At 38.2% G+C, this 127,861-nt stretch overlaps 2 protein-coding genes across 4 annotated transcripts; one reads left to right on the forward strand and one right to left on the reverse strand.

Moving 5' to 3' along the window:
- Window positions 1-17,316: 17,316 nt before the first annotated feature.
- On the reverse strand, window positions 17,317-37,163 carry TMEM144 (transmembrane protein 144). 3 transcript variants are annotated; one of them, XM_061373531.1, is made up of 12 exons: window positions 36,567-37,163; window positions 32,391-32,587; window positions 31,157-31,279; window positions 30,671-30,770; window positions 30,059-30,139; window positions 27,273-27,354; window positions 26,079-26,152; window positions 25,046-25,164; window positions 23,125-23,244; window positions 22,541-22,638; window positions 20,499-20,552; window positions 17,317-19,371 (listed from the first exon to the last, which is right to left on the reverse strand). In XM_061373531.1, exons 2-12 carry the CDS (start codon window positions 32,527-32,529, stop codon window positions 19,288-19,290), a joined length of 1,074 nt encoding a protein of 357 aa, XP_061229515.1. In that variant the 5' UTR covers window positions 32,530-32,587; window positions 36,567-37,163; the 3' UTR covers window positions 17,317-19,287. The 3 variants fall into 3 exon arrangements, with proteins under 3 accessions (XP_061229515.1, XP_061229523.1, XP_061229505.1); XM_061373539.1 differs by lacking the exon at window positions 36,567-37,163 and adding an exon at window positions 36,006-36,101; XM_061373521.1 differs by lacking the exon at window positions 36,567-37,163 and adding an exon at window positions 35,468-35,540.
- Window positions 37,164-41,833: 4,670 nt separating this feature from the next.
- Window positions 41,834-53,057, forward strand: GASK1B (golgi associated kinase 1B). The gene is made up of 4 exons (XM_061373506.1): window positions 41,834-42,916; window positions 48,216-48,430; window positions 51,915-52,141; window positions 52,421-53,057. The coding sequence occupies exons 1-4, from the start codon at window positions 41,911-41,913 to the stop codon at window positions 52,626-52,628; spliced, it is 1,656 nt and encodes a 551-aa protein (XP_061229490.1). The 5' UTR covers window positions 41,834-41,910; the 3' UTR covers window positions 52,629-53,057.
- The last annotated feature ends 74,804 nt before the right edge of the window (window positions 53,058-127,861 follow it).

Consider the following 127,861-nt stretch of genomic DNA (forward strand, 5'->3'; position numbering starts at 1 on the left):
TGAAGGAGGTGATCCTGCCCCTTTACTCTGCTCTTGTGAGACCTCACTTGGAGTATTGTGTACAGTTGTGGTGTCCTCAACATACAAAATACATGGAACTGTTGGAACAAGTCCAGAGGAGGGCCATGAGGATGATCAGGGAACTGGAGCACCTCCCATATGAAGACAGGCTGAGAAAGTTGGGGCTGTTCAGCCTGGAGAAGGCTCCGTGGAGACCTCATAGCAGCCTTCCAGTATCTGAAGGGGGCATATAGGGATGCTGGGGATGGACTCTTCATTAGGGACCGTAGTGATAGGACAAGGGGTAATGGGTTAAAATTTAAACAAGGGAAGTTTAGATTGGATATAAGGAAGAAAATCTTTCCTGTTAGGGTGGTGAGGCACTGGAATGGGTTGCCTAAGGAGGCTGTGAATGCTCCATCCCTGGCAGCGTTTAAGGCCAGGTTGGATGATATGGTTTAGAGCGAGGTGTCCCTGCCCATGGCAGGGGGTTGGAACTTGATGATCTTAAGGTCCTTTCCAATCCTAACTATTCTATGATTCTATGATTTTACTTTTGTCTAAGAACTCTTAGATTCATATTAGTGTGTGCTGTGATTTGGAAATGCAAAAAGCATAAAATATAGAAAAAACTCTCGAGTCTGGTGCTTTTCTTTGAATACTATGAATTTTCTTTGAATACTTTGAATTACTATAGTCTTCTGTCTGTAGTGTTATCAAGAGTTTAGAAAGGATAAAAAGGACTTCTTGATGTTGGCTTTTACATACATGTATAAACACACAGGTAAATATATTGCCTTAGATATATGGACACCAGATTTGTATCTGACATTAACTGAATCTCCTTATTGCATAGCAACACCTTAGTCCAGGCCGATATTTCAGACAGTACACAGAATGGAAGCAGGGGTGTTTTATCCTCATATTCATTCAAAGTATGGTCTTAGAGTAATAGCCATTGGCTGGAATGGTAACTTGACTTTTAAGTACTACAGAGGGCAGAGATCTAACCAGTTTGAGGATCAGTTCTCATATTCCTGGGCTTGCATTCAACAAGGGGACGCTTGAAGGATTCTTCTGTACCTTATTTCTTGGTAACCAGCAGAACTGAATGCACCTTCATTCTCTACAAACAAGATAAACTTGTTTACTCTTTTGATAACAGGAGGAGGAACAGAATGAAAATGCTTTTGCAAAGGAAATATTTGACTGATTGTCTGGCAGAGCAACACTGATGTTGAAAAATAGGCCTGTATGCTAGAACTAAACAATGGAAGAGGAAGCCTGTGGTTACCCTCACAGGCAATGTTTACATATTGGCTGTGTTGGTACCAGTATTTCCACTGTAACTGTTTAAAAACCTTACGTGATGTTACACTCCAACAGTTGAGACTAGATTGCTGTTATGTGGTTTAACAGACATAAATACAATACAGAGGTGAGAATAAGTAGCTTTATATCTATGCAAATATAACTTTCAATTTTTCATATTTGTTCAAAATTTTCTTTGTTCACTGCTAATTTTATGCACAACTTCTGTTTTCCTTGTCACCTTTCATTTTGGCAGGACTGTATAGCTGAAACTAAGTGGTCTCTCAGATTAAGCACACCAATTAGCTGTTCTTTAAATTATCCCATACGGTATTACAACAAGTAAAGATACCCATAAAAACTGACTAAACACTGTAAAGTGTTGATGCCTTTCTAATTCTTTCAAAGCCTTTTATCCTGAATCAAACAATAGTAGCAACTAGTTATTCCATTCAGTTGAACCTAACTTCAGTACTATCAGGCAATTCCTGAACACAGCCACATAGTGCCAGAAGAGCTTCCAGCTGAGGACTGTGGGATGCTACTGTAAGGGTAATAAATGTACAATTAAAATGCACAAGAAAAATCCAACATAACATCCAACTCCGAGAAAAAAAATAATCTTATGTGACTCCCATTAGTTGCCAAAGTGGATCACATTGGGTTTTGAAGTCATATTTACCTGCTCTAGATGCAACCAACTTTTGATTTATAAACAAAAATGTTCCTTTACCCTGTAAAAATAAAAAATAGGTCATAAACATAAGGTCTAATTCTGCCAGATGTTGAACACTTCTGTACTTAGCAAATTCCACTTACAGAGGATTTTATTGTTGCAGTAAAAATTTGTATGCAACTTTAGAGGTTACTTCTCAGAGTCAACTTTAAACTATTATTTCCACACTGATGCTGCCTGAGTTCCCTCTCGATCCTAGGGATTTGTTTCTTGTGCCACAAGAAGATTCACATGCAAAAAATTCAATTACACCTGGTGAATAGTGTTCCAATACGAGCAAAGGAAGATTTGAATACTTTGTGACTCATCCCCAATTAAACTTTGGAAAGTTGAATGTTTTTGCAGAATAGATTTTCAAGCAATGATAGAGAACAGAATTTATCAAGCAGGTTAAATTGCTTCCAAGAAGGAATGCTGCCAAGTGACCATAAGGTATGATCATCCAAATCAATACCTAATTAAAACATACCACTATCTTATCAAATTCACACTTGCTCATCTGAGAACAGCACCAGGTATTTTAGAACAAGGGACAAGAAAACTTTCCATAGCACATAAACAAACATTTCCAAAAGAGTTTGCACGTAGCGCCCAAGATTTATGTATACAACCTACTGCATCTGCCCAGATTATTTGATACTGTGATCTCAGTAGTTACAAAAGCTGTTAGCATTTAAAATCCAGATTTTCTAGTACTTATGTTTGAAAGTTCAGGATTAGACAGAAAGCAAAGAAATGAAATGAAGGCTCTATATTAAGAAATGTTGTGACACCAAGCACATTGGTTGTGCCTGGTAGCAGTCCCTGCTTTTTTAAAACTGGGAAGGAGCATTCTTCAAAAAAAGTCATGTTGAGTGATAAATACTTTCTCTTAAATAAGCAGCATAGGCTGAAACCAGAAACGTTTTCTGTAACTTCTGTTTAATTCATCAAGGCCATCCTCTTTGTGTCGAGCTTTTCTTCCATTATATCTTTCCGAGGATTGTCCCTATAAATTCAGCAGACTCACAAGCTTCATGGTTTAGAGTGGCTTTATAATTAATAATTTATAACCTAATTCTCTTCTAATAAAAGATAAGGGGTTTTCTTACTTTCATCTTTCTCTTTATATTTAAGAGGACGTCATAAATATGTAACAGCAGCTCCTTTTCCAACTTAAGTAGCTTTAATAACTAAAAGCATTCTCAGACTGTACCCTGAAAGATCTGATTTCTTCTTGAAGCAATGGTAAGAAGTCAGTAAGAGAATTAATTGATTTTTTGTTTATTGTAGGTATACAGACAGCTTTCAGCTTCTTCACAATATATATGTAAACCACAGAAGTTCTCAGCAGTATTTTAGACATGGTATTGCTACTAAAATACCTCAGTCTTCCAATTTAAAAAAAGGACTGGTGCAATATAATCCAAATCATTACTATTATCTTTTAAATAGTACTTACCAATAGCTTTGTGGAATCTTCAAGAACTGAACCTGTTTTAAAGGGTGTTTGTGAATAACAATCTTCCTAAACACAGCACTACAGCATAAATAAAATCTTGAGAAGAAAGAAACCTTGTCTTTGTCAGGTGCCTTATTGATAACTAATAGCCTAATTGGCTCTACAGGTGGCTGCTAATCTAATTAAATCTTTTCCAGCTGGGAATGGGGAGAACTCATTTTTCTCATATGTTAAGGAATAGCTCTGTTAAAAAATGGTGAATTTAAATATTTTCCTGACTCTCAGGATAAGCACATCTTCCACCAACGTCATACATTTGTAGTACAATGCTTATTAAAGGAAAACTTTCACATACAAACATTTTGAAATATACTATATTTGTACAAAGAAAATGTGCTTAGTTACTGCTTTGCTTGTGAGACATTTTTTATTCATAGTTTCTTACAGTAATCATAATCCAAAAGGAATTACACCATAGCATGTTACTGTGAAAAATGTTAGGAGGTTATTTCACTAAAAGAAGGAGTAGTTGAAAGCAGACTTTTTATAAAGGAGGTCATCAGGCTGAAAAGCAAAACCTCCTGTTATTAGTTAGAGTGGCAGAGAAAATTGCTACACTTTAAAAAAGATGGCAGAGAAAGAAAGTACTTTGTAACTTACTTTTAAAACCAGACATAGGCTTTTTAACAGTTGCTGTAACCAAACCCAAGATTTATAAATTGGTTCTTTTTTTAAAAAAACATCCTGATATTATCTCTTTAAAATCACAGAAAGATTATAAGATGCAACAAAAGGACAAGCATTAGTAGAAATGTTCCTGTTTAAAGCAAAGGGATTAAATAAATGGATATATTGGTAATGGACATCAAATACAATGTACTTTGCTAAAGTGAATTGAATAGAGATAGAATGGAACGGATTAGGTTAGGGTTGGAAGGCACCTTAAAGCTCATCTAGTTCCATCTCTGCCACAGGCAGGGACAGCTCCCACTAGACAAGATCGCTCAAAGTCCCATCCAACCTGGCCTTGAACACTTGTAAGGATGGGACAGCCACAGGTTCTCTGGGCAACCTGTGCCAGTGCCTCACCACCCGCATAGGAAAGAACTTCTTCCTAATGTCTGATCTAAATCTACCCTCTTTCTGCTGAAGTTTTCAAAGTTCCCTGAAAAAAGTATCTGTGAATTTTCAACAAAAGAATTAAAAATAATCTGAGTTGCTGGCTCTGAAAGAGAAAATGCATCACAGGGAAAGACAGCACACACTGTCCTGCCTACTTTTCTTGCTTCTCTGACTTTAGTTTGGTCTTTGTCCTGTGGACTGAATCGCCAAAGTAAATTAGCTCTGGCAGTGGCAATTACTAGGTAGACTTGTCAGTTTGACATGAGCTGCGACCAGTAACTCATTCATGTCAGATACAGAGCAGCTGTCAAGTAATAACATTCAGCAGTGCTGTAATGAAGCCAGTCATCTGGAGGTTCATCCTTGTAGATCCCAAATGATATATTTTTAATGTACTTTTGATTAAAATTTATATTTCTCAAATCTTGTATGCTGTTCATTTCACCTTTTACTGAAAAGTAATGACTAATGTACTAAATGCTTGAGCTGTGCTGAAATGCATAGGATGTGGGATTAAGTATGCATTTGAAGATTAATTAACCTTCTTTGAGAAATCAGATTGCGATTTAACAGTCTGCAACATTATCTTAAGTAGGGTGATAAGACTTTTTCAAAGCTGACTTTGTTTCAAAGCATGAAGAAAAAGCTAGTCCTGTTGATAAAATCTCTTTGACAGGAATCTCCTCTAGAGAAACAAATTTGCCTTCAAAATACGACTATGAATATAAATAACAACAGCAATAACAACAATAATGTTAGTAGGGAACTACCACAAATAAACATTCTGTGAGCTAAAATGAGGACAACAAATAGAAAAAAGACCTGGGGAAACATGGCTCTTGCTTAAGTTGCTTGTGATGGAGTGTATTGTTCTGTCCGCATAGGGCTTTTTAAGGTTGAGAAATAGTATGCATTTGTGTTCTCAAATGTATTCAATTTTAGTAGTGCTTTACCACACCAGCATAGTTGGGTACTGTAGTAGCAAAACACTCTTGGTATACATGAAGGTGTTTTAAGGATGTGACACTGTACCGATGTGGTAAATGGGTTATGTAAGCTCTGCTGAGAAAAACACAGTTTTGCTGGTCCAGCTTTTCAATTTTAAGGACTTCTGCTGGCATAATTAAATTGGAGAAGGACCACAATGTTTTGCACCCCACAGCAGTATAAGGCTGTTCTATTAACCTGTCAATAAAGGAGAAGAGTTAAACTGAAGTAGGTTGCAGTGATTGGGAAAAATGCCTGTGCCAACATTTGCTGGCACAGTAAAAAAGCAAGGAGAGGAAAGAAGGAAAAAAGACATAAAATGATCCCAAAGTCTCAGCATGCTATGGAAATCACTAGTTTCTGAGATTTTTGCTAAATATGAATATTTTATTCAGAAGTCTTTTCAGTCTTACTCCTTTTCATAGCAGAAATTATTTAACTCTTGTATAGTGAGCAGTACTAACTGTAAAAAGTGAAACAGTATAAGGCTCAAAGATATGAAATAGTATAAGGCTCAAAGATATGACCAATTTTTTTCTGATGATTGCAATTTAAAATCAGATTGGTTTGTTGCTTCGATATCTGTATCTATATAGTGCCACATGTAGATCAGTAGATGAGATTTAACATGCGGTTCATTTGAGCTCCTCTTGCTTGAGTGGACAACCGGCATGCTATTGGCATACTAACTTGACCTTCCAGGTAAGAAAGAGTAGAGATGTCTAGAGGTTTATGACAGCTCTCGACTTCAGAGGCTAAAAAATTAGAACTAATACCATAGAAAGCAAAGGCCTGGAGAAATTATAAAAAAAAGAGATGAGGGAAATACACAGTGGTAGAATAGAAAAAAAAGTTCATCTTCAGGTTATATTACCACCATGAAAAGGACAAGCCTCTACTTTGCATAATAAAGATCTGAAAATATCTGTTGCAAATAACCTGTAATAATTATGAGGTGGGAATTTCCTTCATATTCTTGAAGAGTAATCCAAAGATGTTCTCTGAGATGCATATTTGGGGTTCTTGCTTACTCTATTCCTTGAAAGTGTGCATTGAATGTTTATTTCTTCAATTTAATTTCAAAAACATTCAAATAATCAAAAGAAAGAGAGAATGTTAACACAGAATAAAAGTTGAATAACTGGGATTTACTGAGAGCAAGTCACCTGTTTCCCTAGCGAACTGCAACAAAACAATTATGTTGTTGTGGTAACCACAGAGAAACACGGAAACCGACCACCAGGAGACACAGGGCCCACTGAGGCTTGACCTTTTCTGAATGGATGCTCTGAGAAGTGTTCATAGCTGCCCATTCCCAGGCCAGAATCTCTTTCTGTCCCCATCCACAGAAACACTGTTGTTCTAATTAAATCATAGAATCACAGAATGGTTTGGGTTGGAAAGAACCTTTAAGATCATCTAGCTCCAACCCCCCTGCCATGGACACAATTAAGACTATTTTACCTAATAATTTAAAGCAGCTTTGCTACTGAGAGAGAGTTTTTATCTTTTCCTGACCAAAAGTTATTATTTAAAATTACTGAGCTTGTCAGTCAAGTTGCTTTGAATGCATCCTTTCTTAGAAGATAATTTTTCCTTTTCTCACAGTCCAGTTCACCCTGCAGGGACAGGTCAGGTATATACATTTTGTCCATCTGACTCTCTCCCCTGTCAAGACTGGCACATCTTAATCTCCCTTATTAATGTCTCTGTGGACAGACTGTCGAAAGGCTGCAATTTCATCCACTGGTGTGCCTGTCACATAGCTTATTCAGATCAGGGCTCCTCTTGTGAAACTTCTCCAGCTGAAGGACATGCTTTTAAATCTAATTTAAAAGTAGAAGGCAAAATTCTGGAAAAAAAGCTAATCCCTTCCTACTGGCATCAGTGTGGTCCACAGGCACATTCCTGCTGTTTCCAGGAACTGACTATGGGCCTGGACTTAAATATTTAAAAATCTGAGAATGGCTTCAGCAGGTACAGAAGTACAGAATTTATGCAGAAGTAGTAGAGCCTGAGTTAAAAGATAAGGCAAGTGGGCAAACAGGACAGTTCTTTGACTTTCCTCATGCACAGCTTTCTCTACCATTATAAAAGGAGCAGCTGAGATCACAGCACCAGCAACAGAAGTATTTTCTCCCCCATAACTACTTTTTCTCTCATAATGTTAGGAGAACTGCACGAGATATGCCTTAGCAATAATTGATGGTATACGGATCGGTTCAGTACTATTTGTTAAGAACTGTACCAGGAAAAGAACCTTCAAATTACTATTTTCTGTTGCATACAAGAACATGTTTTCCAAACCAATTAATTTTGCTCCTAATAGTCATTCATGTAGCCATAAGAGGACTAAACCACTATTTCTCCTTTCTGCTGTGTTCTTTCTCTAATAGGGTCAAACATCATTAGCCAGCCTTAGTGCCCACAGATTTCTAAATGAAGATTCTAAAGCACAATGGAAATTTGTGCCGAGTCGATTTTCCTTTTTTTTTTCTTCTATTTTCCCCCAGAACAGACACAAGGATAAATAATGGAATTATTACTTTAGTAACTAGGAAAATAAATTATGCTGGTGACACATCACAATGTCTGCAAGCTTTCTCAGACAGCACAAATGCATAAAGGTTCTTCTCTTTTCAGCATCCTGTACTTCACTGTGTAAGGATAGAAGAGACAGATTCAGAGCTGCTGAGCCCAGTTACGATAAAATGACAGAATTCCTAAATTAGAAGCCGAATCAATTCAACGTGTCAGGTTCAAGCTGATATGCCGAACGTCCCTTCACCTTGGGTAATCAGAAGCTGTTATTGTAACCTTGTTGTTTTTTAATTTTATTACTACAAGTGTACTGAAAAGATTAACATCTTCCTCTTGGCCTGATCTGTCATCCATACTTCTTGAATTACTTGCCTGTCTCCTGTGTCTTAATTAAAGGCTCATTGTCTTTCTACTCCAAGTCCTACATGAACGGTCTGCTTATATTTCTCATCACATCTCTACTAGCTCGTTCCTTCTGCTTTTCTTAATAATTTCTCTTTAAGATTTTCTGTTTTATTGCCTTCTGCAGTTTTGCCTTTTGACTTACACTCTTCCTTGTGCCTATCATCACAATTAACCATTGTAACAAGTTTTGACAGAAGTTGCAGAAAAAATACAATTACCCCTAATCAAAAGCGATCCACACTTGTGCTGCAAGATCACATGTGGATTCCACAGAGGAATTTCTTACTGCACAGCAAAGAAGCAGGACAGAAGCCACATCAGATGCAATGTCATCAAACAGTGTAACTTTTATTAGGCACGGTACAGTCTGAGTTACACACAAGTGTTAGAATCAGTTTCTGGTTGTGTGATGTTCTGTGTCAGAATGGATATTTCAGAGTTTTTAGTAAAAATATTACTTTAATGTTCTTGGTCAACAAAAACAGATTTTAAATTATAATGGTAAATATTTATAAGTAAGTATAGTATAAAGGTATCTTAGAATCATAGAATAGTTAGGGTTGGAAAGGACCTTAAGATCATCTAGGTCCAACCCCCTGCCATGGGCAGGGACACCTAACACTAAATCATGTCACCCAAGGCTCTGTCCAACCTGGCCTTGAACACTGCCAGGGATAGAGTATTCACAGCTTCCCTGGGCAACCCATTCCAGTGCCTCACCACCCTAACAGGAGAGATTTTCTTCCTTATATCCAATCTAAACTTCCCTTGTTTAAGTTTGAACTCGTTACCCCTTGTCCTATCACTACAGTCCCTAATGAAGAGTCCATCCCCAGCATCCCTATAGCCCCCCTTCAGATACTGGAAGGCTGCTATGAGGTCTCCACGCAGCCTTCTCTTCTCCAGGCTGAACAGCCCCCAACTTTCTCAGCCTGTCTTCATATGGGAGGTGCTCCAGTCCCCTGATCATTCTTGTGGCAATCCTCTGGACTTGTTCCAACAGTTCCATGTCCTTTTTATGTTGAGGACACCAGAACTGTACACAATACTCCAAGTGAGGTCTCACGAGAGCAGAGTAAAGGGGCAGGATCACCTCCTTCGACCTGCTGGTCACGCTCCTTTTGATGCAGCCCAGGATACGGTTGGCTTTCTGGGCTGCAAACGCACACTGCAGCTGGCTCATGTTCATTTTCTCATCAACCAGCACCCCCAAGTCCTTCTCCGCAGGGCTGCTCTGAATCTCTCTGCCCAGCCTGTAGCTGTGCCTGGGATTGCTCTGACCCAGGTGTAGGACCTTGGCCTTGGCATGGTTAAACTTCAGGAGGTTGGCATCAGCCCACCTCACAAGCGTGTCAAGGTCCCTCTGGATGGCATTCCTTCCCTCCAGCATATCAACTGAACCACATCGGCAGACTTGCTGAGGGCGCACTCAATCCCACTGTCCATGTCACCGACAAAGATGTTGAACAAGACCAGTCCCCACACTGATCCCTGAGGGACACCACTCGTTACTGGTCTCCAGCCGGACATTGAGCCATTGGCCATAACTCTTTGTGTGCGGCCATTCAGCCAGTTCTTTATCCACTGAGTGGTCCATCCATCAGATTGATGTCTCTCCAATTTAGAGACAAGAATGTTGTGTGGGACAGTGTCGAACACTTTACACAGATCGAGGTAGATGACATCAACCGCTCTACACTTGTCCATCAGTTCTGTAGCCCCATCATAGAAGGCCACCAAATTGGTCAGGCAGGATTTCCCCTTAGTGAAGCCATGCTGGCTGTCACCAAGCACCTTGTTGATTTTCATGTGCCTTAGCATTCCTTCCAGGAGAATCTGCTCCAAGATTTTGCCAGGCACAGAGGTGAGACTGACTGGTCTGTAATTCCCCGGGTCATCCATTTTCCCCTTCTTGAAAATGGGGGTTATATTTCCCTTTTTCCATTCATCGGGAACTTCACCTGACTGCCATGATTTTTCAAATATGATGGCCAGTGGCTTAGCAACTTCATTTGCCAGCTCCTTCAGGACCCGTGGATGGATTTCATCAGGACCCATGGACTTGTGCACATTCAATTTTTAAGATGGTCTCGAACCAATTCCTCTCCTACAGTCAGCCCAAGGTCTTCATTCTCAAAGTCCCTGTGTCTGCCTTCCAAGACTTGGGTGGTGTGGTCAGAGCCTTTGCCAGTGAAGACCAAGGGAAAGAAGTCATTCAGAACTTCAGCCTTCTCCAAATCCTGTGTAGCTAGTTCTCCTGAGAGCTTCCGGAGGGGGCCTACATTCTCCCTAGTCTTTTTTTTTATTTGCTATGTACCTGTAGAATCCCTTCCTGTTATCTTTCACATCCCTAGCCAAGTTTAATTCTAACTGGGCCTTAGCTTTCCTAACCTGGTCCCTAGCTTCCCGGACAGCATCCCTGTACTCTTCCCAGGCTGCCTGTCCTTGCTTCCACTTTTTATAAGCATCTTTTTTTCCTTTGAATTTTCCTCAGCAGCTCCTTATCCATCCAAGGAGGTCTCCTGGCCCTCCTACTGCACTTCCTTCTAGTTGGGATTCAACACTCCTGAGCTTGTAGCAGGTGATACTTGAATATCAACCAAGAGTCTTGGGCCCCCCTGCCCTCTAGGACTATTTCCCATTTCCAACCTTACTAAGCAGGTTCCTGGAGAGGCCAAAGTCTGCTCTCTTGAAGTCCAGGGCAGTGAGCTTGCTGCATGCTCTTCTCACTGTCCTGAGGATCTCAAATTCGACCTTCTTGTGGTCGCTGCATCCAAGGCTGACCTGGAGCATCACATTTCCAACGAGCCCTTCCCTGTTGGTGAGCACGAGGTCAAGCATGGCACCTCTTCTTGTTGGTTCCTCTATTACTTGCAGAAAGAAGTTGTCTTCCACACGATTGAGGAACTGGATTGCTTGTGCCGGGCCGTACCGTCATTCCAACAGATGTCAGGGTGGTTGAAGTCCCCCATGAGAACAAGGGCCTGTGAGCGTGAGGCTCTTTCTACCTGTCTATAGAGTGCTTCATCCGCAGATTCCTCTTGATCAGGTGGTCTGTAGCATATCCCCTCAATAATGTTTCCCATCGCTGTTCTCCCTTTAACCCTGATCCACAGACTCTCTGTTAACTGCTCACCTGTCCCCAGACAGAGTTCCATACTCTCCAGCCTATCCCTAACATAAAGGGCAACTCCCGCTCCCCACCTGCCAGGCCTGTCTTTTCTAAAGAGCCTGTAACCTTCCATTCCAACACTCCAGTCATAGGAGCCATCCCACCATGTTTCTGCAATGCCTATTATATGATTAATACAAAAGGTAATGCTTCAAGCAACACATACAAAGACATAACAAGTTAATGTAAGACAGAGGGATAGTTTTGCTGAAGTATTTTCTTAGTTTTAAATTTTCAGAAGCAATTTCATGGTTTAGCAGCTCTTTATGTATTCTAGCTGAACAAAGATACATTTGCTGGAGCCCAATCATGTTGCTTTGGTTCTCCCTTATGAAAGAAACGTTAGGAGTTGTCCAAATCCTGGTCAGGGCATATTTCATGGAGGCTCAGTGAAGAGATATTTTCTTGCATTTCAGCTCCAGTTATCACACTGATGGAATGAGACCACACATCACATCCTTAAGCAGCCCTAAGCAGCAGTATGCCATTGCACATTAAATATTGTCTAAGGCATAGCCAATGAAGAAGAAAGTCATATGCAAACTTGTGTTTACAGCAACCAAGATTTTGAATTTCTAATAAATTCAAGATACTGTCTATGAAGGCAAGAAAATTATGCTAAATAGGACAAGCAGCAAGTACATTTGCAAGCCAAGCAGGGCATAGTAAATTTAGAAATGATTGCAAAGAGTTTCTCTTCAGGTAAAAAGTAAAGCTAAATCTTCTCACCAAAGGAAAACAAAAAGAGAGAACAGTTCTAGGAAACAGCAGTTCTGTCACAACAATCAGATAAGAAGTAGCAAAGACATACTCTTCTTAATGTGTTAAACTAAGGTGCTATTCACAGCTCTCAGAATTGTGTTAGGTGACCTTTTCACAGCAACTTAAATCTACCTGATTTTTTGCCCATAAGTACAAAAAAACCCCTCATAATCTTATCCACTGGTTTTGCTATGAGGTGTCTGTTAGTAGCAAGGCAGTGGTCCTACCTTGAATTAACATGACACACTTTATGAGAAACACAAGTAAAATCCTGATTCAGTGGCAGAAGCCTGTTACTGGATCAGCCCATCTCTTTGGTATGTACCACTATTTCCCTTAAACAAAGGAGATGCAGGGGATGCAGCAAGACTGGCAATTGCTGAATAGAAGTAATTTAAAACAAAAGGTATGATCTGCTAAAAAATAGCATGGCTTGATATCACCAAAGACATAAGATTGTACATACATGAATACATGTACCTAGTTCAGCTTATCCTCCTTTTTGTGAAATTAACCATTGCTTCATTGAATGGATTATCGCTCACTAAGTTAAGAATATATCAGGCACTAAACTATAGTAAGTGTAATCAGAGGAAAAGAAGGCAAGGATTATACTTCAATATCTGCAAAGTTAGAAGAGTGCAAGAAGAAAGGTTTGTGGTGACTAGCCTCTTGAAAGCCAAAAGAATACAATTCACGTTGCTAGAGTCACAAGTTTTAAAAAATATCTTGTTTCTCCTATTATAAACATTGCATAATATGAAACGCTGCCAACCTCTAAAAATATTCAAATAAGAACATTTTTTAATCACATACAGCTTTAGTTAGCTAGAAATAGTAGCTTTTGTATGGATTTGTAGCATCTTGTATGAACTAAATTTCAACTACTTCACTTAAAAATGCTAGACACAAACATCTGAAGCACAAGTTGAAGATGAGGTTATGCATGCTCCCTGCAAGTACATCTGGAGCACTCACAACAAGCCAAGAGTCTAAACTATTTCCTTAGAACTTGATGAGCACAGTATGCTTCAAGGAACACAAGCCATGATATGGTTTTATACAACAAGCTCCAAGCTTTCAGTTGTACACAAAATCAATTGGAATATGAACCGCAGAGTCAAGGCATTGCTTCATGTGAAATACTACTATACAGTCAAGTAAAGGATCAGCCCTTCTCCTAAGCTGGATCTGTGAAGAGCCTGTAACCTTTGCATTCCTGGGCTTTCTCAGCTAGGATCAAAGCTCAGATGTGTAAATATAGGTGGGGAGCACCTACCATTCTGCAGCTTCTGAACAATGCTCCTCTCCCCAGTCTCCATCTGCAAATGAGGAAAAGCAAAAATGGCTCATCAAGTTAGAGGCTATATTTTTTTCTCTGGTCCATGAATGGTAACAATAAACAATGTCCTTTGAGGCTTGCCTATGGCCTTAGAGCAGTTGGAGTAGTGAGACACGGTTATTTCCCTCACTGCAACAGACTAAATAGTACAGGAACATTACTGCTACCAGTTCTCCCATTTCATTAACTAGTGAGGTGAAGACCCTCTCTGCCCCACCTCCCCACCCCTTCCCTGCTTTGGCCCTGGGGACTGTGTGGTTTGTCTCCTAGTTCTATAGGAAATGTTTTTAGAAGATCCATTGCATGAAAATGCTAGGATATGGGAAACAACTGATCTATATCCATGTGTAACTTATGTCACTAATGTATTGGTTCCTGTAGAAATACCAAAACCTAAGATCATTAGGAGTTACTTACACAATCTGAAAATGCTCAGTGATGTTCCACTGCCTCAATCACTGATACTAGCAGGACAAATGCACTTCCTGTTTCCTTTGAGTCTTATTTGCTCTCTCAGGTTAGACTCTCAGGCAGGTCCTTTGGTACAGTAAGAGGCACAAGAACTGCTTGGTGTTTACATTAAAGAGAAAATATATTTTAGATTTAAAAAAAAATTTTTTTGATAACCATGAAAAATGTAAGAACCATCACCTCAAGTGTATCAGCTAAAATACACAGTCACTATCTATCAGCACTATATACAGCTAAAGGAGAACGGAATCCATTGGGCATTCAGGAATTAAGGAATAGATATTAAACTTTGATCTTCTATTTGAAAGGCAGGTAAGTATAAAAATAAATAAAAGACAAAAAAGACAGTAAATGCTATCATGCATCATCTTGGCTGTCATTTTATTTTCATGTCAGCTGCAAGAAAGCTCACGGGCCAGTTCAGACTGGTGAACAAGCATTTAATCAACGTTGAGTATCAGGTAAGGAAGAACATTATATTATAGGTAAAATATAAAAGTTTCTATAGGGATTAAAAGAAGCCAGTTTTCACTGTTTACATTTGAAGATCCATGAACAAATGCAGTTCAGTTATTTTTCCAGATAATTTTTTTTTTTTTTATTAAGAACATGAAGGAATAAAAATGTGGGAGAAGGGCACTGAGTGAACCTCAGAAAATGAACTGATAATAAGCAGGTAAGGGATATCTAGAAAAGGTGACAGTTCCCTAGTTCTCAACACTGCACAAAAATCTTACTTAGAAATTCTCAGGCTACCCCTATTTTAAAGGTAGTTTGCCTCTAAGTATTGCCAGAAAAAAAAAGTCTTAAGCAAGATCAAATATGTTCTTAGAGGTTTTTAAACAAGCACAATCAAATATTTGAAAGTATAATTTTCTCCAAGAAATGTGATTCTTTCACCTCGGTCCTGTGCTTGTTTTTTCCTTCAGTTATAGATACAAAAAGAATTAATCCCTTTTCCTGCACCTTCTCCCCCCGGAAAAAAAGAATTAGTTTGGTCAGTTCTTACACTGATGCAAAAACACACTGATATAAACAGAGCCATAATAATTTATTAGCTGTAGATTTTTCTCAAACTAAACTCAGTGGCTTCCAGACTGTTTTGTATAAACAGCTCTATAAACAGATATCTGTTAATCCAGCATTTTAACATGAAAGAAGTACCAGTGTTACTTCAAACTCAAAACTTCAAGAATAAGAAAATCTCAGAAGTGGAATAGTTATCCAATATATATATATATTTTTTTTTTGGTTGGTTTTTTTTCTGTTATCAAGACAAATCTGATAGGATTTGTCTTGAGATTTTTCCTAGTGGCTATCTAAGAAAGCATTTCATACAAGTCATACTTGAGCCTTCACAAACAAGAATTTTAATTAGCCTTCAGCAACTGAGTTTGCACATCTGGTATCTTTACAATATAGACTGGAGAACTGCATCAAAATGCATTCATTTACGTGGCAATTGCTATGGTCAGGAGTTCAGTGTTCTGGTTTATTTCAGACAGCCAATGACATTGTAAAGAAACCAGAAAAGGCAAATGTGATCCCACCCTGGAAGATTCAACTGTTCCCTGTAATCATGTTGGGGCCATAACAGCCATTAATTTAGGAGCACCCCTCAAGACAGATAGTAGAAGCTCAAGATATTAGAAAAGACTCTTCAGTTAAAGCAAACTGAAGCATATGAAACAGTTTAAGCCTGAAACATAGATGTATCTCTACTGCCAAGGTAGAGATCAACTTCATTTTTTGCACATGACACTATGTGACAGAGCCACTCCTTTAATAGGGAATGGGTGTAGCCAATTCAGTTTCATTGTCCATTTTCAGATTTATCTCAAACCACAACACATGCAGTGAGCAAGACAGAATCTGAACTGAGGAAAGTAAAACCAGGTACTGCCAGGACAAATTTTTCTACTTGCTAACCTATCATAACATTTTCACTATAGCACAAGTAGCCTGCTTGTCCTAACACTATAAGCTGTGCACCAAAATTCTGAAAAACCCAAGCAGCATTCATTTGGGATACTAACAGCACCAAAAAAAAAGAGCTTCAAGGTAGTACAATAGTAGACAAGGGCTATAGCACTTCTCTGTATCACAGGATGGGAAGCAGCTGACCAAGGTTAGGGATAAACTAGCTCCCACAGTATTTAGGCTTCAGTGATCCTGCTTTATTCCTCACACAGCTGGAGATGCAGATTACCATCACAGGTGTTGCAGAGCAATCAGCAATTGCATGACACCCCCTCTGCACTGATTCTTCAGTGAGTACTGTGTCTTGCCCTGCTGTGGAAGACAACTAAAAGATACCATATATATTTCTGCTCTGATACACCCAACTTCACAACATCTTCACTTGGCTTTGTCTGGTCCCCTGCTTTAGTTTCCTCTCAGCGCTTTGCTCTACTAGACAAGGTGTCTTTGGTTTTCTGATGCTTTAGCTCAGTTATTACTCGTGCCATGCATTCTTGTATCTTTTCATTCTCTGACCTTTTGTTTCTTATTCCTGTTCTCCACTGAAGGTGCTCTTAAGGTCTCTGTGGCCTGAGAGACCTGTGGTGCTCCTTAACAGTTAGCTTTCTACCCTGGTAGTGTGAACAGGCTAATCCACTGTTCGAGCCAATGCGGACATGGTACTCCTCCCTGAGAGTTCTGGCTCAACATCTTCCAACATGAAGGCATTAGTAATTTGCTTACCATAAACTAGTGAGAGAATACCTCATTGAATAGCATGGACTGTACTTGCAGACTTTAACCAAATGTGGAAGGTGACCTGCATACAGTAGTAAACAGATGATCCTTGCTGAGCAACTGGCTGGTGTATCAAAGTGGACTGGTGCTCTAATCACACTATCTTTATAAATACTGCATTGCACTGTAATTATTTTAGCAAACCAGTGAGTTACAGTTCCTTCAGTCTTACACAGATCACAGTCATGGTAACAAACTGCAATCAGTGAAACAGGAACAAGAACCGACATATTAAAGCCTACCTGTAAAGCAGAGGAGCCTGAGAACACTGTATTTTGGTTTTGTCAATTCTTTGCTTATCAGCAACTTTCTGGCATGGAGTATATTGCAGGGATATAGAAGTTCTTGTGATCTTTAAGAAGAAAGGAAACAGATCCAGGAAGCATAAATATCCAATTTATCTCAAGTTATTTCACAAACATGGGAACAAATTACTTGTATTTGAGTCAACAGAATAAGGGCTAGGCAAGTAACAGTCAAGGATCTGTCAGGAAGAACTTGTGTCTGACCTGGATATTGGAAAGAAAAATAATTACTTTTCTTCCCAATATCAGGGATTAAGGTAGTACACGTCATGTATCTTGACTTGAACAACTGTTCCATAAAAGCTGGGAGAATGCAGTGTAAATAAAACAACTGCAAGACAGGAAAATTGTTCTCAAAGGAGCAGTTAATTGTTCCCTGACAGAGTGAAAAGAAGTATTACATTAGGAATCAAAAAGAGAAGGCCAGTATCATGCAGCATTTTCATAAATTATTTACAGTAATTAGAGAGTATGTTTACTAAATTTTTAGATGACATCTGGCTGGAAAATGCTGCCAGCTTGTTGGAGAACAGGGTTAACATACAGAGCAAAACTAGAGGAATGCCTTAAGGGGGAAAAAAACCTATCAGACACCAAGCTCTGACACGTGGGTAGGAATAACTATAGAGCGGAAAAAATCAGGCTAAGTAACAGTTCTGAGATCAAATCTGATAAATAGTAGACAATGGAGAGTGCAAGGGAGAAAGGAGAAATTATGATTGCAAACCGAACATGTTAACAATACCAAGCTGTGACAGCAAGGGTCATACTATGATGTGTAACCATGAACAGAGTTTGCAAATTGGATGAAACCAGAAAAATCTTGCTGCTGCTGCTGGTTTTATTTCTAAGACTATAGTCTGACTGCCATGTCTAATATTTCTAGACAGGTACTGAGTTCAGGAAAGAGCAAGAAAAAAAATGATGAGCACATTACAAACAAGGGAAGACTGCAGGAGCTGGGGTTGTCTAATATACTGAAGGAAAGACTATGGGAAGGTTCAGACAGTATGCTTTGCATGCATGATCTTAGCTGCCATGGGTAAGAAACTAAACAGTAGTTGTCATGGAACAGTGTATGCAACATTCCTCATAGGAAATTTCCTTTATGGGGCAGATTGGCTAGTTTTAGCACGATGCTTTGATGTAATAAATATTGCCATACATAATTTTTAAGTTTTCCATATGCTGCATAGAAAAGTAAGTATTCACAAAATGACCAAAGTTATTTGGACCACATAATTAATATTTTAATACAGAAATGCAATGTCAAGTTGCAACCAAAATAAACCCAAACTTTGTACCCTGGCCCTGACTGCTACATAATTTCTTGCAGCAAAAGAGTTTAGCAGCAAACACAAGTGATTTATTTTACAGCACCCTTTTTTTTCCTATATTTCCTTCAAAATTCTGAAGTGATTGGAAATAACTTTCTTATGTAAATTGATGACTTTAAAGAATAATGCTTCTAAATTAAAAAATGTGTCATATCTTCATATCAGTTCCATAATGAATATTTCAAGATATATTTTATATTCAAGTCAGTAAGACAGACACTATAATAAAACAAATCACCTCACAAATACATAATTACAGACTAAGAATTAAAATCCATTAAACCACCATAACAACAGTGAACTGCAACTTATGAGGACATGGTAGCTGAACCAGAAAAAAATTTAATAACTATAAAATCATTTAGCTTTATTTATTAAAATCCTTTGATATATTGCTACTGGTCCAAGAAATACAGAAGCAAACATTTCCAGATATTCATGCCAGATGGGAGCAAAGGTTTTCTTTTTCACTTGCCTGAAGTAAGTTAGACTAAATGTTGGACATTCATTTTGAAAATCATTATGTATTGCTATATGCCAATACTGTCTTTCTATATATATTAAACAGCAGCACCATCTACTGGTCCAGAAGATCCTTTCAAACTTTAGAAAAAGCTGTAGAGAATGATCCAGCCATAATAATGCAAAATGCTACTGAGAGTAAAATGTAGTTTTTCAGTCCCTGGATAGGCAAAGGGAGAGAAAAAGAAAAATATCAGGTTGTTATAACAGATACAACTTCACAAAAAAAAACCCAAGTAAATAACCAGGGTTTCATTTTATGACAAAATGCATAAATTTTTTACATGAAATGGTAAATTTATTACTCATTCATTTCATAAACTTGTAACATATTTGCTGCTCAAAACAGTTTAATACAAGTAATCTATGATGCCATAAAGTAAAATACAAAACTAATTCAGCAATTTTAAAAAGTATTTTTAAAGGGCTTTGTCTATTTTCAGATTATTTTTAAGTAGTAAGCAGTTATGAAGACACTATTCTAAGAATGTATGGAAAAGATGAAAGATTTAGTGCATCACAGACATTTAGATGATGAACATGATGGTCTTTTATTGTGGTGCAACATTAACCTGCAGTGAGGGAGTAAAAGAGACTTTCTAGTTCCTGATGAAGGGATGCCTAACGTATTTTACAGTGTCTCCAAAAATACTTGGAAAGATGATCTCTAATGGCAAACTAGGTACCTGTGGATCCTGGACAGATTAGCTAAGGGAACCTGATAATTACACTGCTAACATTCAATGCTTCATATTCCACTAGAAAAATAGTATCTGCCATGTATGTTAACATCCAGTAAACTAGCTTCCTCTAGGCAGTCACCGCTGTATTGGTTTAGGGTCTCTACGTGATACTGTAATTAGCAATCCCAGCTAACCTCCGCCTCATTTTTCAGTTCTTTGGTGAACCTGACCCAAAAAGTCTAATCTACTTGTCTATGTGATTACCAGGACAACTGCTCATTCTCCTGCCCCACTGAAAGAACTAGCTCATATAAATACTGTTTTCAGCCTGTGCTTGGCATCCTGCCTCCTGGCCCTGATACAGTCTTCATTTACTCTCACTGCAGCTCATATAGTAATGGAATTTAAATTTTTATTCCTGTAAAGATTGTCTAGTTTTTCAGCTTTCTTGGAAACCTTAATATTGCATGATATGACTTTCAGCTTCATACTGAAATACTTGTAAGGAGAAGAAATCTAAGAGACACAGGTGTATACCAATTCATACCGTTCCTAGAGATAAAGACAAGCATGAAAGACTAGGTAAGAGACATAGTAAGATTACCTTAATTTCTTTAAATACAAGGACTCCCCACATTGAAGCAACAAGACCAGGACCCTAAAGAATAGGATTTATTTGTACATTAAAACATCATGAAATCTTCCATCTTCTCATTATTGTTCTCAGGGTTGTTGAAATGTGTCTGGATAACAAATTTGGGCCTTTATATTCCATATAATTATGGCGCTCATGGCAAAAGCAAAAATATCAAGAAGGGCTAAAGAGGCAAGAGACTTTATTTATTTATTTTATTTCCCCCCCCTCCCTCCACCTCCAAGAAGGCACAATTTCTTTCTAAATTATGCTGTAGAGTCTGCACTGGCTGTTATACACTCTTTTAGTAGGCTCCGAATATGACACACTTAAGTCCAAACTAGAGTTGACAATGTTACCACATTTCAGAGAGCCATTCAGGTTTATGGGCAGGTACCATGAATATTCCTAACATTTCCTTTATTAGCATGAGTAACTAGCTGGACAAAGTTTTATCACACAGTATGATATCAAGAGACTGAAACATAAATGTGTTTCCTGTATAGCAGGCATCTGGACAAAGCACAAAGCCAGCCAGACAGATGGGTCAGGAAAACTACTGATTATCTGTGATACTGTTGTACAGATTTCCCAGCTAACAGCAATACACAATGATAATTTCCAAGCACTCCTGGTAATATAGTTTTCCCCCTGGGGAGTAATGACTGGAATTTTCATGACTGATGAGAAAATGTTATCTGAATATGAAGCAAAAACTGGCTCTATTAATGCTTCCCATTAGAGCTGTTTTCAGAACTTGACAGATGTTTGGATAGTGATCTTCTCTCCATCTTCAGTACAGCTGATAGGACACAGATTTAGGCCAGCAGGAAAACAGTGTCTCATGCTGAATGTATCTGTGGGTGCTGTTTCCTAGTGAAATTGCCAACTATTACTTGAATAATAGCTAAGGTGTTATTTCATTTCCTAAATAATGTACGTTGCAAGAGGAATGCATTTTTAAAATGAAACAGACTGTTACAGGCATGTGATGAATAGCTGTCTGAAATTCTCTCTAGGGTGAAGGAAAGCAGCAGTTCTGAACCTGTGGTCCAGATAGGCAGTTTCTCATCAGTGCTGTCCTTAAATTTTCATTTCATGATTTTATATCCTTGCCCTTTAGGCATGCTGATAACTAAGTTACTTAAGCTGCTTTCCCTAAATCCTTCAATTTCTAATTAGAATGATCCCAAGTCTCTTTTTTATATTGCATACTGCAGAGTTTATTCTGATTTACTGCATCCTGAGGCAAAGCTTAATCCCCATTAATGTTTCATTAGTTTGCTTCCAAAATAACTGTTCAGTAAACATTGTTTTTGATATTTATGAACTCTCATTTGCCAGAAGTTATCCACCTCTGCATCACCATCTAGTAGACTGGCAAGAAAGTAAACACAAAGTTTATTTTTACCTAGTGATGGAATTTATGGAACCTCTGGATATTAACAGTGCTTTAAAGGTAGAGTATCATACACAGGATTAAAACAGACAAAACGGGCCAACCTATTTTTTCCCTTATTTGCATAAGAACATTATTTTCAGCAATACATAATCTGTTCTGTTTGTTCAAGAACTGCAAAAAGAAGAAATAGCCGACTTAATTAAGGAAAATGATTGCTAGAGGATAAAACTCACAAATGAAAACATCCAGAACAAAATTAATTCTTGGGATGAAAGCATAAAATATTTTTTTTAAAAATCACTTCCATTTACTATTTAGAACTGATATAGCTCTGGTTTCACAGCTTTTGACTTTTACGTAACCTGAAGACTCACACTTTCTATTCTTCTGGGGTTTTTTAATGCTCGGCACTGACCAAGATGGTACTTGTCACAGTCATGTATGTTCCTAAAAACCGAAAGGCTGGCACAGACAAGCAGAACACGCAGTGTATACTCTTGATTAAAATGCTCTAGACATGTCATAATTTCAACTTAATTTCACAAATGTGATGGAAAAAAACCCTTTCACTTTTAATTCTAGTCACAGATTTTATTTTTTATATACTTACTGCAGTAATTATTGGAAAGCTGACCACAGCACTGAGATAGTGATTGGCTATGAACCAGCAGCAATTGGCTACTGCCCAAAGCACACCAGAAACAAACCCTAGAAAAACAAATCCCAATCAAAAACATGCACAGCAAGGTATAGACAGCAACTTGTGGAACATTTATATTTACAGCATAGTTCAGAAACAGCATGTACGTATTTTTTTTAACTATTTTAACAAGCTGGCTCTGATAGTCTAAACCAAAGCTCAGGGGACAAAATCAGCTATATCAACTGAAGTAGCAAATTAATTAAAGTTCACATTTTTCTGGGCAATGTGCTCTACACTCTGGCAGTCAGCTTTTGAAAATCTGCAATGTCATTTGCTCCAGCTTTAGATTAGAACAAAATTTATCATTGTTTCCTAACTTTAATTAATTAACCAAATAGGAGTGATCTTTCAAAAGAGACAAAGGTCAAATGAAGAGACTTGAAAGGCAAACTACAATTCCAACACATAGCTTAAACTGATTACTGAAAACAGTCACAATGTATTTGTCACAAGTAACTGAATCTAATTTATTATTTGAAAACCAGTCATACCTGGCAAAATGGCTTGGGGATAAACATTAGGTTTATTTTTCCTGACTGCACAATAGATCAAAAAGTAGACAGTACTTGTAAGAAATATTCCACTGAAGTGTGCAAAAACATAATCCAAATCTAAAAGAGAAATAATGAAATTACATTAGTCTAAACCATCAGTTATTAATTTAAATTAATTTCACTGACAGCATTCACATAGATAAAAACCCCGTATGGTGCTATTTCTAACAACTCAAATTCAGTTGTGATTGTGACCAACATAGCTGTAAGTCTGACTGGATGGATGTGGTCAATTACATATATATTAAATGTGAATTAACTGCTGTGTTAATCTTAGCATTTATTACAGGCTTTTGTATATTTCTGTGACTTGTTATTTTTGGAACTCTGTTAGTCAAAGTTCTGAATAATTTATTAAAACCTTAAAAAAATCCTCAGGTGAGGCTAGAAAGGGGAGGGATTTTACATAACTGCATCCTCTCCTGACCATCTAAATTTGTACTCCTGTATACAGCCTTGTTTCTTTTCTGTATATTTAAGGGCAAGAACTGCACATGGTGTGGAAGCTAGACATGGCAGAGTTTTGTCCTTTTCTTATCTTGAAGAATGGATCACAATTTTGATCACTATAATCAATAACAATAATTATTTATGGACTTTGTATGTGTTAAAGAGATTGCTTCTGAGCAACCCGGTCTAGTGGAAGGTGTTCTTGCCCATGGCGGGGGGTTTGGAACTAGATGACCTTTAAGGTCCCTTCCAATACAAACTATTATAGAATTATAGAATAGTTAGGGTTGAAAAGGACCTTAAGATCATCAAGTTCCAACCCCCCTGCCATGGGCAGGGACACCTCACACTAAACCATATCACCCAAGGCCTCATCCAACCTGGCTTTGAATATTGCCAGGGATGGAGCATTCACAACCTCCCTGGGCAACCTATTCCAGTGCCTCTCCACCCTTACAGGAAAGAATTTCCTCCTTATATCCAATCTAAACTTCCCCTGTTTAAATTTTAACCCATTACCCCTTGTCCTGTTACTACAGTCCCTAATGAAGAGTCCCTCCCCAGCATCCCTATAGGCCCCTTTCAGATACTGGAAAGCTGCTATGAGGTCGCCACACAGCCTTCTCTTCTCCAGGCTGAACAGTCCCAACTTTCTCAGCCTATCTTCATATGATTATATGTAACAAGGTGATTGCTGTCTCCTTGGAGTTGTAAATTCTCAACAGGACAGGCAGGTATAGTAATGTTAACTTCTGTTATGTCTAGCTGGGGAATATGCAGGCTGCAGTATTCAAGAGAAATTGTATGTGACATAACAAACAATTTTTTAATGGCAGTATTATGACTTCTCAGCAATATGTTGCTTTTAAACTGCAGCTGGTATCACCTGATAAGACTATACACTAAATCTTAAGAAAAAAAATTCTGTGGAAAAGTTTGAAATTGACAATTAAGCTTATGTAAAAAGCTTTCTGTTTCAAAACCTACGAGGTTTTAGTTACTTATATTGTTATATATCTCTTCTCCGCATCAGTTATGATCAATCCTCTTCTCTTTACTGATGTACTGATTGCGTAACTGGGAAAGCTTGTCCCTTTGTTTACCTCATGTTCCAGGCATACAAACTTTGCATTTTGAGATTGCTGGTATTTAATACCTTCTGGAACATAGCTATGAGTGAAGCATGGTATCCTCTGGGCTGTTTCTCACTGTTTTTTTTACAGTGCAATGAACCTCTGAGAAAAAGAGAGTGCTAGCACTATGATTATGACAACATGTAACAGTGCAAAACTGGTATGCTGTACAGCCTATTTTCAAGCTTATCAAGGATTTCACTCTATGCCTTTGAAAAAGCAGGAGAACACAACAGACTGACCAAATAAAGTAGAAGTAATCTATTAGCCTTTACCAAATTGACTTGCTCCTGCATATACAGTTTCATTTCTTCTTCCATGATCCTTGATGTAAAGTACTGGTACAAAACTGGAACCGTACAGTATTCCAGCTATTACAGCTAGGCTACATCCTCTTTAGAAAAAGAGCAAAATTCAGAAAAAATAGCCAAGTGTTAATTAGAAAACTCCATAACACATTTAAGAGAAATCCAGTATTGCAGTTAAAGACTGTGTATGATACGAAAATTGCTAGCAATACCATGAAAATAATACATTTCAACATATTTTTATTTTCTAGTGTAGAAATGGTTCAACACAGTAACTTAGTTTTCCAGTGCTTTGTTGCCAAATAACACAGACAATTCCTGCCCCAAAAGTCTGTAGTATGGATTAATGACAAGAAAAACGAACTAACTAGGATTTCCTGAAAGCAAACCTAGGAGAAAACAAGCAAACAAACAAATTACAGTGCTCCCACCCCCAGCTTCACTGTTGCAGTCTATGTATTCTTAACTCTCCTGAGGTTCACTGCGTCTTTAATCCCCAGATTACTGCATTCTTAACTGTTTCCATTTCCCATGCTGGCCTCTTGTTAGCTGCTGCTTCTACCCTGAAGCACTTCTATCACCCTACCATACCACCATGCCTTCTCCAGATGTATTCACTTGGAAACCACACCCAGAATCATGATATTTGCATATGCTCCTTCTGTGCTGGAATGCTAATCAATCAGGTGATAAAAAGCAGTTTTATGATTACTTAGTTGCTATTGATACTTTGCCAAATGTTTGTTCTTTTACAGTAGTAACTAATACTTAATTAGCAAGGTAAAGTACACTCAACAGTACAAAGGAAACAACCTAATTAGTTGTACAGCTATTCATATATAGGTATGTACACTATATTAGTACCTTAAAACTTGTAATTTATTAGCACATGACTGTGCTAGAAAAACCACAAGATGAAAATTTTGCTCTTAACACTGCGTTCAGTTACTTTCTTTGGCTACTTGGCCTGTATCAGTAAGAGAAACTGTTAATAACTTACATGAGTCTCTTTTTTGCTGGAGAAAGTCTGTTCACCCATGAATCATCAGAGGTATCTTCAGAAACATTAATGGACTGCAAAAACCCAAGAGTTTTCACACAAGTTCAGTTTAAAACAATCTCAAACATTGTATTAAGCAGAACAGGTTTTTGCTAATAAAAAGAAAACAGGAAGAGAAACAAAAGGAATTTACAGAAGTACTCTAAAGAAAGTAGAATAATTTTCTTTTAATAAAACAACTAATAATTAGATCTACCTACGCTGAAGTCTGCAAGTCTGGATATGCACTTTGGGTTTACTACATAATAGAGCACTCACTAGCATTCTGTTTTAATCTGTATGCGGACAGATCTAACCTTCAGAACTTGTCCTTTCTGAAATTTGATAAATGATTTAATCTATACATTTTATTTATAACGTGGGTTTGCCTTTGTTGATACCTCTGGCGTTACTATCAGAATATTGGGCCTATTTGCAAACAGGGAAATTAAGGCCCGTCTGCAGCATAAATTGCAACATCGCTTTATTCTAATCCTGTAATTGGCTTGTCTTCTATGATTTGTCTGGTACACTTGAACCTCTAGTGAGCATTGAGCACAGCTAGAAAACTTTGAGGGACTCTCTATTCAGGTAGCAACTGAGTACTGACCTACAAGAGTAAGGGACAACGGTAGTAGGAGCCTACTGTTCTCTACCTTCTGTTGCCAATGCGGCACCCCTCGTTAATCTCTAGTCTGTGCCACAGCTGATGCTGAGAATTCTCCTAGACATTCTCCTGGCTCAGTAACAAGGCAAAGATCTGGTGGATAACAGTTATACATTGTTGCCTTTCACCTAAGTACCCTCCCAGTTGTACAGTTAAATTTTAATTAAACTTGCTTCCTCTTCTAAGATAGGAAAGTAACACACTCTTTTAAATATACTGTCGGTCATAATGGAAAGGGACTTCTATGTAATTTACACCTCACAACAGAGAAAAAACACTTGGAAAAACCTTTTCTGTTCATCACAGTCTGTTGTATATACAAGATTTTCAAATTAATCACAGAATTTTTAGGGCTGGAATCAACGCATAATTATGTAGACTACCATAAATGCTAGCAAATCTGGTTAGCATTAAGCATTTTTTTTTGTTTTGTTTTTAAATGTATATGTACTTTCACTGCTGTAAAATAACAACTGTAGAGTACTTACACTTTCTCTCAGTAAAGGCGTGCTTTCTAATGAAGTTGCAGAACTCTGGACTTCAGTTTTTATAAAAAGAAATATGACAGCACTTAGAAGAGAAAAATAGGCCAATAAATACCAGGTCAGCTCCTATGGACCTATCAAGTAGTGTTCAGAGACAAAAGCTGTATTTGGAGGCATACTACTTTATTTTCATTATTGCCTTAGAGTCACTTCAATATATTTAAAAAATGCAATTGCTTTTAATAGTCATAACAAGGAAATTAAGTGAAAGCAAGTATCACAGAATCACAGAATCATAGAATCCCAAGGGTTGGAAGGGACCTCAAGAGATCATCTGGTCCAATCCCCCTGCAAGAGCAGGGTAACCTAGAGTACATCACACAGGAACTTGTCCAGGCAGGCCTTGAATATCTCCAATGTAGGAGACTCCATAACCCCCCTGGGCAACCTGTTCCAGTGCTCTGTCACTCTCGCAGTAAAGAAGTTTTTCCTGATGTTCACATGGAACCTCCTATGCTCCATTTTACACCCATTGCCCCTTGTCCTATCACTTGACATCACTGAAAAAAACCTAGCTCCACCATCCTGACACTCACCCTTTACATACTTGTAAACACTGATGAGGTCACCCCTCAGTCTCCTCCAGACTAAAGAGACCCAGCTCCCTCAGCCTCCCCTCATAAGGGAGATGTTCCGCCCCCTTAATCATCTTTGTGGCTCTGCGCTGACTCTTTCAAGCAATTCCCTGTCCTTCTTGAGCTGAGGGGCCCAGAACTGGATACAAGTTCCAGATGCGGCCTCACCAAGGCAGAGTAGACCTACTAACCACACCCTTTCTAATGCACCCTAGGATGTCATTGGCCTTCTTGGCCACAAGGGCACATTGCTGGCTCATGGTCATCCTCCTATCCACCAGGACCCCCAGGTCCCTTTCCCCTTCGCTACTTTCCAGCAGGTCAGTCCCCAGCCTGTACTGGTACATGGGGTTGTTCTTCCCCAGATGCAAGACTCCACACTTGCCCTTGTTGAATTTCATTGAATTTCTCCCTGCTCAACTCTCCAGCCTATCCAGGTCTCACTACTTGAAGTAAATCGATTAGACTTTGTATCACTTCACAGATCTCTCTTCTATATGACAGGATTGAAATGTCTCCTTTCTACAGTGTGTAGTTACAACCACGTTAACAATGTTGCTTTAGTTAACACTGTCTTTTTGTACTAAACCACACATACAAGGGAACATCTGCCTGAAAATTCTGTATGGAACAGCTTAAACCTGCAGAGCACTGGCGTGCTCATGGAAAAAAGTTAATTTTTACTTGTCTGTCCTATGTGAGTGAGGAAAATACTGCTCCTGCAGGGCCTCACGCATATGTGGAAGAAGAAGAGGTATTGCTCAGTAAAATAAAGAAGGGAAACTTTACTGTTTGCAGGTAAATATGTGTAATCAGAATGCACAGGATCTGTTTTTTTTTATTATTTTTATTTTTACAAACGATATTTTAATGATATAGGAATTCCTTCTCATAACTGTAAACAGAATGTCTCCATTTGAAGAATGATTCATCTCCTACTAAAGGAATAAGGGTAGGTATAAAAGGATGTCAGCTTCCTCCAGAGGGACTAGAAAACCACATACAGGTTCCACACAGGAGGCTAAAATGAAATACATGCTTTTGAACTCTGCAGAGCAACATACACAGGTGTTGTGCAGCCTGCCAGGAAAACGTGTTTGGTCACGATCTTTTTCCCTGTTGATCACTTCTCCATGGTATCTCAGAAACAGGCAGGAAGCAGGTGGTGAGCTGAGTGAACTCACCAAGCAGGAATAACAGTACTGCTACTATTTTCTAAGTACCTCACAAAATTACGTGCTACATGTATCAGTAATGGGTAAATAGCTGCAGGCTCTTAGAAAAGAGGAAGGACAGAAGCAAAATTCATTAATCTAAGGCGCTGGCTCTCTCCTAGCAATAAAGAATAGCTCCATCATCTCCATGTTCTTAACACACTTCTTTTCCTAAAGGCATGACATTCAGCTACTGCTTAGCATGCTTATAGCAAGCCTATTGCCCCTTTGATTTAGGACCACCGTTATGTTCCTGGAAAGACCTTCCTGGCCACCCAGTCAGAAATCAAGAACACTGCTACATATCAAAGACCATCTTTCCTACGTGTTTGGACCAACATGTGCACTCATACAAATAATATAAACAGAAGAGTAGAAGGCCTTTCGGAAGATCCTAAAGGAAGACACTGTGGGTTCCTGTAAGTGTGGTTTAACAGTTACAAGACAGGGAGCTATTAAGGACAAGAAATAATACAAAGCCTCTGCCTTTCCATGGACCTTAAAGGAACTGGGAAGGGGTCCTGTCACATATTCTACAGTTCAGAGGGAAGGATTTGTACCCGAGTGAAGTCAGATCAGAAATCTCAGAGGAGTTTCCTCACCAAGATTCTTCTAGTCAGTGTTCCCTCTTGCCAAATTTGGGGAAAATGAACCATTTGAACTACTTCGCTAGGGAGACAATCAGCATATCACTGCTTTGCCTTGAACATGCCTACCAGCAGAAAAATATATTTGTGTTTACGAACAACCATTTCACCACTGTGCTGGGTATTATACATGTTTCTATCCTGACCAGCTAGGTATGGATAGCTCATAAATTCAGCAGTAAATCAGTTTCCAAGAAATACTTCAAAACAGGTACCCTCTAGTTAAACTGTCCCCATGGTTATTACATACATATTTTACATTACAGGTATTTATTATAAGAATAGATTATTACCTTAATAGTGAAAGCCCAGCTCCAATATAATTTAAGATTGGTCTTGATACTTCTTCTGGGTCGATTCCAAACCAACCAAACCTGAAACAATCAGTTTCACTTAGTTGCCTTGACTGAATACAAATACTTAAATTATAACCTAGTCTTGGAAATCTTTACTCATATAAATAATTCTGCTTGAGTTTATATTTTCAATAACAGATCAGTGCTTCAGCTGGCTTGTTGACTACATCTACTTTACAAAAATAATCGATAAAATAAATTTAATTTACATTTTTAAAAATCTATTTAAGATTTGAAGTTGATTTAAATTATGTTATCAGTCCATGCTGTAGAACAAAAAACACAAGCAGTGTACTTGTTTTACATTTAACAAATATATTATTTATTCCCTCAATTATGTTAGTGAACATCACTGGGCATTCATCTTCCTAATAAGACAGAGGAAACACAAAAAGATAAAATAATTAATCTGCATACTTTCCATTGAGATGAAAAAAGACCTTGCATGTATGATAAATCCTCTTTATTAGTGACAGTGTTTTCACTGCAGTCATTAACAATGAACTGGCAATATTAATGACATATGACTTGAGATTTAAACTAACTTACCTTGAACTTGCCCAACCTGTCAGCAAATTAAAAGAAGCCCATATCAAAAGACCAAGAGCTAAACCAATAGTTTTAACAATAGGGACAACTGTAACATTGCCTGAAACAGAAAAAGCAAAATTCAAACCAGTGAAAAACCAGACTGTAATCTTGTATGTTTTTGCTTTAGATTCTGTGACTATTCAGAAGGCAAAGAAATTTAGGCAACCAAAGGCGGTAGGAAATAGTGTTTTACAAAAATAAATATATTAAACATGTTTCTTTCCTCAATACCATTTAAAAAGTTATTTTGTGAATTTGCTGTATAAAATAAGCATAATAAAATAATGTTTTCTATAAGGATACAGCTCCAGTAGTAGGAAAACTTTAAAAAGCCAAATAGCTACCAAGTAACTATTACCTTATATATTGACATTTTTTTAACACTGTTTTTTTATGAAGAGTTAGGATTACTTTGGGTTTCAAGAAACAGAACTTTATCCTTACCTGTAGCCCACACAAACCCCCCAACCATAGCCAGAGGCCAAAACCGCGGGCAATTCTGGATTAAATTGACCACCAAAGAAACTATCCATATAGAGGCACAGAGAATCCACTGGAAGAACATGCCTGTGGAAAAAATCAAATGCACACAAAAGAGAACTTGTAGAATACTACATGTGTGAATCTCTTAACATTCTATGCTTTACATAAAATAGTACAGAAAAATGTGAAAGGCGCCCACCTCCCTTGTGAATTTCAGGGAACCATGTTACAATATATTCAAAGATACATTTTAGGGTGGGATGTTATAATTCTGTTAATCTTTTCCTTACCATGCATTCTTTATATGCAGCTGCAAAAGATATTTTGATGGATAAAGCTTAAACAAACCCTGATTCTCAAACACTTTTGACAGGTTTCTGACAAAGAGGATGTTCAGTTACTGCAAACTTCTCCCACCACCCAAGTAGCAAGTAACACAGATGACTGCACAGGACAAAACTCCTTCAAAGCTCAGGGCTCAGGCTCTTCCACTAATCTAGGACACTGAGGACGACAAAAACTCTGGACCAATCTATTCTACCTTTGTAGATTCTCTAAGGGTCAGCAAGGCAGATCAGTTGATTTTATACCAGCTGAGCAAAGATTTTTGCTTTGAAGTCTAGCCTTGCCTGTAATACAGGTACTATTATTGCAGTAACACAATGGCAGATTTATTCATCTAGGGATCTGTTAATTGACTATGCATCACATAAACGTGTACATACGACACAAACCTAGTAAAGTGTTAAAATTCCAATTAGGAAATAGAAGTGATTGTTTCCTCTCACTGACTCATCAGACCAAACTGGAATTTCATTTTTGATGGATTTTATGTTAGGTCGCCAATGGAAAGGCAATACACTGAAGTTCAACAACTTTTACAACATAAATAACATATTGAGAGCCCCCACAAGGGTAGAAAAAATGAAATTTAAATTTTCATTTTCATTGTAAATGGTCATGAAATACACATCATCACTCTTGAAGTGCGTAACAACATATAGAAAGGCTCTCCTAAAGATTTACCACATCCTAAACCAATACACTATTGTTTTATACCACAATAATAGCAAAGAAAATTAAAACATTAAGGTTGTTTATAAAGCTAACTATAGAAACTCTTATATTTGCCAGCAAAATATTATTCCTATTAGCAAAAATACCAAAACCAATAAAAGAATATAAGTAAGCTTACCATCACCAGTATCAAACTTCTTAACAGGCACAAAGTTTGTTCCAAACAGAAGGACAGCTACTGTGGATGAGGTAAAGCCAATAGCTAGATCTGTTCCATTGCTGATATTAAAGGTACTGTAAGTTTTCCCAATGTTCATCTTTGCTCTGAAGGTGCCTCTTTTTGTGAAGTTGTCTTGCTGAGGGACCTGGCAGATTCTGAAATCAGAGTGGAATTAAACATGTGGAGTATTAAGCAACCTGGTCTAGTAGAAGATGTCCTTGCCCATGGTAGGGAGGGCTGAACTACATGACCTTTAAGTTCCCTTCCAACCAAAACCATTCTATTACTCTATAATAGCAACCTAGTTTAGAAATTGGAAACTTAAAGGACCTTACCAATCTCTCAGAAGCTGGGCAGAACAGCTGTATACTGTAGAATCCCACAGAAAGCTGCCATAAACCATAAATGAAGTAACATAAGAACAGATGCACACACACATCTATCACTATTGTGTGTTTCATAATAAGCTTCACAGAAAAGCATGTCTAAAACCACACAGTACCAATGTACAGATGCACTCAAAGGTTATAAGGAATTGAATTTGAGAGACCTGACACTTTAGTGAACTGTGGTACCAGAATATTCCTTACTCCTGTAGCCAAAGTGGGGGTCACACTGGGATGAGTGAAAAAGCAGGGGTTAGACAAAATCTTAATTGGCAGAAGAAGCTATAGCAACATGCAGTCCTGCTTCCTGGGTGTCAGGAACTGGCACAGGGATTCTATAGATGCCACAGTGGGATTAATATAGGATCATAAGATAACCACAGGGATTGCTCTAGCTGATACAAAATGTGAATAAAGGTTCATTTTTTTTCTGTGGGTAACAAAGGAAGAAGCTGCCTCTAAAGTTTCTTAGTTCATTCCACATCACTATAATAAGAAAGGCAAAGACTTTTTTTAATCCTGTAATACCTCTCTTTTTCTTTGAAGGGGAGACTCATCTTGAGGTTACACTCAACAGAAGTACTACATACATACTTCAGATTGTGACTTTCACAGAAAAAGTGGCTCTAAGGACAACTGTAACAATATGATCTTTGCATACACAATCTTAAGACGCATGTAAAAGACTAAATATAAGAAAAGCATTGGCAGCAGCATACTTAATATGCTGTAAAAAGGGGCGTATTTACAGATACACATGCAATCCTGTTGTTGAAGTAATGCTATTTATACTGACTCAAATGGCATCTTAATGTAGTTTGACATTCCCCAGTGTAGGTGAACTAGCTACTGTCTGGAGGAAAAAAACCTTAAATAGGATGGTAGAAATTTTGCCAAGTCTGGTAAAGGATGCCGCGACTACACTCTCTGCACAAAAGGAAGAGTCAAGCTGCTGCACATCCTTTCATCTTGCTTTACTCTCCAGTGTTACCATCTCTGGAGTCTTCAGGACACTGAGAAGTGCATCTGCTGACATGCTTTTATCTACAGCTTACACACGGCCATCAGTGTCCACGGAAGTTATTTACATTAGCAGGTGAAAAGTTCAATCCTGTAACTAATATATCCGTTTAGTTTCTATAATTTTTTCCTCTTAAAGGATGTCAGTATATTTTTTGGTACTTAAAAAAACCCCACAGATTACATTTAGAAGACACATCTGGAAAGTACAACGGCACAGGTATTTTCATTTATCATTTTTTCCTTCTCCATCTTTCCTGCTTACTTAGAGGATAAGCTTCTCCAGGAAGTTTTCACTGTGTTTAAGACTCCTCTATAAAGTATGTTTTATCTAGGACCAGTAGACACTAAGCAGTGCAAATAATAATGCTGGGATATCTTCAAAGACTGACTTCATGGGGTAGGAAACACTGTGGTATTACACGAATGGATTAAGAAAGATAATGGTTTACATCAGCTATCTTCATTCCATCAGCCTTGCTTCACTGAGTGAATACATTCAATTCATTTAGAGGACAAGTAACGCACAAAACATGGGTTTTGTATGGGAAGAACTTCATGCTGTTAAGAACATAGAAATAAATCTGATTACCCTGCATCTCTATGAACACAGGACTCAGTCCTTTAGCCTTTAAATAAATAAGTCAGTATTCAGGCAAGATACTAAGAACCTTTCAAATTTAAAAGTGGTTTATCAGCCTTTTTGATTTTTGTTAATGACAAAGAAATATTACTTTTAAAATATTTCAGTTCTGTATCTACTAAGAGAAAATCTGGATGTTGAGGAGCAATATATTTTTCTGCTTGCCCTTTATCTTCCAAAAATCGCGATATTGTGCAAACTGAAGACTGTTGCACAACTGGAGACCCAACATCATGACACCAAAAATGGAAAGGAAACACAACTTCCAACTAACTGTGGAAGACCACGCTTCATTCAGACTGTTTAAAACTGTAACTTTCCAAACTTTGGGGCACTTAGCTCTGAATTTGTCTAAATTTCAGACACAGCTTTCAACTCCATTTTAAAGCCTTCAAGAGACAGCTCAGCCAGACAAGGCCTGAAGCAACCTGCTCTAACTTTGTTGATAGCACTGCTCTGAGCATGGAGTTGATGAACTCCAGAGGTTCCATTCAAGCTGAGTTACTCTACAACTGTATGTTCCTATGTCAAGCTCAATCAATGAATTGGCATACAGCATTGACTTTTTTTGCCAATCTTTGCACATACTTTGGACATCACAGAGCTTCAGAGATCACTAAAAAAGCCTACAATCCTATGTTACTGCCAGGTAGACTTGCAGCACACATGCCTCCAAAGCATACAAGCTACCAAATGCCAAACCAGCAGCACTTCCGCAAGCTGCCAAGACACTACAACATAGTGGTTGTATCTGCAACTCAAGCAGAGGCAACTGGAATTGGTGCTGTTATTGAAGGGTTCTTTTTGCTAGGTAGCCCTTACTGAAGGGCAATTCAAGATGCAGAGGAAATACAATCTAATCTGGTTGGCACATGCTGCCGTTATACTACTAGCTTCACTGATTTATCTTACTGGAAGGTTGTGCTCTGTATTTTCCCTGTTTCCTCAGACATATGACACCATTTTCTCCCTTTGTACAGAGACACAAGTTACAACACAACACATTGCTGCCATCTCCACAGACAAGCATGAAATCAAGAAGCCTGCCCTTCAGAACTGTCACCTCAAAACAGACCCAAGCTGTTGTCAAGATACTATTGTTTACACAAATTGAAAGGTATTTTTAGAGGCTGCGTGTCACATTATTTATTTGTATGTTTCTCCTATCATCTATTTGCCATCAGTCCCAGTTGGCTCAGAGCGCCATCTTCAAGTGACACCACAACCCCTTGCTAGCTGCTCAAGAAGCATTTCTTCGCTTCCCTAAGATGAATGCATTTGCAGGACATTCTTTTGGGCAGTATTTTCTGTAAAGGGAACATGGAAAAACACGCAGCCTTGTGGATGTTGCTTCTACAGACACCAACACGCCGGCGGCTGGCTCTGCAGGGCAGGCCCAGGCTGCAAGTGGGGGACAGGACAGGCCGAGGCCGCCGCTAAAGGCAGCGCCAGGTCCTGGGAAGGCCAACTGCTCGGTAGCTCGCCCCGACAGAAAACTCGAGAGCCCCCACCCAACGCGGACACCTTTCCCTAGCCGCCGCGGCCTGTCTCACAGCGCTCCGCTTCCGCAGCCAGCGGGGAGGCGGCCAGCAATGGGCCCACACCGCCTGTTCCCTTGCCGGAGCCTGCCGCTAAACCCCGGCCACCGCTGCTGCCCACCCAGCTCCTTGCCAGCTCTTGCCGCGCTACCGCCAAGGTCACCCGCAGGCCTCCCCCGGCGCACCAGCCTCCCGCCCGGGCCTCACCGCCCGCTGCACCGCCCCTCGCCTCGGCCCGCCTCTTCCCCATCGCTCTCAGGGCCGGGAGCGGGTGGAGGCGAGCCGGCGGAGGTCGAGGCGGGCTTCCGCGCCCGTTTCGTCCGCCGATACTCCGCGGCCGGCAGCCGGCGCGGCTGCGATCCCGGGCTGCGGCAACCCAGCGGGGCGCAGGGGCTCTCCCGGGACACCGGCTGTCCGTCTGGTGGAGGGCGAAACACTAAGAGAAACGTTAAATTTGGGCAAATAGGGCGTGATAAGAGCTTATTTACGCCTCCCTGAGCTGAAACGCGGCCGATGAGACGACTATTTATGCTCAGTGGAAGCGCACCTGTGTACTTCACAGGCTGCCGCTGATACCGTGCTGCGCGCCCTGCCTTTGGCCGAAGTGCACGGACACAGTTTGAGGGCAGGACTGGTGCCCGAGGGGGACGGCTGTCCGCCTTGCGGCTCCTCCCTCGCCCCAGAGGCCTCCCCGCCCGCTGGGAGCTGCCTTCATGGTTTGCATGATGTCAAGAGGAGATTTTTGCAGATTTCCCTGTAAGGATTTGGCCCAGACCAATTAAAGCGCAGACTATTAGTCAGCATGTTTAGTCAGGAAGCAAACATTTCTCTCTGTCTTCTTGGTGTACAGCTTCCAGATGGCAGCCCAAATTCATCTCCTTATGAGTGCAGCACAAGCCTTCTAAAGTAATGCTTCATCTTTTGCAAATCAAATCTGCATTATCCATAATAAGGACATATGCTTTTTCTGCAGAGTGTAAGTTCTCAGTCCCATGGATTCAGTAAAGCTAGAAGTGCACCGTTTATCAATCATTTTAATGTAAATGCCTGCCCGTGTGACATTTAGAGAGATGAACTGCAGAACATCTCTATGGAAACAATTTAGCTGTAGTGCATCCAAGAGGAACAACATCCCATACGATAATCATGTAGCCTGGGAAGAAACAAGTACTTTTTATTATAAAGGCAATGTGTGTCTTTGTGTTGCATTATTTTATTCAGAAAAAAAAAGAAAATGTTAGGAAAAATATTATTTTTTTACATTGAACTACCCGCACATAGAAAACAAGAGTATGCATAATAAGTAGCCTAACCTGAAACTACATCCTTCCAGGTGTCCAGAGACAAAGAGGGGTGATGAGCTTTGGCTTCTGAAGAATCCTGATATTGAATAAAAAGTTTTCCAAAAATCCTGCCTCTGATTTCGTTTGGAAGAATGAATCTCAGAGGAGTCATCGACAATGACTTTTAGTTACTGTCTCTGCTCCACTTGAGCTAATGCTCACCCATTCCTCACTGTTTATCTATTCCTTGCAATTTCTTCAAACCATGCTGGTTTTGGAGCATTGTTTTTGTCATTAACGCAACAGTTAACATGACACTGACAGTTCAAATGAAGCAACTCAAATATGGGCAGATTCTAACTCATTCGGGCTGTTTGGTTTTATTGAAATCATAGGTTACTGGAGTTGAAAATTATGTGGGAAAGGAGGACCATGAATGCACAGTATTTACTAAAATGGAAAATGGCTACATTCATATTTCAGAGCCTTCTATGAATATAACAAGTGTCCACTTAAAGAGGGTCTTTTGTTGCAAAATGCTCTACAAACCAGCACAAACAATATTTTGTTCTTTGCTGAATTCCAGCAACTTCTGCAGACATAACTGCAGTGGTAATAACCAAACAGAGACATCCTGGAAAACTAAAAGAAAATAATAACGTCTTTAAATCCTGTATTTTTTAAAACTGAAATGACTGAGTGGAGCAAGAAGGAAGGGTTAGATGAAGAAATAGGAGATGTATTTAAAATACAACCTGATACTTGTAAAAACTGACACCATTCTGGCATTTTGGGGAGCAACATACTACTTTGTAGCTTTTTGTATTAATAATAATGCATCACTGTGTTGTTATAAATTGTGTTTTTCTTTAGTTCTCCAGATGTAGTATTCAGTGTCCCTAAAGGTTGTACTCAGTCTGGAGTAAAGGAAGGTCACCAATGAAAAAGTTGTAGAAAAGGAGTATCAATAATAATTCAGACAAGAAGTAAGAAGCTATACTTGGCAGGATTAAGAAGGATGCAAAGGTGAAAGACTATAGGAGATTGCACAGGGGAGGATGATTTATATTTAGGAACACAGGACTTGATATTCCTGTGTTCCTAATCTAAGGAAAGGTTAACACTGGGCACAGAATATGTGTATAGAAAGAAATAACATGAGTTGTGTTTAATGTATGCAGATGGCAATAACACAGATAGTGTTTAGAGCAAGGGATAAATACAGAATCTGACTGACATTACAGGATTAAATATAGACAGGCAAAGTGTCATAACCTAGGCCAGAATTTGGTTGGAAATCTAGTGGTTTTCAGTCTGTTCTTTAAAAAATGGTCCTAAATATTTCTGACCACAGAGGAAAAACCCTTTCAGGTCAGTAATGCCCGTTAGTGCCCAGCTGTAGCATTGGGTTAGTAATGGTTCCAGAAAAAAGAATACTACCTGCCTGAACAACAAATATTTTCTTTGTCTTTCCTAAAAAACAAAGAAATGTTGGGTTTCCAAGTAAGTCCATAACCATTCCAGCCTTAATTATTTTGTGAAAACTAGTAGGACACTGGATCTGTACACCACAAGAGCTGAAACAAGGAACATCTTTTGATATTTTATCTTTTAAAGAACCCAAATTAGAGGCAAATATCTGCTGAGTCCTATTCTGTTGAACTCCTACCACCATCCATTCCAGACAATATAGTGGTGCAGCATTTAAGGAATGAGTTCTCCCTTCTGAACATGAAGAAAATAAAGGAAATATTGTCATTATCACACTTAGAAAGCCTAAAACCCCCCTGGGCAGTCAACACTGTACATCGGTGGGTACACCACATTTTGATTTCAAGGCTATGAACCAAATGAGGAGTGAATAAGATCTCTTCCTATCCTTTTGTTATTCTCTAATTTAAAGGTAATCCTTAAAGAGTTGAAGTAGAAAGATTATATAGGTTCCAAAATTTATTTTAAGAAAAATGTCATAGCAAAGGAAAGCAGTTAGTGACAGGAATGGACTGTTTTGGCACTGCTTGATTTTAATGGACAGGTCATGATGCAGTCTACATGCAAGGACTGGATGTTTGAAAACAGCTATTGCAGTGTGATACATTTCCAACTTGAGCAACTCTGTTCCATTAGCAATACAAAGTAAAATAAAAAAATAAACCAAATCAAAGACACTTTGAAGAAATATAGTGGAGCAAAAACTCCATGCTGAATTATTTGCTGTCAAAATCATTATTCATCCTTAAAGGAGGGGAGCCTATCTTGGATATTTAAAAACAATTTCTTCATGAGTATGTGTAAACATGTGCAATGAATGAAATTCTGCTCTCAGGCTGCAATACCCAGTTATCTGTATTTACCTTGGGTTTAGCCATATGATTTTGCTGGTATTTTGCACTCACTTTGCACTGATATTAAAAAGGGTGCAGAAGGCTGTTCTCTCTGAGAGCCATGTACAGTGTCTGTTGTTTGGGCTGCAAACTTGGTACCTCTCAATATGACCCTTCATCTTTCAAAGGGCCCTCAAGCACCTAAGGCTGATCTAATAATGTCCATCTTTGGCAAGTTCTTTAAAGTATAAAAGATGTTAAGCAGCAATAGCCACATCTTTCTTTACTGACTTTATTGATAACACTTGTCTGGAGCATTTTCAGTTAATCTTTGTTTGGGATATGTCCATTCAAATTTGAACGAAGAAAAAAAAACACACCAAACAACAAACCACTTAAGTGGCCGAGGGATTTCTTACAATCTCTATTCCTCAGATTTGAAAAAAGCATAAAGATATGAAGGCTCTTTTCCTGGTTAACAGGCACAGTTGCTGGAGTCTGAACTCGGTAGCACATATTTAGACTAAAAGGAAAGTGATATTCAGTGAAAAAAACCAATCACAAAGTTATAAATCCAGATTGGACCCATCTAAAACATAAACCAACTCTTTAACTGTCTATTCCCTTTAGTATTAATTGATAAGAGAATATTTTCTTTCAGCTTGAATTTCACAGAACATATACATTATATTATTTTGCACTAAGACTAGGCAAGGAGGCAGAAGTCTGAGCGTTGGCAGTGTCTAGCTGCTTAACTCTGTACAAGCTCTTAACTTCTCTCTGTCTCAACTTTTCCAGCTGTGTAGTGACTATGCTATGCCTCATTTTGGAAAGCACAAATAGGAAGCACTCCTGAGCTGCTTAATAGCATGTTTAATAGCATTTTAAAAGCCACTATCAATTTTTCATTTCTCATCACAAGAAGATACGATTACCAACAGTTCTAAAATTCAGGGGGCAGGGGATTTATTTTAAATGAAAAAAAAAAAAAACAAAAACCAAAACAACCAAGCATGGAAAGTGGGAATTTCTGCAGTACATTTGCGTGTAGTGCACTAGAGGGCCCTCAGGAGTTAGAAATGGATGGAATGCACTTCTGGAAGGCACATACTTAACAGGACTTTTCATTACAGAATTGAAAATAGAAGTTGCTGGGGTTTGGTTTTGTTTTGTGCTTTTTTTTTTTTTTTAATAACACGGAGTTCATGTAAGTTTATAGCAGTTCATATGCAAACCACCTCTCAGTACAGTTAGCTTCCAAAAGGTATGTAGCTTGCAGCAATGAAAGACCTAGATGAGAGCTACACTTAAAACTGAAATATGTGCTAGAATACTTTGAGAACGCCAGCTTTTACTAAGTTACTTTTATTAACTTAAGGAGTTTTCCAGAACAAAGGATGTGTCAAGCTGAATAGGTAAGAGATTTTATATTTCTATAGCTATATATACAACATGCAGTTATTCTACCTTTGTTTCTTTGAGAGGATATATGTTCCTGTCAGTTTATTTGAAAAATCTATAGCTAGATCCTTTTTATGCTTCACAAGAGCGAAGAGAATTAACCATCTTTCATCTTTAATGAATTTTGAATTGTTTATGAATTATGTGAACTATATTCATATTCAACTAGGGAAATTTGGCACTACTAATGAGTTTTTAAATTACTATGTACATATTTAACTACTACAGTTACTGGTGGTTAATATTGTATAATTTACAGCATTTCCATAACATGAGGTTTAGTGAAGGCTTTGTCTTACAAGAAAAAGATGATAATCTGGGTTTGACAAGCTTTTCTTCTAATGCTTGAAAACAGATAGCTGAGACTACAAATTGAGCCTCTATTTAATTATTTTGGTGTTTAATTATACTGTAATGAGAAAGTGAAAGATGTATCCTGACATATTTCTAGATGCATGCTGTCTCATTTAAAACTTCTGTCTCTTAAAAATACAGAACCACAGATGCCATGTGTGGGTAATGAAATACTGCTGTTTTCTTTTTGCAGTTTGCAAAGGAGATAGTTCAGATCTTTTATGCTACAAGTCAGTAAACTTTGCTTACGCAGCCAGCTCCATTCATTCTCTGAAGCCAGTCACTTCCCCTGTGGTGGCTGATAAGAATTCAGTGGCTTGAGAAGGTGGAGTGTCAGCATCCTTAGTGCTAAACTCTTTCCCAGGCATATCAGTAGCCTCTGTCTATCACTCATGCTGGAAGCTATTTGGAAAAGGAGAAATAGAAATTGGGGAAGGGAAATCATGCATCATCATTCTGTCTGGAATGTATGGAAGACTTTATGCTGTTTTCACCATGTGGATTCACTAGAGAAATGACCACCTTTGATCAGCCAAGTAAAATCAAAAACTTGTTTATTTGCTGCCCGTGCCCTGCACGGTTGCTGAGACTCTGGACTTGCAGGCGCCCAAGGACAAGGAGGAACCTGCTAGTGGGCACTGCGTGCGTGATCTACTTGGGATTCCTTGTCAGTCAAGTGGGTCACATTTTACCCCAACACAAAGGAAGACACCAAAAGGTCAGTTCCAGAAGTCTCCAAGATACAGCCCAAACTCCTTTTCTGGGCATCCCACTGGATGGCACCCTGTCACCGCCGAATTTCCAGGAACCCCAGCTTGGTGGCAATGGGACCTTGCTGCCACCCAATGTAGTTTATATCACCTTGAGGTCCAAGCGCAGCAAGCCTGCCAACATCAGAGGCACAGTGAAGCCAAAGCGCAGGAAGAAACATGCAACTCCTTTGTCGTATGGGCAGTACTTTCCAAAAGCCACTTTTACTGGCCAGGAAGAGGCCTTTGCCCCACAACCAGGGAAGGCCACGCATGCTGCTGGCACAATGGGAGTACCAATAGCCCTGGAAGCAAGAAAGCACAAAGATGAACATAGGCATAAAGGAATGGCAATCAGGGAGAGGGGTCACCGGAGACCTGGAGGGAATTCTGAAGCTATAAAGGCACAACCCCAGCCTGAGGAAAGCAATATCAGGATTTACAGCGAGAGCTCTCCCCCTTGGCTGAGCAAAGACGACATCCTAAACATGCGCATGCTAGCAGATTCTCAGATAGTAAGCATTCAAGGAGTATCTTCTCACAAAGCAGTCCGGGTAGTATTTGCAGGAGGTACCAGCACGACAGGAACTGCTTGTAATCAGGGACACTGTGGCATCATCAAAAGACCCCTCGACATCAGCGAGGTGTTTGCCTTTCATTTGGATAGGATCTTGGGGCTAAACAGGAGCTTACCTTCTGTAAGCAGGAGATCAGAGTTCTTCCAAGGTAACACAATCCTGTGGTTTTCAGCTTGCAGGTGGGGTGCTGAGGCTTCCTTCCTTCTCTTGCATTAACCATGGGGCCACAGCTGTGACCTTTAACTCCTGCGAGCCTGAGAACTAACCCCATCATTACAGGGAAATAAAGCTGGTGTCTGTATGCAATTTCTGCAGTGCAATTATTCTGTCCAAAGGATGCAGAACCTCAGTGTTTAAATCAAATACCATTAGCTGCTGAGGGCAGTAGCAGTTTCCCATCCACAAGAGTCTGGAATGGGAGAAAAAAGGAGAGGGAGTCATCTGCAGACTGCATGATGTTGTACAGGCTGCCTGGAGAGAAACTGGTGAAAAAAAATCCAGAAAAACCTGTGATTTGGTGGGTATTTCTGGTTGTTTTTCTCATTGTTTAGAATTGGCTTTAATGAAATATTGTTGAAGGTAAGCACAAGAATTCATCTCAAACAGGTGGTAGGAAAGGGGGTTTGTTTAGTCAGATAACCTACTCAAAGAGGTAGGGGACCTTCCTGCAGAGACTTGATACTAATGCCTCTGGGAGCTTAAAATGTTTTTAAAAGTCCTTTCCTCTCCCTAAACCAAACTTACATTTCAGTGAATTCTGCTGTTACGTTTTGAGATTCACTACACACATCTATATGTTATGCAAATAAACAGTAATACTCTCAATATGCCTGTTACATGATTGACATAAAGTTTTCAATTGGAAATTTGATTTTTAACCTTTAGTGAAATTAAAGGTAGATTTCAGACATGTAATGTAACTTCTAAAATTGTTATCTTGTTAAACATGTCTTCAGCCTAACTGCTATTTTTGTACAGTCACAGATCATGATCCAAAAGGAATACGTTGCATTTTAATGAATCATTGCTAAAGTGGCTGGTTATGTTTTTGCTGTTCATTTCTTACTGCTGAATCTAGCTTATACCAAATAGTTTTGTATCAGTCTGCTTAAAAACAAAAAAAGTAAGAATGCCTTTCTGAAATCTGACAGCAGGAAGATGACCCAGTGATCTCCAGTTTCTTCCTGCTTTGTCGATCTTCCCCTTTGGCAGCCTGTACAATAATGTGAATGAATCTCTAGGAAAACAGTTTGGAGGCTTCTGAATATTATTCATACTTCCAGAGAATGGAAGATACATTATGTGTATTTTATTTTTAGGAACAAGATTTATTGCTACAGGGCAGTCATGAGGCATTAAGATAGTTTGGTTGGAGGAACTCTGCAGAGTGTGGCTGCAGAGATGACAGACTGCAAGCCTCTGAAAACTGCTATTAGGCTAATTGTGCATTGTGTTGCTCAGTGTCTGTCACCTTACAGTATGCTTTGGACTGTCTGGGACAGAGTGTTATTCTGCCCTCTTTAATTTGCCTTTTCTCATAACTGGCTATGTTCCTATATCAAGAAGAGTGTTGCTAGGTGATGAGAAGTAATGTTATTTTGGTCTCACTTCATTTTTTCCAGCTAAAGGGTGAGCAGAGCATTCAGAACAGTTACTGTACCTTGTCTCTCACCATTCCTTTGGCCTGGAAATATGCTGGATTTCAGATGCCTAATGCCTACTTGCACTCATTTCTATTTACATGCTTATGTTTGGCATAATCTGGAAAACCCATGTGTTGAGCAACTGAGCAAAAATATATTCTTTAAAATAGTATGAACAATTAGTGAGCTCATTTTTATAACCCACAGGCATTTAAGATTAGGTGGGCACTATAAAGTTTTGTGAATCACAGTTATTCACATGGAATTGAAAGCAATGCAGGATTAAGAGACTGTGCGCGTCTGTATGAACGTACACAATTTCTGGGCTGACATCTCTCTTCACTACAGATCCCTTTAGCTTGCCTCAGTTGTGATGTGATCTAACAGGACATGTTTGATGTAGCATTAAAATCTTAAAAAAATGGGCTTTTCAAAACTGTCATTCATTTTGTCAAAAGCAGTTTCAAAGACCTGCTTAGCAAATCCCTGTGCAGGTTCTGTTTCCCCTATTCTCATAAGTCCCCCACTGATTTTTCCTTTTTTGAAGTCTAGCAAAATACTGTGTGCAAGTCCTCTGTCTGCTGCCCTTCCATTCCCTGGCTGTAAACCCTCTTAAGTGCTAACCAAATTTTTGTACGTTATCTTTTTTTTTCCATCAGGTATAATTCTCTCATATTTTGGCAATCATAGGATAGTTTGTGTTTGAAGGGACTTTCAAAGGCCATTTAGCTCAACCCCCCTGCAATGAGCAGGGAAATCTTCATCTAGATCAGGTTGCCCAGAACAACATCCAGCCTGGCCTTGAATATCTCCAGAGATGGCACATAAATCACCTCTTTGGGCAACCTGTGCATGTGTTTTACCACAATCATTGTAAAGAATTTTTCCCTCATGTAAACGAATTGGGCAAACAAAACCTCTGGGGAGTATTACAGACTAGGAGAGCAAGATTATGGGCATATCCAAGCAGTCATTATTCCAGTTTCTACCTACAAGGTGTGAAAAATGTCAAGAGCTCCAAAACACCTATAAAGAAAGATAAGTCTGTAAGCCAACAAGAAATAATCATATAGGATGAGGTGTAATGGGAGAAGTTCAGGTTAGATATAAGGAAGAAGTTCTTTACTGTGATACTGGAATGGGTTATCCGAAGAAATGGTGAATGCTCCATCTCTGGTAGTGTTCAAGGCCAGGTTGGACAGGGCCTTGGACAACGTGGTCTAGGGTGAGGCGTCCCTGTCCATTGCAGGGGGGTTGGAACTGGATGAGCTTAAGGTCCTTTCCAACCCTAACCATTCTATGCTTCTCTAAAACTGTGCCTTATGTGGAGAAAATTGAGGCTGACCCTTGTGTGTTTGAGTTTTAGGATAGTCATGTTAACACTGTGGGACCTAGAATCTTCATTATTTTACCACCCTAACCTGAGGAACAGAAGAGACATAGGTGACCTTGCTTGGTGCCACAGCCTCACCAGAATTAGTTTGCATGTATTGCCCATGTCTCAGCAGCAGCATTTGGAGGGTAGGATGACGCCAGTGTAAGGGCTTGAGCTACAACTGCAGTAACACAGGCTGGAGCTGGTTTGTGTCTGCTTTGCACCAGGCAGCTGTAGGGGTAGGACTCTGGCTCCTTGTATCATAGCAACAAGACTGAGCTTATTATTCAGCTTTTGGTACAAAATATACAGCTATTGCTGTGCAGTTTTGTTATGCCTCTTACTGAGGGCCTCAACTACTGCAAGCTGACAACCACTCTCCTTCCCCCTCTGTATGTCAGTCCCTCTCATCTTTCCACACTAAGTTTTCCTCTCCTGCTAATACATGGGCAACTAAACTGCTACTTTCAAATGTGGCAGTGGTAAGCTGTACTGCTTTACTGTGAACAGTGAAGAGTTTGAGAAAGAGCTTAAAGTACCTCATGGAAGATTTGCTCTTTTTAGTGATGTTCTCATGGGCACGTTTGAAATTTTTTTGAACTATTTTGGAACTGATGTGGGGTGTGGATATCTACCGTGATGCTTATGTTGAAGCCGCCATGCAGTGATACATTACTTAACTGCACATGAAGCAGTTCGAGTACCTTGAGGCAGTCTAGTCTCAGCAGTCTGAGGCTTCATCTGTGTTACCTTATTCAACTTAGAATATCCTGAGCAAGTAGCTCCTAAGGGCCTAAGACGTTTTTAGAAATGTTTTGATGTTTAAAAATGTGTATGAATTACTGGGAGGCTGGTTCCAACACAAGTTTTTAAAAATCTTTCCCATACAATTTTGCAGATCATCTTTAAATAATGAAGTAGATACATAGATATAAAATGGCAGATGAAAATAAAATGAAGTCATCTTAGGGCAAGATTCAGTGAAATGCAGCTGCAGCAACAGAAAGGCAGGAGCCCCTTGAGTTTATATATAAAGCTGATTCGGAAAGAAGCACATGCAGAACACATTTATTATGGACATTTATTATGAACTTCATCTGAAGCGTAGTCAGCCTCCTCAGTTTTGGCTGTATCAGTCTGGAAGCTCTAATTCTTAGCCAGCCCTTAGTTTTCACCATTCAGTTGACTTCATGAGGTTTGAATCAGAAAAGCTCCACTGATTTCAGTGGTGTCGTGCCAATTCATGCAGCTACGAATCAGACCACTTATCTGCTTTAGTTCAGCACCTTTGTTTTTCCTGCAAGTGTCAAAAATTTGAGTCACTGCTCTTTACTGAAGCTGCTGTTTCATATTCCTGTAATTCAGCTTATGCTACAGAGTTGAAAGATTTTATTTTGGCTCATCTTTTCTGCTCCCATTTCCTCTGAAATGCAAACATTTCCTGTATTTAACCTCAGTCTGTTAAAAACGTTTTTGTATCTTAATGGAAACTGGCAAGATATTATTCATATTTTTCAAGTATTTATATTACTATTGTTTATCATGTCCCTTTTGCGTAGACAGGAGATGTTTATTTTGTTAGGAGAGGAGACCATTTATGTATTTGGTTTGTGGAAGAATTCATGAATAGCTACATAAGCTGCTATTTGAGATATAATAGATCAGACTTGATCCTGTAGAAAGCTGTCCTTTTTTTTTTTTTTTGTGGCAATTACCAGTGTTTATGTAGACTTTCTCCAACTGGCTTGGAAAACTAGTTTAGCCGATAGTTCGCCTGACTTGGCTAAAGTGATCTTCATTGTAAAGTGATGGAGCCAGTCAGGAAATAGGTAAGATTTCACAAACTAATTTCCTAAATATTTATTAAGGCACCTCAGTGGAAGAAGCCTGGTTTTCAGGAGTGCTCAGTGCTTCTTTTTAATATTGCATGAAATATATTTATCAGTTCTTACACTGGGAAAGCTCAATTTTAAATTCTTTGCTGAGGTTTGTTCCTGTTGTGTTTCTGTGTGCACTGTGCATTAAAAATACTTTGACATTTGTTTTCAACTCTTAAAAATCATCATCAGTTCACTAGAAACAGAGAGAAATTACTTCATTATCTCACAGTGGACTCTTTATCTATAAGCTTTTTAATAATCTGGTTTAATATATGACTTTGTACATTCATCTCTTGCTTCAAACAGAGAAAGCCTCCCATATGAATGCTGAAGGTGTTCATGATGTCTATGGTTCTTCCATTCCTGTGGTATCTGCTTTTACATGTGGAATAAGACCACATTAACCAAAGGATGTCAAGTTATTAGTCCATGGCCATTTTCCCTGCCACATCTGTGATACAGTATAATTGCTGATCTTGAGCAACGTCTAAAGAATGATTGAGTAAGACAGTACTGCACTATACTAATGATCTGTTTTTCTGTTTTCAGATGGTCAAGCCTGTCCTGTTATTCTCTGGGATTCATCACTGAGTCCAACAGATAACAGTACCCATTCTTCAGTGAGATTAACCTGGGGGCAATATCAGCAGCTATTGAAGCAGAAATGCTGGCAGAATGGTAAAGTTCCAAAAGCTGAGTGGGGCTGTACTGAAATCCATCATCATGAATGGTCCAAGATGGCACTCTTTGATTTTCTTCTGCAGGTAAAACATTTACTGAATGCAACTATCAGCCTCAAAAGTCATATGAGCATACATAGGAGACTATTTATTTTTATTTTTCAATGAGGAAGAGAGGTATTTGTACAGTTTGAACTTTTTCCCATTTGTTTCTTAAGATTAAAATATCCAAAATTAGATTTATAATCAGGGAATGAGATCAGGAGCTTGACTGAGTCACTTTCTTAAAAAAAAAGGAAGCAAAGGCTTTTTTCTTTGCTTTACTTCACCTTGAGGAAGGCATACTGTTTCTTCTTGACTCCTTAGTCTCCTCAAATATAGTTTGTGACTATGTTCGCCACTGTAAGCCTCTTTCAACTGAGTGGTGCTTCCTGCCCCTCCCCAGTCCCCTGAGGTCATTTAAATGGTTTTGGTCAGCTGAAATCTGGATCAAGATAACAGCTATAGTGGCTAATTTTCCTTCCTTTTAAAAATATAGCCAGTGACTTGGGAAAGAGTAGAGCAGGAATTGATGAATGATATGGCTGCTGTTCTTTACTTACATATGGCACATAATCATTAGCTTTCCAAATAACACCTGACTAGGGGTCTGTCCTGTAGGATCACGAGTGGCTACAGTTACAGCAGCTAGCAGAGTATTAATGCACTCCCTGTAATAAGGATTGAATTGAACACCTGGTTGGAAGCTAATTTTATGGCTTCCTGAGATACAACACTACTTCCAATTGTCTTTACCTGCTAAGACAGGTCCAGGTGACTGAGCCTCCTGCAGCACTTGCTGGTTTATTTAAAACTTCAGCTAGCACTAGTTAAATTTCTGCAGGCTCGTTATGTTACCCAGAACATTTGGGTCTTCTCTAAAAATAGATTATCACCCATCTAATGACTCCATCTTTAGTCCCACTATGAGCAAATAAATCGTAGAAATAAGTATAAAGTCATATGTGGATTACTCTGATACTAAAGTAATGCCCCTATAGGAATAATACAGATCATGTCAATGTTTTCATGCCATTGTCTTCTTGTTGAACAGTTTAAAGATTCTTTCAATTTCTGTGTTGATTTTAATTTTAAGGTTTTCTAAGACAAGTTTTCATTATTCATAATGAACCTCCTATTATCCAGAAGACACATTTGGATAAAATAATTACAACAGGATTGAGCTTTACCTGACAAAAAAAATTACACTTGTAATAGTAGCTGGTATCAGAGTAATGCATACCACCAGCTGCATACCAGACAAGAACATGCATACCAGAAAGTGAGTGAAAGTGGATGTTATGGTTCTTAAAGGTTAAAATTTTACCTGGATTCTTTCAGATTTAACTTTAAAGTTTATCAGCAGTAGAACATGGAGGCTCTAAACCAAAAAATGCCAAGAAGGGGTTCTAAGTTTGAGGAAAAAAAATAAAATCTGTGCTTCACGAGCCATTCAGAAATGATGAAAAGTATTCTCTGTTAAATCTACTTCCCTCAGAAGAACAAGTTTGATACCTGTGATGTGTGTTCCTAATCTCCACTTTCAAATACTATAAAACATGGGAGCAGGCTAAAAAATGCTTATAGCTGACTTTTACTTTCTTTCTGCAATAACTCAAGTAAAATAAGGTCATTAAAAGTAAAATGGCTCTTTTAATTTTTGGGGTTTGAGCCTCTCATGTAAGTAAGTGTATGACAAAAAACAATGGTAAAATATTAAGGTTGCAGCATCAATTCCAGGGTTCCCATCATTCTGTCTTAACACAGGAATGATGCAAGATACTTTAAAGTGGCTGTCTGTGATAATATGGTTTCCTCATCTATTTAATGTGCATAAAGTGTGGTGCAACTGAATTAGGGCTATACATCAAAAGAGCATCTAGAGGGACTGCGTCACTTTTGGCAAAGCCGTTATATGAGTTGAATGAGATCACGTGAGCTAGAATACTGCAAGCAAGCAGGGCTCTGGTACCTGCAGATGCTGAATATTGCTCATGAAATGAGAAAGAGGAAGAGAAATCTGTTTGTTTCATCAGGATTTTCACTTCTGAAAACCAACATTGCTAACAGGAGTAGTGGCAATAGCACTACATACTTAAGAAAAGGCAAAATAACTCTCAGACTTTCATTTGATGAATAAAATCAAGAGGCCTTTTCAACACACGGTATAGCTCTACATCAGCAGAAGAGTCCTAACACTTTGCTGGCCACAAACTTAAAAGTACAATTTTAGAGGTTTTATGTGAACAGTAATGCTTTTATGCTTAGAGCAGTTTGAAGAGTTTACATACAACAAACAAGGACAGAAATAATTATTTACCTTTGCTAAGCTACTCATTAAGACTTAGATGCACCTGCCAGCAGGAGCTGGAGCCTAGAGCAGCCTTGTTGCACGCAGGACAGGCAGGGTCAGCAGCAGGAGAGGCAACCCAACAAGGAAGAAAGTTGCAGGTCCGTTGATAGCCCAGTAAGTGTAAGGCACAGACAACTCTAATGCAAAGAAACAGGAATCCCAAGCAGCAATACATCAGCATCAGGTAGCAAGACAAGCAGCAGACACCACCTCTCTTAAGGGCTCAAAGGAAGGCTGTAGCTTCAGGCCTGAGCTTAAATGGGACTCATGGGCAGTGGTGGTGTGTGTGTGTAGGTCCCAGGTGAGGCTGCTCAGGGCAATTAAGGCCTACCTGTGTGCTCAGGGCCTGGCAATGTTGTGTATTTACTCCCATCTTGTCAACAAGGGTAGAAGCACTTTCAAGGAGTGATTTATTCTTCCTGTATTAGATGGTTATCCTAAAATGGCATCCTTTGCTCTGGGGGTGCCTTGCTCTTGTCATTGTTTATGAAAGGGAACATAAACAACTAAGTCACAAGAGAGGCTTAACAGTTACACCACTAAAGTTAGACCAGATGTATTCCTTCCCGTTAAGTGCTGTGCAATGAATAAGCAAGGGATCATATAGGAAAAAATAGCCTAGATTGTCATGTCATTAAAGTATATACCAAGTGTAACTCAGGGAGTCTGCTCTGTGATTATAAATGTACTCTTCTTGCATTTTGTAGCTTCTGGTGGTTTGCTGTGCCCCTTACTAATATTTCAATTATTTTGCATTCTATTAGTCTGTTAGGTCCCACATAGGAGACCCTCTCTGTGTGTGTCAGGCTGTGCTATTTCTATTGTTTTCCAGCAGAGAAAATGTAAAAAAACTGCAGCCTTCTGAAAAAGATGGGATTGTATTCACCATCTTTTTATTCCAGTTATGCAGTGGTATTGTTCCACTATTTCCAAAGAACTTCTACTGACAGAAATCATGGTTATAGCATGGATGAAATACAGTCTGAGAAATTTCTTCTGACAATACATGAAGTATGGGGACCAGGTCTTCATGCCATTTCACTGCTGACTTTAATTATACTTATCCTGACCTTATTTGTCTGTCAGCTGTGTTAGTGAGCAATGTCTCACAGTGACACTTTGCCCCAAATACTTTGATATCATTTTCACTTGGCACTCTCCTGTACTTTGTTTTAGATCTATAGTCGACTAGACAGAAACTGCTGTGGATTCAAACCTCTCAGGGAGGATTCCTGCATGCAGCAAGGACTGAAGCTGAAATGTAGTGATCAAGATGCTGTTCACCTTACACATATAGTTCAGAGACGCCATGACCAGAGGCACTTGGTCTTTATAGACAATAAGGGTTTCTTTGACAGAAATGAGGACAATCTTGACTTCAAAATACTGCAAGGAATCAATGAGTAAGTTTTATTAATTTTGTAAAAAGATTGATATTTTCTTCCCAGTTTGAGCAGGAGACATGCTAAGTTACTGAAATAGATATCATTGGCCTAAGACATTTACAGAGTGTGTCTAAAAGTGTATGAGTAATCCCACTGCTGTAAAAGGTACAATTAACATGTATATGGACTTTTAGCTGAGTCGCAGTCTATATTCATAGAACTGATTGCTAAGCCATAACATAAATATTACAATTCAGAGTAATGGCAGAGCTGATGAATTTCTTTGTGTTTTTCCAGATTCCCGGAATCTGCAGTTTCAGTGCTGAGGAGTCAGCGTTTACGTGAGAAGCTGCTACAGTCTTTGTTCCTTGACAAAATATACTGGGAAAGCCAAGGAGGCAGAAATGGGATTGAAAGGCTTATTGATGTAATAGAAAGAAGGTCCAAAATTCTTCTTACTTATATAAATGCACATGGAGCCAAAGTATTGCCCATGAATGAATGAAGCAGTATTGTTTCTGTCTGAGAGTCTTTAAAACAATTTGTATGAACTAAAACCGGACAGTAAAATTAATTTAATTCATAGGATTATTTAATTTTTCTTCCCCCAGACTTTCAAGTGTATTTTTAAGTAAGAAATGTTACATGGAGCAACATTTAAATGTCAGCTACAGCTCATCTCAGTGCAGTCTCTTCTATGTCACCAGTGAAATAAATGAAAAATAACCAACTGGTACAATAAGTAATGTAGGTATGATATGTAATGTAGGTACCATGAACACTTCTGTTAAACTGTTTGAAAATTAGCAAAGGGATTTTCAATACATTAAGCTGGATTACTCTTACTTTCCTCATTCATGTCAGTGAAAGTTTTATTGCAAATTTGAATGGGAGCAGATATTTTTAAGCACTTAATGCATTGATGAAAACTGTCATCTCACTGAAACATATCTAATACAGAAATTTGTTTTGGGTTTTTTGATTATAAATATTAAAATGCCACCATTTCCAAAGGCTTATTTTGGTTTATTTTATTTTGATCTTTGAAATCTGAGGACTGAATTTGACTTTTAAATGTAGGAGTGTTTGCACTGGACATGAGAGAAATTTAAAACAGTGAGAACAACATGGCTTTAACAACAATAATTAATTTGAGAAAGCTTTTACCTGTCCAGTATGGAGTACAATTTGTCATGAGTTGCTTGTTACAGTGTACTATTTCCAGTACAGGTTGTTTGGATGTACGGGTGGATGTTCTGCCTATTGTTTAACTGTCTATTGGTTAACTCACAGAATTGTCCTTTATTACCATTAGTTTTAAAAAAGAAATTCGCCTTTAGCCTTGTGTGAACATGGTGCTAAATAAGTGTACATTTTGCAACATTCTTGTCAATATTTTTATAGACTTTTATCAAAAAGCAGACCTACTAAGGATGTGAGTGTTGTTAAACTCAGCACAGAAAACATTTGTGCTGCTTGCTCATCTCAGGATCTGTTTTTCCATTAAGATTGACCACTGCAGGGGGATGATTCTAGCTGATGATTCACCCCAAGTACTGCTGCAGGTAAACTAGTTGGGGAAGGTTGGATAAGCACTTTGGATTCTTAACCTTCATCTACTCCAGAAATAAAATACAAACTGTTATAGTCTATCATGACATATACCTTTTACTTATCTATTTAGAAATACTCATACTGTCTTTCTAGAGAAATATCTATTATCTTCTTGTCATAAGATAATGGCAGAAGTTGAATACTTTCATAGCTACTTTTTTTCTTTATGCATAGTAAAAAAATATAGGGTGTATAAGATTTTAAAATACTTTTTAAAGTGCTTGTGTAATGATATTAATGAGAAACTAAAATGCTCTGTGTCAACGTTAATGTGGATGGATGAATTTAATGTTTTAAGTAACTACAGTTCCACTGCAGCTGAAATAGATTTTCTTTCTTAGTATCAGAAGAGCTGTTAACAATACTTGCATTACTAGAAGCAATAGATCTCAGTATAAGCAGAGTTAAAATATTTAGTAAAGTTTTAACAGCTTGCCATCTAAATAGTCTTTTATTCTGTCAGCAAAGGCAGATAAATTTGTAAAAAATTCCTAGAACTTAACAATTGCCTTGAGAGGACATGTTTTAGAGTGCCTTGGACTTCTTAATAGCACCAAAGTAGAATTTTATAGGATTTTCATGTTATCCCTTTCTTAAAATATTGTAATTTATTAGCCAGGCAATTTCTACCACAGAAACAAAAGTATTACTAGAGCTTGCACTGTGAACAGAGCCTAGAGAAAGAAATAATCAGCTGGATCCATTTCACATGGAATTGCTGTTGCAGTAAATTTCACTTTTTGATGATCATTATGATCAATTTATCTCATTCTTTATCCTATCAGTTTTCTTCCTGCTAAATACTTGTTCAAATGGATTATTATTCACTACTGGGAATAAAAGAAAGGCATGTCTCTCAGCTGCTTTGAACTTTGATAAGGGCTAAGTAAGGGTACAAGAATGCACCTGATCATGAAAAAAGTGCCATGAGAGCTTTGCCTTGTAGATTCTCCCTTTCTATCTTTAGACCACACATCTTGATGCCAAGTCATTGCCTCACACTGCCCAGTTGTATTTTTTTCCAGAATTGACTCATTGCCCAAGAAGAGAAAGAAATCAGGAATTTTTATCTTTTCAGTTTAGGTAATTTATTTTTATGGTGATAACTTGATGCATTCTTTTCCATTTCTTCTGGACATGGACTATTGTTTCCTTGAGCATGATACATCCTTTTTTATTTGCCTGGCAGTTCAGTGCCAGCTCTTAAAGCAGCAATGTAACTGCCAGCTAGTAATTGCCCCGAAGCTGACCTGGAACAATGTCTCCTGGTAGTCCTGAGTTTAAGAGGTTCAAATAGCCATGATGCTGTGCATTACTTGAAAATTTGCCCAAGCATGAAAAGCGTTAACTGTAAAGAGAATATATTCTGGAGACAAATCCTGCAAATGAATGTCCTTAGGGAATGAATGGTAATTTTTACTAGACATTTTTGGTGTCAGAGGCATACAGATCAAGTTCTCATTAAAGCTAATTTACAGGCCAAAACAATATCTAGACTTACATGAAAAGTACAAGGAGAAGGATAGGTGCATTTCCCTGTGCTGCCCAATATGGACTAGAAAGGCACATAAAGGCACTGTCTTCTCAGAGCTGCTGCAGGCACCAGTGAGTCCAGAACAAATGGCCAGGCAAACTGTGATGCACGCATGACACTTTCCAAGGGTGAGGGAATATTTTCTCTGAATGTCTGAATTTGGGTCTAGGGCAAAGATTTCTGTATAATTCTTTCACCTTACAATGGCATCTTAGTGTTGCCCTGTGTGCAGCTGGAGGCTCTGCTTTCTGTGCTGTGTTGATGTGCTGTATTTCTTATGCATACAAACACTCTTTTGGTCTTCAGGAAAGTCAAGAGAGGCTTTGTGAGACTGGGCAGTGGAACTGGACTGTAAATTGCTTCTAATTCTCTAGCATTGATAATGAACTCCAAAAAGTGCCATTTCTCCATAGTGTTTGTCCTGTTGCCATTGAGCATGATACTTGAATCCAGTATTGTTAATAACACAAAGTGTGATTGCGATAGTGGTTATGAGTTCATACTAGCCAAGTTCTGTGTTTTTTTACAAAAATGAAGAATTTTGTAAATTTTGAGAGCATTTGTATAAATGCACCAGTGTGAAAAAATACAAAAGAAACACTTTGCAGAGCTTGTCTATTTGCTGCTACTACATTAAAGCTATCTGCTCTCCTTTCAGTAACAGGAGTAAAGTTCATTGGGAAATCAGTCCACTTCCTTTTAAAACAGTGTGACGTTGGACTGACATTCCTGCACTGTAGCCTAAGTAATATGAACCGACAGGAAAAAACCCAAAGAAGCCTTACTCTACCTATAGTGGTGACTGACAGAAAGCCAAGAAACTGTGTTTTAGCCATCTTTGCTGAGCTGTCTTCCATTTATGGGCATAAGGGATCAGACAAATATTCATGTCGCACATTACTCAGAAGGGTGTAACCAACGGCAACAGTCCAAAACCTGTGGGTAGGAAAAGACAGTTATGTTATTCTTGAGTATGCCTGAAAGCCAGAACCACATGAAATGGACTTACTAAGAAAGTCAAGAGAGTTTGCTGATTTCATAACAGTGGAAGACAGAGCTTAAAATAAGTAGCACAGGCACAGATGCTTTAAAATTCCTCAGGAGCCTGCCAGCAACTTAATAATCTTAAATGTTTCAGAAGCTGAGGACATGAAAACTTTTGTGAAGCACCGTGAGAGCAGTTTCCTTCTTTTTTTGGTGTGTATTCTACAATGCACTATGTTAGAAAAGATAAATTCCATGGTTTCAAATGAGCAAATACAGATTTAGGGTACATTAAGGGACAAGATTCCAGTAGCAATTCTGGGAACACTTTAATGCAAGTGCATGTATGTGAACACAAACATACATGTATGTGTATATATACCTTGGCTTGTTTCTATAAAATGGTCAGTTTTGCTAATAAAAAGTTGTTCATACGATTTGCTGTTTCCTTATAGAATTGTAAGTCCAATGCTGGGTGTATACAAGTTGAAGTTTAAACACAACATCATTATGAATGAAACTTTTGTTCTGAAAGAAGTAACTTCCCTTGCTAAGATATTTATATAATCTTGACAATTTTCTACTTAACAATTGTAGAGAAAAACAGCAATATGTTTTTATCTGAGTTAAACTGCCAGAGTATTATCAACTCAGATATTTTTATTGATTTTTATATTAGATATTGAATTTCGACTTTCTTTTGGAATTTTGAAGTCAATTTATTTGTCTTTTTACGAGTAACAGTAAGAGCATTATCACAAGTAATTAATTGTTTGAATCTCTGCTGCTATTGTCATAGAATGTCCAGGAATATACAAAATAAAATAGTTATCTTCATCAGATTGTCAGTTCAGATCTGTAAGTTGCTTTAATAAAACTGAATACGTACTAATGTAATATGTGGGTCATTAAATACTGTTTAGAAAGAGCTATGGCCTAGAAACTGCTTCTTCAGAGACACAGTCCAAACCAGATTATGAAGCTCTTCCTGTGGAAATATTTTCTAGCTGTTTACTCACAAGACTTGTAACTCTTTCTTACTAAACCGATTCACTGTAGCCGTGGAGCTTCTTGTTATGGCAGCACTAGCATTTACGGCCTTCTTTAGCCATTCTGACAATGCCTGCTTACACAAACATTGAGCAGAAAAGGCCATGCCCATTTACAATGCCAGAACAGAAGTATTGGTCAATGACTGGTAAATGTTATAACAGATCATGAGTATGTACAGGAATAGGAGAAAGACCCTGAATTCCATGTCGAATAGAAACTCGCACAGAGTTAAAGTAGCCCAAGAACTTTGGGTCTCTTAAGTTTACATTTTTTCCATGATCCAAGAGAGACTAATGGGAAACACAGAAATGTTGCAACATTTTAAAGCATTCTCTTTCCCACACAAAGTAATTTGGTTTGTTTTATTAAAAACATTATTTGTTTTTGCACATTACTGAATACTTCAGGCTAAATTCTATGAGATGTATTTGTGTAAATTCATTACAATTCCACTGAATTATCCCCTTTCCAGATAATACAGTTTAGGTCAGTCAGGTTAATCTATATTCTCAGAGATCAGAGAACTGAACTCTAAGACCAAAATGTGATCTTAGGAGAGGGACAAATAAGGAGAGTTGCCTGAGATACAGCATGGGTATAGAATTTGGCATGCAAGAACCTCATGAAATTGAGTAGGTTCAACCCAGCAGATGAGCTTCAGTATGGATTAATATAAAGGCTTTACTTTGTCACTGTTTAAAACCTTGGAGAGGTTTTAAATCTTGAATTGTGTGTGCAGCCTGGTCTCTACATCTCAAGACATATGAACTGAAGTTAGAATCAGTAGAGAGAAGAGCAACTGAAGTGTTCTGAAACAGCTGTCTTTTGAGAAGAGATTTCTTCAATCTGAAGATGAGAAAGCTGGATGTCAGAAACTCTATGTCGTTGCGATGCGGAGGGAACACAGCACAACCAATATGATTGATAAAAGTTGCCTGCCAACCATGCTTCCACAGCTGGAGGGGCCTCTAGTTTAGGTTTGCAAAATCATGAAGATGATGGATGAGGTGAATACAAAAAGTGTTATTCAGCAAATCCTGCAATACCAGAGCTGTGAAGCACCCAGTGAAACTGGTATCACTTTTAAGCAGATAAAAGTAAGTTCTTCACATAGCAGGTATTGAGCTTCTGGAAGTTGCTGCCATGAGGGACTGTGGAAACTGATAGTACCAGGAGGTTCAAAGGGAATTAGACATATTGAAGGACAGAAAGTTTACATATGGATTTTGTAAGAATTAGGTTAGCTTTCATCCTCTAACATTCTTAATACAACAATTCTAGATGCTGGAGAATATAAGGGGAAGGGGCCACCTGTGTTGCCCCAAGCTCATGTGCTCACCTCAAGTTGCCACAGTACTAGTGGGCTAAGTAGCCCATTGGTGGGACCCAGGGGGGAATTCCATGTATCCTTGTATCTGAATGCTATTCAACCAGGTACAATATTGTAAGCTGTTTAGACCTTTTCCCTAGTTATGAGAATATATGTAATTACTTGTAAGAATAGAGATGCTTAATATGGTGAGTCTGCTTTGTCATCAGTGAAAGACAAGAAAGAAATCAGATGGCAACAATCTAATGCCTAAGAACAGTTTTCTAAAAGCAGTTAATTGGATTTTGTTCTTTTGGAAAAGACAAAATGCAGACAAAATGCATAAACCTTTTTTCTCCAATGCGATGGATTGTTCTATCTGTATTTGGTACTGGGTTTACCAATGCCATTATTTAACTAAATCAGATTTTGAAATAAGTGGCTTTCTCTAAAAAATAGTTCAGTTCCAGTAGCTATTTCCTGTGTTATTTTCCTTTTAGCCTTCTGCAGTACATTTACTTCTTATTTAATCATTTGGTTTCAGCGTTCGCTGTTCAGGAACATTATCTGTATTTCGTTCCATGGAAAAGCTAGCATGGCATTCCATGGAGGTCTGTTAAGCTGTACAAGCACGGCTTATCAGAGGTATTCTTCAGCTGGCTATGCAAAACACTTTGAGATTTGGATGGAATTTATTAACTGTTAAGGAAAATAGCACCAGTGTGAAACCCAGCCTTATGAAGTGTGAGAACTCTGTCTGACAGATGGTAAAAGCTGGCAGTCCAGTGAGATGCTCTGCTCTGGGAACTCTGAAACAACTGCAGGTCATACATCTTAATTTTCAGATATACATGGGTATATCACATACCTAAGACATGGTCTTTTCTGATAACCTAGGGTTTTTCCTACCTCAGGTCTCCTGAGAAAGAAATATGCAGTCAAAATGTTAAAGATGAAACTGACTGAAGCATACCCTGTAGGCAGCTGTGGCATAGTCACAGTAAACTGGTGATACCCAAACAGAAGGTAGACCTGCCTTATAAAAAAGATCATGCTGAAGGAAGACAAAGTCATCTTGTTAAGCAGGACAAGACCTAGCTTTAAAAACCCCTCACTGTGTCAGAAAAGCATCTGAGATTCTTTATCTTAGATAGGGTGCTCAGGCCCACACAGTTGTAACAAATCTCTCCCCAAACTCCCATTCACTCATTCTGCTACCTTTTTTTGTGATCACATGGACAATCCTATAATCACAGCTGTCACTGGCCTATAATATGAAGGTTACTGAACTTAAGACAGCTAAGTTTGAATACCCAGGATACTCAAATCTTGCTGATGTAATAGGCTTAACCTTTCCTCCTTCTGCAGCTGAACCACTTAGATGAAAACTGCTAACACTGCACCTGCAGTTTTCATTTTGCACCTGGTCCCTACAGGATGCAAGCCTCTTTTGCAGCCAATACCTATTTTTTTTTTCTCTTGATGATCTTCAGTGATGTGAAGCATCAGTACCACTCATCTCTCAGATTTCAAATACAAAAGCAACATCTTTTTTTCTTGTCATATCTTTTCCCTCCATATAATATTCCTATTATAGCAGATACTGCAGTTGCAGCTTGGCTACATAAATGCCCAGAGAGAGTCTCCTAATTTATTTCGTGTGCATCATTATTAGAGTGTATCTAGCTGAATTTTTGAAAGGGGGGCACAGGTGAGAGATAAACTGTGGTGAGTCTGGTGTGAGAAAATATGAAACCTGTTATCACATGGGCAATCCACAAATTACTGCTGGCTCCATCTTGACTGATCACTATTGCAGAGGACCTCAGCTAGCCCATTCCTCCTGCTGTGGGTTCCTTTTCTGCTGTCGGTTTCTTTTGCAGTTATTCAGTTCCTGTTGCAGTTTTAACTACAAGACTTCCATTACAGTGGGAAGGAGGCTTTGTAGCATAAAAGGGAAGGGGAAATTAAAAATTCCTATTACATACACTAAAAATGCGGTGTGTCATTTTCTTAATAATCAGACCTGAAAAAGTTGTATTATGAGAAGTTATAGTTCTGTTCAAGTGCTGTTATGCCTTTTTCTGGCCTTCTTGAGAGGAAATGCTCAGCAGACTTGGCGATTCCTCCATACTCAGTGCACTGCCAGCTACCTGAACAGGTGCTTTCTAGAGTTGCTTTCTAAGTGAGTTATGAGGATTTTTCTGTCCAGCTGCAGAAGTCACTGCACTTGGGATGGCAGCTGGGGCCTGAGCTGATTCATAGGATTTATACCCCATTGCATAGCGCTTACAGTACTTGCTGCTAGGAGTGCAAAATACCATCAAAACCTATGCTTCTACTCATAGAAACATAGAGCCATACAATGGTTGAGGTTGAAAGGGACCTTAAAGATCCTCTGCCATGGGCAGGAACACCTTCCACAAGACCAGCTTGCTCAAAGCCCCATCCAGCCTGGTGTTGAACACTTCCAGGGATGGGGCAGCCACATCTTCTCTGGGCACCTTGTTCCAATGTTTCACCACCCTGACAGTAAAGAAGCTCTTCCTTATATCTAGTCTGAATCTTCCCTCTTTCAGTTTAAAGCCATTCACCCCTGTCCTATTACTCCACCCCTTGTAAAAAGTCCCTCTCCAGATTTCTTGTAGGCCCACTTTAGGTACTGGAAGGCTGCTTCCTGGACTCCCTGGAACCTTCTCTTCTCCAGGTTGAGCAAGCCCAACTCTCTCAGCCTGTCTTCTTAGGAGAGATGCCCCAGCCCTGGTCATACTTGAATGCTTGCTTGGTTGTTATCAGCATAAACTAAGCCAATAAGGCAACTCATGCGACAGAAGTGTTGATGTATTCTGAGAGCCACAAAAGCTCAAAGAACACAAGAGATTAAATCCCCATTAAAATCATGGCTTTCCACTTCATTTTGCTTTACGTGCTCATGTCTAAACTTGAACTTGAAATGCTAGTTTGCAAGTAGCTATAATGTGCAAATACAGCTTTTGTCAACTTGTTAGTGTTTGTGTTCCGAAGCAAGAGATCCAAAAGGCAAAGAACAACAGAGTAAAGCTTATGCAGTGTCAACAGCATACTGGGAAAGAATTCTTCACCTCTGTCAGTCTTATCTGAGTGATAATCTGCATGGGCATGGAAAGCTGACGCTTATTTTTTTGTTACACTGTTGCCTTAGTGCTAAGATTCCTTTGATTTTCTGCTGTCAGCTTTACCACCCAGTATCGATTTACTCCAGCTTTCACAATTGCTGCCTTTCCTGCTAAGAAAGCAGAATTTACATGTGTTTCAGTACTTCTTGGCACCCTGCCTCCTGCATATAGTTTAGGGTCAAATTTTCAGCCTATGCACTTTCCCTGATTTTAAGTATAGGTAATAGTGTAATTAGCAAGGGTAAATAAACCATTTTCCCTCTTGGATGGGGAAGAAGTCCTGCCAAAAACTGTTCAAATATGCCTTGTAAGGAGGGACTACAAATCATCAGAGAAAAGCATACTCCAGAAGTGTAGGTCTGAAAACATGACCTGATATTCATTCAGTTTTGCAAAAAGCAACTTATGGAGCTCAGTATCATGGCTAGTCTACTTTTTAAGGACTGGATGAGTGTTTAAGAGAATGAATTTCCTTGAACAAAGGTTTTTGTAAGTTGCCATCCTCCCTGCCAGTGGCTGATGACAAAATCCTGGAAAAGTCCTGCACTTTGGATGACTTTCACTGTGGGATCTAGATAAAGGGAGGCCACACTTTCTCACATAGCCGGATCTAATCTCCTCTCCCCCAGACAACCTCTCTGGGGGCAACTCTAGCAGCCTCAGTTTTTGAAGCAACCATAAGATTGTGTTGCAACACAGTATATGGTTAGCTTTGCTAGATTTTGTTCCATTCTTGTGTATGTTTCGCCTTCATAACAAAGTCCTTATTGACATTAATGGAAGCAAAGGTTGTGTCCTGTAAGGTTTAAACCTGAACCTCCAGCTCCAGGGAAACTTCTGTAATTACACGTCATATTCCCAAGCATTGTTTCCCATTTCTCACTTGGCATTCAAATACCATCAAGATCTGTTCAAGCATTCTGGACAGAAATGAAGCATGCAACTTCAGTGGAGAAAAAAACTTTTCCTATTTACAGAAATTCTTGTAAACCTAAACCGTTGGTCTTCATAATGAGCTGTGCTTAAAGCCCAGTGAAACTAGTGCATCTTTTTCCTAGGGATGATGAACATTGCTGAGACCAGAGCTTGGTTCCTTCAGATTTCAGAGATCTGCTCTGACCTGTAAAGTTCTCTAGTTAATTTTCTGAGTGCTAGCTGGAATGGGCTCCACAGAAGAAATTCAGAAAAATCCATTAAATAAAAACCCTATTGTAATGGTTCCTTCCCAAGTGGAATGGTTTATTGCCCTGTAGAAAGGTTACTTACATTCAAATACTATTTAACAGTGAAGGATTTCAGTCCAGGTACTTCTCAATTCACAAGTGTGCTCTAACCATTAGGATCCTTCGGAAAAGGACCACTTTGACCAAGCTTGCAGCTGTTAATAGGTGATTTCCTCCACCTTGCGTGTATGCATACAACTTTCAGCATTTCATTCTGGCGACATAAGGAGATTGCCCAGTCAGCATGCTGTGTTTTGTGGCAATTTCTCACATTGTGAATCATGGGCAAAGAAGAGGCTTGCCATGTAGTTTGGAAAGAAGATAGCTAATGGAAGATTAGGTAATGTGAAGTTGTATCTAGGTTCTCTCTCAGTTTACCCAGTTCCTCCCTAAATACTAACAATATTTAAATACACCTCTGGGCATAATTTCACAAGAATGGAAAGTTTGAGTTATCCACATTAGTTCTTTATGTGTTCCTAATGGGGTTCTGATTCTCTTTTATATGGTACTTTTTAGTAGTGTTCTTTACAGTAACTTTAGCATAAGGTTTTTCAACATGTTTAATGATCCCAAGATATATTCTATACTTTCTAAAATAAATAATAATTTTTCAGAAGCATAACAGATAAAAGTGAATTGCTAGATTTGACATGGTGTGACACATCTTTCCATTAACTCCAGATACAGAATGTACCCCTCAGAGACATCTTGTGAATACTCTCTGAGGGTCTTGCAAGAACACAAGGAAGTAAACACCATATATTCTTATCTGTACATGAAGTTTTCACTTGTGGTTCATGTTATATTAATGATACTTTTCATTTAAAAAACAATACAAACATTATTCCACACATTTTGCACATACAATTTAGAATTATTTTTCATCTAAACCAATTTAGCAGCCTTCTGTGTAGAAGGATATGATAAAGTAAAAATTGCTAATATGGTTCATGAGGAAGGACATTAATGCTTTCTGGCAAATCATTCACCTTTGAGTTTATACAAATATGTAATATAATTTTTTGTCTAAGGAAAGGTCTCTGCTTTTTCAGGTTTCATAATCAGTTCAAAAGCTGCTAAATTGTACATGCTACATTTCACATAATGCTGCAGTTTTTTAGGTGTGAAGTAGTGTGAATCAAGCATAGCAGAATATTCATGTCAGAAATGCAAAATATATTTCCAGCTAAAACAGGGTATCTAAACTCTTTGGGTGCTGCCATTTTATCTTAAGGTCATTCCTCTTTTAAAATCTGGTAGAACATTCCCTGAAGACTAATGGCGGTAGTCCCAGGGAATGTGGTAACCCTTGGCTCAGACTTGTGATAGTGAATGCTCACTTGAGAGTCAGGCTAATCTGTGCTCCCCAGCACGGTGTGTTTGATCTCTGATCTCCAAAGTAGAGTAAGATCATTAGGAAATTTGCTCCAAACAGTCAATCAGAGCCAAAGCCAAAAAAGAAGCATAAAATAATTCAGCAAACTGAGTCTAAATATAATAATGAAAAAGATGAATGAATAAAGCACATTTAGAAACTAGGCAGTTTTCTTGGCGAAAGCTCAGTTTTCTGTAGGTGAATTTTCCTACAACACAGAGACGTTGAGAAACTCTGAACTCAACATTTTTCAGAGTGGTCAAAACGGATCTGAAAAGTAAAAGCTATCTTCCTTTTTTGTTACAAAAGCCATGCTGACAATGTGTGTGTGAGCACCACAATGAATCCTGAGAGCAGAACTTCTCTTAGTCATAAAATTGGAGTTATTTCTGCCTGGTACAACAAAGGAAAAGTGTTGCAAGGGGCAAAAGTGAGCCCTGACCCTGATGGTGCCTCCTCATAATACCTTTTTCTGGGCTCATTCATATAGTTGCTTGATTTCTCTTCCATTGGAGACATAGTCTCAGATGCCACATCAAATTAACGAAATAGTTATAAAATGCTGCAATGAAACAGTTCTTGAAATGAACATCCATTGCTTATCATTTTACATATATTTTAAAGTAAAAGTATGACATACTAAACCAGTTGGATTCCCTTTGACTTCTCACCTTGTGAGGGTGATACATTTTTTTGAACTCAAATTGGAAGATTTCACACAAGCATAAAGTTACTATTGAAAAATATTTCCTAAATTTCATTGAGTTATCGATGACTTAGAATCTGATGACAGCTTTGAAAGCTGATCAGCTGGGTGATGACAATAGCCCTGTGTCTGACAATACAGCTTCAGATCAGCTTTAAAACTGTCGTCATAAGGTGTCCAGACCTGCAACCCCTGAAACTTCAATCCAATTAGACAGCTGTAAAAATATGAAAATATTTTGATTCATTCTCTCATATATGTAAAGTAGTTATTAATTAAAAAGCATTAATCTTTAATTAGGCCATTCTGATTTGGAGCTAAGTCTGGAATGAGTGACACTTGCCAGCTGGTTGTCTCAGGCAGGGGTGTTTGGTTGCAAAGCAGTGCTCCTAAGGGACCAGAAGGCTGTTAATGAAGCCCTGTGTGCTTCCACTGGCTCTTGTTAGCACACATTTCCCTTTGTCTCCTCCTTTTCTGTGGGTTTCTTCTACTGTATCTCTACAGGCAGCTGCTTTCTTGTAGTGATTATTTTTATTGTAGCTCTGAGAACAGACAAAAGTGTGTTTCAGGAGCCAGCAATTCCAGTTTTAAGGCCTAACATCAGAGTTGCAGGCATTTTTTCTGTCAGGTGGTTTATCTACAGATACACAGAACTATCTCCTTTTAAATAGGCCTGTTTCCTGGATCTTTGACTGAGTTCAGAAACTCAGCTGTGTAAAATTTCTCACACATCCAAGACATTTCTGTTACCTAGCACAGAATTTATGAAATATGATGGATGGAAGAAAACAGGGCACTTTAATGCTTGGTGTAAAATAAAACTCTCATGCAAGATGAGCATCCCTGTTTAAAGTACGTGACAGTCCTGCATGTATTCTAGCAGCTGCAAAAGCAATGTGATGGTGCTGTGAACCTAGCCTTGTACCCCAGAAAGCCATACAAACGGTTTTAGTAGTTCTCCAGCATGAAACTGGAGAACATTAGGAAATCCTGTGTCTGGTTTGGATGCTGTTGTACAATTGTCACACATAGTAAACTTTCAGAATACCCCCTGGGAAGCAGAATGAGTGACAGCCAGGCAATGGATGGTAAGTAACAGCAGGCTCATTTGCTTTCCCAAATAATTTTCAACAAAGTTTTTTGATGAACTTTGAGAGAATAAATTAATTAGGTTTTGTAGCAAAATGAGTCTTCTTATGTTTCCTCCAGACTAAGTCAGGGAAAGCTCAATTGCTTCTATTTTCAGGATAATACAGGCAATTTTTACAGACAGGGACAAAACTTCACCAGAATCTATAAAAGAAAAAAGAACTGCTTTGTGCAAGCCCAGCTGCTTGGAGCTGTGCCAGCACATATCCTATAGGAATTAATCTTGTTTTTTGGGGGTGCTGGTTTCTAAATTACTGTAAGATACAATTTTCCATTTCTGAGGCTTTCTCAGTATACAAGGCTGTCTTAATGGAGCATGGCGAGTCAAGTCAGCCACTGGAAAATGAGTACCATAAACCGTCTCCTTGAAAAACTTCCTCTGAGCCTCTTGCTCTTCTGGGAATTGAAGGAGACACTGAAGGCAAGACTTTGTAAAGCCACTAAACAATTTAGTATAAATGAAGGAGACATTGTGGGACAGTGAGCATGCAGTTGTGAGACAAACTGTGTGAGAGCCAGAATATTCATGCAGAAGGATGTTCACACCATCTGTGTAACTATCCAGCAACAGTGGAACTGGGAAACAATTGTCTTTCTTAGGATGAAGATGATGTATGGGATTGTTTATCTGGGTTAGGCTGCTTGTCATAGAGCTAGCTCAAAAAGATAGGAACAAGATTAAGTGTATTTCAACACAAGACGGCTGAATGCATCACATTGAAAGTCAGGTCCCCAGTACTAGCCATAGAGAAATAATTGTTCTCCTGAGAGTGGGGAAAGTAGTGATGAGTGACACTGGAGGATTAGATTGTCCCTAGCCATTTATCTCAGGGGCCTGAGGGAGTGAAGGCAAGCTGGCAGCTGAGGCTGGCCCCAGGGGTGAGTGCAGCCCCCCCATCCCTAGCCAGGAGGGGCAGAACAGGTCCTGCAAAACCAACTTCAGCCAACAGCATGCTGATCATGAGGCAAGTCCACTTGGTCACAAGACAGGTGCAAGGCCAGGCACAGCATTTATACAGTATAGCATATGCACAGTATAGCTTAAAGTCAAATTTTCTCCAGTGGAAGGTAGTTTAGGGAGAGAGAACATAAAAATATGTAAGTTTCTGTTGGGAGATGACAGAGCAATGGAGGGGCACTAAGTTTCATTGAAGAGGAGCAAATGGGAGGTCCAAGGATGTGTGCACTGGTGCAAAAGGGGGTACAGCAGCTTCTGTTTGGCAGTCATGGCTACCTACGGACTTGGAGGTGCAATTCCTTTAAGGTAAATCTAAGGTGCAATTTTTTTAAGGCAAAACGGTTTAGAAGACAAAGCTCTCTTTCCCGTCATAGCCTTTTAGTTGAGCGTTACTGTCTCCATCTCCACTTCCTCTCCAACTACCCTGTATAAAGAAGTTTTCCTCCCATGATCTGGCACTGAAGTGCTGGGATGTGGGAGTGAGGTAAAGCTAAACTGGGGAAAGAGAGGAAAAGCCAAAAAAAATACTAGAAGAAACTGTAACTAAAAGGCTTTTAAGGTGAAGTCATGCTCTTGCTGTAGAAAGATTTTCAGTCATGACAATGAGTAAATAGTAAACAGCATAATGATTTAAATGATAGATGTCTGAAGCAATCAATATATGTTTAATATAAACCTTATAGAGATGGTTATTCTTAGATGTTTGTACCAAATAGATGTTAATTCAGTACCCTTTTATATTCTTTGAAAATGCAGAAATGTGTGAAATTTTCACTTTTGCATGCCGCTTTTCACACCAAGATAGTGTTCTTCTGGGAAAAATTCAAGACAAACTATAAAAAGAATTTGAAACATTACCATTGTTTCAAACAGTTCCTTCTTGTCTGTATTTTTTAAACTGCCTTGGAATACCAAGCCTCCAGTTTGTTTTGACTGGCCTCTGCCTGATACCATCTCAGGGATTTCTTGCCAGCAGCTGAAGTTTAATGAAGATTTTAATCTTTTTCCTCAAATGCTCCAGACAGCTCCCCTGTCACTGTGGACAACATCAGCAGCCAGCTTGTCACTCAGGCCTGCGACTTTGCTGTTAAATTCAGCTTTGCAGTTCTTCTGTGCAGCTTCTGTAGAATACAGCCTTCTCCAACCACAACTGAGAGTTTTGTACAAGTTCTCACATTATGCCTGGAGTCCTCAAGCGCACTTGTCTCTGGGGTATGCTTCCTAATTGCAAAGTTGTCATATATGCAACCATTCATAACAGTACTAGCAAAGGCTGTGACCAAAGCAGCTCTCTTTTTGGATTTTACTAATATCAATTAGCCTTCAATTCTCTAGCACACCAAATGCAGACATTGCTTCCCCTTTTAAGAACTTTTATGGCATGTTCCTATGACAAATTCTGTCTTGAACTGGTGCCAGATTCAACAGGCTCTGACCAGCCTGTGGTGCCAGGCTCATTGTCAGACTAGAACTGGTGTCACAAGCATTTTACTATTGTTTTGACTGGGGGTTGCCTCTTATACAGATCCACAGATAGCTCTAATTTTGTACTGTACAAAAAGGCAAAATATATTTGACACTTACCAGGAGTATTCAAGTCTTATACTGGTTGGAAGGGCTTACAAACCCAGCAGTAAATCCTCACAAGACAAAACAGTGACAGTGATTATTTTACTGTGAGGCTAATTTAGAAATACTTTCCCTGTATTGGTGGAAATGAAAGTTAACTTTCGAGATGATATATAGTTTCTTTAGTATGAGTACAGAGTTCTGAAGGAATGTACAATTTACAACTTGTGTTTTGTTTTTTAAGTCTAACTGCACAAACTGAATGAGTTAAAATGGAAAAGACCCAAAAAGTATGTGGAATTCAGTCCATAATATGTAGTAAAAGCTGGATGGAATGCAAAAAGGAAAATTAATCCACTTTTGTGATTAATGAATACCGTTTATAACTTACCGGAATATTCCCACAGTTTACAATAAATGCATAGCTAAATCTCTAAGATACGGCTATCAGTCTTTTGCTCTGTGCTCAGTGTGACAAAACTACCAACAGAATTTGCTCTTTATGTTTTATAAAGTAGTCCCCAGACACCAGATTTCTAAGATGAAAAATGTTTTAGGAAGCTCTGGGTCTGCAAGATGAATTGCTTAATTTTGCCAGCGAACTGCAAAAGTTAGGATCTCTGTGGTAGTACAGTGATATGCTGGGACTAAAGATCATTATATACCATGAGGAATTTTGCAAAGAAAACAATAGAAGCATTGTTTTGATCAAGGGGAAAAGGTGATTGAGATTTATAAAGTTAACTTGTTCTTGTGATGCCTTGGTATTTTGCTGCATGTGTAGGAGGATTTACAAATTCAATTAACAACAGCCCATATGGCAGAGCCTTGACCAGAGCTGAATGAACTGTTGAAAACATTCCTTTGAATCATAGCTTTCTAATACATCATGAAATTCAGTAAATATATTATTTGCTGAATGCATTTGACAGACTGTCTGGTCCTAGAGGGAATAAAATCTGAAACACAGCTACAATGCAACTGGTAATTTTAAAGAAATGTGCCAGAAAGGTTATCCTATACATATTAATCAACAAGCTCTCAGCCTGATGTCAGATGGTGGCTGAGTGCTTTGGCAAGCACCAATGGAGCATTATTTTCTATGGGAGAAAAAAACCCAATAATCATTACATACTGCAGGTACTGCTTCATACTCTCCTGCTCACCAGGTCAAATTCTCCCCAGCTTCTTTGTGTCTTTGTGCATGTCAGTGTTTGAACTCACCTATATGAACTAGTCTTTTTTTGGTGTGGTCTAAGCTCTGTAATGTCTAATGGCAATGAGTTTCACAGGTTATAAGCTCATGGCAACTTTTAAGTGTGCAGCCTTTTAAAGAACATTTTTTCCTCAGTCTCCTGTGAACTCCAAGTGGGAATTTGTACCTGACAGGCACCACTCATTGCATTTTCCTTTACAATGTGTTTTAATTCCCTTAGAATAAGCTGTTCTGATCTTCTTGCCCTTTTTCATTGTCTTGGCTTCAGACATGAAGGCTGGGAGCTCGGTGACAGAAATGTGTAAACTTACAGCGCACAGAGGGACTCCAAGGAGCATTTGCTATTTCATTGACACAGGACTCACGTATCTAAAAAACCATGATTTCTTCTACGGAAGTGAGTTCAGATGAAAAACAGTGAATTAAAAAATATGACAAATTAACATCAGCTTCTTTCCTCTGGCCTCCTGTTTTTTTGTGACCCAGCAACTACATATTTTTCATGTTTTCAAGCTCTTTTTTTTCTTTTGCTAGCCAGAACATCTAGAAATATGCTTTAAAAAAGGGAAAAAAGGGTCTTCCTTCCCTGAGATTCTGTTGTTGGTCAGCAAGTTGGGAAATACTGCTCAACAGGATAAAATTAATACTAAAACCATAAGCTCTGGCAGTGGCATTGCTGCGTATGACTGGTAAATCTGCATTGAGATGTCAGTGTTCTCATGGCACTTGTGGGGCCAGAGAGGGAGTGCCGATTCAAGGATTTAATGGCAGCATTGAGGCGGTCAGTGCAGCTGTTGCACAGCACTGCAAGGAGAAAAATTTCCATCACATTCTGCTGTGTGGGGTGCAAGTGGGAACATTTAAACCTTGTGTTTAGTTCCCAGATGCACAAACCACATGTCTGAGCTGACACACAGGCAAGTATTGTTCATCAGTTAAAAATTGGCATCAATTACTTCCTCCCTTTGGGCCAAACTGGGAACCGTATTGTGACTCTTTAGCTGCTGTGGCAACAAAATTACATACTGCCCCACACTGAAGAATTAATTATTAGTCCAAAGGGAAGAAGTATACAATGATGCAGAAATCTGGAGTACGCGATGCGATAGGATAAGACAGGTGACAGGAGGCATACATACATACATGTATGACCTAAACTGTTGTCAAATTAAGGTAGTCCGTGCACCACTGCATGTGCCAGCACCGTGCACATTTGTTTCTTCTTTTTTTTTTCCCCTGAGTTTTAATAAATATTGGACAAAATACAGATCAAAATGAAAAAAAACTCCAATCAGAGAAGAGAACTGTTGATGTTTACAAGACCTCAGCTAGACTGCAGTCAAAGCAGTTGCTTTGCCTTTGCCAATGCTATTTCCCAGGCTAATTCCCCCATGTAAACTACAGCTGCAAGCAGGTGGCGGTGCATGTTCATGTGTGCTCCATGTATCTTGCACATTTTTTCATGTTCAGCTGAAAACATAATTTACAATGGCAGGCAGATACAAACAAGAATTTCACAAGATGAAAGCAAATACTTAGAGTCTAAAACTCTTAGTGTTTTGGCTTCATTCACTTTCACGGTTATGCATGATTATTTAAATATACTTTACGATGAAATACATCTTTAGAAAAGAGGTCAGATCAGGCGAATACATAAGCTGATTTCTTCTTCTTCAGATGAAAATGTATTTCTTTTTTCTAATTGGAAAAGGGTCAAGCCTCTCCCCTGCTGCTACATTTTATTTTCCATGGAGAATTGACTTGATTGTTCTCCAAACATTGTTTCCTGTTCTTCACAGGGAGGAAATGTTTGTTCCTTGTTCCTAATAATCAGACATAATGTAATGGCTTGCTCACAAGGAAGAAAAAATTACGGGAACGTTAAGACTGATGATTAACATTTTCTTTATGCTGGACTTTTAAAAGCTGTAGAGCAGTGGCTGGTCTAGTGAAATATGTATGATACACTGGAGATCCCAGATAAGCTGAAGGATTTATATCAAAACTATAGCAAAAGTACATAGAGGCATTCATTTGCCAAAGAAAATGAAGAGAGGTTTTTTCTTTGTCACTGCTCATCCAAGCAGGCATGGTTCTTTTGGTGCTTGTAAGAAGACTACAACTGCAAAATTGGAAGGCTAGTCACTTAATTATTTTGGTTTGATTGGAATGATAATAATGCACCATTATTTGATGTGCTAATGCACATCATTTAATGTGTCCCAGTAGATAGTTTAAAACACTGTTTAGGGAAGATTAGTTAGGGTCACTGTTTCAGGATGTTCGCCATGCATCAAATGTAGGAAACCCAAGATTTTGCCTGCAAGAGAGAGCTTGTCAGTTATACAAGCATAATTACTACTGGAGCCAAGGTGCACAGCTGTGCATACTAAAACTCCTATTGAAATGACACAGGGTGAGCTAGAACAAAATATGGCAGTTAAAGCCACAGGGTTTTTCTGCCTTAATTTTTGACATAAAGTCATATCAGAATTTACACGGAAAAGATTTTCCTATACAGGCAAGACTAAATGTATGTTAGCTTTTCCATCTCTATGGATAGATTCAAGACATGAAAAATCCTGCTGGATACCCAAGCTATTAATTATTTTCTAATTAAAATAAATATGTCAACACTTATTAATGCCTTTAGTGACCTACAGTTGTTCATAACATAGATTCATAGAATAGTTAGGGTTGGAAAGGACCTTAAGATCATCAAGTTCCAACCCCCCTGCCATGGGCAGGGACACCTCGCTCTAAACCATATCGGCCAAGGCCTCATCCAACCTGGACTTGCTCACTTCAGCATTTTTATGGAATGTAAATGCTGGGCTACTGAGTTGGTGGAATATCTCAGCATTGGTTCCCCATCTTTGAGTGTCCTTTTGAGCCAAGGGAAACAATAAATACATGTGAATCTCTACCATTTTCATCCTACTCAATTCTGTATTTCCTACTGCTGGTACTTACATGCAGCAGTGCTGCTGCCAAGGAAGAAAGTATCTTTTACTGAATCTCATTCCCCTTCTAGCTGCTCAACTGCAATATTCACTTCCATTTTCTGCTATGGCTTTAGAGTTGTTACTATTACAAAAACCAGCTGATTAGTTGCTATTGGAGCATAGCAAAAGATTGATAATTGTATTGTTTAATCTTCTGGGTTTTTTTTTTCACAAATCCTAGATATCTCAAGAACAAATCCAGAAATAATGTATTTAGAGTGAAGTGTAAGCCTGTTCTTAAAAGTCCTTATTTTAAGAATTCCTTCCTCAGTTTTTCCGTTTTGAAAACTGCAAGGCAAATGAAGAGAACATTTATGCATGTTTTATATTCTTCCCAGATGTTTCTATTCAGTAATTTAATGTTAATTCTCACATGTAATGGATTTGGTAATGGGTGATCTAAATTAAGACATAAAATAAAGCTAATTAATAAAAATGTAAATTACTATTGGAAGCAATGAAAATAGAAATGAAGAGAGGGAAAAAGCACAAAATCTAAGACTAACAGGTATTAACAGAAAATAATGCTGCTACATGGAGGAGATTTCAGCACATGTATTTATGAAAGTTATGAATTTTTAAAGTCAAATCTCTAGAGGAAATGGGAGTTTTGCATGGATTTTAAGATTTCTCAAGAAAAGAATTATGTTAATGAGAAGTGAAGAACGAAGCCTAAATCTGAGGGAGAATACCAAAGTTGAACTGATTTTGTAAAACACTATAGTTGCTGCAAAAGGTAGTTCCAAATCCTTTCTGAGGTGCTTATATCAGAATTCCAGCTGATTAAACAAGAAAGGGTCTGTGTTTCTCTGTGTTAATCTATTTGACTAAATTTAAATTTAAACAATCACACAGAGTTCAGGGCATTACGTTAGAGGAAAGGCATTGATAAGTTGGAAAGGCTTCAGGAATAAGCATCAAAACTGAGTGGAGGGTTAGAGTGTGAAGCAAGAGAAAGAAAAATGAAAAAAAAAACAAAAAAATCCCAGAGCAGCATTCCTTAGCTAAGCATAATGAGGACAAGATAACTGGTCACAGCCTAGGAACTCTGCGAGATGGTGAGCGTATATGCTCATAAGATTGTAACTAGGAAGAACAGGATGGCAGCAGTGGTAGTGTGGAGCAAATAAAACAATACCTGACAGTGAAAGACAGTGCTTCTCATCACAGCACACCTACCATGTTAGCTTTGTAGTTGACAGAAACTTGTCCAGGTCACAATTTCTGTCACTGCCTAACCAGAGCTGAAGCAGGAGCCAGTACTGGCCTCTGCCAAGTGCCAAGATTGTGACAGGGAGCTAATTCACAATATTTCCAGGCCCCATCAGAGCTGGGAGCTGGGACCTGGCTTTAGGGTCCCATGACATACATGTCCAGGTGGAGGCAGGCAGCACCCATGTGCTACCCATGGTGAACGCCATAGTAACACCCTTGCCTTCTTCCATCACAGAAAACTTTTGTTGAGAGCAAGAACTTCAGTTGAGAAAGATATGGGACAGCAATTCCAATCGGTGTTTATTTATTACAGTATTAGATCTTACCTCTACATTGTACAGTAGAGGAGGGAAAAACAAGCACCAATTTCTCTTCCTGCATAAGAACATGGTCAGGGACAGAGAAGGGACTACAGGTGCTGTTGAACCTGTGGGCGCCATTTCTGTAACTGCTGCAGGTTATGTGGGCACACAATAAACCTTAAATGTGGGCACCAAAAAAACCCTAAACAGATCTAAACCTGTCAAAGACAATGGATGAACTGTGTATATATTTAATCTCTAACTGTCATGACAGACATCTCACAGGTGTACTGACCATAGAGCTGGATGTGTTTTGAGCCTTAGGGAGAACAGTAATGTACATTATAAAAGTAGTGACTAGGATGAGGAGAACAGGAACACAGAAGTGTTAGATGAATTGCAAATATGTGTTGGCAAATATAAACTGGCAACATTTCAGCCTGAGCTGTAATAATCATGTGAATTTTATCATACTAAGAAGGTGATGCCTTGTCTAAGCAACTATGAATGTCTGAAATCCCTGCTAAGCCACAAGAAATAATTAGATCAGTCGACTCAGTTACAACAGTGCTAGTATTCACTAACTGGGCTTACTTGTGACACTAGAAAAGTCTAAATTTTTTTTTATGTTTTATGGGCTTGAAAACGAGACTGCCTAACAGAATGCCACAGCCCTAAAAATGACAAGCAATGGGTCAAAATCTAGTGATAAACTGTAACATGGGGATTTGGTGATTAACTGCCACCCGCATCATGTTCCATTAGGATTTTTCTTCCTGCATGCTTCCTGCATGGCCTGTGTGCACCTCAGCAGGAACACTAAATCCTGTTGTTTGTGTGTTTATAACAGCATAACCCTTGACTCAGTGGGCTTTGATAGCTCCTCTCTGCCTGCAACGTACCACGCATGTACAGGAGATAGACCAGCTGTGAAGTCAGGCTGTCAGGGAGCACAGACTAAAGGCTAAGGAGACTTTGTGTAGCTCTCGATTCTCACATCTGTGAAGTGCTCCTGTGTCTCTCCAGTAGCTCCTGCCAGCTTCAGCTCTATCGTCTCACTGTGAAGCTGTCCTGTACTGTCCTCACTTTTCCTATCCTTCTCCTCTTATGCCCGGGTAATAGACACAAGCAGCTGAAGGGTTAGATATGTTTGCTTAGTAGGGTGGGCTCTTTGGGAAACAGTGTTCTGGATGCTGCCTCTCACTCAAGAAACCCTTAAATCACTGCCATTTGGAAAACAGAAGGGTATACCAAGATTATTTTGAATATAGTGGGTTTCTATGTTTTTTTCCCAAACACCAAGTACAGGCGAGTGAAGTTGTGGCATTACATTAGGTGGATATATATCATGGATCAGTAAGGCAGTTTTTATAGGGAATACATTTTAAAGATCTTCTGAAATGACAGTAACTCCCCTTAATTTCTTAGAATAGTTGGTGAATAATGTACCTGGCTTCTGAAGAAGTTTTTAAGGGATTATCATTATAGGACAAAGTTTGGTATACATATGCTATATTTCTGCATGCCAGCTCAGATTTTGCATGTGTGGTCTATGGCTGATGGGTATTTTTTCACTTTCTCTGATGTGAATTACTTAGTATATATTAAATGAACAAGCTTACAAGAAACAGGAAAAATTCTTTTTTTTCTATAAGCTCGTTCATCTATTTGTTAAACACATTTCTTGGATTGAAAAAATACCATAGTAGCAGGTGCAGTTTTACCTAATTTAAGAATTTTTCCATGATTCAATGAAAGGTGCTCTGAGAAGTTAGAATACAAACTTTTCCTTGGCAGTAAAAATTGCCAAAATAATATTCTTTTGACCTTAAACTATTGCACAATCCGTATAAAAGTAGATGTAGGCTGTTGCTAATGATACCTGCCTGTCTCCTGGTAATTTGTTCTATATCCATGCGGTGGAAATGAGAGTGTTTCCCAGACTAGGGTCTAAAGAACAGAAAGTAATGAAATGTCTCTTGCGAATGCCAAAGAAAACTACAGGAATAGTAGTAGTTGTGGGAAGAGGTGAAAGGGGCAGCAGTGACACACAAGAGCTAAGTGGTGTCACAGTTATAATTTGCTTCTGATTAAAAAGCTACTTGTCATGACCAATCATGTACTAGAGGTTCAAACAAATGGCCATCAGAGAATGCTTCACTAGAACCACAGTGATGAGATTTTGAAGACAGATGGATGTTTTACCTATTCTACCACAGCTGCTGGAAAATTAATATCACTGCTAATGAAGAAAAAGTCTCCTGGCATATTAGGAAGCCGCAGAGTTAGAAATGTTTTTGTTTACTCTCTATAAAGGAAAGATATCTCATACTTTTTCTGTCACTACATTTTTTAAGGTATTTGAATTTATAAGTCCCTAGGTTCTAAATAACATATACCTGAAATAACTCCTACTCATTAAGAGAAAAATTACCATGTAAACCAGAGCTGGAATCTATTTGCTCATGGTTTATTTTACTACATGCACAAATGTCTCAGTCTTCTTGTTAGGCAGGGTTTCATAGTATCATGAGCAGGAGGAGGAAAAAGGAGGGGAGTGAGCAAGCGTCTGCGTGGTTCTGAGTTACTGCCTGGGCTTAAAACCACAACAGTTATTTAAGCAGTTGAAAGTCCTTTGCTTTAGAGTGCACTGTCTGGTAAAATTGTACCCTAAAAAGTCACTTAAAGCAACAACAACAAGCTTAAAAAAAGAAGAATATTACTCATCAACACTGAATGAAGGTTAAAGATAAAAGAAATTCTTGAAGTGAAGTTAATGAAATATATTCTTGCTATAAGACTGGATGTTTGGGAAATATCTGACATGACTGGGGGATTCATTGATCACGATTATGGCCTTTTTTAAAAAAAAAGGCCTAAAATAAACTTAAAAAAACCTGAGAGGCCTAAATTACTCTCCTAAATTATTTTCAGACACCTAGCTACATGGCTTCTCTTCCTTTTTTTTCTCAGCATTCTATAGTTCCACTGATCTTTCTTTGGTTTTTTTCCCCTTGAACGGAAAAGTTTTTATATTTTTCAGTGTTTCAGAAATCTGACTGGGATTAAATTAGAACACTAAATATAGGTTATGAGTTCAGTCAAAACTGGACCTTAAAAGCTAACAAAAGAGGAAAGCTGGCTCAGCTTCATATCCACACCCAGAAGAAAGCTTACTGTACTAATTATTACAGAGAAACATTTGAGACTATATTAAGAAAGATTTCTAATTTTTTTTCAGATCAAGTGTTTAAATGTTGTTAACCCTTTACAACCATGAGGACAGGATATCTTAATAAATTTTGGATCTTTGTGCATATTCATAACTTCAGAACAGTTTCAGAACTCCTGAAATCGAGCAATCTTTTTAGAACTGAATTGTCTGCTCAGCCTATGAACTGGGTGGTTGCACGGAAAACACAAAAGCTTTGTTAGTTCCTACAATTAGAATAGCTGGAATATTACAATAGAAGTGCTTGTGTTTAGCAGTGTTTTCTTCAAAGCTGCTAGCTAACAGCTTGCTGAAGTCTTCTGGAATACACAGAAATGAGACCCTATTAGGAGATTATGTCTATTTCCATTCTAAATCTGGATTCTTTTGTGGAAAATACTAGCATTTGCTGAAGTCATCAGCTGACTGCAAATAAGAATTCCATTTTCTAAATACTTCTTTTTAAATTTGTTGCTGTAAATATTGGACAAAGGATAGCCTTCTCAAGTAAACCAAGTGTTATCACATGCTATGAAAGGCAGTTTGAAATTTAACTGCATTGAAATATGAAATCTTGTACTTGGTTGAAAAAGTTATAAAGTGAGATGAACCACAGTATCTGGTATGGGACTGGATGGTAGATGCTGGAGGTGGGGATTTGCCTACCAGACAGCCCTGGCTATGGTAGGAACAGCCCTGGACAAAAAAGTCCCAGGAGAAAATAAGATCCACCTGTTACCTCAAAGTCTATACCTGCCAGTAAAGAAAGACTGGAGGAATGAGGAAAACTAGAGCTAATGGACTTATCTGAAACATTAGCAGATTTAGATTAGTAGAAAACCTTGGCTGTTCTGTGAAAAGGCTTTTCTCCCCCATTCAGTTCTTCATATAACTGAAAAAAGTGGCTACTTCCCTGTCCTTACTCCTATGAATAGCAAGTTATTTTTGTTACACTAAGCCGTCCCTTTAAAAAAGTAGAAATAGCTTTTAATGTTAGTAAATATTTTTAGAGCAGGTCAAGTGAGGATCCAAGTGACTTTATAGGCACTTATTAGTGTTTTTTTTTATCTAGAGCCCCTCTTGCCATACGCTTCCTAGTTTTCTTATTTGTTTTATAAAAAAAATGCTTAGCCATTTCTGTTATCATTCTAATGCAACTTCAAGGTAATCTGCAGGAAGAAAGGCAAAATGATGCCATTTTTGAGGAATGACTAGGAAGTGCCAATTTCAAGTTGAGAAAAACCTTTTGTCTTACAGGTTTTGATTAAACAGAATTGAGTGTCTGAGGTAAAAAATTATGATAGTTTCAGAGGGAGATTGTGTGTCAAATCTTAATTGGTCTTATCAGGCTAAAACCACAAGGATAATATTTTTATAAGCATGGCACTGGTTGCAGTGTGTGAAAGGAATGATTTGTGCACAAAGCACACTTCAGAATATCACTTCTAACTATGAGAAAAAAAGAGATGGAGGGAGGAATAGGAATTTGCTGTCTGTAAAATCCATGCTGAATTCAGTAAGGCAATTTTTAGTTTTGAACATCTCACTCTGTTTATGTGAGCCTGAAAGTTAGCATGAATTCACCACTATGAATTATCTCTCTTAATCTTGCAAAGTAGAATACTGAGCTCTAGATAATGGGTTAAATAAAACTTGCACTTTTTCTTAAATGTCCTTTTTTGTGCAGTTCATTTTCTATGTGTGCTACATTCCTTGATTTACTATACCATAATGATTTTTTATATTGCTTCCACATAGACAAGGAGGATCTAGACTTCTGGACATATAGGACACATATCGACGTAGGATTGCTTTGATTGTGCTTGGGTTTCTGTAATTCGAGAGAGCTGAAGTCAGGAAAGAGACAGTGAAATCAAGGCACTGAATTATTGTCTGTGGCTCATATAAATTAGAAATAGTTTAGTTGAATTACTGTAGTTATGCCATTTTCATAACGTTGCAGGTTCACTATTTAGGGCTGGACAATTTGGCACAGGATATGTCAGCAGATACGTGCACTCATGAAGTTTAAAGCCTCCTGTCTTTGACAGAGGTGAAGAAAAAGAGTGGACTCTTCTCCCAGAGTCACATAAGGATGTGCCACAAAAGAAGGCTAGAACAGAAGATTCCAGCATTGTCAGAATAAACAGACCCGAAATACGCTGTGCAATTTAATAGTAATGTCATTGTCAGACTTGTGCTGGGTGAAAACTAAAGTTTCCAAACTCCTATCAGAGCTTCATCTTGAAAGTACAGATCAAAGACAAATATTTTTAGTCCACTGTGCTCTCACTTCAGCCTTCTTTTTCCTGTGAATATGCCCATCAGATTTTCTAATTAGTTTTGATTTTTTTATTAGTTTAATATTTGTCTGAATAGGTGCTAAATTCTCTGATCTATTTTTATTGGAATCACAAGACAGAACTTATATCAAAGAGAGATGGAGAGAAACTATGTGTTTCTGCTTTACTTTTGTTGCCTTCATTTGAGTATCAGGTGCCCTGTTTCTAGACAATAAACAACATAGGGTAGTATAATACAAACAGAAAAAGGTGGCAAATACTCACTTTCTCTGCTAGAATTAGTATGAAATTACTTAGTTATGTAATGAAAAAAACTTTACCTACTACTTTAACCCTACCATTATAATCCACAGTGTATCTTTCTCTTAAAACTATTTAGTTCAGTCACTGCCATGAAACTTTTTGTGTAGAATCTTTTTTGTATGTGTACCTTCCTTTCTTGTTGCTTCTAGCATATCTTTATTCCTAAAACAGTTATCTGGACAGGATGCATAGATATTCACCTTCTACACCAGTGGCTTGTTCATGCTCCGTAATGCCAGTCCTCCATTACTGATTTCTTTGTGTTAGTCAACTAATGTTTAAATGAAAGTCTGATATGGTTGTGATATGCATTTTCTTCCCTTCCTGTGACATGAGCAACACATTAAGCTTTAAGAAACATAGCAAACAATTGTGTATGAACTTCTGCAGTGGTCATGCCTTACATCAAACATAGCACTGTATTCATGTTCATGACACACTGGCTCAGTTTCAGTTAATTCTTTATGACTTATTCCAATGCCCAGTCTAAAATACCCCCCTAGGCTGTATTATATTTATATGCACAGCATGCAGGTCTGCCTGTAATGGCTGAGGGTCTCTAGTAAACCTGTGCAGCTGTGCTCCTGGGCTTGAATGAAATGTCCTGAAGCAATAGACGTAACTGTGAACAGGACTTGGATGGCAATAAAACAGTGCTGCATTTTGACTGTCTTACTTCATTAGTAGATTTTCAGTTAATGCTTGACTGACAAAGCCAGTGCTGCCCTGGGGCTAGAAATAGAACTTCTGGCACATTAGGAAACCTAACCTTGGAAAAAAGATGCTTAAAGATATTTTTCTATGAAGATTGGAGGCATAGCCCTTTGCTAAAGTCTCTCATGGACTTACAAATATACTTGGGACAAAAGCAGTAGAACACAATGACATTCACTTAATATTTCTAACATGCGCAGTTACAGCTAATATTGCTGAAGATGAACTTTTGTGTTGGAAGTTCATGTGATTACCCTACACAGAAACAGTACTTCAGTAGCAAACAGTTTAAGGCATAACAAGACAGTTTGTTTACAAAAGAAAATTTGGGCCATTCTTAAATTTGAAAAATGGCATGCACGGGGAACACTGCCTTTAACTGACAATTGATTTCATGGAAAAAGCCTGGAGGTCTTATACATGGCTTTGTTTTCCCAACTTGTGCAAGCAAACCTTGTGTGGCTTAGAGTTCCTTTTAGGCACCCAAAAAAATGGAGATACCAGATCAGTAAGACAGGTTTTGCTCTGTAACTTTTGAAAAAGAATAAATCAACGTTCTTTTCTCACAGTGAACAATAATTAGGTTCTTGTACCTTCTGAAGGTTATGTCTGTGACTTGTCAGCTATTCTATTCTGTCACTAATTCCCTAAACCTCATTAATGTAATGTTGTAATCTGCCTATGGACCTCCTGTTCTCCTTACCAAGGAAAAATGCTGAGCGTCGGAGATTGTTTTCTAACGGTCTCTAGATCCATGTATGAATGCAGGAACTCTAGGATACCTGGAAGGATTTCTGCCTATGTAAAATGCCCTGGATTTCAGGTCTCATGCAGTGCAGGATACATTTAGTCACAGCTATGTGTTGCCAAGGTTATCACAAGATTAAGGTTTTGTGACCTCAACCTTTGAAATTTACTTATGTTTTAACATTTGTTAATACACAGTATCATTTTTTCCTTAATTAAAGAGCTGGATTAAGCATATGCAATATAAGGTTCTTCATCTGAGGAAACATAACACAGAAGTCAAAATGTTTTATTAGTTCCTTGATCTGAGATTTTTGAAGTTCCTGTGGCAAATAAGTTCAACTTTGAGTGATGTTCCCCAAGTGTATCTTTATCATTTATATCAGTGATGGTTTTCTGAAGATGTCCAGTTGGAAGCCTTTAAGATTTTTGGCTAATTTAGCAAGCATTTGGTAAAGGTCAAAGGGTGAAGGCTGCCACTAGGTCAGCAGAGCAAAGAGCCAACAGGGCAGAACAGAAAACAATGTAAAACTTGTAGTTTTAACCCTAAGTCCTCTTTCCAAACAAGGATTTTTTTTTCTTTGAAATGTCTGCTTCAAATCCAGTAATTCCTTTGCCGTTCTTGTATGCTACAAAAATGTGTAACAGTTTGTGGTATTGAAAGCTTCAGTCAAAACTGCATTTAAAAGACAGATACGTGCAACTCTTCATACAGTGGTCATATTCAATATGCAAAAGTATGGCCCATTAAAAAGAGCTCAAAATACAAACACATTCCTCAAGTCAAACTTTTCCTGCATGAGGCTGAACACATTTCATAAATCATTGAAGACCAAAAAACTGAGCACTCTCAGATCTCTCAAAAACCGCATATAATCTCTACTCACATAGTGAAAGATGTGAGTCTTCGACATTCAGGGTCACTACCTCTGCATTAATCTATACAAACATCTACAGTGATGCCTGGTGTTTGTGGCTTTCAAATCTCTGATTAGCTCCTGGCACTTTTAAGGAGCTTAATTACTTGGTGGAAAAATTTTAAACAAGAGGGAGGAATAAGAATGAGAAATACTACTACAGAGTTGTCACAGAGGAATCATTCTGACATTGGTAATGTGCTGTCATCTACTTCTGCCTTTTATTTTTACCAAGTGGAAAACAAATTTACCAACAAATGTTAACATACTTGAGCTTATAGAGATGGTACAGATTGAAAAGTTGGTTATTACAGTGGTGCTCAAGTTCTACTTACAGAGTAGGTTTTTGACTATCTTAACAAGAAATACAAGGTAGCTATGAAAAACCTATTTATCCCAGTTCACAGGGTACTGATGGGCCCTTTTTATCTTATCACAATTCTTGTGGAGATCCTTCCCAGGAGCTAGCTGCACATACTGCAGATAAGCAAAAACTCCTAAGCCAGGCTGAAATATTTTCCCCAAAGTTTTTCCACAAATCCAATTCTGTCTTACTATAGAGTATAAGCAGTGGTACAAATTATATAGGAATGATAGGAAATTTTGATATAACAGTGAACTGTCACACTGAGTAGCAGTTTCTAAGGCACTGAGACCACTGTCGTCAGGCATAAAGGAATTAAACTGATTCTCTGCAATGAATCCTACAGGCAAACAAAGTTGTCCCATAACGATCTGCTCAAAAGCCTGTCAAGGATGACAGAAAGAAGAGTTGGGCATTCAGCAAGCTTTGATGAGAGCCATGGAGAGTACACAAAAATTTTCCCTTCTTGCTTTTGCTTTGAGCCATTCTGGAGAATGTATCCTGACCTGTGAAAAAAGCCTTCCCTTTCTGCAGGGCATCAGGCAGTATATCTAGTCAGACTACTCTCATCACTACGGGGGATCCAGAAGTGATTGTTCGTAAATAGCACTGCTCAGGTTCTCTTATCATTTTGTGAAAACGAACATGTCTAGAAATGAGAACTTTCTTCTCTGTACTTCTTTTATCAGTCCATTCAATAAGCGTTAGAGAAATCATTCATATCTTTATAAAACAACTGTATTTCACTTACTTATTCCAAAATTGAGCAGAAAGATAAAGCCGTGGAATTTTTTACTTAAATCATGATCTGCTGACAAACAATAACTCTCCCTCATAATAGTCTCTCTCCTGAGATAAGATTGACTTGCTGAAATGGTGCTGAAATGGTGCTGAAATGGTACTGAAGTAAAAATCCTGGATATGACTCCTTACTTGAAACTTGCACCTAAAACCACACATTGTTTGCTCTCCTTTGATATATAACTTGGTTAATAAAATGACAGACAAAAAGGGAAACTTTTGGAAAAGTTCATTATCACAAATTCTGGCCTAATAGACATATTGCTAAATTCTATTTAAACAGTTCTGGAAGTATAGCCTACAGAGTAGACTCCAAAAATTGATAGCAATCCCACTGTTTTCTACTTGCTATATTTAACTGTCCCCCTTTGCCATTCTTCCACTCAAAAAACCCAATCCAGTAAGCCAGAGGTAGAGATTGCTCCCAGATGCAGCATTAGCAGTGTATCTAAAGGCTGAAGAATACAGCCACAGAGCATACAGAATGACCAAGCAAAGCACCAACTCTTCCAGGCAGGCAGATAAGTGAGTTAATCTGAGCTATTTATTACAGGCTGTTTCATTTCTTTCAACTGTCTTCTCATTCCAACATTAGTCCTATGTACTTGACCTCTGCAATTTACTTGGATGTCGGAACTTTAAAAGCAAATAATGCTATACTTCATCAGGCATTATTCAGAACTGTCAGCATTCATCACAGAAACACTTACTGACTATCTTCAGTCTATGAAGTACTCAGTGAACATTATTCTCTCTCAATGTTCTGTATATTTTGGTATCTAAAGGTATTTTAAAGAAATCATGTATTGATCCTGAACTAAATATTTTTAGAAATCATAGTATCTCAGAATAAGCTCTGCTTGGACTGTGAACATGTCATCAAATAGTCCAATTGCAACCTTTGACTGGGAGACAGATGTGTTACAGAAAAAGAGTGAGCTCACTTTTCACTAATGAATACATAATAATTGCTACTGATATTTCTATGATTTATATGGAAATTCTCTAGTTGCTGAGAGCAAACTGTCAACACAAAGCATCATTCCAAAGACGTAGATATTGGAAATATTTTTATAAGTGCTTCAAAACCAAAACTTTTTTAGGCATTCTATTTGTAGAAATGTGAAAATACAGAAAATGACGAGATGGCCTCTGAAGAAGTGATCAGAGCATGTCAGTGTTACCTATAGGTAATTTATTTTCATATAACAATAAATTACATGGTTTTATTTCCCAAGATTCCATAAATGACTTGATACATCTTGCTTGAAATTGAGATTTATAGAATACTAATATAGTAGCTTATCTCTCAGATGAAGAAATAAAAATTGGCAGATTTTGCTCTGTGGCCACTGGTGTCTTTAATCAAAGACTTATGAAAACATTTCTCAGCTTCCTGACTGCACAGAAAAGGGAATCATCTATTACTCCAAAGACATCAATGAAAGTACAGTAGGAACATTTGACAAATGTAGGAAGAGCACTACATCACATTGAACTCTCAGATGTTAGCTCTTGGACACCAATTTGTTTACAAATGAATGCAAAAAGAAAATTACTACCTGCCCATATTAATATTGTAATCCATTTTGAATTGCCTGTTTTGAATAACACAGCAAATAGATGTCATGAAATGAAACTTCTTAACTCCTACAGTCTCAGAATGCAGGGACTGTGGTTATATTGATTTTTAATGCAGATACTGAGTATTTGTAGACTTCTATTGCAGCTTTTTACAACAGGAATCATTCCAATGAAAACAGTTAATGCTTAGAGAGCAACCTTTTTTTTTTTTTTTACCATCTTGATGATAGAAACAACGTAAGAATGAACAGATAACTATCAGCTTAAAAGACAAGTCATGGTTTCCACTATTAGAGTGAAGGAACAATTAATCTTTCATCTATGTTCTGCAAAGTTTGAAAAATAAGTAAGAAAATCTTATATAAATATATAAGAATATTCTATCTTCATAGGAAGCTGGTGAAGGTAGGTTCTTCAGCAATGTGCCAGGCAAGCCATCAGAAATTAGGCAAGTGGCCAAAGTCAGGTGTGTGCTCAGCCAGGACTTTGATGCAGCACTGCAGAACAGTACTAAATCAGTTCTATACCAGTATATATGCTTGAAAAATTATCAGGAAGATAAAGTTATGAATCCTGTAACTAATTGCATCTTGCAAGGACTTTTTTGAGGCATACTTAATCAGCTGCTAAATGAATTGGGACCACTTGCAGTACACAGACTACTGTTCATTTCCTATTTGTATGTGCTGGCAAGACACAGAGGAGGCAGGAAGCATGCTCTGATACCAACATCCACATGAAAGTCAGGGCCAAGTACAGATGCACGCACATAAAAAATTGAAGCTTTAGTTTTTCTATTTCATTACTACTGTTTCATGATCATAGTTCATTTAATAGACACTAGGAAAATACTCTGAAAACAGTTCACACTATAGACACCTGTGAAAGAAAAGGTAGAAATGTAGTATGAAATTGAGCTAGTTTTATTCGCTCCTTTGTCCCCTTCACTGCCACCCTCACAACAGAGCTGCTTAATATTTTACCTGCTTTCAGCAGAAATATAAAAAGTCATCTTTTGTTTGGAAGTCTCATTGTTATTTTTAGACACTCGTGACAGGACTCTTTAAGATAAGATTTTTCCCTTCAGCTAGCAGATAAAAGCTTCAAGAAATTTCTTTCATGTACCTTGGCAGACTCAGCAGGAGTCTAGGTTGCTGAGCAACCACCTTGTTGGATGTAATTCATCTTTTAACTAACAGAACAAACTACTGATGGATTGACTAGAGCATAAAAAGCAAAAGGGCAGGAGCTACTAAATACTGAGTTGAACATCTATATGATTAATTAATTTTGACAGATAAGCAATGACAATTCATAAGCGAAAGTAACACCTCTGTCTGAATTGTATCTTAAAAGCTCACCTGCCTTTAAAAATGATATATTTTTCCATCAGTGTGCTTATGCAGCTTTTACAACACTGCTTCAGAAGCAAACGATAATGGGCTAAATTCTGTAGGAGTTTAAGTGTGCCAAACTTGCATGCAAGCTGTTAGTATATATAGGAGAATACTGACAATTATATTAGAGTTGCCTTTGGCAGCCTCCATCAAAGCCTGCTAAGGCACCTGTGAGGAGAGGAACAGGGAAACTGTGATGCTGTGCAAGCACTGCTCTGGGTCTACCTGAGCTATTGGCAGGGACAAAATGACCATCTGCCTAGGGCAATTTGTTGTTGTAGCCCTCCTGACAGCTCTCCTTTCCTGAAGTTATGGCAAGTCACAAAGCTGGAGAATCCTGGATTTTGGAGTGCTTTGCATTTTGATGGATAAGTTTTTCCAAAGAATCCACAAAATCAACGACTTTACAAAAAAAAAAAAAAAAAAAAAAAGAAGAAGGAAAAACACCTGTTTGGATAGAGTCCTGCTCTGGGGAAAACTATACCAAGAACGAAATGCCAGAAATGAACAGATTAAGAAAGCATTATTTTTGTATTCAGCATATGCACTTGTTGAGACAAATTGGTGACCCTGACTTCTATAGAGACATAAATTTAGATGGCTGCTAACTGCCTGATGTTTTTTTGTCAGCCGTTACCCAGGGTGTGGCATACCCTTAATATAGGCACAGCTTTCAGACTTTGGCTCCATGGGTTGATGTAGCCCCTTTAAGGCATGTATAAGGAAGAGAAGATTTAGTTTTGCAAGATCCCAAGACCTATGTTTAGTTGCAGAATGAAAACTGTTGTCACACAACTTACTGGTTGACTGCAATCTATGACTGGAAAGACAAATCTGGAAATGATACCTTACTTGTGGAAACACAGAATAACCTTCTAAAAAAAGTACCCTGGTGAGAGGGTGACAGTTTAAGCCTTCATTGTACTCACTAGTGGGGCCACAAGTGTCACTGAAGGCAATTTACAAGCTGTGGTAATTCTTAGATTGGTTTAGCAGCTTCACAGATGCTTCTGTACTTTATTCTTCATAAATGTGTCGACAATACAGACATTGCTAATAGTCACTGAACAGTTATCAGAAGCTATGTTCTGGATCTGTAATAAGACTGTTATTCTATCCAGATTAATTTAATTTGTATATCCTGTGATAATTCACCAATTTACATTAATCTCTTCTCCTCTGAGAGCAAGGCACTTTTCAGTCTGCTGCATTTTTTTATGTGCTGCTCACCAGCACAGATGAGAACTTCAGGTGTTCATAGTGTTTGTTTTGTTTTGTGTTTTTTTTTAAATGAAACATAATCCATTTTGAACAAAGAATATGCACTTGAAATTTGTGGTTGCTAGGGAGTGTACAAGTTCCCAGAATAAAAGACATCTCTGTTATAAAATTTAGTAAGCAGGACTGTTCCATGAGCTTTCTTACCCAGACTTTTTACTGGGAACAGAAGCTGAAGGAAACTTGGAAATCATTCAATATTTTTTTTTTCTCTGAAAAAATGGATTAATATCTTTGATCATTTTTATATCTATATTTATCATTTAAATTTGGATATTAAAAACCAGGCCTCAGGGCTGACATGAATGTTACTGAAAAGGATCAGAAACATTATTCTTATGACTGTTGCCAGATATTTTTACTAATTGTCACCTAGATAACTTGTGCAAAGTCATGACTGCTTTGCATACCACTGAGGACTTGATCTTGAAACTGTTATATGGAATTAGCATAGTGTGAAATGAATTAATTTTTTTACTTGCCAAGCTACTAAGCAGAAATGGGAACCAATTTATATAGAAATTATGGGTAAAACCACTTATCCAACAAATAGTAATTATCAGGAACGCAAAGACATGTCTTTTGTGGTGACACAGCCACAGGAAAATGCTGAACATGCCTAATAGTTAAAAATACTATGTCTTTAATATATACAAAAATACCGTGATACTGAAGAGAATATTAAGCTTAAGGAAAAGGAAACATCATGTTCATCATCCACATCCCTTCTAAGGAAGCTCTGATATAATTGCAGCTCATACTAGTGTTAAGCCCAAAATAGTACTAACAATTGAAGTGTCCACCAGTGTCACTTTTTCCCTTAAGCGTGCAAAGGTTCTGGATGCCACATACAGCAGGGCACTGAAAATGTAAACTTTAACCGTGGGATTTTGTGAGCTTTCATCTATTCTTGTTTTGCTCTTGGCAAAACTTTAAAGAACTGACTAGCTTGTATCTACATTTAATGTGGGCTAATAGGAAAAATATGCACGGACATTGATAGCATAATTATGAAATAAATTCAAGTGCATCTTATCAGTAAAATACTCTGTGCATATTTTGGAATGGCAAAGGTACAAGGACTTCCTGCTGGCACTTTCATCTTTTCCAATAGCCAGTATAAAGTCCTGTTTGAACAGGGCCAAAGCTTTGAATTTATATTGGGTCACCATACAGAATGTGTAGATGTGTTCAGCTTTAATAGAATATGTGATCTGTATTAATTTAATGGTCAAATAAACTTCATAGATTATCTTTTCTTGGGCAGCAAAAATGTAGACAGCCCCTGATAGTTCTCCAACATATTGTTGGAAGCTTCTTCACTGGACATGTTCTTACAGCTCCCCTGGGAGCAAACTGTTCCACACAGTTCACCAAACTATCCTCTTCATTCTCCAAGTACTACTCCAAATGTTACAAGAGATATATTAGATATCTCCAGATATTACTGTGGTATGAGTGACACACACCCCATTTATACGAATGAACAAACCTGAAGTTTCAAGGGCACTTGGGACCAAAATCTCTTCCTGATGCTGAAGAGGTCATGAGCAACTGAGTGTTATGGAAGTTATTCATGAGCCAACACAGGTTTTCATTCATCCCTTGACCTTATCTCAATTATATCTCATTGTCAGCAAGATGGCAGAGAGGATAGTGTAATCAGGGATATCCAATAAAAATTTGTTACCACCCCCCCAAAAAACCACCAATAGCAGTATCGTGGAGAAAGCACAAGAACCAGCTCATTGCTGAGAACTCATCTGAATTAAGTAATAAAAAAAATAATTTTTAACATCTAAACTTGAACTGATGTTTTCTGATGCTTGCCTAAAATTAGAGAACTATAAAGGAGCTTGTTCTGTTAAAAAATGTGTTGCTCAAGAAAACAATAGATTGTCAAATGCTCATGTGGATTTAAACCATATTTTTACCAGAGCAAGGAATAAAACAAAGGTCTCCAAGCAGAAATCATACTTTTCATAAAAAAAAGTAATCTCCTAGGATTTAAGAACATTAATAAACTCCTTCTAATTAGGGAAGTACCTCACTAAGACAGTTACCTTGAAAGTCAGAAAAGATGAGCATCTGCTATTAATTTTATCAAGTGCATATTAAAAGCTGGTGTAAAAACAGGGAGTGCTAAAGGAGAAATGTCTTTAAAATTCTTGCTAATGAATAACATTTTCATTAAAAAATATAGCAAAAAGGCTTTGGTTTTAATTTTGAATGTGCTCCTTGTTCACACTGAAAAGTTTAACTCTGGCCAGCATGGGAATTGCCTACAGAATTGCTTGCTTAAGAAGCTCTTCCCCATACTAAAATATTTCAATAAGAACAAATTTTGCACTAAGTCAATAGAGCAGAAAAAACAGTAATCCTTAAGTCTCAGCTTGTGTCCTGTTCTATTGCTGAATAAGAGTAGGCACCAGCTTTTAAGTAGTAGAAAATAAATATATAAATAGGCAATGCATTTCCTAGCTGTTCCAGGCCTTGCACATTTCCATGACACAATGTCTGCAACTACAATGGCATAATGCCCACTGGGGAATGCTGGAAGACTGGAATGTTATTTGTTCCCAAAACTGCATTTCCTTGTAAGGGAACAAGCTTAACTTGGCAAACAGTTTCCAACCTTTCACTACATTTTCAGATAAAATCAAGGTTGTCTTTTTGTTGTTTTTGTTTGGTTGGTTGGTTTCGGTTGTTTTTTGGTTTGTTGGGTTTTTTTTCTTTTCTTTTTAGGATCAGAGGATGAGGGAAGCAGAAGTAAGCATCTTTCTGTGGCTGGTAATGCTGAACATAAAGATTATTCCTTTAACAGATCCTTCAAAGTCCATTCTTAGTGGTTAATAAACAAGCCATGTCAAAAGTAATTTCTTAATTGATATACATAATTGCATATTTAAACCTAATAATGGCTTAAATGCCTCCTAATAAAATGCTTCCTGAAGCTGCATTGATACAGCTTAACACAGAACTGCAGTGATAAGCGAAAGCATACAGTCTACTAATGGGTGCTGATCTATAAATGTTTCAAGGATGAGAATCCCCGTACTTCATTACACAGTCTGACAAAATGTTTTTTAACTTGCTGCAGCTGACTAGTATTGCTTCCAGAACAGCAGCAATTCCAGAAATGGCCTTGTAGGAAAGAGGTGAAAAGTTGGATACTGCATTGATTGATACTGCCTCTGAATTTAGATTCAAAGTAAGTCTTCAAGCATTTGTTAAATGTCTGACATTATGCTCCTTTCAGGAGCTATTCCCAAGGCCTGGGATAAAGCCGTAACATAACATGAAGCATTAGCTAGTTTCCTTGCAGGTTAGCATTTAGGTAGAATTATTTTTAACCCTTCACCTTTCCGTGCATTACTCTTTAAGACAAAGGGAAGATTTTGAAGATGGATAAGATTCCAGTGAGGGGGAAAGAAACAAAGCTGATGGGAAAAGCCTCACAGTTTTAGAGCAACAGCAGGTCAAAAAACTGAAAGCAGGGAAGATTAATTCAAAAGGGAGCTGTGCTAAGGGGCAGATTAAAAACCCATGGAAAAAAATCTGACAGGAAGGCTGGTAAATAAATTTGGGAAATAAAATTGAATGAGAGAAAAGTCTCTGACCATGAACTGCGTTGAAAAATGAAAAGGTGAAGTCTCAGCTGTCAGTCAAGGAGGATATTTCTGTGGAGCAATGAAAACAAGCTATTGGGCTCACACCTAACCTCCTGCCTGAAGTGTTACTCTTGCTGTACACTTTCGTTCTTTGTAGGCCTGTACTTCCCTCACTCAGACTTTGTGAGAAAGATATAGGGTCTCCATTTTTGCTTGGACAGAAGACACTCAAGAGATGATGTGAATGAAATAAGAATCATTCAAACACACAGGACTGGCAAAATTAGATACTTTATTGGATTTACTGTCATAATTGTTGAAAGCTGGACCTGAGCCCTTTCTCAAGTAGTGATTTTAATAGGCTGCAGGGGGTCTGTGTTCCACATTTAAAGTGGACCATGTACAGATTTAAAAGCTTTCTGTGGAACTGAAGAGTTTGCATGCTGCTTCAATATCTGTCTGTACACTAATACACAAAATACATCCTCATGAAGCAAGCAAATAGAAAGTTCTCAAATATCTCGAGGTTTGCAAACACTCAGTCCTATACCTTGAACACCCTTAGTTTACAACTGCACGTCTACAAAAATAGCCCTTGAAAAGTTAGCTTAAAGAATCAGTTCAGTGAAAAAACACTTTACAAAGGGCCATACAAAACCTATATTATCTATTTTTTCCTAATAAAGGAAACCCAAATCTTTAGGAAACATCTGGCTTCCCAGAATGTGTAGGAAGTCTATGGTTAACTCCCTCAACTGCAGCTTAAGAAGTATTTGTTAGCTTGAATAGGAGTATTTTAATAAAGCAGTAGACATCATCTTGCTCGGGGAAATTGCACTGACAAGTAAGACACTTCATGAAAAATGGACATGGTTGCTCAGTGCACCTAAAGTGGCTGCAGTAGGGAAAATAGAGTGTTAAGTAAGTGAGAAAATACTGAGCAGTGTGAATTGATTCGGAGGACAATATTGCTAAACTTCAGCAGGGCAAGTAGCCCAAGTTACTGCATACATTGCAGCTAAGCCCTTCCAATAACAACATGTGAATTCAGTCCTACTCCATTATATATCATTAAAACAAAATTAAGCATAGGTGTGTATGCGGGGGAGGGAGGGTGAGATGCTGACAGAAGAAGTTTTGATTTTAGTCCAGGAAGCTGTACTGGCAAAGCCTGGACTTTAAAAAGTATTTCAGAGCTTGAGAAAACATCAGCTTTTTGGCAAGACAGTTTTTTAACAGCTGAATCATGAAAGAAATCCCCAAAGATTTCACAGCTGGCTACCTAAGTCTATTACGTTGGGCAAAGAACAGAGAGTCTCAGTTTTAAGATGTTTGCTGCCATCTAGTGTCTTTGTCTATTATCAACCTTTAAAAGGCCATTTTTGGGAACAAATTACTTCATCAGTTAAAGTGGGTATCAGCACGCTATTCTGCAGTTGTCACTGCAGAGGAAGGCAAACCAAATGCTATTCTACATAAATTCAGGGGCTTGCTCAGTATAGAAACAGGACAGAAGGTCCCTTGAAAATGGGAACTGCACGGCCCTGCTAATGAGTCTTGGTCTATTTCAGCACAGTAACAAGAAATACAATTACATGCAGACTGGAAAGGCACATTATAAAATAAAATTGAACTATATGTTCTAATATTGTTGTTGGGAAAACTAAATCGTATGCCATTTGGGAGCATCCCAAGATCTGGGACACTCAAATGAGCAAACACCTAAAAATACTGCTTACCAACTAAACAGAAAAGATGTTGTTTGGTTACAAAATATTTTCAACTTCACCTGTGATTGTTATTTTGATCATAAAACTTGTACAGCTGACATTTAGCCTACAGGTAATGCATCGCCTAAAGAGCAGCACCATTTTAAGTGAAAGAAATATCTGATTTCATTTTTAGGAATATTTTACTATTTTTACACAATGAATATAATTTTACTGTTATAATAACAATTCAGTAACAGTTTTCTTGCTATACTTTAAGACCAGAATCTATAGCCATAAGTTATAAATCTATTTTTAAAAAAGTAAATTAAAACTCCTAAATCCTTTGAGTCTTGTTTTTTTTAAGATAAACTCCTTGCTATAGCAACCATTAAACCTTATCTGAAAACTGGCTTTATAAATATAGCTATAGACATCATCGACATCGACATCAACAGTGCAAAACTAATATACTTGTGCTAAGACACTATCTGTAAAGTATTTTGGTACCTAACAAAATGACTGACAATATGAAATCATTACGACAGCAAGCTTTTTTGAAGAATCAATAAAATAATCCCAGTTTATATTGACTGATCATTAAGTGAGCATAAGCATCTATTTGTAACACAGTGCCCATATATGTGATTATTATAAACATAAGAAGTGATCCTTCAAGGATCAGTCTGGGCCATAAAGTACTTGAAGATGGTGGTACTTGAAAAGGATGCTTGCAGCAGGAACGTAACTATCCCAAACTGCCTATCTATGACACTGAACAGTATACATTGACCCTGGAGTGCTATGGGTAGTGTGTGCTATTGCTTCAGCATAGGTCTTCAGAGGTCAACCATCAACAAACGCCAGTATAAAAACTTCTTCTAGATGGCGTAAAAAGATGTGCACTGGTAATATTTTACATAGAAGAAATAGGGTCAGAGCCATGAAAACAGTGGTGTCTACCATATTAGACCGTTGTAGCCAGGGCAGACTGAGCAATAAAAGCAGTCTTGATGAATAGAAGTAATCTCTCCTAAATGAAATGATCACTGTTACATTGCATTATTAATGCAATTAGCATCTGTTCTTACTTACAGCATGTTAATGTAGGTTTAAAATTAGAGAATAATTGTTCATATTATGGATTTCTAATATTTGTAAGTCAAAGCTGTTCTAGAGTAATGACACATGCAGAAATACAAATCACATTAATTTGCATTCATCTCCAAATGATAAGGGTTGGGTGTTTGTTTTTTTCTTTTTTAAAAAAGGAAAAAATTACTGTGTTCTTTACTTCAAGTGATCAGCTAACAACTTAAGCATTGCCTTTTACGGTTTGGTTGTGATGGTTAACTACTGAAAGTTATAGTCACAAATATAGTTGTAGCATTATCTCCATCTAAGATAACTTCAAGGCTTGCCCATGCTTCATGTACACTTCTGAAGCTTTGCTGCCCATGGCTTTAGGAAATGCTTTAGCTTGCCAGTTTAATCTCAAAGTCTCAAATCCTAAGAGAGTACCCATGGACTGGGAGAGTTCTGACTGCTTGTGGAGTTGATCTATGCAGTATACTATATTGAGCTACTGACAGAATAAGTATACCCTTTATTTTTACTTCTGTTCAAGCTCATCTGGAATATTTGGAATAATAGTGCATTTGGGGAGCAGCCTTTTCTGTGCAGTATCTGTGCAACTTCTATTTGTGCTTCACCAGCAACTCAATGAAGGCTTGGAGGGTGACATATCTAAATTTGTCCTTGCAGGTTTGGATTAGAGCAGGCTTTGCTTTATTTTGGCCAGGAACCTTGCTGCTTCACAGCATTCAGAGGTGAAATCACATGAACAGTAACACTAAAAGCTGTAGCCAGAGGGTGCTCTGTAAACTTCCAACAGCTCTGTTAAAATTAGGAATCTCCATGATATCCAGCCCTGGTGCAAGTGCCTAGCACAAATGGTGAGGACACACTTACAGGAGAGGATAATGTTTTTGGAGACAGTGGGTGGATCCAAATGCACTTGTTAGAGGTCAGATTTTGGAGCTTTTCTCGATTTATAAACAAGAAACAGGTGAAACACAAGTTTTGAGAGCCTGTCTAGCATAACTGTTCACTAAACACAATTCACTCCAATTCTCAAACATCTGCTCCTAATCAGCTATGAACACCAACATGCCCCCTTATGTTAGGGCCTCTACTAGTATATTTAACAAGTCTGCTGAAAAAAGGGCCTTGAAAGGACTGGATGAGATTCACACTTAGATTCGGAGGAAAATATAGTCTGTCAATTCCAAAGCCTACCACTACTAGCTGTCAATGTTCAAGTTCACATGTTCAGTTTCAGTCTCTATGGCAATTTTAAACCTATCCCCAAAAGACTATGCTATTACATGACTTAGTCATAATGTTGCAAAATGTTATTGTGAATTCAAAAGATTGAGAGAGATGGAAGGTTGTAATTTCAAGTGCAAGGCATTTGGTGGGCTCCCTTGCCCTTTCTATAGCTCTCCCATGAGTACAAGTACTTATTTTAATCTCTGACCTCCTTTGTTCTGATTATGTCCTTGTGTATACTTCTTTCTCTGAACACACCCTTCAACCTCCCCTCCCCTAACCCCCCCATTTGACTGGTCTTGCCTAACAGAATGCTGCATATTTGATATGCAAGTGTTTGGATTGACCAGAAGTTTGCCATCTTTGTGGTTACCAGTCAGATACTTCATTTCTGGAAGAGAATGAAAAACATGGGAGGGACATTGCTCTCTCAACTATTTATGCAACTTCCAGTTCACCTGGCAACTTCTCTAAAAAGATGCTCTCTTGAATGAAAAAATACCTAGATGAGAGTGTGCTGAAATTCTCCCCATTAAACACAATTTACTAGATTATATTTTTGTGAGCAGTTCTGACTATATTTTGATGGAGCCTGAAATTGAATTCCCTTAGTCTGCTGAAAATCCCACCCTAACCTTTTTGAATCTAACCAGGTGTTTGTTTTTTGAGTTGCTCTGGGCTTACGGATTCTCACTTGTAGTTAGGAAAGCACTTGCCATTTTTTTACATGGAATTTATGAAACCTCTGCACTAGAAATACACAACAGTAAAAAAGTAACTCACAAAGGAAACTTAGACTCACTTTATGCCTTTCTCCCTCAGCCTTAACCAGAAATTTCCATTAAAATAACCTGCAACCTCAAGTGTTTAGGAAAATTTTACTACTCCAAACACAATCCTTGAACTACAGCCAACATCCTACTGCTAGTACTTTATTAGAGGAGCACTTTTACCACTTTTGGGATATGACTCACTGAGGTGATAATCATTCACCTCAGGCAGCTTTTTATTGTGGAAAGTATTTCAAGCATCAAAGTTAATGCCCTGGAGAAGAAAATTTACTGCAAGGTGGGGGTCATTGCCCTGCAGCAGGCATATGCCCTGGGTTACAGAGACACCAGACTTACTCAGCAAGCCACAGCCTTGTTCTGTGGCTGTGGTGCAGGTAGGTTCAGAGACCCCTGATTAATGTCCTGCAGCTTCTGGAGCAGGTTTCTAAACAGTGGGCAGCTTACTGGATGAGAGTGACAGAGGACACTGGGAAGAGGTAGCTAGGTACAGTTACTCTACTGCCCTTATGCTTCGGAAACCAAGAGTCATCTTAAATATCATGAAGAGTTCTGTCTTACAGTAAGATGTAAAATGGTGTCTGTCTTTTAGATTCCTGATAACGGAAGCAGAAGTATTTTTTCTGAGCACTGGAGGGCACTGCAGCACTGAGGAAGAAACATGCTTCAAAAAGGACATTCCAGAAAATAATGAAGGCTTGCAGTATGAGGAGGCACTGGGGGGGGATTAGAAGACAGCAAAGCACCAATCTTTCATTACTGATATGGCACACTCAGTCCCACTTCAGCTGGAAGAATTACAGCTTTATATATAGTCCAGCAAAGGTCTAGGTGAACCTCTATATAGCGAGGCTCTGTAGCTTCAGATACGTGCTTTTCAAGTACACTCGTATGCCTTGAGTACTTGAATTGATTTTTTTATGTATTACAGCATGTTTGAGATTTTAGTGAACAAAATATACAGCCAATTCTGCCTGCCCAAAACACAAAGCTAGGTATTCAGGTGAAGGAGACTCTGTTTTGCAGTCTCAGTGTGTTATTTAGTCTGTCCAGAATATAAACCTCAGTTAGGTCATTGTTCTTTAGCTCAATAATGGTTTCCTAAAAACCTGCAGCAGATGCCACACTACTTTTCCCTTCCTTCTCCAGCCACATCTTGTAGCTATTTGTCAGCTAAAAAGGAAGGAGAGGGTCTCATTAGAGGTGATGGCTCTCCCCTGCTTAAGAAACCAGCAAAGAAACAGAAGAAAAAAAAAAAAAAAAGCTTCTCTATATTGAAACGGGAACAGAACAGAAATTATTAAGGGGATATTTAAGGTCATTTTAATAGAAATTCTTCCTGTGAATTTCAAAAGCAATGCTAGAGACACAGTGAGTAGGTGTGATTGCATTCCTACCTTTACAGTCAGAGCATGTATCGAAAAATATAGCTCCTTACTCTTCTTGCTTTTCCTCCCACTTGCAGCATTTACACTCCTTTTCAACTCCAGTTGTCAATTACCTTCCACTCAGACATTTTAATATATCGTTATTCTGTCACTTTCCATGTTATTGCTCTGTAAATCTTGTTACATCTTATTTCTCCCTCATTACAGTCCTGTCCTTTCATCTTCCATTTTGTTAGGAAGTCTCCCTGATCCCTTTTTGCTTGCCAGTATCTGACTCTGTTTCTCACCTTCCATTCTGAATCCCCAAGATGCTTTTGGTTTCATCTTTGTGCACCTTCCCTTACACAGACAATTTTCCCTTTACTATTAGATTTTCTCAAAGTCAGACAGAACCTTATTCTTATTTGTTTAGGAGATGCCTGCCTGCAGCCATCCCCTGGTAACTCTGCTGAGGTCTCACCAGTTAATAAGGAAGGGAAGGCTGACAGAAAGAGAAGTGGTCATTGAGAGAGGAGCAAGACCGTGGTGCAAGACAGGTTTCAAAGCTAAAGGGAGAAGCAGGTAGATAGATGTCCTAGGGATTCTGTGAAATTGCTCCAAAACTCCAATTTCATCCAAAGTAGCAAGATCAGTTTTTACCTCCCAGGTTACTGCAAGTGCAAGGCATGCACATCACCAGCTCTTAGGTCTCTGTCTCAGAGTGGGAAGCAGTGTTTTTACTGATCAGAAAGCTTTTTGCCATCTTGTGAGAAAAAAGGATTGTAAATACAATTACTTGCATCAGATACTGTCAGCTCCCAGAGCCTGGAATGGGGTATCAGGGAATAAATACATTTGTCTTATAAGCCTATGATCTTCAGTCCTATCCATGCTGGGAAGCGTACCAAGTTAAGAAAGCAGAGTTAGATGCCTTTTAATCTTGTAGCAAAACCAAACCAAGTTCTTGCTGTGGCTGTAAATCACATTCTGTGCCAGGTTTCAACAGTATAAGCTAGTTAGGCAGAACTGAACATGAAAAGAAAAGGATATTTTTATTCAGTAATATTTATATAAATGCAAATTAAAATTTTGTATTTTTAAGCTGCATGAAGTTCTCAGTAAAGCTTGCAAAAATACCAGAAGGAAATATCTATTTGGACCTTAGACTGACAGGGTTGGGCTTCTCCGATTCTTGTACTTAGTTACTTCTTTCTTAATAGAATTAAGTATCTTCCCAGCCAATAAAAGCATTGTATGTACTCAAGCTTATAAAATCTAAAACGAAGCAAATTTCTTACTGTCTATCTACTAGTGCTTGTGCTAATCAGTGATGGGAGGGGAGAAGAGAGAAAAAGTCACAGATATTTTTGTGCTTGGCATTACTAACTGTCTTGCAATAACATTATGCTGGAATCATTCTTTCATTGCCCAGTCAAACTTGTTTAAATTAGAAAGGTCAATTAAAAAATGCAGAACAAAGACTTACTTGTTCTGAAGTGAAGAGATACAATAGCTGGAAAATGCAAAGTTCTACTCACACACAATACAGTTTTTTACAGGTCTGTGCAGCATGTTACAAATTGAAGAATCATTTCTGACTTCAAAACTAAGCAGCTTTTCATGCTCTAGCTTGTATAACTGTATAGGACTAAAGCAGACCTATGCCACCCTTTTTCATACTGGGGTGAATAACCTAATACAGCAGGGCATAGAAAGAACAGGTGATGCATCCTTTAGAACAGTGCTACGCCTCACATGCATGTAAGCATGACAGGGTAGGGGAGAAGGCTATGCCTTGCTTACACCCCTCAAATATGTTGCAGTAAACGCAGTTTGACAGTGCAAATTTCCCCTTCAAAGTGAGATAGTCCTAAGGGTTATAAAGGGCGCTATATAGGTGTTTGCTCATTTTTTGTGGCATGAGCTGATTTCCTGCCTAGAAGAATATTATGTGGATGCTCCATCCCTGGAAGTGTTCAAGGTCAGGCTGGATGAGGCTTTGAGCAGCACAGTCTATGGGAAGGGTAAAAGTAGATGACCTTTAAGATGCCTTCCAACCCAATCCAAACCACTGCACCACAAGACACCTCTCCCTGTCAGGTAGCTAAGGTAGTTCCAAACTGTGTGGTTGTCTGTGCTGGTGAACAGAAATGCTCAGATATGGTATTTCCTTTCTCTTTAGTCTCCTTGAGGGGTCAGATTAATCAATCAGCCAACTCAGTTTGATGATTGCACTCATTGCCGGAACCGGTTTATTTGCTACTAAGCTGGGCACTTCTACTTCACTTTTTAGGTATACACTGTCTTCTAAAGAGCTGAAAAAAGTTTCCAGTTCGAAATGATGCCAATGTACATGAAATATTTTAGATTGTCTCCAACTTACAGTGTTAATGCTGCAGATAGCATAACAAGCTGATTTGATTATGCCCAGCATTATTCAGCAAGGGAAGTGCATTCACTCAATGTTGCTAGGCTACAAGCCTTATTTACAGATAGTTAGAAGCTTCCAGGGCAGAGAGAGCTGAAAAGCTCCAAGAGCAGATGTAAGAACAGGAAATAATAAATGGCACTAAAGACCCATTAGAATTCGTTTTAGTTTGTGTTGTACCATGGGATCTCAATGAAAGAACGGGCGAGCAGCAAACACCTCAGTATTTAACTAACCCATCACACCAAAGGCACTAGAGTTCAAGAAAATAGAGAGATTAAAAGGGCAAGAAACCACCAGCACTGCACAGTAGTGAAGTTAGGTGTCAAATTTAACATAGGGGTTTGATTTTTGGAAGTCAGAAGCTGAAAAATAAGCCATTAAGAACGCATATAAGAACAGGAAGATGCACCTACAGAGGAATCTATTAACACAGTATAATAATGCTTAGTTGGGCCACTTTAATGAAATCAAGTCTTCTTATCTGCAATTTGTTCTCACTATTTCAGCTGGACACACATCTACCTTAGGCCACTCCTTGTTTAGCAATGTGGCTACCCAGGGAGAAAAGTCCTGTCTCCAGCAAGCTTCACAAACCTTAATTTAACATTTACAAAGCACTCCTACCTGCAGCACCTCATACTTTGTCCCCAGGATCCTTCACCAGCTTTGTCTCTGCTCTCTCATGGACAATAAGCCATGATCTAAGGGCTCTCACACAGCACTGTCCTACAGGTCTGGACATGGCAGGCAGAGCAGGGGGTTGCAACACGGTCCACCAACAACCTCAGCAGAGACGATGAACCTTGGGTCCAGACAGGAACAGCAGAAGACAGGCTAGAGACTGAACTATAACACAAGCCCAAGGTCCAGCCAGGAGACAAGCTACTGGCAGCACTGGTCTATAGTGCAGCTAGGAGGCATAGCTAGAGACAAGCACACCTACCCCACAGCCCAGGGAAAAAACAGTCAAGGCTCAGGCCTGAGCTTAAATAGTGCCCTGGGCCTATGGGCAGAGGGTGCATGGGTGGAGGTCCCAGGTGAGATGCTTCAAATCAGTCAAGGCCTCTTGGTTTCCCCTGGGTCTTGATACTCCTTATCCATTTTATGGGTTTTCCAACAGATAAAGTGAACAATGCATACACTCAAGCCTGGGTCTGAGTGACTGTATGCTGGGGGTATCATCTAAGTGCACAGGCTCTTTGTGCACCAAGGTTAAGCATAGAAATATGTTTTATACTAATGAAACAGTTTACCTGCACAGAAAACAGTGTGATTTATGGAATACAGCCACATCAAACACAGGAAAAAATACATTTTGCCCCAAATAGCTCGAGTCCTGTCCTGTCAAGAAACAGGTACCTGCGTCTCCAAAATAAATCACTTCCACATCTTCAGATCTAATGGGTTTAGAAATATGTTTGCCTTGAAGTTGTTACTGAAAGATATGTCAGCATACATAGGTTTGCACACCAGCAGCCTTAATGAAAAAAATCACACACATACAGAAGAATGGCTTGTCCCAGCTGAAGGAATAGGGCTGGAAATTTTAAACGGCTGAAATGCTGGATCAGGATGCTAACCATAGCTGTACTGTAAGCCTGATGACTAAAACTTGTTGAATGTTGTGAGTCATATTAAGCTGTACATCCCCTACCCTGACTAGCTAGGCCCATTCATGTCATTGTGATACAATGCTGCAGAGGCAAGAGGATCTCAGCTGAGAAAAAGAGCACATTAAAAAACAAAGAGAGAAACAAGTAAAATGTGTTTACAGCCTGCTCTGTTGGTTTGCAGCTGGCATGCAATAACACCCATCACTTGAACGTTTAAGGCTCTATTACTCAAGCAGAGGAGTGGCAGTAGCTGCAGGCACAGAAGCAAATTTTACTCCATTAACCCTCAAATACCACCTAGAGGAACTTCTCATCTTCTCTGGAGTTTCTTTGTTTTATAGTAGTGTCACAGAGGAGAGAGCTTGACTCATCTAATTCAGACACAGCGGGTGAGAGAGGCAGAGTGTAGGTGGCATCGTATGCAGGGAACCCATTAGCACCTTCTTGCTCACAAGGAAGGAGTTATGGGGCTGTGCATCTTTGAGAGGCTCTCACAAACACATCAGTGAACAGGACACCCAGCAGTCTCTGAACTGTGGCTGGTCATTGCCCATGCCCAGCAGCCTGCCCCCTCTTGTGTGCTGGCTCTGGAGAGGCACAGCCTCTCGCGGATCGTGGTGCCCAGGTAACTGCTAGCACCCTGTTTTTCTGCCAGGAAGGGGGCCAGCAGCACATCTGCTCGTATACGTCACCATGTCACCCTCCAGCAGCAGCAGGCACAGTGGTCACGAGGTGTATGGGCATTGGCACCTAAGCCAGCTAGGTGGAGAGAAAGGCTGCTCTTCCACCACAGGGTCTTCACCCTGCACTAAAACCACATTCCCTATCACTGTAGCTTAGGCAGTTCCTCTGAAGGTCAGTTTGCTCTGCACAAGGAGTCTTGTTCTATGGGACCTCATCCCTTCTGTGCACAGCGATGGAAAGTAGGTGCCTAGTCAGGGTCACAGATATTCTGAGGTGATGCAGAAGTGAGCTGAGGAACACTGAAATGTACAGGGTCCTTACAGACTTATACTGACTAAAGATTATTCTGCTTTAAAAGTGCCACTAACCACTTCAGGCACCTTTAATGTCTGAACTGCAGAGTTTGGATTAGCGACTTTCAGAGATGATTTACAGCTTATCTGTGTTAATACAGACCTTAATTTCTCTGGTTGTTTTTACCATGGTGAACTAATAGCACCCGCTGGCAATAACATGGATGTTTCTATTAGATATGCATTCTCCTTATGAAAGTCTAATGCTTGATATCAAGTGCTTGGGGGGAAAAACCCGGCTTTTTCTGGAAACCTATATGAAAGTTTTGCTGTATTGCATTCATTATGGCATTAAAATTTATTCTGTGCTCAAAAATACAGGAAAGGAATTAATGTATCAACCACTGTGTTTTCTGTATGTAAGGGTTGAACATCCCCAGAGAATTTCAGCTTCCATGATGAGATTTTTTCCACTTTTTTTACCCTCTAAAAAAAACAACTCTGCTTTTTTTTTGCCTTGCTCAACTATGATAGAAATATTTAGCAAAAGTGGAAGATTCCTAGGTTTATTTAAAAGAATTAAGTTGTAAATTTATCTATCGATTTCAGCCAAATATGCATGATTGAAAACCTACTACTTGCTAGGCCATTTATTAAAAAAAAAAAAAAAAAAAATTTACATCATAAATTCAGTTATTTAAATTTAGTTTCTTTTTTTCAAAAGTAACATTTCTCTTTCTTTAAGATAAATCTCATTCTCCTAAGTGACAAAATAGAAAAAAAATAACCCCTACTATCTTGTTACTATAAGTCAAATTTTTATTGGATGTAGTTGAACTTCTAAGAGGGAGGTGGTTTTCTTGATTAAGAGAGTCAATTAATTAGTTTAAACATGTTTTGAAAACCCAAAACAATTAATGGATCTTAATATTGATGGAGGGAAACATCTAGTCTGGCCTTGATCCATCACTGGAATAAAGAAGAAAAATAGCTTGAATTGTCAGTGTATGTGAGCTGAGAACTACCTGAAGCCCTGAAATACTTAAGTGATGTTCTCATCTTAACCTATTACCCCAAGAGTCTCAGGCCCCTATTTCTGGACAATCCATATTGTTGCATCCACCGGTCATCTGAAACTGATTCCTGCAATACACCCAATTTTGGGACTGAAAAAATCAACATATCATTGTGAAAAATAACGAGAACTTACAGTGCTATGTCCAACATGAGAGTATTTCCTAGCTGTCTTTTCAGTAATTAGGACACAGTGTTTTGAAGAAGACAACTTTGGCTATTCCTTTTTGAAGATAAAGTGGCATAAGGAGATAAATCCTATTTGTAGTAGGTGTTCAATGAGGTTTGAAATAATTTCAGACTGTTGGCTCTCAGGTAGTTCTCATGTGCGCTTATAATTTCTGAAGTTTCTGGTTTTATCATTGTCTTCCCTGAAATGTCTTGATTTTATTTTTTGAGGCCTAGCACAGATATAATGTTGGAGTAAGAGAAGAAATAGAAGACCGGCAGAGATTCTAGAATCCAGGTAAGCTTCCCTAGATATTTTAGTGAAGGCTTTTATACGTCTTTTGTGGACTTGCTGCCTGCATCTGGAATAATTTTCCAGGAAAGAGATTCCCTTTTCCTACTCACTCCTTTTTCTTCTAATATTATTTTTTCCTTTGTGCTATTTTAGAAAAGTAATAAGATGCAAGTAGGTTACTCTTATCTGAAGTGGCTTTATAAGTAGGACAAAGTCTGAATCTCTAAGCACAAACTTGCACAAAAATATAGAAACTTCTTTTTTTTTTCCTTTTTTTTTTTGCAAAGTTTTACTGGTATTGGTATTATATAACACAAAATATAAGACTAAAATTACACAAACCTCCAAATAAAGGTAGCACTAATTCTTTTATACCTCACCTGATTTTAAAAGAAACAATTGCGAAGTTTGATTATTTATTTTTATTCAGATATTTCTTCTGAACCCTTTGGTTTTGCAATGCACTTGAAAATATCATTGGAACAGACTTGATTATTATGACAGCAGAAGTGTCTTATTAAAACCTGACTGTGTTATGGCGTCATTTCTATTCTGCTTCTGTTCAGAAACAGCAGAAGCACAGATCAGATGCACGGCTATAGAGGTAAATAGGAGTGGGGAGAGCAAATTTTACCTCCAGGGAAAGTTTGGGCTGTAATTTCTAGATGCAGCCAACCTTGCCAGATTGGGTGCCTTGCCCATCTTCCCTAGACAGCTTTTCCTGCTCAATCTGATGTCTCACTAGAGATATCAAACCCTTCTGTAAGAGAGAAACCCTCTTATTTTCCTTATGCTTTGTTATAGCTCTAGGCTACAACAGTAGAGCTCTCGGCTCTAGCTTGCCCCATTTTTTTCCACAACCTTGTGGTGGTGATTCACAACATCTTTGCTGTCAAAAAGCCACAGTTTATTGGGAAAGCATGTGACGCAACGGGGTTGAAAGGAGAAGAGGTGATTTAAACAGAGCACTATGACAGATCTCCATCTGTGCAGTTCAGCTGTCACATGTGGCCCCCTGGATGGGAATTTAAAGTGTGCTAATAGGCTGCAACATTTCCAAGGTGTATAAACAGCAAAAGCTTCTCTTGCTGTATGACTTGCAAAACGTTGTAACAGTCTTAAAATTTTCACAAAACAACAAAGAGGAGTTTTATGTAAATTGTGGGGGGAAAGTATTGAAGAAAAATGGATAGAATCTTAAAGGAAAAAAAAAGTAGGTGCTAGATTTATCATCCATTGAAGTGGCAGATGACTGAGAAAACCAGGAAATCAAATCAGATAGTCTTTTCTTGTTAAGTGTAGTCTAGAATGTCACTTGATTGTCTTATTTTTCTCTTTTGCAATCTTGTCCTCAGGAACTTTGCTAAAGGAAGGCACATTTAAGCCTGTCAGGTTTCAGATGAAGCCAAATGAAAATGGATCTACTAGAGGTATGTGCTACCTCAGGGCTTCAAAGTCAAGTAAAAGTTATGTGTTTGTATATTTCTGGGTCCTGAAATGTTCTTAGAGAACTCTGAGAACTGTTATACACACCCTGCCTAGCCCAAAGGACTATGACAAATTTTGTACCACTGGATGTTAGGTCATTGTAAACTTTCCCTGGTGGGCACGAAACAGAACATTTTTACTGTAGGAACACAGTGAAAGAAAATTGCTTTAAAAACACTTAAGAAGTGTTTTTAAAAGCAAGTTAAACATTTCTCCAGCTAACCAAAAGAAGTTTTTATATGGCCAGTGGTTTAGGCAGAGAAAGCTTGCATATATCCATAGCATACTGTCAATATAGCTAGTGAATTCTCTCATAGCTTCTGCCAGGCATCAAAACTGAAAGTCTAATCTTTGAAGGGAGCTGAAAGGTCATATTTGCCCATGCTCCTACATGAGGCTTTCATGAGGACTGCTAAAACAAATAGGGGTCATTAGAATGTGATACATACTCTTTTGCTTTTGAGGTACATTAAAACTTCAGGGAGAAAAGTTCCCATTGTTTCAAAAGATACCTAAACATTTCTTTATTTGTTTAAATTTCAACAGATTATATTGTTTGATATTTGCTCAACCCCCAGAACCCTATTCAGAGTTGCTTGAGAAATAGCATTTATAGTTCATTCTTAGAAGGAAACTGCAGCTGATTTAACAAGATCAGTGTCTGAATCTGAGATATAAAGTTCCTCCTAATGAGGCACACGATCTACCTTGTATATGCATCACCAACAGTACAGCTGCAGGCAGAATGGGCTTTGAAAGGCAATAGGAAATGGCTTATGTTTTTCTAGTGAAATTTTTGACAGCTATTAAGGCAGCTAAACTGCATTTTTAGAAGACATCACATTTTATTTAGATTTTATTTAGCTATTTTCTTATGCAAGTAAACAAGTATTGTATTGCCAGAGTTGCTTAAACGTTCCTTTTATGATGGAATAACTTATGAAAATCTATGAGCCAGGCAAGATCTTGCAAAGGCTTGCAACAGTTCTTAGCACTTATATTTCATGCTTACTAATGAGGGGTGACTGATATTTTTCAACACTGTTGAAACTTGGACAAAAATGTGTTTTCATGCCCTGCTACTGAAAAGCCCTGTAATGGCCACATCACAATGTTCCTGCAATGGAATGGTCGTCACAAGGGTATGACCCATGCTGTATAGCTGAGGACAAGGAAATTGCTTATCTGAAGAAATAGATTTTTGCCTCAGCCTGTTCCAGAAAAAAAAGAGGAAAAAAAAAATCCCTACATTCATGAAATTCATTCTGATACAGAAAGTGATATTTATAAGTGAACAACTAAATACCTTATAAAAGCTCTGTACACGGGTATGGGGAATGATACCAAGCTATCCTAATCAAAAGTTGGATAGACCACAAGTTGTAGAATATAACACAAAATGCAGATCCAAAATTTTGGGCAGCCTGACAATACTTCTTTGCACTCTTCATGTTTCGTAAATTATTGAATCATACAGCAGTATCTTACTGGGCTGAATTTGTTATGCATGGTTAAAATGTCTTCCCTCTCTAGTCCAAGAAAATGGAGTAACATTCTAATAATTGCATAAGCTTTAAAACAGATTAGTCATTTAAAAACAATTACTATTAATGGGATGCTACTCCATGAATAGTAATCAGCTCCTTTATTTTTTTCTTCAGAAAACTACATTATAAGGAAGTGAAAGTTGTAAATAGCTATAAATTCTTTCTGACAGAAAGAGACCTGAAAGACTTCTACTACATTTCCAACTGCATTTATATATATTCAGAGAAAAATAGAGAAAAGCACACTGAAAGTGAATTCTTTGTATCATAATGTAAACAGCAAAGAATAAAATTAGAGTACGCAAGAAACCAGCAGAAAAATTACAGTAAGCCCTGTGTATTCTTTCTGCAGAAAGACAGCCACAGGTAACCCTTCTTGATGATCCTAATCTTCACCTCTCCCTCCCTATTTTTCATGATGAACTCTGGAAATAAGGAGCCTTCTCCCACAGTAAGGGAGAGCTACTCTCTTAGCTGAGATACAGCTCTGAAGGAACGCAGCTACCATCCAGTGCACAGCAACAAATGTCTCCAGTCTGCAGCAGAGAAGGGAATTGTCACTAGCTGCCAGAAAACCATCATGTTTTGTTTTTCAGCAGCATGACCTGGTTACAATTGTGAAATCAGACCAATATGAAGAAATAACAGAGTTTATTTCTTCTCCAATTGAGCAAAGTGTGCAAAATAGACTTGGCAGTAGGGTATGTCAAGAAATATAGTATTACTTTATTTTGTATGCTTTCATGCCATATTTTTGATAAGCAATCTGCACTGCTTCTAGGATCTTTTCCCCAACCAACTTTTCTGTATTTTGTTTTTAACTGTCATTAGCTCACTAATGCTTTAGAAGCTTTTACAAAAGGTACTTGTGCAAATTGCTGGTGCTTGTGCCAGCATGGGAGTCCTGTGCTGTAGTGGGTTGTCTGCCTGGATCACGCAGGATGATACACAATTGCCCAAATGTTCTTCACTTCTCTTTAGAGAAGTAAGGCTTTATCAAAAGTGGGTTGTCAGTGGTGGATAAGCTGTACTCTGAGCTGGCATGGTGTTCTTCTGAGTCAAGCTATGTTCATGAAGCACTGTGTTCTCTTACACTTCATCTGTCATTTAAACGCTTTGGTGAATTGAAAAATAATAGTATAAATAAAATTCTTGAGTCTGGTTTCAGTGAAATACAATGACCTATGAGTCAAAATGAGATGGATAATTTCTTTTTTCTGGCCTTAAAAGCCTATGAAAAAACTATGGAGCAAATAGCATATGCAGTCTGACATTGCTGTGTGCATCATGATGGTTGCTGGAGCTCTGTTTCCTCATGTGGCACTCTGCATACTTCAGTCACTAAAACCAGTTACCTCAAACCAAACTTTTATTAAAAATTCAGTATACATATTTTTGAGCCTGACACCTAGTGACACTTGTCTACCATACAGATAATGCAAGAAGAAGGCATGCATCACTCTGCTTGAAATGCAGCCACTACATGTTGTCAGGGAAATACATGTTTAAAACTTTTGATTAATTTTCTTCTTTTCTTCTTTTTAAATAGTCTCAGTTCCAAGATCTATAGCTAAAAGGATCACCACGAGCCAAACGTCTCAAATGTAATACTACTCTGGAAACTATGTTTGCAACTGCTCACAAGTAGATGCTTGCACAATTGCTTCACAATTTCAAAAGGCTTAAAATAGGTTGGGAATATTGACTAGTTCCATGTGCTCTTCCCATACTAACCTGTAGGCTTGTGCAAAGAATTTCTTTTCCAGCTAGAAGAAATATACTTGTGGGGCCTGGTATATTCATATTTTTCAAGAACTGCCCGAATTTCTGTTCCAGTTTGACTGAAATTGGAAACTATTTGCATTATTTTGTGTGTTCAGTAACTATTTCAGTGATGACTTTTTCTGTCACTGTAGTTGGCTTTGGCTAAATACATTGAGATCAGAAGGTTGATTAACAATTTAAGGCCATTCACACTTTGACCTGGCACATATGGTGCTCCTCTGTTGGTGAGGCCTCCAGTTTAGTCATTAACAAAGGTTAACAAAGTGAATTGTTAAAATAAGGGCAAGGATGCTGTGCTGGTTTAAAAGATCTACTTGATTCCAGTTGATTTTTTTTTTTTTCATTTGATATTTTGTATTTAGTACTGCATTTTACCTTTGAATTTCCCTTCTAGTATAAATACTGTTGATTAATGCTGAAACATTACCTGAGAAGCTTGCAGTAGAAGGGCTGTGCAATGCTTAAACTCTGCATAATTATTCCTGACATGGGACACACTTCTCCCCAGCATGTCTTCCACTGAAGATGCTGAATGAGGAAAGCACTGGCTGGCTGTGATGCTAATGTCAGAGGTGTATTGTTATGTATGCTAACAATTATAGCTATCCTTTTAAAGAATTGGGCCTGATACAATTCAGGATTCTTTTTCTTGTGCAGAAACTGCACAAGGAATATCACTGTGATATTTTTTCAGTGTACAGAATTTATGGTTTTAATTCACCACAACTGTTAAAAGGATGATAATTGCTAAATGTCTTCTATTACTTCCTTCCTTTCCTCTTCTTAGCCTGCATTGATTTAAAGACAGTCCTGTGATCCTTTGGCTTAAAATCATGTAAAGTATCATAAATGGGTATTCTTAATCAAATGGGTTTATTTTTCTCAAGATCGTTAATGTATCTGCTGGCGCATTCAAGGATTAGCTAACCCCATTAAAAGAACTGACATACTTTTAAAACATTTTGGTTGAAAATACATTTACCCAGTGCAAAGATCAGGAGACATAGGAAGCTATGGAAAGTACTAAATTAATACATCCATCTGGTCTGTAATTCCTGTGTGACCATTATTTTACAAGACAATCTTGGACATTTTGTCCTTTAATTTAAGCAAAGTCAGTCTGAATCGGGAACACCAGCTGATGGACCCATATGAGTCCTTGTAAGGGCAGCATGACTGAAATTAAAACACTTCTATGGATGTTTCTGTTCTTTTCAGCTCATTTCACAAGATCAGGAGCTGTTTCCAGAGAAAAATAATTAAGACAGTGTAATTCAGAAACTAATGTGACTGCATAAATACCGTATTTCAAACCTCCAGATTTTCCATTCTTGCCATCAGATATCTGCAGAGTCTTAATCAATTGTCATGAGTGGGAAGTGAGAAAAGAACAGCTAAAATACCAATGGGCAATAATGCTTTTCAGCAATAAGACCCTAGCCCATGGTTTCTTTTGTGAAAACAGCATAGTTGATAATAAACATGAGAATTCTGGTGAAAAAATTTAAGGTAGACAAAGTCCTTTATTGCTGTTTCCTGTGAAAAACTCTACAGCTGTCATACCGATTCCTTACACCCTTCTGTCTTTTACTCTGTCTTATACACTACTTCTATCCTGCCTCTCTACTCTGCTCTCGTGTACAAGTTCAAATACTACTTGGAGCACTGTGTGCAGTTCTGGTGTCCTTAGCATAAGAAGGACATGGAGCTGTTGGAGCAAGTCCAGAGGGGGGCCATGAGGATGATCAGGGGACTGGAGCAGCTCCCATATGAAGACAGGCTGAGAAAGTTGGGGCTGTTCAGGCTGGAGAAGAGAAGGCTGCTATGAGGTTTAGAGTGGAAATAAGGAAGAAGTTCTTTACTTTAAGGGTGGTGAGACATTGGAATGGGTTGCCCAAGCAAGCTGTGAATGCTCCATCCCTGGCTGTGTTCAAAGCCAGGTTGAACAGGGCTTTGAGCAACCTGGTTTAATGTGAAGCATTCTAGCCCATGACAGGGGAGTTGGAAGCAGAAAATCTTAAGGTCCTTTACTACCCTAACCATTCTGTGATTTTATCATTCTATGATTTCTGTCTTCTGTATGAACAGTAGAACCTCTGTAACAGCTACAGTAGTATCTGGCATCTATTACTTTAAAAGCTTTGACAAAAATCAAAAGGCCCTTTTTAAAAAATGAAAAAATGGAAAAAGTTCAATATAAGGTTCTTGAGCTATGTTTGAATGGATGTCAAGAGGAACAATTACTGTGGTACATAACATTAGATAATCTACAGCTAAGATGAATTAGTGGTAGTCCAAGATTACAAAATTACTGAAGAAGCAGCAGCAATTTAACAAAAATTGCTTTAGAGCAGCACATATTTAGTGCCTGTGAGTCTGGCTCAGATCCAAAATCAAGAGACTACTCAGTGGAAGTTTGAATTTAAATCACATTTTGGGGCAGTGTCTTATGAAAGTTCCTCATTAGAAGGTGTTTGCACTTGTTTAAAGTACCAAGTTAAAGCAACATTTTCTAGACCTTAATTTCTGTCCATTCTGAATTAACCTTTCCATGATAGACATTTTGTAGGAGTAACATTCTGATGCGGCTTCTACTGTTTGATTACATGTGTAAGCAAAATTATCAAAGGGAAAAAGAATGGATTATTATGAATGTGAGCTGGAGAGGCATGAAGTATCTCTGATATGTGCTGAGCACCCCAAAATAACCTTGAGTAGGAAAGCTGCTGAAGCTGAAGTGGTTTCAAGTGGCTGAAGTATCAAGCCTTCTTAAGCATGATTTAAACTACTCTCATGAGAAAACTTTAATTGTGCTGTTCAGGCAGTTTGCCTCATGACATCTATTAATATTGACAGAAGATATGCTCATGCATGCCTAACACTGAGCATTTCATATCCCTCCTTACCACTACTAGGAACTGGTACCTATTGTTAACAAACAGTGGCTTCTGATACATTCTGTTAGTGGAAAAATGCTACCACATTTGGAGAGTCATTGTAGGTTTTTTTTTTTTTGCTGTAACAGTAAGGCAACAAAATGCTGTTCAAATGGTAGAGAACAGCTAAGTGTTCAGACTTTACTTGTCTTTATAAAGGCAAGTGGACAGACTTTAGCCACTAATACCAGGTAGTGGAATGCTAGGACATTTCAGTGTAAGAGATAAAAAAACAGTGATTTCATTCAAATGCAATAGGAATTGTGAAAGATGTCTAATGCCTTCTGAAAATTATAATTATCATGTCCCAAGTAGGAACTTACACAACCTGTTCTGGAATGAGTCTTAGTTTTAGGAGTTCTGCAAGTAGCTGGTTGAAGTGCCAATTGCAAGATACTCTACTGAATCAATCACATCTTCAAGCAAGGCCTGGAAATATCGATTCTTAACACAAATTGGCAGCACTTTGGTTGTTTGTGGTTTTTTTTTTTTTCTAAGCAAAAATAATTTTAAAGCTCTTAAAAGATTTTATTGAGGAAATTTCCAAATAGAAGTGAATTTGGGAACTTAGCCCTGTGAAGCTGGACACCTGACTGCCTTCAGAGAGAGGTGAAGGGAGGAGGAAGAAAGTGCACTTTGTTTTTTTAAAGAGGGAAGAATTATTGTCACCTTCATCTCAGTTTGAGGCCTTTAAAAATGAGTCATAAAAATATGTGAAAATCTGTATTAATAAAAGGCATAAGACAAAACAAGTTAATCTGAGCAGAACACAGAAAAAACTATTTTTCTCTTTAGGAAGTTTTATTTGCCAGACAGAGTAGCTCTTTTAGGATGCTACTTACATATTCTTATAGCATATGTTCTGTACCTCTAAAAAGGGTGTCTATAACTGATCCAAGATTTTATATCATTATCTTATCATAGAATAGCTAGGGTTGGAAAGGACCATAAAATCATCAAGTTCCAACCCCCCTGCCATGGGCAGGGACACCTCACACTAAACCATGTCACCCAAGGCTCTGTCCAACCTCACCTTGAACACTGCCAGGGATGGAGCATTCACTGCTTGCTTGGGCAACCCATTGCAGTGCCTCACCACCCTTACAATAAAGAACTTCCTCATTATTTCCAATCTAAGCTTCCCCTGTTTAAGTTTTAACCCATTACCCCTCGTCCTATCACTACAGTCCCTAATGAAGAGTCCCTCCCCAGCATCCCTATATGCCCCCTTCAGATACTAGAAGGCTGCTATGAGGTCTCCACGCAGCCTTCTCTTCTCCAGGCTGAACAGCCCCAACTTTCCCAGCCTGTCTTCGTATGGGAGGTGCTCCAGCCCCCTGACCATCCTCGTGGTCCCCCTCTGGACTTGTTCCAACAGCTCCATGTCCTTCTTATGTTAAGGACACCTGAACTGAACCTTGTGGCCCTCCTCTGGATTTTCTGGGTTAATACAGATGAAACATACTTTGTATTTAGGTTATTTAATATAATTCAAGGTTGGGTGACTATCTGTGTGACACATAATCAGTTCCTAATAAATAGGCAGCCTGCTTTTACTGGAGAGACTCCCAGGATGCAGATCAGTGTCGTACATTTCACTGCCTCTAAAGTCTGTTTAGGATGAAATAAAATTCATCCTTGCATAAAGGTCCTGCGCAGATACTTTTGTGACAGCTATGTCTTTTTAGACCCCAGAGCAATAACAAAAGCATAGACAAACTACCTATGTTTTTAACATCCTTCACCTTCTGTGCTCTTGCTGTACCAGGCTGAGTTCATGGTTTTAATCAGTTGCTTGGAAAAGGAGCTCCAGGGTGTGCATTCTTTTGGATAACAAAAAAATATCCTAATTCATACAGTGGATGTAGTATAAGAAACAGTAATAAAGACTTTCAAAAAGCTAAAACAATTGCACCTACTTGTTGAGTTTTACTCATTAATTTTCAGAACCTGTTCTTCAAGCTAAAGCAACTTTGAATCACTGTGAATGGTTGTCAGTGTAAGAGGGAAACAACATGCCAAAAAGGCATACACGTTTTCAGAGAACAGTTGACGTTCAGATTTCCTGTGCACAGTGTCTGGCTGAGGAAACCTTCTCACTCTTTATCAGTTTTCATGGAATATTTTTTTTTTAAAACAAAGTTTTTTAAAATGACAAGTCAGTATGAAGGCCTTAGCCCTCAAGATTTCAAAGCTCCACTTTCTTCCTAACTTGTAACTGTGATGTGTGAATTCCATGATATCAAGTATCCCTGCTGTTGTAGCAATGCGGCCAATGCTGCTAATCATTTAGACATGAGTATCTACATTGAATATTTGGAAAATGACCTTGAAATGTCTCCAGAAAGCATTCAGAAACACTTGCTTCCTCTGAAAAAAATCCACATGTACTGACATTTTTCATTTTTGCTAGAAGGCAAAGTTCTTTTTCTTTCTTTCTTTGCTTGCTTGTTTTAATCTTTAAAATCTGTTTCTATAAAGAAGTCTGTCACTAAAATAGCCAAAGGTTTTATGTTAAAAGTGTCAGAAATTAAATTGCTATTAGGCATAGTCCATTAGAGAAAGTTTCCACTTAGATAAGTTGAAGAAAATTTAGGTTTTTTCCTTCTTGATTTAATTCAGATACTAATAGTGGACCATGAATATTTCTATAATGTACAGAAAAACATCGTATCTTCCACAAACAAATTTGCAAAAGTACTTTAAAATCTGATTGACCTCAGTTTTCTGATGCAGTTGAAAAGAGGATATGAGGTTGTATAAAAGCAGATGTTAGCCTTCTCTGTCTCCACCTAAAGTTTCTGGGGCTAACCTGGTCACTTTGTCCTTTTCTACTTTCATATTCCAGGCATCATATATCCAGTCTATTCTGGATACTACCAGCCCTGCTTGTCTTTGGGAAAACTCACTGCTGAAAAATCTTAAACCAACTTGCTGATGGTCATTTTGAACTGCTGAAGCCAGCATTTAATATACCTTGTAGTATGGCAAAATTCTTATTAAGAAAAAGGTGGGGAAAATTGCAATGGTGGCTAAAAATTAAGAGGATGACCTGAGTAACTGTAGGATGCTTAGTTTGATATCAAGGTCAAGCAAAATAATTAGAAATGCTGCTGTGGGATGTGGTGATTTTTAGCTGAAGTATGTAAGCACAATTAATGCCAGTCAACTTGCTTGTTTCTTTTAATTGAAAACCACTTGTGTCAAATAAACCAGTCTATCAAACAATCATGAGTCCATAAGGAGACTGAGTAACCCCTTTAGTCTAAAAAATGGTCTTGTTCTGTCTACTGTAACTACATATAGTTGACTCTTTATTTCATGAGGTCATTAAAAAATATTACACCTCAGCTTCACAGTGATCTATTATCCCATGTGGTGATTATCTTGCAGGTAGCTGGTGTGTTAGTGTTACAGCTAAAAAAATTTCAATGTCACCTTCTGAATGCCTTATTTTCAAAAATAAAGTTCTCTCCTTGTCATCTCTTGCCAGCTAGCTTATGGGTACATAGAGATCTATGATGCTTGCATAGTCTCTTGGTTTTTCAGCCCCTGCAATTTCTCTGCTTCCATTATCAATATAATCACCTCTAACCATTGCTCCAAAACACTGATTTGAAGGTGATTTCCTTCATCTATGAGGTGCTGTTATTCCAGTAACACTGAAATGGAGATTTTGTAACTCTAAGTAAAGAATTGAGAGAACCCTGCAAGGTAACTGCAAATCAAGATGCATCTACATTAGCGTGCAGAGGGGAGAGAAAAGGGAATATACTTCGTCCACATGTTCCTCCACATTTATTGATTTTTGATTCATACTGTGGAATGATTTTGGAGTCTGTAAGATAGATTACTTCATGATGAAAAGAACCTGAGAGGATGCACTTTTAGGACCACTTTATATGCATACTTGAACATACATACACACCAGCTACTTTGCAGGCCTACTACACTAATACAGTCTTAACTGCCAAATTTTTTCAAAATCATGTTTTATGCTATCAAAAATGAGTTCACACATGGATCATCATGGCTGCATTTTTGTATCTTATCTCATTTTACAGTGTAAGATCTATATGGTTGCTTTAATGCAATAAATTAATTTAGCTGATAAGGAAACTGGGTATAAAGGTATTACACTATCTGGAAAGGAGAGTTAGATTAATAGTTTTGTTAATAAGAGAGACCATGCTGAAGATAGCAAATTAACCAAGAGTAGCAAAGAAAGCTACGTGACCTTGTTGGCAGTTATAGGCAAATACCAGAAAAATTAGATCTATGAACAGTTCATAGAATTATTTATGTATGTTTGTCTAAGAAGATGGTCTATCAATGAACAAGAGATAAAAAGGTTACATAAATCCTTTGAAATAATGGTTGAATGCATATCCCTAAGTAGTTGTGACTCTGGTTGTCAGCCTGAGAGTATTTGTTTCTTAGAAGGCAAACTTCACAGAAGAGAATATGAGCATTTAAAAAAATAATTGGTGCAACTGGTTTCTAGTTTTGAGGGTCTCATCTTGAATATCTCAGAAACAAGGTATTCAAGGAAGAAACAAAGCCCCTTGGGGATTTCTGAAGTAATTTTTTTCTTTTCCAGATGAATTTTGATAATCTAATTTGAGGGATACTGGTACACTTTTTGAAAAGCATTTAGTAATTTTTATTCTTGTTCTGTACATTTTTGTGCCTATGCCAGGAAAGGTAGTATTTTGAATTGGAGACTTTGAACAGAGGAAGTTGGCACAGAGCCTCCAGTGATGAAGAGACTTGGCTCATTTTACTGAAGCAATATTTCCATCAGCTGTAGGCCTGACCATTCATCTTTGTTATGAAATCTGTAAGAACCTTCAAATTCTGGAGCATTCATCTCTACCTTGTCACCATGCCAAGGACTTTTCCTGGTTATCGAGAGCCCACTTCTTCTTGAACTTCTCACTATTGGCTCTCAAATGAACTTGTGCAATCTGGGTGGAGATTTACCCTGTAACTCCTTGGAAACTCTGGAAAAAAATCATTGCTGTTGCTTGTATCTTCTTGTATAAATGCCTTTGATGAATTAGGTCACAAAGAGTTCAGGTCTAAGCTATATTTAAATGAGAATGGTGCTTAAAAATATAAATTTGCAGTAATAGAAAAACACTGTAAGAAGATAAAAAACTAAGTCATCTGTTAACATTATACTTACCAGAAAAGATTTCTTTTAGCTGCCTGAACATCCTAGACATTTCTGAGGATGCTTAATGGATACTACAGTTTTTAAATCAGTTCCTGCCTACACCTGCACTAGTTATCTGTTTAATGAGAGGAATACTGGTTTACCTAATAAAGCTCTTAGGGTCTACTGTGCAATTTATATTTCTAGCTTTTATCCTATGAAAATTCATAATAAGAAATTGTAAGTACTGTAAGAGTCTACAGAATTAATACAAGAATAATCAAAAGTTTTCAAAGTTCCACAAAGAATTTTGTTCTCTCTAAAGAGCATGCAAAATTAGAATAATCAGATTTCGAATGCTGCTAGTTACACAGGTGTTTAAAGGATTTCTGATCTGCACCACTACTACAATAAACTCTGTAATACAGATGACTACAGAAAACAGTAGCAGTGCCATTAAAGCATCTTCTTGCTATCTTCAGTCTTTATGCTTGTATTTTTGTTTTCAGTTTATCCTCTTCTCCTTCCCCAATCAGCATATAAAAATTCAAACATTTTAGCAAAGCTATATGATCAGAAGAAATGTAAGCTTGAAGCTCCATTAACTGAGGTACTACAAGTCCAAAAGCTTAATAAACAGGCTAGCTAAGCATAATAAATAGCATACATAGGCTAGCTAATTAAAGGATCTTCAGAGAAGATCTTAAGAGCAAATTCTTGTAAGAATTCATACATTTAATTTTCCTCTTCCCAGAGGTTGAGTTTTGTGTTCAAGAATTTGACATTAAAAGTCTGTGCATGTGATTTTCAGCATGTTTCTTCTTTAATTGTGTCCTGTAGCATATTTTGTGTCCTTTGGGATACAATCTCATTTTCAGTCAAGTTAAAAAAGAGCAAAAATTTAAGCTTAGGGCCTTCTTCAAGGTTACTTTTGTTCTCCTGGATGTTACATGTAGAGTTGGGTTAACCTTAGCCTCTGGAGATCACATTTATCAAGGACAAATTTACGACTGCCGATGATGAAAATCACTCCTTCTTAATTGTCCAAGTGCCAACTGGAGCAGGCAGGTATCATAGTAACTATTAGCATAATTCACTCTTGCTTCTCTCTGTGCTATTCTTTACCTGACATCATGTATAGTGTAAGTAGGTATTCATTTACGTAAATTGATTGTATCTTTATAAAAAGAATGTCCTTCCAAAGCACCAGATGCCCTTGACAAATAAAATATGAGCAAACAAAATGGGATTCTGGCATCCACCCAACAGCATTACCAGAGCCACAATGGCATACAATAAAAATGTCATAATCAGAACAAGCATTGTAAAGTAGAATACATGCAGTATGGAAAAAGCCTATTAGTGATGTATATATAATAAGTGATCATGCCGTGATTAGTTGACCCGAAACACTCCCCTTTAGGGATATGAATTCCATAGCTTCTTAAGATAGACATGGCAAGTACTCTGATAAGTAGCTGATCATTTTTTTTCCACCAGAGAGGGGAAAGGGCAGTTACAACAGGGGTTTAAAGATTCCTTTTTTTTACCAGATGCTAAAAAATCGCTGAGTCTCTGTGCACTAAGAGAGAACGTCATTGGCATTGGACCTTGGAAAAGTTCCACAGAACACACTAGAACACCAAAGAAAAAATTTAGTAGTTATGTATTTACATTTGACTATGGCTGAATAGACTATGTGTTTTTAGCAGTTGTGTATCTTGTACCCTGCCAAACCAAACGTACCTGATATGTTACAAATATGAACCACTGATTTCAGGCAATTTTTTACCCTAAAATAGCAGTGAAAGACTTAGGAATAAGTTGGAGACAGTTACCAACTCTTCATGCATTTCATTTTCCTGGTGTCAAATCCAACAATTTAAAAGGCTCTCTGGAATACAGAAATGCCTCTGCTGGACCTTGAAGTGATCAGATCATTAATTTTGCATTTCTCTTTGAGCTTTGGCAGGTTTCACACCAGTTGTAGAATGATGTATTTCACTGTAGTGGCAACTTGGTCTAGAATAGACGAAGTCAAAACATGACTTTTTTTTTTTGCATGTGGCATTACATGCCCTGTCAAAAATTTAAGCAAACCAGTCTTGGGGGCTCTGTTCCCAGTAAATAATGGTATCAGCTTCTCATCTCTTGGATTTCAGGTTTAAGAGCAATTTCTATATTTATCTTCCAGCTTCATGGAAGCAGCTCTTGCCAATACTTGTGCAGAAGCAGAACTTGGCAGAGACAGCATGAGTTCAGATTGGCACATTGCCTGCATTACCAAGGAAGTCAGTGGTGTACCAATGCAGGTTTCTGTGGTCTACTGATTGGTTAAGGCTCTGGGGTGCCCTCCATCCTGTTCTTCAGAATGTTAACTTCAGTCAGTGCTCTGTGCTGTTATGTAGCGTAGCCATGCTCTCCTCTGTTACAGATAAATTCTGTTGACCAGTCCTTTCTGTCTTGTCTTCACGATCTCCGAGGGACTTAGTTCAAACCTGGTTTAGATACATGGAAAACTGCTGTATTTGACCTTTGACTTTTTGAATTCTTGACATTAGGAGGCTTTTATTCCTTCTGCACTAGCTGTGTTTCCTACTTATGTGGTCAACAAAATGAAATCCTCTAAACTCAGAACTGCATTTATTTTGCCACATAAAATAATAATGTTTAGAACTGCAGATTTTTCTCCCTATAAAGGCAGCTCAGCAAACTTCTTCTTGGCTATTAGAAACTCTTGGCTTCTTTCCATGTTGCACATTAACACTTGTCATAAAAATGCTGCAAGTGAAATGATGCCCTTCTGTTAGGTCCATGATGCAATTACCTTAGTGTATTTGGCACTGATATGCTTAAAAAGATTAACCTCTATTGGTATAGGATAGGGAATGGTACTGCAGCTCATTCAGACCTAATGGTGTTGGTTTTGCAAGGCTATAGAGTATAAAACTTTTCACCAACATGAGCTGACATGAATCACAGCACACAGCAGGACTGGTTTTAGTGCACTGGCACAGTCACTTTGCAAAGCAGAGCTGTATATTAGAGTCTGTTTCTTGCATCTGTTAGATCATATTTATTTGGAAATAGGTTTTGAAAGAATACACATCTCTGTCTTTATGACATCTCCTGAGCCTCTTGGCTCTTTATCCTTGCCTAATCTATTGGTCCATGTAGCTTCCTCAGCAGGTCAGCAGGACTTTTGTTCTCAATTGCATGAAGTGAATGTCACGAACCCCATCACACTCTAACAAGCATTACATGTGATTCACAGTACAGAGCTTAGGCACAAATTACAAGTCTTATTTTTCAAAATCCAAATGCTAGCATACAAAAAAAATCCTCAAAGTAGAAGGAAAGAGCAAAGGAAAGATTTTGGTATTCCTTCCACCCTCATGAGCTGAGCAGTCCAGCTTCTCCACTCTCAAGATGAGAACAGCTTGTTAACGCTCCTCACAGCCCAGGCCACAGATTAGCCCTCAGAATGTCTGTCTGGGGATTCAGAGGAGAGAAAAATGTCAGGCATGTTCCCTCCTCTAGCTGCTGTCTGCAGATTTAAGACCAGGCTGCTAGCATTTGACCTGCCAATGTGACCATCCTTTCATCTCAAATGCATGCTGGCTGGTTTAGGATGGGGAATACTGTCAAGCTCAGATTGTGTGTGGATATTTTTTTTCTTGCATCACAAGTTTACTCCACACCGTCTTTAAGATTCCATTCCAGTACCAGAAATTGTTCTCACACTGAGTTTTTTTGACTGATCTGTCCAGTCGGAATTTAAAATGAGTGGTGGACTGGAGTTTTCATGTAAGAAGAATCTAAATTCTAGGAGACTCCCCCCTCCACTGAAAATAAAAGCCCCCTCCTCCATGATATGCTTGAAATTTGCTGGGTTTGATAAGATCCTTTCTCATCACCTTTGAGTAGAGAAAAAAGGAAGTATTGTAACTAATTGTATCTATCAACCACTGGCTAGAAAGTTCGAGCAACAATAATCTATTTTAATGTATGCTAATCATGTTTGCATACAATCCAGTGAAATAGTGGCAGTGTATCCTACAAGTCAAAAATTCACAGTTAAATTAAGCATTCTTTGGGCATCACAGTAATATATCCATTAGGACTAAATATTAAGAAAAATACTGGGGTGTAATCTGAATCTTTAATTAATAATAATGCAGTCATAAGACAATTGTGGCTAAGCATACTTTAGATTTTAAAATGTGCCTTCAATTTAAGTGAACAATAGTAGAATTTTCTGTAGTTAGTTCACACATTGAGTTAATAGGAGTGAAGGAGGCAATGTTTTTAAACTAATATTCTAGGCAATGCCACAACTTTATCAGAACAAAATAAGAAAAAAGAATTACTTGCAAGATGGATGGAGTTTCAGTTGATCATAAAAAAGTAAAAGGAAGAGCATGGGATTTGCTTATTTCACTAATACCAATGGCCATTGGAGGCTACTTTACCAATTTGTAATTTTTTTCTAACTGTAATTACAGCTTTGGTTGTTCTCTGCTGAGTTACGTAGGAGCTCTTTGTTGCAAGACTTTTTTTAGCTTGGTTATCGAACTTCTGACACTACAGCTGTGACAACTGCTCTTCATTGAGATGGATGTAACTGAAGACTACTGTAAAGGAGCTTAGTTTCCTGAGATTCAAACAGGAAGCGAGACTGAAACACAAAAATCCAGAGGAATTTGGACTAGCAGATAAATCTTGCTGTGAAATAAATCTCTGAATTCTTTTGAAGGCCATATTTTGGCAAAGGGACCTTCAAAACATTCTAAATATGAAAACCACCACATTTTCTTTCCATCAAACATGACACTCACTAGGTATTACTGTCCTACATTAATCCAGGGTAGGTGATACAATGTACAGTCCAGGCAATGACAGCTATGATCAGATAACACTATAACACAGTATTAATTAAAGACAGACTATGGCAGAATTCTTGAAGGATGAATTAAAATTACCTTCCAAAAAGGAAAAATAAAGTGCATGACTGACGCATTGATGGAGACTGGTGAAAAATGAAACACAGTCTATTTGAAATGGGTTTTGAAAAAAAAAAATTGTTTTAGATAAATACTTTTATCTATGGCTGGAAGAGGTCTAAGTAAAAGGACAGTATGGGAGCAAGGGGAATAATAAGAAGACAAAAGGGTAGATGAGGTCTATCTCATTTTATGAAACATAATAGAAGTAATCTTTCAGATGATTATGGTTGTGGAGCATCTATAATGTGGGTTAGAATTACAAGCTTATGTGAGATGTGAAATTATTTTGCCTCTGTGTTCTAGAAAGATGAGAGAGAAGCAAGAGGGAAATTGCATTCAGAAAGGAAGAATAGTGTGGTAGAGTTGAAGACAGTGAAATCAGGAGCTACTGATCCCATTGTTAAAACGGAGAGAAGTGAAATTACCAGGATTTGATGAATGAGTGGAGAGGATTAAAAAACTGTCCCAAGAGCAATGAGCCAACAATATCATACTCCTGGAATTCATACTCTATTACAGTGTTTAAAAAAAAAAAGGATGAACAGTGCACCATGAAAAATGAGAGCTCAGACATGACACAGGAGAAGTTGCTGGAACATAAGTCTGCAAAACACCACCTCTTTGCTTCCACAGGCTTATGGCCAGTCCTGAAGATAGCAGCCTTATAAGCAATATTCTGCATAACTGTTCACAAGACAAAATTGGAATGAGCTATAAAACAAGATAGAAATGATCGTTGAAACAATTGTGTAGAGGTCATGCTGAATTTAAAGCTTCCTTCCTTCTTCTCTAGTCAATTTAATCCTCTTTTCCACTCCATTCTACAAAAAAATACCCAATTAACACCAAAACCTATTCTCCCCTCCCTCTAAAAAAAGAACGCAAAGCAAAAGTTTAGTGCTAAATAAATTAAAACCACAAAGCAAGTCAGAAAATCTTGATCCAGGTTATGGCAAGTGAAAATATGAGAAATGTACATTTCCACTCAAAATTTTGTCTGAGAATTGCTTCACAATCAGATATAATTGGCAGCACTTTAAAGCCATTGGGCTGTTTTTTGTTTGTGGGAATTATTTGTTAAAAGAGTAAGTCAGCTTTATAAGCTACAGTACTTTCACTGTTTGGAATCCCTAAATGCCCTACTGTTGCAGAGTGTCAGGTGTCTTCCTATGTGTTGAGCTTTTGAAAAACTCAGTTTCAATAAATGATGGTAGGATATGAACACATTAGATTCAGATCTTTTCTCATTCTAGTCACTGACATACACAATTTTAATAAAGCTGTTGTCATGGTAAACAGTTGTCATTAGTGTGCAGGTATATTTGAAATCTGAGACCTCATTTGGTGAAAAAAAAAAAAGCCAAAAATTCTTCGAGAAAAAAAAATAATATTTGAAATTACACCATAAAAAAACCCATGGGTTTTTTTTAAGCTATTATAAATGAATTTTTTAATTTGAGTTGAAACAATAAAAGTTTTTGCAATATTTTTTCTTATCGTCACTACCCCGGTATTCTTTCCCACACCCTTTTTGCAGTCTGAATTAATATATGGAATTTATAGGCACAAGGACATATGAAATAAAAGCAGTAAAGAAACTTGCGTACCTAAAAAGTTTGTTCTAACATGTTCAGTTTATACTCTGCCTAGGATAAATTACATATTAGAGTCAGTGATCAAGCTTTGTTACTTTTCCACTGTCATGGTTATGGGGAAAATATATTTTTAATTCTAAATGTGATCTTTTTTTTCCCCAAAAGAACTAATTGAGCCAGGTTAGTTTTAGAGAGATGATATGTGCAAACTATCTCACTGAGTTAGTTAACAGACAGACAGAAGCCTAGACATATTGTAGCTGTGCTTTCATTGTTTCTGAAAACAATATGAATCAATTTCAATTCATTTGTATTCATACACCCTAAATGCTGAAACATGGAAGACAATAAGATATCCATCATCCACTCTGACTAGTGGTCTGTCCAAGTGCAACTCTCAGGAGCAGAGCATTTGCCTTGCTCTGTTCCCACTGGAATAATTATAAATATTGAAAGAGAATGAAATGGGGAAAAGAAATAGGACAAAACTTAAGAGATATTCCCATTGTGTGTTCTTAGCTCAGTTTCTGACTAATTCATTATTATGTTCAGTTTTGCATTTGCTAAAAGAGATACCTCCATTGCTTGAAATCAATAACCATTTAAGAACTTTTCACACTGTGGTAGACTTCCAGGTATTTTCCACTTGAAATTGTATCAAGCTTACTTTTTAAAATGTCTTTCATTTATTTAAAAAAAATAGTGAGGCAGCATTTGGGGAAAAAAATCCTCTTTGCAGTATTTTTTTATATTTTTAACAATGCTTATTTGCTTCCCTAAGGCTGGAGACTAATCTGAAGAAACTAAGCATATATCCATATATCAGAGTGCTGTGTTATGGGTAGCATCCCTGGTGGCTTAAGTATCAGAAGCATTATAGCTATGTTACCTTAAAGTGAAGCCTGGTATAATTTGCCATATATTAGTTCTCATATCTCTGCTAACTCATTGTGCAGTAATACATGTCTTGAGATGGCCCTGCACTGTGTAATAAATAGTCCAGGGTTGCAAGGGAGAGAGACCTAGCTAAAATTTTATCTTTAATTATCAAAAGTGAACATGGAAAAAGGTTTTTGCACAGTATAACTGCTGGAATGGCAATGGTGGTTTTGTTCATGTTTAAGGCAAAAGAGGTTCAGTCACTTTATAATGCTGAAAAAAAGAAAATATGAAAAAAAATAATACAGACAAACAATGTATTTGAATGCATTTGAATGCAATTTGAACCTTGACTTGAGCAAATTCAGCTTGCAATGAAAAAGAAAAAAATCAAACCTGAAACAGGAGGCTCTGTCTGCTAAGTCAACAGGCTTCCCTATTCCTGTACCAATGGAATTGGTCAATTGTTTATTTTTTGATAACACTTTGTATGTTAATATATCAAATTCTAAAAAAGTAAACAACAATTTCATAATTATTTCCACTTTTTATTTTCCCCTTTCTGTACACACTTATGTATTGCATGTCGCAGAATTTCTGAACAACTATTTCCCCAGAAGAAAGGGGACCTTATTTTCTTGCCTTTTTTTTGGATGCTTTGCCCTCCATTTGATGCTGTATGCACCCAGACTACTATGTGATAACAGCTCTGCAACCTTGCCTACTATACCCTGCAGCTGACTCTGGAGCATGAAGGTAACTGTGAAAATAGCTGAGTAAAACTACGAGTATACTTTGGAGGGTGTCAGGATGCTGTGAAGGGGGTGAGCAGAAAGAAAGGAGAAGAAACATTACACAGGTATCAGAGACACAGAAGTCAAGTGGCCCCAGAGAAACATTCTGTTCTACACTATAGGAATGTGTGAAGCTGCAGACACATTGTACTGTTCCAAAGATTTCTGTATCATGTACAGCTGATGTTCCAGGTTTCTAGCATAGTTAAAAGCTGTTCCTGCTTACTTCACTAGTTCTGGCCCACGTATAGTTTGTAAGTGGCACCATCTATAATGCCCTGCTATCAAAAACCTAATGTGCTCAACAAACAGGTAAAACTATTATTGGAAACAGTTATCTAGGTTGATCCCAACTCTCACTGCTGTTACTGTTGATTCGGAGCAAAGCAGTAATAGCAATGATGGCCAATTGTCTTTGAAACAGAAACCTGACAGCTTGATGATTTTGTCAAATTTACTTTTCCATTCCCATACAATAAACTGCAAAAGTGAGATCTACAACCAGATTCCTATGGTTTCCACATTTAGTTTACACCGGGTTGGGGTTTTTCCGTTTTTATAGAAATGATTCTTCATAAAGCAACTGCAAACTGCTGCTAGCTCCATGTAATAATGTGTGCAGTAGCAAACCATCAAATACTTATAGCGAAGGAGGTAATGAGAACAAGCTGAGTAATTGGCCTGGCCGGAATAGAAAGGATCTAGCAAAATTTTGAAATGCCATTTCAATTTGCTGTACCTCTGTATCATGCTCACCAGCATTCCTTCAGCAATTGGATTTTATCCAGTGTAATTGCTGGGTGGCATCCAGACTTACTAGTGAGGTAAGCATTTGTGACAGTGTTAGAGAATGTGGTAAAGGTAATGATCATCTATAAATGGGAATTTGGATATCAGTCATAGTGATCTAAAGATGTGGGCATAAATAAGATTCAGAACTAAAGGACTTTTTTTTTTAATTGAGGAAAACATCCTTGGTTGTTTTTGTTTTTGTTTTTTTTTTTTTGCTTTGCTGGAGCAGAGTTTGCCTATTATTTGACTCCATGGCTGCCATGTAAAAGATAAATTAGCGGAATTTTTGACATACAAATTAAAACCTACTTATTTCATCATAAAACTAATGGTTGTATAGAGAATCATGTGTGGGCTTGGTAAAGGCTGTTATTCTATTTAGCAGAAATTAACTGATTATTGAACCAATGAGTAAAATGTGTTTATTCTCTGTTATCACTTGTTAATCTTCCATTAGTATCTTAATAAATGGCATTTTAATAATTTTATCTGTGGAATGCTAAATTCCCAAATTTGTTGCTGAAAAAGAACCCCAAAGAAGTACAGAAAAGAAAGGTCATGACAAGAGAAAAGATTAAAAGAACAGAAAGCAAAAAGAAAGCAGAAAGGCAGTGATAACAGTCAAGGGACATAAGTAATAAGCAAATCTAATTTCAGAAATAACAGTCATATTGCTGAAATATTCCAGTTAGGAATGCATGAGGCTGATATCCAAGTAGCTTAAAAGAATAATCTGAAATTTTGAAGCTGTTGTGATATTGAACAACAGCAATAAGATGAATTTCTCAGCTGTTCAATATAAACTGCATTCCCCTGTCTGCTCACATGACTATTGGAAGGTGCTATGTGTCTGTAATTCAAACCAGCTTTTTAATGCTGAATTTCCACTGATAGAAAGATCAGACAGCAGGGGTGACTCATAAAACTTCACCTTTTGAAGAGCTTCAAGTCTAGGGGCTTGACGGTGAGTAAAGCCCAAACAGCTACTGAGTGCTAGTCCCACCCTTTGCTGTTGCTTATCTGAGTGGTCCTGGGCAAGTCACTTAGACCAAGAGGCTCAAGAGCATCTATGGAGTTGCTTCACTCCTGAGTCTGGGTTTCTTGTGCATACTGGAACACAGGGCTTAACAGGAATCCTCTGCTTCACAGGCCTATAGTAAGAACTAATTATAGTTAGAACTAAGCTAATAATGGCAGAGTACTTAAAAACATCAAGTACTCAAAGCTGATACCTTGTATGAGCTGATTAGTGGTTTACTTTTTTATTTTCAAGTTTACTGTCAGCTCACAGATTTGCATAGCTTTAGGCAAAATGGAAAACATCTGTCTCTCACGCATCTGCAGTCACCCATAAAATGACAGTCAAAAGACATTTAGCTGCCTCCACTACCTTTGTCATGGCCAG

Source organism: Neopsephotus bourkii, unplaced genomic scaffold (genome assembly GCF_033783945.1).
Source record: "Neopsephotus bourkii isolate Nb327-2 ecotype Australia unplaced genomic scaffold, CSIRO-AGI_Nbou_v1 NB_168, whole genome shotgun sequence".
In the NCBI taxonomy this organism is placed as follows: Eukaryota; Metazoa; Chordata; class Aves; order Psittaciformes; family Psittacidae; genus Neopsephotus; species Neopsephotus bourkii.

What these genes read in the sequence shown, in the direction of transcription:
- TMEM144 (XM_061373521.1), bottom strand. Translation starts at nt 35,511, where the DNA reads ATGCTTGTCTGTGGAGATGGCAGCAATGTGTTGTGTTGTAACTT. An exon ending in CCAGCAAAAAAGAGACTCAT is followed by an intron (nt 25,165 to 26,078) that starts GTAAGTTATTAA and finishes CTTTTTCTAAAG; the next exon opens with AGGATGTAGCCTAGCTGTAA. An exon ending in TGCAGGAGCAAGTCAATTTG is followed by an intron (nt 23,245 to 25,045) that starts GTAAAGGCTAAT and finishes TTTCTCTTTTAG; the next exon opens with ATTTGGATTATGTTTTTGCA.
- GASK1B (XM_061373506.1), top strand. Translation starts at nt 41,911, where the DNA reads ATGGAAGACTTTATGCTGTTTTCACCATGTGGATTCACTAGAGAAATG. An exon ending in GAGATCAGAGTTCTTCCAAG is followed by an intron (nt 42,917 to 48,215) that starts GTAACACAATCC and finishes TTCTGTTTTCAG; the next exon opens with ATGGTCAAGCCTGTCCTGTT. An exon ending in TCTTTGATTTTCTTCTGCAG is followed by an intron (nt 48,431 to 51,914) that starts GTAAAACATTTA and finishes ACTTTGTTTTAG; the next exon opens with ATCTATAGTCGACTAGACAG.